Raw genomic sequence first — 144,179 nt, forward strand, 5'->3', positions numbered from 1 at the left:
TATTTTAATGCTGCGTCAGTAGAATCTTCTTCAGAAAATTTCTCAAGAAAATTGAGAAGGTTTTCATAGTTCCATAAGATCTGTTGCACACTGGAGGCTCTCAACGTCCACCGACGAGGGCAAAGTGGCTGCAGTCCAGTATGGCCAGCCTTCTCATTCACATCAATAATATTCCTAAATATTTGCATTCTTTTAGGAGATTCCCAAACAGTCTTTAACAAGTCCTTGGCTAAATTCATTATGTCTATGATTAATATATGTATAATAGTAAATAATAATTATATACTTAGTATATAGTAATAAGTCATGTGTTTTTCTGTCTCCGGTCATAGCCTCCCCTCCCCAATGTTGATGGTTAGCAGTCTCAGCCCCAACCCCCCACCCCCAAAGTTAATGATCTAGAACATTTCAAAATGTGTATTTAAAGTTAAGTTCATGTGGCACAATTCAGAGAACTTTACAAGAGAAGAAAAATAATACATTAGATCCTCTTAAGCAAAATTATTTGGGGGGCTCTGCCCCCACATCATTAACATTGGGGGGACTCAAGCCCCATGGAGTCGGTGCCTATGGCAACAGTATTACATTCAAGATGGCGACACTAATGTGAATGCAGGTGAAATAAACTCTTCACAAATTGAAGAAGAAACGTTCTGATTTTTGTAATACTTTGGATGAAAGAAAAGATAAGGAGAAAGAAAATAATAATTAAAATTTATTACTGGCAAAATATATGACACATATGGAGTGTGTAAATGCCTTAATGAAAGAAATCTTGTTCTGCTAACTGCTAGTTTAAGGGTCCTGAATGTGCCTCTTATAAATGTTACGTCAGTCATGGAAAAAATATATATTTTAAAGGTTTTTTTTTTTTTTAGAAAAAGTAGAGTGAAAATGAGCAAAACCACGCATAAAAGTTTAAAGGACATTTTCCACCATTTTTCACTTTGTAATATCTGTGACAAGAAAAGCAGTGCCATTCTGGCAGACTTCGAGCATGCACCTCTCATGTGATGGGATTCGTATCAGCGGTATTTGTTGGGCAAGAAATAACAGAAAATAACTTCCTGAGCACTGCAAATCAGTAATGTAATTTTGATCTCCCTTGCTAGTATTACATACTATTACTATAAAGAGATAATTAAGAATAATGCTAAAATATTTTTCAAAACTGCTAAAGAGATAGGTTTGGAAGTTAACAAAGGGAAAACTAAATATATGCTTACAGGCTGAAACCAAGTGTTACGTAATAATCAAAATCTAATTATTGATAACAACTTGTTTGAACCAGTTTCCAAATTCAAATATTTAGGAGTAATATTAACAAATGAAAATTATATTAAAGAGGAAATAAAAAGTAGGCTTAATTCAGGAAATGCATGTTACTTCTCTCTTCATAAACTTTTGTCTTCTCGTTTAATATCTAAGAAACTAAAAGTTAAAATATACAAAACAGTAATTTTGCCTGTAGTATTATATGGGTGTGAAACTTGGTCCCTTACATTGAAAGAGGAACATAAATTGAGAGTATTTGAAAATAAGATCCTTAGGAAAATCTTTGGACCTAAAAGGGATGAGGAGACAGGTGAGTGGAGAAGGTTACATAATTTAGAACTACATAATTTGTATTCATGTCCAGATGATATTAGCATAATTAAATCAAGAAGACTTAGGTGGGCAGGCCATGTGGCACGAATGGGAGAGGAAAGAGGAGTTTACAGGATTCTTGTTGGGAAACCTGATGGTAAGAGACCTGTAGGAAGGCCAAGACGAAGATGGAGGGACAACGTTGAGATGGACCTAAGGGAAATTGGTAGGGATGGAAAAGAGTATATAGAACTTGCTCAAGATAGGGAAAGATGGAAGGCCTGTGTTGCTGCAGCCATGAACCTTCGGGTTTAAGAAGGCTAGGGAGTTAGTTAGTTAGTTAGTTACTATAAAGAGTGAAATTTTTGGGATACTAAACACAGTGGAGGGAGAGGGGGGAGGTGGCTTGGGTTGGTGACTTACTGTTTACACAAGAGGATATTCTCCTCTTGGTTCACATAGCAACAGGACTCATTGAATAGGTATGATGTCACTAGCTCTTGATTGGCATAGCAACAGCTTTACGGCCTACAATTAAGAAAGTCATTTCTTGATATACTGCACATTATAAACAAGGTAAAAAATTTTGTCACTTTTCCCCATCAAAAACCATTATACATGCATAAATATGGTATTACTGAACAGAATTTCATACATGAGGGCATATATGTTACAACTAGTACAAAATAAAGTGTATATAATATATATATATATATATATATATATATATATACACACACAATATTTATATATATATATATAAAATGAGTAAATATGGTGTAATTAAATGATAAAAACTAGAGGTATAGCTCGACCACAAGGAAAAAAACCTTCCCTCAAAAGCGTTCGCGCATCTTCCCTGCCGTTATCGGTGCTCGGTGCAGTGTTACCAGGTTAGACTTAAAAAAATCGGGAGATTGTTCCTTGGGAAACCAGAAGATCTGCTACAAAATCCGATGATCTAAGAGTAGGGGATGAACGACCTTCTTGGGGCAGCATAGGCGTGCGCACTGGGGTGGGGGGCAAGGGGATGTCTGCAGATTTTTTCCAGCGAGGGGGAAACAATATATTTTTATCAGGCGGGTAAACGAGGCATATTACCCCGTAATAATGTTGTCCTCTCAGAAAACACTACTTGAGTTTGAAATTATCACGTTCCTACATCCCTATTATAATAATGGATGTAAATTACTGCGACTGAAATCAACTCATACGTCTGAAATAATAGGTACTTTTATGTCAACATTCATTTTCCAGAAGGGGAGGGGGTGGTGACCAACCTTGCACTTCCTTCTGGACGTCCATGCCGCTATATAATTTTGTAGAAAATTAATTATTTAAGTATAGAATTGTATATTAAGGATAGAAAATTAAGTATTTTCAAGCAACTACGGGCGAGGGGGTGCATTATTTCCTTTGTAATTTAACTATTCCGCTTCGTTCTCTAGCAAATTTCTTGTTATTAACACTCACATGTTTTATTCATCAGTTATGCTGCCTCTATGTTGCTGCATTTAATATATAATAGACACACACACACACATACATGTATAAAATAATTTGTCCACGCTACGAAGACAGTGTTTCTACCTAGTAAGGCAAGGACGTTTCACTGTGTTTGTGTCACTCCATCCATTTCATCAGTTTTTCATTCATCCATGTTGTCGTACTTACCCGTAGAGGCACAAAAGCGCCGTAAAATAACTAAAATAGAAATAGATTTTCGGGTGGGATAAAATACAACCATCTAAAAATAGTAATGTTAATGTAGTAATAGTAATAAAATAATAATAATGTCCTAGCTCAATTGAGTATCGTTTGGCATAATTTCACAGTTCAAACAGCACTTTTCACGACTGAGTGGAGTTCCACTCTTCCTCTCCCCTCCATGTTCAAGTAAGATGAGCAGGAAATGTGTTTTTGAGCAAGCCGTTGGAGGTTCCATACCAATAGTTTATTAAGGAATTCTCCCGAGAAATCAATAGGTCTGGCAACACTAACGTGAGCTGGGTTGAAGTCTCCTTCTCCCTGTCTTTTTTCCCCCACCCGCCAGCGCGATGGGGTCTGCGCAGGTTTCTTTCCTTGTGGTTCCACTATATCATTGGTTAATTTCTAGACCTGGATTTTCCAAAAATTCATTTAGACTATACAAAGCTTTGTTTAGCAAATAGGCTTTTAGAGCTAATGTCTGTTTATTTTGGGGTGTGAGTATTTTAATATTGTTTGGGAGATATTGTTATATAGTATTATATATATATATATATATCCACACACACACACCTTTTATATTGTTAATATATTTGTGTGTGGGTGGCAAAAGGTGATAATACGTAAGGTTGAAATGCAGAAAACGTCTACTTGTAACCTTAAATTTTTAGAAAGTTTGCCTTGAAAACCGGGAATTATACTTGAATTTTATCATGGTCCTAGAGTAGCCACCCTGGACCAATTATTACATTACAATGTAATAATATTAATATTATTATGCACATGTATTACATGCATATATACATATTTAATATATAATGCAGTATAATATATTAAAATGGCTACATTGATGCATAGTTGGTTCAAAACTGTCTTAGATATCAATGTAACGTGACAGAATCACTTATAAAATCAATGTTGCATTTTTTATAGGTTTGCTTGTAAGAGTCCAATGATATTTGTCGAAAGTTCCCATACATTCTCTTCACTTGCGGTAAAGAACAAAACAAGGTTCAATGCAAAGTCCTGCGTCTCCTGGACATTCTAAACAACTCAATGCAGTGTTTTTCTCTATTCGTGCAGGAATAACAATTGTAATGTTTCAGACAATATTTCCAAGAATAAAAAAAGAAAACAATTTCTCTGCTGTCAAACGATGTCATGATACAAAAGGAACTATATTGCCATTTGATTCAACGATGCAAAGAGAAATCAAGCTAATGTTTATTTCAAACAATCCTTCAGCAATGTGGCAATGAATGACATAAAAGCCTGCTGTGCAGTGTTACTGATGGATAAGCATTCAAATAAGGTAATGTGTATGACCCACGTGTGCATCAAAGGCACACAGCTACAGCCTCATGACTCATAAATGCTTCACTGGCAGGGATCGTGTTAAAAATAGCTTCCTTGTAGTGTGTGACGAAGATTAAAATATTTCCTTTCCTAGTTAGATTAGGTACGTTATTTGTACTTTATATTAGAAATACCATAAATTAATTATAAATTCAGTGATAAAGGGTTTTTCTCAAAAATGTGTGCAAACAAGGTGATGCATCTTGTATGCTGCAAATCAGGGTGGTCGGGGTGGGCTCTGGCCCACCTGTGTGCCCACCTAAATGGAAAAAATGCATGATATATGCAAGTAAGAAGCTGAATTCATAATTCACGATATGTGGAACTTACTCACTTTATATATATTAATTCGTATTTTCAATAAATTAAAAATACAAAACTTTGTTACGTGAAATGAGTATCTATTTTGTGCAACGATGTTTCAGAAACCACTGTTTCCTTCTTCAGGTTATTTTCTTGGCTATCCGAAATATACCGTAGCCTCATCAAATCGTGTCATTCGTCAGGGAAAAGGAAACTACAAATTTGGTAAGGTACAATTTGGAAAACACTTCTAAAACCGTTGCTTCCCCCATGTTCTCTATCATTTGTTAAAACTATCACTATAAAACCTTCGCACTAAAAGTCCTATGTACAACTAAAACACTAAAAAAGAAGGGACGCCCTCTTGTTACACTGTTCCCATGCAGCCTGCCAGTTTCTTCCTTGTCCTATGTATGAGCTTGTGGGCGTGTTATCTGTCCCCTCCCTGGCCTTGCCCTTTCATTTCCCCTCCTCATTATGCCATGATAAGATCAAAATCGCCTGTTATTTGGGCCTCGCATATTACATCAGGGGTGACCTGCAATCCTTTTTTTTTTTTTTCTCCCACTTCTTGGAACATTCCTATCCATAGTTCATCTACACAAGATCAGATGTTAAAGTGGACGTTTTGATTTTTTAAGAAATCGTTCAAGAACATGTAGTATAAAGAAAGCATGAGCATGTACGGTGGATGTTGGAGAGCGTTTCATTCCAGAGAAACACTAGTTCATCTGACATGTTTTGAGATGAAGAATTGACTCAAGAAGCAGATCATGATGATCATGTGAGTCATAACATGAACTAATTCTGAGACAAGTGAAGATGAAGAGAATAATATCCCAGAAAAAGATGGCAATTATTTCCTGGGGGAAAAGAGATAATTTGATATGAAAAGAAGTTGCCTGGCCAGGTCGAAATGCTTGCACAAGAAGTATGAATATTTTTTATGCCTTCCTAGACAATGTGAAGCTATAAAAAAAAATTATATATCTGCTATAGAGACGTTTGTAGATGACATGATTGTGAGGATAATTGTGGAAATTATCAATAAGTACATAGAAATAATAGAGAGAGAATTTGTAATTGAAACATGTTAAATTGACTGTTCAAGCAGAAGTACAAAAATATAAAACGACAAAAAACACAGAACAAATTTATGTGACATAATATATGAAGTAGGAAAATAATACAATTGTCACATTTATCTAAGTTATGTAAAACAAAATACAGGGTCATCCGTTTGGGATGTCAGAAAAGTATAACGCTGTAGCTTTTATGTTAATGTATATGTATCGATGCAATTTGCGGTAATGTACATGGCAAAGATGGGAGTTTGCAACAATGACTTTCGCGAGACAACGCAGCAGTAGTTCATTTTTAGTATATTTTTTTCAAGAATTGAACATTGCTAAATTTACACAATTATTTGAAATGTATACTCAACAAAAATAATCATTCTTGTATTTCTTATTCCATACTTTCCTTATAATTATATTATTTCACTACTGCAAGGAAAGATTATGTAATGGTGAAAATACAATGTGTGTGTATATCATTTTTTTATAATTAATTGCTAGACTTTTTATATTTACAAATTACTTCAAGTTGTTCCAAATAGTAAATTCAATCACAAAAATTATCTTTTGTGCATGTGAATCTTACTTTATTGTAAATAATATTTTATATTTAGGGGTCAAATTCACCCCCACATACCTACTTAAGGTAGCAAGAGAGGCACACCTGGTTAAGGGTTAACTTCCAACTAGGCTAATTAATATTAGTTTCCAAGGAGTATTTTGTTGGAAATGGACATAAAAGGAGTAAAGAAAATTTTCAACTTTATTTTCGTAACAATGAGAGAAAACAGATATAATAATATCTATGCTGGCTTTTCATATTTGAAATTATATTGTTACCATGTTGAGAGTTATATTCATAGAAAAGATTAGCTACAACATTGAAATGCACATTCCTAATTTCACCACTGAAAACTAAGTTACCTTTCTATACACTTTATGTGAGAATTTGATATAAAAGAACTCCATAGTACTGTAGCAAACATGTATGCAAAATACTCAAAACAATGGAGAGAATCATTAAGACTTAATTATTCCAACATAGACCATAATATGTTTCGAATGAAGTCTGCGAAAAAACACCAGTATTTGCCAGATGTGTTTCGGTCAATTTGCTGGACAGCATTTTAACAATAGAATCGAGAATATTATAAAATATTGCTGCACTAAATGCTTCTCGAGAGACCTGTTTATTATTTGAATCATTAACACATGCTGGATCGCTAAGTGCAAGTGTTGCAAATAACCTGTTTAATTTATCAGCAATTTCACCAATCGTTGCATCAACAAGAATACAGTCACTTGGAAAACGACTAGTTTTGGATACAACACAATAGGTGGAACTTGTAAGAGTTTTTATTGCATTCATAAACGCTTTTCTTTCACTTGCAATTCCAAGATGTATTTTGCAGCCATCACTTAGTAGTTTCAATAATTTTGCTCCATCTATAAAATAATGCCCAGACAATAGATGATGTTTTCCCATCCAGTTGGCATAACAAAGCGGCATTGTTTGTACTAGACTGCACCTAAGGTAATAAAAGAGAAGCAGGTTAATAATATTGTCTGTTTATATTTACATTTGCATTCAATCATGACAGATTATTAACAAATGTCATCAGTAAGTTCAGGTTAATACAACTTGTATCATATACAATTTCAAGGCATATGGCACCCGGTCAGGTCTAGAATTAAAGACTTGCAGCTCCTAGGCCAGTGTAAATATGCTATCCGACTCCATTTTCTATAAAGGTATTTTAAATGGATCATATTAGTGGTGACGTCACAGCAGATGACAAACCAGGAACTGAGTCTAAGCAACGGGCAAATGTGTTTTCTTCCTATTCAATTCATTGGGATTTTCCATCGGAAGGGGTAGCTTTAATTATTGTGACTGCAGTTATGAAACAAAATGATGATGCGTATCATACATCAATGTAACGATGAGATTTCGGAGAATACGTCTATATATCTCGCATACCTTACAGAGAATAAGGTGAAGAATATTCACTGTAATGTGGCCGAGGGTATGATCACCAAATCAAATGGCATAGGCACTCACAAACAAACTGGCATCATTGCAACATTCAAACCTAATTCTGAATTTATGGAGCCAATCATCTACAATCCATCACCAACATTATATTTTCCTGTGTGTCATAACAGAATAGATTATATTGAGTTGATGGTCACTAATGAAAAAGAAGAATTAGTTGATTTTGCTGGAGCCACAACAACTGCAATCATAGAAATTAATATTTAAATAAAAATACATACAAAAAAAAAATGGAAAATATTGAGAGTTATGAGCTACAATCATTCCCCCCAAACAGGAGGACATTTGCAAATTTAAATCAACCCAACACAGAGATTGAGGTTGATCTTGATGTAGGGGATGGCTTTATACACCCCCACAGAGCAGATCTATACATCAAATTTGATGTTGTAAAGCTCGATGGTACAGATTATCCGGCAAATTCAAATATAAGATTGGTGGACAATTTTGTGCCACATCTGTTCTCTGAAATTGAGATCAGAAAGCATGGTGTTGTTATAAACAGAATAGATTATCCCGGCATTACCTCCACAGCTTTGGCTACACTAAAATTATCCAAAACCGAGGCTTCTTACTACAAAATAGGTGGATTTGAGGCTGGTGATAAAATATTATCCAAGAGCCACACAGTGCTGTTCCCCATGCGCCTATTGCCAGGATTCTTCTCAGATTACAAAGATATTATGTGGAAGGGTGGTTTAAGAATCACATTTAGAAGAGCTGCCAATGATAATAATGCTTTGATGAGGTACAGCACATTAAACTCTACAGGGGAAGCTCTGCCTAATACCCTACCTGATGAGGGCAAATGCATTATTCAGACTATGGAGCTAAGAATCCCGGTTGTTGAATATGAGGCCAGTTATGCTCTTAAATACAAAGCAGATATTCTAAAAAATCCACAGATTCCTTTACAATTTTATACATATCAATGTGTACAGAAGCCTGCATCTGGTACCTATTATGAGTTTGATGCCACAAATTCATTCTCCAGTATACAATATGACATGCCAGATTTTGTGGTGGTACTGTTTCAGACTGGAAGACACAATAATCAGAAAAAAATTCAAGTAAATTTGATAACTGCAACATCAAGAACATATATCTTAAAAATGGCAGAAATGAGGTATTTCCTAGAGAAAATTATAATTTAGACATGTCCAAGGATGGTTTCCTTAAATTATATGAGGCATTTACATCATACAAAAGGGTCACTACTGGCAATACTGACATGTATTACACACCAGATGAATTCAAAGCACAGAGGCCCATGTTTGTCATCAACACCTCAAAAAGAAAACAAGTTGTGGTTAATGACAGGACAAACATTAAAATTATCTGTGAATTCCATAATACACTCCCCGATGACACCATATGTAGTTATGACAAACTTTGTCATAAACGACATTCTGCTGTGAATGAATTTGCCATATACTCAAGTGAGTATTTGTAAGATATTTAATTCAGGACTGCCAACCTCAAATTGCTTATTTAGCGTAACAAGTTACCTAATTTATTGTTTGCACGTGAGATGGCAGCATCAGGCGGTAATACATTTGAAGTTCTTTAGTAATACCATTTGTACTCAATAGATGTCCTCGGTTGACACTTTGTAAAGAAATAGTCTTCTTTCTTAATTTTTTTTTAGTCGCTTGTTATAAAAATACTTCTGTGAATTATAATTTAATTAAGTAATGACATTATGCAAATTGTACTATTAATACGAAATCATCTGGGACTTATGCATTCATCTTGGGAAGAATGAATGTGCATATGATCTGAGGTGGAGAGTACGGCAGGATCGGAGTGTTTGGAAAACCCGGAAAAAAAAGGACGGAACGAAAGGATTCTGAAGGGAAGATGGAGAACGAAATGGACGAGTAAATTGGACATGATGATGGAAATCGAGGGATATCCGCTCAATCATAAACGTACGAGTTGATCTAAATAGAAAGATTGGAGCACGAAAGATGATGTTTGCCGATTTGATGATAATATGAAGCCGATGGACGCTTTTACGAAGGATAAGTGAATTTTCTTTTTGGCTTACAGGAATTGATGGTTGATATGCACAGTGACTATGTAAGTACGTAAAATTCTTTTATCTAAGTGACTACCAGATGCTGATGTAAGGATAATTGAGAAAACCACCAATCATCGCATTCTGTATTATGCTAGCATTCGTGTGCAACGGGTTATGGCCATAACATATTCGCGTTAACGCAATACCGCATAACGTGGTCGGTAACAAAGGATTCTAAGAATAGCTACGTGAAAGAATATCGTTGACTAGTCATAATAAACATTTATGAACAACATAGGTAATCTATTCATATTGACTGTAAAAGAGTATTGATTTTTCATTCATTGGCTTGTATGTAGCGCAAAGGCGTAATTAGGTCAAGGTCACGTGACGCATGATATCATATGATTTAGCTCTTATCAAAGTAGATGTTGATGTCTCAGTAAAATTCGTTGTTTATGTAACCAACGTCTCATTTAAAAACAAAAGTCTTATGATATGTTCATTTTGAACTCCGGCTGATTTTTTTTTTTATTTTTATTTTATTACGCATCCATATCTGTAAGAGATGCATAAAGTCGGGAAAGATTGAATAAAAGGTACACCGCCATCCTTTGAGTGATATTAAAGTGTTGTCTGTCACAGATCGGTGTACTTCCAGAAAGTTTTGAGCAGGGTCAATTTAATTGTTTCATACCGACACGAGTAAAAACGTAGTATTTGTTATTAACATATGGCCTTTGTTCAGCGTCAATTAATAATTGTGAACCTTAATATACGAATTCTTTATCATGTTAATTGGTGAATAAAGTTCCTATTGTTAACTCGCGGTGTTGCAATTTAACCCAAAGGGTACCTCAGTGTGTAGAACATATTAGCATTTTGTGTACTAATACCAGTTTCTTTCCAGAAGGGGGGAAGCCCACCTCCCACTTTTCATCCTGAGATTTGTCAGTAATAATTGAATCATGAGGATATCTAGGGGCATACATTACTGTTAAGTTGTTAACCAGTACTACATTGAAATGGTGTTCTCAATCATCGGAATGATAGTTCCATGGTAGTTTCAAGGGAATCTAGTATGGTGGCATAGGCCTTAAGTAAAGTTCTAGTTTCATCTCTCGCGGGAATTGTCAGTGGTTTAAATCCCAGGTGGCATACCAGTTTAGTATAACCTGTCACTTTGAGAAATGAAATTTCGAAGCACGAGATTCGTATGAATAATCAGAAGGTTAATTTGAGTTAGGTCTAATTCTGCATACAGGGTGTGCCTAAAAAGGGGGTACATTTTAGTTAAATGAGAAAGTTGGATAGTGTTATGTAATTTGATAACTACCAACTTGAAGACTTAATCAGGTTTGGCTTAACTTAACGTACAGGGTGTACCTAAAGGAAAGGTATAGTTTATTAATTAATAAATAAAAGACTTTGTGATTTATTGTGGAAGTTAGGCTCCACATTACCTGTAACGAGCGTTTATTCGACAACGAAAGGTTGTTTCCGTGGGAAGTTTATTAAATTTATTTGGAATCACATTATACGAACATAAGTTTAACTTGTGGCCCTCCAGTCATAGCTTCTAGCGCTACTGGCGAGACGTACGAGAACACATTGAATGGTTTAGGAATTTAGTTGGGAGTTTCGGGCAAGGTTGAAATATTAGTTGGTGGTTCTTGTCACGCGGTGGAATGTAGGGAAGACCCCTCCACTGGCGGATACGTCTCATATAAGATTATGAGACTTAGTGGCTGAGTGGCTACAGTTGTAACTTTACAAAAAAAAAAAAAAAAGATTTTTTTTTATATATAATTTTCTTTGACTAGTAAAATGGGTACTGAGAAGGAACCAGTAACTCTTGAAGCCCTCTTTGCTCTAGTTATGCAGAGCAAGAAAGAGACTCAAGAGAACTTTGAAAAATCAAACGAATCGCTCAGGTCTGAGTTACAAGCGAGTCATGAAAAGACTACAGAGCTACTCAGATCAGACCTGGCTCAAATGCAAAGAGATACCGCGGATCATATTTCAAAGCTGAAATCTGAAACTGAAGAACTTCGGCGTTGCGTATCCCAGTATCGCGTGGAGTGTATGACCAGGGCAGAGGCGGTAGAGAAAAAATATGATGCATTATCTAGCAGACTAGATGATGAGGTACAGGGTGTTCATGAAGTTTTGGATCGAATGAATATAGGGCAGATGGAACAGTTTGAGATCTTTAAGGGTCAGATAGATGAGAAGTTCAGAGATAGAGTACAGGATAGTAAAGGGGAAATAGTACCGGTGGCGCTGCAAACGCGGGAAGAGGTTGAAAAGCTAGTAGATCGCGTGAAGTCTGAGAGGGTCGAACCTTCTTCATCTCAATTGTTTGTTCAGGAAGCTGCAACCCAGTGTGGGGTGAAAAGTAATCTGGGTGGTGACATGGTGTCAACAGAAATACTTTCTACCCTCAAATCATTAGATATGTCGATGGGAAAATTCAATCACATGATCACTTGTTTAGAAGATAGACGTTCTTTGGGGACGAATCATGATACAGTGGAAAATGAAAGGTATCTTTTGAAAGGGGGTTTGATCTCCCGAAAACGTGGGGTTGATAAGGCAACTTCAACGGAGGATTCGGATGCTGAGGTTAACCATGTTATGTTCAAACTTGGCTCTCACCAAGTGAGGGGGGCAACAAGTAGAGATTCTTCGAGTAGTAACGTGGAAATAGGGGAAGGGGCTTCTTCTAGTAGTAAAAGGAGATCCATGAAATCCCGCTACAGAAAATCTTTGAAGCATAAGGATAAGGTAGACCTAGGAGAGGGTGGTGATCAGGATAATTCAGGTGTTCGAGAGGTTCGTCGTTCGTCACCCAGGAATGTAGTTCAGGTTAAGCCGCAAGACTTACTGAAGTTTCCTAAATTCAATGGTATTATCACCGATGTCACTCCAACCGAGTTCTTAGAAAAGGTCGAGGAACTTTTGAGTTTGTACAATTTAGACGAAAATGAGTATCTCAATTATGTCCCAAAATTATTACTAGATAGTGCTAAAGTATGGTACAATGGAAGAAAGGCTGACCTTCTTTCATACAAGCACTTTAAGGAGGAGTTTATTGGCCATTATGAAAGTTCGAGATGGCGTAGCTCTTGCCTAGCTAAGATCTTGAATTCCCCTTATGTTCGTTCTTCAGAGGAGAATGTCTTGCAATTCTTCTCTAAGAACTATAAATTACTTAGATCAATCCAACCTAATGCAGAGGAGACACAAATAATTGCTCAGCTCAGTACGTTGTTACCGTACAAATTGAGAGAACACTTTGTAATGGCTGACCTTTCTTCATTCTCTGATGCGATCCATGCAATCGAGAATTTCGAATCCTTAAAAGAGGTAAATTTGAAAAGGGAGCCGAATCCTTTCTCCAAGCCAAAGAGCAACAAGGTAGGGGTAAATAAGGTGTCTATAAATTCTCAGGATGCTGATGCTTCTCTTAAGTGTGAATCTCAAATTCAGAAAAGGTCACCGTTGGCGGTCAGGAAAGATGGGCGGACTAGTCCAAAGTCAAAAATGTTTCGATCTAGTACCACCTTCATTCCTGAGAACTCGTGGCAGGGAAACGAAGTAGATCTCACATCGTAGGGGGTGATGTGGGTGATCATAAAAGTAATCCTCCTGTAAATACCAGCTCGTCCGTAAATAGGGGTGCGAGGGGTTCTGGGATTGACTTGTCTGGACCCATGTTGGAAGACAAACAGTTCATTGGTGACAGCATGTTTGTCAGATTAGCACAAAAGTTTGGTGACCATCAAGTCAGTATTGATGAGGACGGTAACCGTCGAATCGGTTTGTCAGTGAGTGGTCAAACTTCTGAACAATTAAAAGCACGTATAAGGTCCGCTCCTAGATTGGCAGATTCTGTTGTGGTCATGATAGGCACAAATGATATTTTAAAATTTAGGCCTGGTGATGAAATTAAAAGAAATTTGAAGGAGATTGTTGATCTTTTAAAGGAAAGAGTTAAGGATATTACGCTTCTTTGTCTTCCACCCATTCCGAAAGTTATGAAATCCAAAGATAGTATTGTCTGGCGGAAATGGCACGAAATTAACGAGTTCATTCGCTCTCTTAAGGAGGGTGATATTGTCAAGGTACATGACCTGAGTTCGTTGTTTCTGATAGATAATGCTAATATTCGTGAGGAGCTGTTTGAAAGTTTCTTAGGCAATCCTTCTCATAGGAGAATAGATAAAGTACACTGGAACCGATATGGCATGTTACTAGCGCTGGAGTATCTGAGACAAGTAGGGGTCTTACAGAATTTAGGTAGGAATCAACCTAATCGTGAAGCTCAACGCGTAGTGGAGTCAGATGTCCAGTATGAGGGTGTGCAATCCCAGGAGTCAGTTGTTAGTAGAGGTTCGGAAAACGTCAGGGGAACTTTCGTCCATGCGCAGGGGGCGGGAGTACAGTAACCATTCCTGCCATTCGATTTGTAAATATGTACAATAGTGATTCTGATTCTGATTTTTGTGAGCAGATTAGTTCTAAAATACCGATTAATTTAGATTTTCATAATAAAGGTTCTGCCCTGATAAAAGTAAAAATTCTTGATAGGGAATTTAACGCGCTCTGTGATAGTGGGGCTGAACTGAGCTTGCTGTCTTATGATGCGTGGAAAGAATTGTCTTCCATTATTTCTAGGCCAAGATTGGAGCCTGCTTCACACATCAGGCTGTTTGATTATTCAGGAACCAAATCAAAAGCAGTTGATGGAATCACTAAGTTAATGATTAGTTTAGGTGGGCATGACGTATTTGTTCAATTAGTGGTAGTAAGGAGTTTAAGTGTACCATTGTTGTTGGGTTTAGATGTTATCTACAAAATTCACGGTGAGCTAAATTTTGATTTAAATGCCTTTTTTTATAATACACCCAATGGTAAGGTTTTCCTGAGGTTTACTCCACTAGAACAGGTCGATCCAAGTCCTCAAGATTTAAGTATAAGAGAAGTTTGTTGTTCACAAGACTCCTCGAGCAAATGTTTTTCTGAATTCGGCGACCAAATTAAACGATCCTTAGTTCTAGACGAATCTCATTCTTCGCAATTAATTGCAATGTTACAAGAGTTTCAAGACATGTTTACCGAAGTACCGGGTTTATGCAAGGAATATGTGCATAGGATGGAGCTAGACACGAACGAACCCATTGTACGAAAAAACTGTCCCATTCCATATGCGTATCGTGCAAAGGTAAAGGAACAGCTGAATCAGATGCTTGAATGGAACGTAATAGAACTTTCTGATTCAGAATACCATTCACCTTTGCTGGTTGTTCCAAAACCCGATGGTGCTATCAGGTTATGTGTTGATCTAAAAAAGATCAATCAGCATGTCAAACTCAAGCAACTTGCACCGCTGAAGATTAATGAGTTACTAACGTCATTCCAGGGGTGCAAATACTTCACATCCCTTGATCTGGGAAATGCCTATTGGCAAGTTCCTCTCGATCCAGACAGTAGAAAATTTACGGCCTTTTCATTTGATGGGATATTATACCAGTTCAAGAGAGTGGTATTTGGGTCAGTTAATGGTACTTCAGTGTTTGTCGATGTGATGAACCGTGTTCTTGGATCCTTTAGCGACTTCACTGTTGTATATGTCGATGACATAATCATTAAATCCCAAGATTTCGAGTCCCATCTTGAACATGTAAGGTTAGTGCTGTCCAGATTGAAACGTGCAGGATTTACATTGAAAGTGGAAAAGTGCAAATTTGTGGTACAAGAGTTAAAGTTTCTTGGCCATGTCATATCCACTCAAGGCTATCATAAAGATCCAGCCTATGTGATAAGCATAGAACAATTACCAAAGCCGGAGAACCTAAAACAATTACAGAGGGTTCTGGGTTGCTTCAATTGGTTGAGCAAGTATATTCGTAACTATTCAATGTTGCCACACCCCCTTTATGAACTTCTCAAACAGAAAAGTAAGTGGAAATGGAGTGTTGAAGCAGATATTGCTTTTAAAGACTTAAAAGAGGTAGTAAAAAGGGAGGTTACTTTGTTTTATCCGGACTTTGAGAAAAAATTTTACATTCAGACCGATGCGTCTTTGGTGGTCATAGGCGGTTTCTGTTATCAGATGGTAGACGATCACATCAGACCCTTGGGGTTTGTAAGCAGGTTGCTGAAATCGTACGAAAAATCTTATACTTCGACTGAGATAGAAGTTTTAGCAATACTCTTTACGATATCAAAATTCTCCTCCTTTCTCAAAGGAAGGCAGTTTATAGTAATCACTGACCACAAGGCACTTACCTGGCTCGAGACCGCTCATACCTGGAACGCCAGACTCACCCGATGGTTTATACAGATACAAGAATATTCTTTTGTGGTGCAGTACTGTAAGGGATCAGAAAACGTTGTGGCTGATACTCTTAGTCGTAGTTTTCCTGGTGTGACCCTCTCAGAGTTTAACGTTAATTGTTCAGGTGCTCAGTCCTTAGGTAGCTTAAACTTAACCAAGGAGGAATTGGTTTCGGCGCAAAGGGAAGATCCCTACCTGAAAGAAATTATCTGTCACGTATTGGGAGAGGTACAGTCCAGTGTGTCTCGCTCAAGGTCTTGGGGCCAAACTTATGTTGTAGAGGACGAAATTTTATATATCAAGGATTTTCATGATCCGAGTAAATTGAGGATTTGTGTACCAATAAATTTGATCGGTAGGATCTTAATACATTGTCATGATAACTCGGGACATTTCGGCGTAGCTAAAACTCTCGCTCTGATTTTCAAAAGTTTTCATTGGAAGAACATGAAGAATGACATCAAAGATTTTGTCAGGGACTGTGATGTTTGCGAAAGAACGAAACCCAATAAGCATCCGTCAAAATTTGTTTCAAGGTCTCATATAATTGATAGACCAGGTGGAACTTTGTTTTTGGACTTACAAGGACCGTTCGCGTCGGGGCCTAAAAAGGAAAGATTCTTGTTCACGGTTTTGGATGCCGCATCCAGATACTTAGTTGCTTATCCAGTTGTAAATAGTAATGCTCAAACTGTCATCGCGAAATTGATAAAAATTTATTTTGTACATCTTAGCATACCTATGCAGGTATTTACAGATAACGGACCACAATTTAGGTCAAAGTTGTTTCAGGAGGCGATGGAAAAGCGGGGAGTAAAGGTTGCATATACTCCAACATATCATCCTTCCTCAAATATGGTAGAACGTTACCATAGTGAACTAAATAGGCTTATGAGGGTCTTATGTTTCGATAATCATGCGAAATGGCCTGAGAGAATTGAGCAAGCTCTCTTCCTTTTGAATAATTCAGTATCGTCGCAAACAGGTTTCACTCCTGCTGAACTGAGACTGAATGTGAGTAGAAAACTTGTAGACTTCCATTCTATACTTAACGATGTTGGGAATGGCACTTGGGATTCAAAATTGCTGATGGCAAGTTGGTCGAGTTCTTCTAAAAGACGAAATAAGCTGAATCAAATCAATGAGAAAAGATTCAACAGACCAGCTATTAAAATAGGGAATTTAGTCTTTGTTAAAAACCATCAACTTGGCAACTTGAGTGACAAGGTTATAAAAAAGTATTGTGAACTTTACTTAGGACCGTACTTATGTATAAAAAATACCAATGATTCTACGTTAAATTTGGTAGATTGCTTAACTGGAGAAATATTGGAAAATCATTCCATTGAAAATTGTAAAGTGTGGAGTTGCACTGAGGAGAAATTAAAATATTGGTTGCAGAAGGTTATGGCTATGGGATTGGATATTATTACAGATATTAAGCCTAATCTTTTAGACTTGTGCAAAACTGATCATTCTAATAAAGATGTAGTTCAGTTGTAAGGGTTAGTGGCGAAGGAAGGTTCGTGATTGCGACGGCCACGTGAGTTTATGCCAGCGGCGGGCAGTCTTGTCAAGTGGGCATAATCTTACGACAGGTCAACATATGACTGAAGGGGTATTCAGGAGTCAGTATCTATATTGAGGTACTTCAGGAAAGGGTGACAAGTGCGAGCTTGGGCTTCTTACTCTTTGGTAGAAGGCATGCAACTTTATCTTGTAGCAAGATCAGATTCGTGTAAATAATGTATATTATAATTCATAATTAGCTATTATGTAAATCTTGTGCAGTATGTCTAATGTCTATGTGTGTACTTTGAAGTGAGATGTTTGTAAGGTGTTGAATTTCAAGAAGGGATGTTAGTGTAATGGGTTCAGCCCTTGTTGGGCGCCATTTATGACAAACTTTGTCATAAACGACATTCTGCTGTGAATGAATTTGCCATATACTCAAGTGAGTATTTGTAAGATATTTAATTCAGGACTGCCAACCTCAAATTGCTTATTTAGCGTAACAAGTTACCTAATTTATTGTTTGCACGTGAGATGGCAGCATCAGGCGGTAATACATTTGAAGTTCTTTAGTAATACCATTTGTACTCAATAGATGTCCTCGGTTGACACTTTGTAAAGAAATAGTCTTCTTTCTTAATTTTTTTTTAGTCGCTTGTTATAAAAATACTTCTGTGAATTATAATTTAATTAAGTAATGACATTATGCAAATTGTACTATTAATACGAAATCATCTGGGACTTATGCATTCATCTTGGGAAGAATGAATGTGCATATGATCTGAGGTGGAGAGTACGGCAGGATCGGAGTGTTTGGAAAACCCGGAAAAAAAAGGACGGAACGAAAGGATTCTGAAGGGAAGATGGAGAACGAAATGGACGAGTAAATTGGACATGATGATGGAAATCGAGGGATATCCGCTCAATCATAAACGTACGAGTTGATCTAAATAGAAAGATTGGAGCACGAAAGATGATGTTTGCCGATTTGATGATAATATGAAGCCGATGGACGCTTTTACGAAGGATAAGTGAATTTTCTTTTCGGCTTACAGGAATTGATGGTTGATATGCACAGTGACTATGTAAGTACGTAAAATTCTTTTATCTAAGTGACTACCAGATGCTGATGTAAGGATAATTGAGAAAACCACCAATCATCGCATTCTGTATTATGCTAGCATTCGTGTGCAACGGGTTATGGCCATAACATATTCGCGTTAACGCAATACCGCATAACGTGGTCGGTAACAAAGGATTCTAAGAATAGCTACGTGAAAGAATATCGTTGACTAGTCATAATAAACATTTATGAACAACATAGGTAATCTATTCATATTGACTGTAAAAGAGTATTGATTTTTCATTCATTGGCTTGTATGTAGCGCAAAGGCGTAATTAGGTCAAGGTCACGTGACGCATGATATCATATGATTTAGCTCTTATCAAAGTAGATGTTGATGTCTCAGTAAAATTCGTTGTTTATGTAACCAACGTCTCATTTAAAAACAAAAGTCTTATGATATGTTCATTTTGAACTCCGGCTGATTTTTTTTTTATTTTTATTTTATTACGCATCCATATCTGTAAGAGATGCATAAAGTCGGGAAAGATTGAATAAAAGGTACACCGCCATCCTTTGAGTGATATTAAAGTGTTGTCTGTCACAGATCGGTGTACTTCCAGAAAGTTTTGAGCAGGGTCAATTTAATTGTTTCATACCGACACGAGTAAAAACGTAGTATTTGTTATTAACATATGGCCTTTGTTCAGCGTTAATTAATAATTGTGAACCTTAATATACGAATTCTTTATCATGTTAATTGGTGAATAAAGTTCCTATTGTTAACTCGCGGTGTTGCAATTTAACCCAAAGGGTACCTCAGTGTGTAGAACATATTAGCATTTTGTGTACTAATACCAGTTTCTTTCCAGAAGGGGGGAAGCCCACCTCCCACTTTTCATCCTGAGATTTGTCAGTAATAATTGAATCATGAGGATATCTAGGGGCATACATTACTGTTAAGTTGTTAACCAGTACTACATTGAAATGGTGTTCTCAATCATCGGAATGATAGTTCCATGGTAGTTTCAAGGGAATCTAGTATGGTGGCATAGGCCTTAAGTAAAGTTCTAGTTTCATCTCTCGCGGGAATTGTCAGTGGTTTAAATCCCAGGTGGCATACCAGTTTAGTATAACCTGTCACTTTGAGAAATGAAATTTCGAAGCACGAGATTCGTATGAATAATCAGAAGGTTAATTTGAGTTAGGTCTAATTCTGCATACAGGGTGTGCCTAAAAAGGGGGTACATTTTAGTTAAATGAGAAAGTTGGATAGTGTTATGTAATTTGATAACTACCAACTTGAAGACTTAATCAGGTTTGGCTTAACTTAACGTACAGGGTGTACCTAAAGGAAAGGTATAGTTTATTAATTAATAAATAAAAGACTTTGTGATTTATTGTGGAAGTTAGGCTCCACATTACCTGTAACGAGCGTTTATTCGACAACGAAAGGTTGTTTCCGTGGGAAGTTTATTAAATTTATTTGGAATCACATTATACGAACATAAGTTTAACTTGTGGCCCTCCAGTCATAGCTTCTAGCGCTACTGGCGAGACGTACGAGAACACATTGAATGGTTTAGGAATTTAGTTGGGAGTTTCGGGCAAGGTTGAAATATTAGTTGGTGGTTCTTGTCACGCGGTGGAATGTAGGGAAGACCCCTCCACTGGCGGATACGTCTCATATAGTGTTACTCTTATAGGGGAAAAATCATATGTTTATGATGTAAGAAATGAGAGAGTTACAGAGCAATTCTAGAAAATCTCTGCATATTACATTGTTTTAATATTAGATAAACAAATTGAACCTGGTATCCAATTGAACTTAAACCGGAAGTAAATATGTGTAGGTGGTGTAGGTTTTATGAGGATCTTGGCTTAATTTCAAGTGTATCCAAAACAAAATCAAAAAAGGCATATTTTTAACAAGCTTATGGACAAAAATCTGGCTGATGCAACTTTTGTAAGTATGGGCAAATCAATCTGAGGGGGCTCATCATTTGTACACTGTAGCTTCGGGAAATTCCCGAGGGCATTTTTACAAAAATCTTGAATTAGACAGAGTACCACACTTGAGCAAAAAAACTCATATGGGCATGTTGAGCTTGTTTTAAGTGTGGCCAATTCTGCCTGAGGGGGGCTCATCATTTGTTGTCCTTATAATAGCATCAATACAACTACTGAAGTAATTCACTACCCTTTCCTTACGTAGTTACTTGGAACTTTCGTAACACTGCTGCACGTGTTCGCTCACCGTGGGCTACCCATCCGCTCGAAGCAGACGACAAACGAGCTCTCCCTAAGGAGTGACGTAGTAACATGGCGGCGGCGTGTTTTCAGCGCAACGCTAGTCTCGCAACTTTGGAAGTCTCGTTTCTGCCTTAAACTGGACGTAGAGAAACGCGAGAACTTGCAGGGGTCATTTTTTCAAGGTGTAGTTTTTAAAATTGTTGTAAAAAAAATTGAGTGGAAATGTCCATTGTATGTAATAACTTAAATCAACATTTTAAAGCACAAGAAAGCTTCAACTGTTCTTCTACAGCAAAGAAATGAAACTGATCTTAAATAATTTTCTTTAGAATGTCTGTAGTTTTTCGACGTACAGAGCAATGTATGTAAATTTTAACTTCGACTTTTCTAAGCTGGTCGCGCTAGCCGTTTCCCCCTCTGTACCGCTCGCGCTCAACCCCGCCCCCCCCCCCCCCCCCCTCCACACTCCTCCGTCGTCCCTTTTTTCTTTCACAATCGGCCAGTCTTCCAAGAAAACCGCATGCTGAGAGCTAGGAAAACAAAAAAGAAGGCAGGGAAAAGTTTTGGGGGAGAATAAATGGTTTGGGCGATGCTTGTAAACAGTTCTTCACTATGCGATATCCTAATACTAAATCACGATGGGGTTGTAGTGCAATGACAACAGTGAAGGACGGGGGATTTCCCCAGTATATTGTTCACAAATGGGAAGGGCTGGTTGCACAGACTGAAGTACACCTTTACAAAAGGTTTGCCTGCAAAAGAAAAATTGTGCCAAATTATAACTTTTTTTTGTGAGAACACGAAAGGGATTTTTTTTTAGGGGGAAGGTGACTTTACCCAAAGTTTTTAGGTAAATATTGTGTAAATTCTATCTGGTGGTGGATTATCAACCAGCCACGCAAATGAATGACTTTTTAGCTGTCGATCATAAATAAGTTCAATGGACGTTCATTGTCAGTTTGAGATATTTCTGAGGGTCAATGGTAAAAAATACTTGATGATCTGTTATGGAAATAGTGCTTTTTTAAACATTTTGAACGTCCGTTCAATTTAATTTCGAATTTGACTCCTTTCATGATTTGTAAGTAGGGGTATAAAATATATTTACTTAATATTTTACTGCGTTATTTTATCACCAATTACATATATATATATATATATATATATATATATATATATATATATATATATATATATTACAGTCAGACCCAAAGAAATCACAACATAAGTTCTGTGTCATCATATACAAAAATACTTTTAGGCATAGGTCTTATGTAAAATAAAATATATTAATTATATGTTGTTTTTTCTTTTCCAAAGACATTATTTAGTGGAATAATATGACAGACTTACTATTGATAATGACCATACAAAACACACCATAAAAATTTCATTCACTTTCAACTTTCTGGGACCGGCCACCTTGGGGGAGTGGTTAGCACATCGCGCTACGACGCCAGGGGTCCCAGGTTCGAATTCCGGCTTGGCCGCGGATGTTTGTGAGTGTCCATTCATCAATTTCATCATATCATCACTCATCCCCATCTTCGCAAATTGGCCAAAAGTGGCACAAAAAGCGAAGTAAAATAAAGCAAATCAATCAACTTTCTGGATATACGACAAATAACACTATTTCTGTATAATGAATTTTAGGCGTGCTCAGATCCTCCGATTATGGGGAGGAAGGGCCTTGATAAGAGTTCAGCTGACGAAATAAAGCCTTCATTCCATCTCACTGTTTTTATTACATTGATGGGAACAAAACAGGGTCGTGTGTGTCCCGACGCACCTAAAATCACTTTATTAGATGAATTTCAACTTCAGTGGCCCCATTGTTCTCTGCTGGCGCTTTATTTTCCATCTCTGTCGTTCAAAGACTAATGTACGTATAAACGTGGTTTAGTACCGCAAATTCAAAAGAACTACATATAATTTATTCATGTGCAATATATGGGCAATTTATTCTGCAGACACATACAGATAATACAACTAAAGAATAAAATATGTGGAGGTGTTAATAAGAAATTTGCTAGTGGGAGAGTCCAATTACATAGGAAGTAATTCACTACCCTTTCCTTACGTAGTTACTTGGAACTTTCGTAGGTTTGAAAATAGTATTTACTTTTATTTCTATAAAAGCATAATGTTGTTTAAGAACGGTTATTAGATTCCTCTGCACTAAATTTCTAAGTGAGACTATTAAGGGGCAACTTCTCCCTTCCCCCCATTTACTCACCGTATGCAAAGAGTGTGAATACTTTTTTGCTGAAATGGGAAAATGAACCACAGCAAGAAACTAATAAAATACGTCTGTTTTTATGAACAGCTACAGAAGCTATCTTACGTAATATTTTACATTATAAAACTTCCCTTAGGGCAAGGCCATTGCAATGTTCAAGTACATTTCCTGGATTTAAATACGCATATACGAATCCTATACTATGTCAATCACTGAGGGCCTTCTAGAGACTTACTTGTCTCTGCCCCTCCCCGCAATGCGGGGTCTTGCGGCTTGTAGATCCGGCAGTGCTCGTTTCTGTGTTCTTCCCCTGTTCTTCTATTCGTGTATTTAAATTATTTTTGTATGAGATCCATATCTCAGTGCCAGTGAGATCCATATCTCAGTGCCAGTGATGATGATGTATTATTGTCCTCTAAACACATTTCCAAATTATCTCATGAAAACTGAAAATTGTGATTTTTTTACCATGCATTTCCGTCCGAAGTTAAAAAAAATAGAGCAAATGCTGTCGAAAAGACAACTTTGAGGTGAAAAACTAAATATGCTGACCAAGGCAGTAATTTATTTCATTAAAAACATAAACTAAACGTAACGTTTCAACCTTCTAGCAAGGTCTTCTTCACACTGTATCAAGTACAGATACAGAGTCTGAAGAAGACCTTGCTAGAAGGTTGAAACGTTACGTTTAGTTTATGTTCTTAATAAAATAAATTACTGCCTTGGTCAGCATATTCAGTTTTTCATAATCATGGAAACAAGGCTTAATAGTGTTATAACTTTGAGGTTACTAACTCGAGAATTTGTTCTGCACATTTTTCTACCAGAATGTTATGAAGTCTGAATTACTAGGAATTATCACACTGATAATTCCACTTACACATCAGCAGGTCAGTGTTCGCGCAAGACGTGTGAAGTAGGGATGGTCAAATCCAGATATTTTTTTTTTTACTATTTGGGAATCCGATGGAAAATGAGAGAATCCGGATTTCGGAGGTAATCTCCCCATTTCGGAGACAATCCGGATTTCGCTACAACCATAACTTACGTAGAATTTTCAGTGAAAAATGTAGGCTCAACGAGGACTCGAACCCAAGGATGAAAGGATGGAGATAACATCGCTGACAATTATACGATTGCCAGCAGGCAGGGTTTCGGAGCTAGGTCGCGGTGGTACTAAAGGAGCCCTCCGGAGCGTAGTGATTCAGTTCTTTTTCACATGCATGCTCGGATCCGGAGAGCTAGTTCGCAACTATGAATAATACGAGTGTACAGTTAACAGAATCAAGCATATCTGGAAACTTGTAAGCTGCGTGAAAACTGACATACGTGTATTTCAGGATAACTATGATAGATATGAACAAGAAACTGTATTAGCTTTATCTGCGGATGTTTGAAAAGTCCTGTAGTAAATTCACAAATTCGTCGTTGCGGTTCAATATGAGTAATATGCATTGGCTGTAAATAGTTTTAATTGTATCAAAAATGCTAAAAGTACACATTTTACTAACTACACGACTTTCCCAATGATTCCAAATGGCTAACTTGGAGTGATATTCATGTGCATTAGCACTGGCCTCCGTGATGGAGTGGTTAGCACATCCGGGAGTTCGAATCCCGGCATGGATGCTCTTTGTGAGTGTCCGTTCATCAGTTTCATCATATAATTAATTCATCCTCAGGCGGAGCACAAAGCACGACGCCTTAGGTTGTAAGACACGTTTTTATTACGTTAAGAAAAGAAAGAACATCAAAATCATCTCACCTAGGATAATCCACCAACTGCAGAAAACACAAAAGAATGTCTTCCGCCTGTTCTGCACATGTGTCGTAACAGGCTGAATAGCTATGCACTACTACAAAACATCGTCATTATTTCCCTAGTTTACAGCACCATACAGGAGAGATATCCTGCTACTCGATGTTATAAACTATTCCATATATGTTGGTCATAGGCGTGCGCACGGGCGGGGGGGGGGGGGGATTGCCCCTAATCACGGACGTTCGCAGATTTTTCCACAAAGGGACAAGAAAGGTATTTTTTCCATGGGGCATATTACCCCGATACTAGTGCTGTCCCCTCTAAAAACACCACTTGAATTTGAAATTATCGCATTCCTGCGTCCCCATTACATAACAATTAATGTAAATTACTATGACTGAAATATAATTATACTTGTGAAATATATACTTTTAGGTTGACCTTCGTTTTCGAGGTGTGGGAATCCTTGCCCCCCTCCCAGACGTTCCATGCCTCTATATTATTATACTTTCACCTAGAAATTTAGTGGAGAGCAATATTGTCGCTGTTATTAAACAATATTATACTCTAAAAGGAAATGGCGGAACCACAAGGGGACAGGGGAGCATTGCCTTATGCCTTTTTCCAACCTTGGACGGAAATCAATTATAGGGGGGGGGGGGCATACATTGAAGTAAAAAAAAGCAAGACTAGCAGAATCTATACTAGTAGCAGGACAAAAGGATACTCAAGACGGAATTAGTTTCCACGTCCATCTTGCATTATTTCTTCCAGACGGTCAGGATCACTTGCAGGGGGTTACAGAGGGACAATTGTCCCCTCGACTTTAAATTTTATACAAATAAAAATACATTTCGTAAAATTTTCTTTCTCGTTTCGCTCGCGGTACCTGCTTTTCTTGCAGTCTTGTCAACTTCCGAGCCGTAGCTAGGAAGTAGCGGGAGTTGGCCCTGGGCGCCGAACAATCTGATTGAGAAAAATTGTAAAAGAGAATGCCATGCGGTCCCATGAAATTTTTTGCGCCCTATTAAATCAATACTGTTTTCAACTTTCAAAAATTTGGATCGAAAAATTTTCTTGCTCGCTTCGCTCACAGTTTCTTTTCTCCAATACATTGTAAATTACCAGAGAGAAAGTAAGAACAAATAAGTAATGCAGACAGTTGCTGCTATAACAGTTTGGTTTGGAGGAAAACGAGCGCTCACATTTCAGAGACAATCTATATAATTTTTGCTGTTGGTTTGTTAAGGGGTGGATGAATAGATTACGTAATGTATTTAAATAATATGTTAATACCTAGGTATATATATATATACACACGCGCACGCGCGCGAACACACACACACACACACACACACACACACACACACATATATATATATATATATATATATATATATATATATATATATATATATATATATATATATATATATATCACATCAATGCAAAAAACTAAAACAGTGAGATAAAATGAGGTTTTTCTTTCCCGATCTGACTGAATTTTCAAGGCTTTTGCCCCCCTCCTTATCAGAGAGTCTGCGCACGCCTATGATGTTGGTACCTTCTTCTTCTAATAAAAATAAATTAAAATAACTGTAATATTAAATTAATAATTAAAATATTAATTAATATTGTTATTACATGAATGGGAAAAAGACGGCATAAGAATATTCATTATCTAGCTCATGAATAGTTCAGATCGCTTCAATTTGTATAAAAACAACTGCCCTGGCAAGGTGATTGTGAAACAGATAAGGAATTGAATATTTATTGAATAACGAAAGAGGATGTTAGATCCATTTGACGAAATGAAAAGCTCTTAATTTAATATTTAAGCATATTACTTAAGTAGTGGTGTGCATAAATCGTATTTGATACAGTCATCCAAAGTTGTTTGACCCCAATGTAATCCTTCCCTTAGAATATGTTTGACGGAAATACACGTCTCTCGATTATACGACAGATGCTAAACAAAACAAGAATATTTACATTATTTAATTTTAGTAAGTCTCTCGTGGAAGATTCGGACTCCCTGGACACCCCGCCTCCCCTAAATAGTCCTTGGCTCTCAGTTGTATTGCGTCAATGTGTGTTTTTCTTCTTTCAGACACTCGGAAAAAGTTTTGTCTTGTAACAGGAAACCTGTTATGGTCAGACTCTTGAGCGGGGGGAGAGTAGCGGACAGGGAACCTTGTGGTCTGCTTCTTTCGACAGAGCAACCCTCCTTCCAGCAAAGTCTCAATAGGTCTCCCATGCAATGGATTTGCCTTCGAAGGGGGAAATGGAATCAATATTGGTAAGACTAGGAAGAATAAATGACATCTGGCCGCTGCTTTTTTCGAGTGACGCTGATACGGGCTCTTAAGGAAAAACCTATGATATGGCATCCCACTTTCACTTGCACGAATTTACTTCAAGCAACAAGGGAGTTTTCAGACTGAAGCGACAAGCGATATCGGGATTTCGCACAGAAGCATTCGATCTAAAGCAAACCATTCACCAGCCACGCTTGCGCAAATAACAGGCCGGGGCAACACAATGCACGGTATTAATAAAACGGCCCAGTCCGAGCGACAGTCCTGCAATTTGCCTTTTTACAGAATGAATTTAAATTCGGACCAGGAACCTTTTTTACGGTAAAATTTCAATTCGATCCAAGAACCTTTTTTCCCGCATCAATTTAAATACGGTCCAGGAACTTTTTTCAGGAACAATTAAGATACGGTCCAGGAACCTTTTTTCAATGTAACAATACGCAACTTGGACCGAATTTAAATTGTGCTAGAAAAAAAGTTAGGTCCTGTAGCGGAACCCATTAGACTTTATGGGTTCCTGGACCTTTAACAACCCTGGCTGTAGGACATAACTTCCGATTTTCCTCTTACGTTTTCCTCATTACTCTTTTATACCTTCTTATTTATCTTTTCTTTCTTTGCTTGTGTTACCTCTCCCTCTACCTCGTTCCACTTTTCAAATCCTATTCTTAATTCGCCCATATGCGTGATGTATGTATGTATGTATATGTATATTGTAGCGTGACGTCGGGTAAGGTACGGGATCGAGTCACGCCGGGACGTAGCTCAGATAAATACAGTAGGTCTTAAGTTTGACTTGGCTAACCACCTCTACCCTTAAGGAGGCTGATGAAGGATTGTTGCGAGCCTGTGTTGTTGAACGCTACTCACCCCTTGCTGTTGGTCTGGCCCTCGGCTTCTGGCGTCGGCGACGGTGACAGGTGTCCGCTGGAGAGATCGAAGATGACGATAAGAGACGGCAGGCAATTCGGCGACTTGTTTTATTCTTGCAGATTCTTCGGTTGGCTTAATCCGGACTGCTATGGACTTCTCGCTTGTTGCCGCCTCGTACTGTCGCGATCTCTCAGCAGGCCGTCGTCCTCTTCTCGTCGATCAGTTTGGTGGTGATATTGGAGCGAAGTGAGAGATCGATTTACTGTCTCCAGCGGTTTTATACATTGGATTTGAGTCATAGGGTGGTGGACTTTGCACCTCCACTGTGCACCTGGGGTATCCCTGGATGCAGATGGAAATTTACAGTGGAGGTGCACTCACCGCCGGCGAGGGCCGTTACCTTGCTGACTGTGCAGAGCCGAGTGGAAAATTCTAGTTGCTCGGCTCTGCATCCGGTGGAATGTGGGGTGAATGAGCGTTCAACTTGCGAGCTTCTGAGCGATGTTTGAGGCAAATTAATGTTTCGACTTTTATGCTCCCAATTCCTTCATCATTCCCCTGGCCAAGATGTATCCACTGTGAGTGGTTACGAAGCAGAGTAGAGATGGTTATGGAGAGTATATTTGAAATAATAATTGAAGGTACATTGAGTAAAGAAAAATAAAAACCCTGTATATAATAATGTGTAAAAATAAAATAAAAAAAAAAGTTGGAGCTGTCGGTATAGCTGGTACTGCACGGGTCTGGCTGCATGTTCAGCTGGAATGCTGACTACTGGTGGTATGCTGAGCTGCAGGCTGCCTGTGGTCTGCTGGCTACATGTGTATGTGCTTGGTGCAGGATGGCGGCATGGTGTCTGGCTGGCTGCATGATGTCTGCATGGTGTGCTGCAATAAGCCATCTGCTGGCTGGCCGGCTGCATGATGTCTGCTGCAATAGGAAGGCTCCTGGCTGGCTGGCTGCATGATGTCTGCATCATGATGTCTGCTGCAATAGGAAGGCTCCCGGCTGGCTGGCTGCATGATGTCTGCATCATGATGTCTGCTGCAATAGGAGGTCTCCTGGCTGGCTGGCTACATGATGTCTGCATCAGGATGTCTGCAATAGAATATGTGCTGGCTGGCTGGCTGTATGATGTCTGCTGCAATGGGAAGGCTCCTGGCTGGCTGGCTGCATGATGTCTGGCTGGCTGCAATAGGATGCCTGCTGGCTGGCTGGCTGCATGATGAGCCGCATGAAGACTGCATGATGTCTGCAATAAGATGTAGGCTGGTTGGCTGGCTGCATGGTGTGTGCTGCAATAGGAGGTCTCCTGGCTGGCTGGCTGCATGATGTCTGCAATAGATGGCCGCTGGTTGGTTGGCTGCTTGTACAGCTGCTCCAGGATGACTGCTGCGCCATGATGATTCCTCGCTGACCGACTGCTGGGTGACTGGCTGCATGCGGAACTGCCGAAGAGATGCTTGAGAACGCCGTGAGTGTAGTATGGCCAGATGGTGATGTTGTGCAAGGGGGAGCCGACAAGCGTAGGGAAGGGGAAGTTATAATAAAAGGTGTTCGCCTAAGTGCGGAAGAGTAAAGGTTGGAGGCGAAGGTGACATAAGTGAAATGACAGGGGTGGGTAGACAGTAGCCATCATCGAAGGTGATACGTGTGGGAAGAGGAGGAGCTAAGCGAGTGGGAGTTGTAAGTTGACGAAGAGTGGGAGGGGGTGGTGGGGAATGTGCGGGATGTTGAGATATAGTAGCTAAGGAAATAGGAGGACTAATAATAGGGACGGAACATGTCTTAGGAGGAGATGGGGTTCGCCGGTGACAACATGAACAGCAAGAAGTGTGACGTTTTAGACGTAAGTACATGTAAGTAATGCAAGTACAAAGAAGCAGGAGAGCTATGAAAATTAAGAAGAGATAGGAGGTTGTATGTGCAGGAGATTTTACAAGGTCATGAGGGGTAAGTGCACGAGCCTTAGAAGTAAAACATAAGAAAAGGGGAATGTGGAGAAGTTTAAATTGGTATATGACACCTAGAGTGAGACATGTGAGCCAGACAAAAATTATAATGATGGGAAAATCCGTATGTCTGTAAAGTGGAGTTATGGGAGGGATGTCAAGAACTTTATATTGGGAGAGGTTAAGGTGAGGGATATGAAATGTCCATTGTTTATGATAAAGAGCCGTTGCATTCACAAGGGGGGAAATTTTGTAATGGGTGTCGAGTAGAAAATTGGGATTGTTGGTCCAGGCAGCAGGAAGGATATGAATTGTTCGGTGGATTGTTGAATGATCGAAACCACAAGGAAAGATAGCATGAATTTTGATATCGGGGGTGATAAGTACATCTGTACGACAAGCCACGTGTAACAATACTGCACCGGGTTCGTGAAAAGTGGTAAGATTATAATGTAAAGTGGAGCCATTAGCGTAAAAAAGGTGATGGTAGGAGGAGGATTAATTATTGCATAAACATTTAAATCTAATTTGACCACATCAGTGAGGTGGGATTCGTGACATGTGTAGGTACACCCATTCATCGTATCAGCCACGGTTGTTGCTTGAATCAATTTGGAAAAACAGAAATTGAGCCCATCGTGTCTTCCTGTGTGAGAAGGCAGAAGGCACAATTTCTGTGTATGGACCTGACAATTTTCAAGGTCTGTACCACTAATAGTGACAACATTATGAGAATCATCAATGGCGATATACGATGGATTATGTGACACTACGCATGTTAAATTTTGATATGAAAAGGGGACAGGGATTGCTAAATAAAGTGTATATTTCTTCTGAGTGGAAGTGATAGGCACTTTCAACTCAATATTGACAGCATCAGCAGAAATTCTGCATTGGGACAGTGGTATCTGATAATACATGTCAATAAGTGTGAGAGGAATCGCTATATCAAATCCAGTAGGAAGAATATTTTTTTGAATCTTTTTCAAGTCTCGGTGCAGTGTTGTTTTAGATACAACATGTTCAGAGAGAAAATGATGTTTACAATTGCTAATGGTATTCTCATATTCAAAAAGGGTGAAAAATTGGCTAAGCTGCAAGGTTAGGGTCATAAATTCGATGAGATATGCCTGTGCTTGATGTGCATCTTTGATTGTTAAATTTTTGAGTTTATTAATCAATGCTTCCTGATTTCGAGCCAAACTATCAGAGTGGTTAGCATATTCAGTAAAAACATCCTCAATCTGATGTTGGAAAGAGTGAATTTCACCAGTTAAATTTTGATAGAAAATATGATTAGCTTGCAGTTGTAATTTAATGTGAGATATCGTTTGTTTTACTTCATGAGCATTTTGGAATAGGGGTTCTAGTTGCTTAGTAGTGGCAAAATCACAACAATAGTTAGCAATGCTACTGATAAAGCCAAGGAGTGCACGCTTTTGTCTAACTACGGAAGTGTTGGGGGTGGGTCGTGTGAAGAGGGAAAGGTGTGAAAAAAGGTGTGAATGAAAATTTTGGAGTTGGACCGCAAGTTTACATTGGTTGGAATCTTCTTCACCTTTATTGCACATGGCATTATGTAGTGTTGATGGGAAGTGTTGGGGTTTAGGCATTTGTAATTTCACATTGTAGTAGATGGGGATGGTATAATGATAAGGGATGGTTCCTGGTAGTTCTTTCAGATAAATTCCCGAGATGATTTTCACATGTTCAGTCGCCGTGGTGACCGAAAAAATGAGGGAAAAAAAAGAAAGTAGTAACATTACTGCCATTGTCGGTAGTGAACCCTGAAAGGGACAAAGATACAATTTTAAAACGGAGTTTGCATAAAAAAAATATCATGTATTAAGCATGAGATTTGTGATGGAAAAAAAATTGTTTTCCGAGTAAGCTACTCAAATAAAAAGGTAAAAGATCACTAATGAAAAATTATAAAAGAGAAGGATTAACAAATTGTAATGCAAGAGATTCTCGAGACTGAATAGTTTATAATATAAACTTCTGCATTTTTATTTGTTTGTATTTTATTACCATTTGTTTATGTTTTGCGCTCCGCGATGTATTTGCTCGAGCCGAGGCGATTACTAAATCGTCAGCTGTGCGAGATTCGTCTACGGGTAGGTCGCGCATGCGCATATACTTGTGCGAGTTTTTTTTTTTTTTACAATCTGCTTGCTGCAGACAGAAAAAATCGCGTTGTTGCTAGCGAGTGGAAAATTCACGTACTCAACCAGTAGTCAGTTGAGAGACTACGTTCCTGATTGGCCGTTTTTACTTTCTACTTCTTTATTATTATTACTTTGTGGAATATTAAAAGTTTATTTTAGTCTTCGAACTTGCTTTTAAAGTTAATTCCCGACTCTTTTATGTGTACAGTGTTGAGGAGGAGGGAACAGGAAGAAGAGGGTACTACGTGAATCAAAATGGCGGAACTTCCGTTTTTACATGTGCTCGTTCTTGTGTGCGGCTTGGTGAAAAAATCACGTTGCGAAAACAAAAATTGCGAAAATACAAGTATTATATTGACATGTGGGTGCGAAAAGATTATTTATAAGGTGTGAATGGACTGTGCAACGGTGAAAAATGGAAAAATTGAATATTTAAGTGACAGACTCGTCCGAGTCAAGGTGCCTTGGTTTCAAACGGTGAATCGTGATAGCATCGGTTTTCAGTTTGCCACGACCATCGGTGTATTCCACCAAATAGGAATTGGCGTCGTTTTGTGAAATTATTTTCCCTTGAAATTTGTAGGAGGAGGAAAATGCCTTGGGTACGTGGGGATGAGGGGTAGTGTCCAAAATATACACTAATTGTCCAGAGGAGTAGGTTGTTTGTTGTGTCTTTTTGTCGGCACATTGTTTTTGCTGCTCAAATCGCTTTGCTAAATGTTTGTGTGCTAGTTCTCGAGCGGCTTGGAGTTGTTCTATTCTCTGTTCATTAGAGTGGATAGTGGTGTTGGGATTAGTAGGGAGAACAGCATCTGCAATTAACCTAGGGTGTTGTCCCAATAGCAAAAAATAGGGGGAGTTGTTCATGCCAAGATGTGTACTTACATTGTGGGCATGGGTCGCGCTAGCCAAAAGTTCATGCCATTTACCTTGTTTTTGTACCACATAAGTTTTCATGATGAATTTCAAGTAGTGAAAAGATGATTCGACTACACCATTTCTGAAGTGGGCAGCAGTATCAACAAATTTTAATGTGACACCAGTAATTTTGGATAATTCCTGTATTAATTTGCTACAGTTCGGGGAGCTCCTGTCAAGCATAATAGTCTCTGGAAGACCAAAAATGAGAAAAACATGCGAGACAAGGGCGTTAGCTATTGAGTTGGCATCATGGTTGGGGAGGGTTGTAGTTATGGCAAATCTGGTACAATTGTCAACAACGGATAGAAAATATTTGTGTCCTGTGTCAGAGGTTGAAGTCAGCGGTCCACCCACGTCAATATGTATTTGGCTAAAGGGATGACTAGCGGGTGGGCTCGTTTGCAGTGTATGTTGTACGGCTCCGTGAGCTCTTTTTGCTACTTGACATTCATTGCATTTGCGTACTGCAGCGTACACATATTTCTTTAGATTAGGCCAATAGTAGCGTAAAGAGAGATGGGAGTATGTTTTAGCGGCACCTTGATGTGCGGCCATCATTTTGTTACAGTGAATTAATTGAAACACTTCTTTTCTTAGTTTTTGGGGAATACATAACTGTCTTCTATAGCCTGGTGAAAATTTAGTGTTCCTATAAAGGATTCCATTGTCAAGAACAAATGAGTAGGCTGTATTCTCTAATTTGTGATCAGCATCTGGGTGGTTTTCATGAATTTTGATTAATGCTTGTAAGTATGGGTCCTCTCTTTGTGCCGTACCTATGTCAAAGTCATCGGATTGTAACATGAAGACTTGATTTAGTATGTCCTCCTCGTCTGTGTCAAGGGAAGTGTCTTGTGCTGTGTTGTTGGGCAAGGAAGGGGCTGGGTCTACAGGATTCCTCGATAATGCATCAGCAATACCATTCTGTGATGATGGGATATGGTGGATTTGGAAGTCGAACTCTTGGAAGAAGAGTGATCTTCGAGCAAGTACCCCAGACAACTGTTTTGTTGTTCTAAGGTAAGACAATGCATGGTTATCTGTGAAAACTATAAAAGGTGTGTTGATTAAGAAGAATTTGAATGATTTTAGGACATAAAAGGCAGCTGCAATTTCAAGAGAAAAGACGTCTGCTTTTTTCTCGGTGTCTGTAAGGTGTCTGCTGCAGAAGGCTATCGGATGCAGTATTCCATCAGCATCCTTCTGCATAAGACAACCACCCATTCCCTGGTATGACGCGTCGATGTATACGCATGAAGTCTGCTTTGGGTCATAAGGTCTAAGAATGGGTGCGGAAATAATTTTGTCTTTTAATGCCTCAAAGCTTTTCTGATGCTCTTCATGCCAATGAAAGTTTACTTTCTTTTTGAGTAATTTGAACAAACATTCTGCGGGTTCCGCAAACCCTTGTACATAGCGTCTGATGAAATTGCATATGCCTAGGAAAGATTTCAAATTCTTCTTAGATTTAGGTGGAGGGAATTCTTTGATTGCACGCAGGATGTGATCAGAAATTTTAAATCCCTTTTGCGACACAAGATGGCCTAAGACTGGAATTTCCTCAAAGCAAAATTTACATTTATTTGGCCCTAGTTTCAAATTGGCTGCACGTAATTTAGCAAAGACTTTATGTAAAACTTGTAGCATTGCGTCAACTGAGTTTGTGTAGCAAATTATGTCATCCGTATATGCAGATATCTCGGAACTATCTATGCCAGATAGAGCCATAGACATTACATTGTTCATGACCTGACTACTTGTCTTCAATCCCATTGGCAGTACTTCATACTCGTAATTTCCACAATTACTAATTGCAAATGAGGTCATTTTCTTTGACCTTTCTGTTAATTTTACCTGAAAAAATGCCGATTTAAGGTCAAGGGTTGTGTAATATTTCTTGCCTGCCATGTCTGCTAAAATGTTGTCAATGTTAGGTGTTGGGAGAGAAGAGGGCTGAATAATTTTATTCAGTGCCCGAAGGTCAGACACCACGCGGAACGAATTGTCTCGCTTGCGCACTAAGAGAACTGGGTGTCGGAATGGACTACCTTCTGACCTGCGAATGATGCCATCTTGTAAGAGCTTGTTAAGCTCAATTTTCATTTGTTCTCTAAGATTCAAAGGAATGGGGTATTGTCTCATATAGGGAGGTTGATTGTCGCCAATGTCAATGTCGTACTCATAAATTGGGGTTGTGGTGAGTTTATCGCCTTTCCAAGCTAAAACATCAGCATAATCAAATACTAACTGTATGATTTTCTGTTTGTCTGCCTCTGATAAGTCAGGGTTAATACTGATGCAAGATGGGTCAAATTTTTGCTGACTTTCCTTCAGTCTTGTGTTGTCTGTATTGTCTTCTGTGCATGCGTATGTAGTGGTAGTCATGTCAGTGTTGGATGCATCTGTCATGTCTACTATTATGTCACAGGGGGTTGCTGGGCCAAGTGGGGTGTTGGATTTGAGAGTGACTGGTTTCTCTGAGGGGTTATGAATTAGTAACAGAGGGGAAGAAGTATTAAGTAGGGCATGGGGTATGAGGATATTGTATGTAAGGAGTGTTTCCTGAGAGGGTGTGAGTAGGATATTGTGGGGGAGGGGGGGAGTGATGGAAACTGGAACATATGTTCGGGTTCTAGGTTTTAGGGTTACATTTTCTGGGATTGTTACTAAACTGTGTTGGTTGCTAGTAGGGTGTAGTTTAGAAAAAATTACATCAGGGATGGTGTAGGTGTGTGATTTTGTGGGAAGGTTATAGTTTGGAATATGGCCTAAGCGTCTAAGAGTTAACAGGTTAGTACTAAGTGAAATGTCACAATTTTGTGTCTTCAAAAAGTCATTGCCAAGGAGAGGAGGTAATTCTTTGGATTGAACAACTCTAAAAGGGTGGGAGTACCTATATCTTCCTATGTGAAGGGGGAGTATTACAATTTCTGAGATAGGAAGTCTGTTACCAGTGACGCCTTTAATAATGCTGTGCATTTGAATTTTCTTTGCATTGGGTGGAATTAAATGCTGAGGACAAATACTAATCTGGCTTGCGTTGTCAATCATAATTTCTAGGGGGTTATTATTTACATGAGCTTGAATGAAGAATAGGTTGTTTTTTTCAAGGATAGGAACTGTGTCAAATTTTGTCTTGCGTGTGGATCCGTCCCATCGATTCACACGGTTTTTCAGTTTAAATCGCCCTTGTTTTCATTGTTTGGATTATAAAAACAGTCCCTGGTAGAGTGATTTGAACGGAAACAAATCTGGCATTGCGAAAACTGTGAATTTTGTCGCCCCCCGTCTGAATTATTATTTCCACCTCGAGATCTGAAATTACGTCGCATGCCGCGAGTAGAACCTCTGCGATTGCCATTCCCCTGGCCGTAAAAAGTAGGCCGGGTCTGAAATTGATTACTGTTATTTGATTGTATTTGATCTGCCAGGTTCTGGACAGTGTGACACAACGCTTCAACTTTATTTTCTAATGTTAAGGTTTGCAATTGGTTCGTGACTGAATCTAGTTGGTTCGCTGTTGAACCGCCAGATGGCAGAATTGCGTTGCAAGACTGGGAAACGGCCGCGCTGGGAGAACTAGCAGACTGCGTGTTTGGAGTTTGACTTGAGGGGAGGGAAGGAGGGACTGTGGGCGTGGTTTGGACCTGCCAGGAGTTGGTCGGAAGAGCTGCTGGTGCTTGATAAGGTTGCTGCGGAAGAAAGTTGTATGGAGCTTGAGAGATCTGCGGGAGGGGGGTAGGGGGGGAATACGTCACAAATGACGAAGCAGGCTGAGGTGTGGGGAAAGGATGGGTGTTGCTGACCTGAGGTTGCGTACAGCTGGGAAACTGAGTGGAGGCTGTTGCGTAAATGGAATGCATGTACTTGGCGGCATCTATCAGTTTCATCGCTTCACTTTGTTCCTCATTGCGTCTAGCTTGAATCAGCATGTCTTGCCTTTCTTGATTCTGCAGATGTGCAATAAGAGAACTTGTGTCGGTGAACTCTTTGTCTCCTATCGCAGCGATGTGTTTAGATCGAAGTCCCGACACAACATAAGAAAGGATTTGAGGGTTCGTCGCTTGCGGGAAGAATTCAAGGACGAGATTTTTCTTACGAATAACATAATCATGAATGGGCTGGTTAATTTCCTGCTTTGTCTCTAATAAAATTTGGATGGGCATGCTGACTAAGTGACTGCCTTTAAATAATGAAATTAATTCTTTTTTGATTTGCGGAAAGGTGAGGGTGTTGAAGTTTGGCTGCTTCTTGAGATCGTTCAAAAATGTGAGCGCTATGTCTGCGAGGAACAATGGCAACATTTCGCGTTTTTTATTTTCCTCCCACGCCAAAGCGCCCGCAATGCTATCGAACTTTTCAAAAAACTGCTCAACTTCTTGAGGGTTTTTTCCTGTGAAGGGGCGGGGTATAAGCCATGGGGTATATTTACGGACATTCTTGACGGGGATGGATTGATAGTGGTAGGGGTAGGATTGATGGTGGTAGGGGTGTTAGTTCTAGGTGTACTGGTTTGGGGTTCTGGGTGTTTCTTTTTTCGTTTGGGAGTTTCTAGACCACCTAAAAACTGGGGATAATCGGGATGTTGAGTCTTGGATCTGGTTATTCTGGGGGAAGGAGCGGGGGAATTAATAGCGGAGGCTAAGGAGAGAATCTGGTCAAGAGAACGGTCTAGCTCTTCGTGAAGAATAATTTGGGATTAGTTCATGCGAATTTAGGGAGGGGGAATTTTTATGCACTTATTCACAAGAAATGAAGGATAGTGAGCGGAAGAGAAATTTTACGAGTGGGGAGTTTATAATACGAAGTGTATTATCGAAAAAGAAGAATTTCTAGGGTTGCTGTTGTGTGCGGCGGGGATTGTAAATTATGGGGTTTGGAGTGAAAAAAAATTAAAATTTTATGCAATTCCACGGAGTGGAGCCGGCTATCTCCACCATGTAGCGTGACGTCGGGTAAGGTACGGGATCGAGTCACGCCGGGACGTAGCTCAGATAAATACAATAGGTCTTAAGTTTGACTTGGCTAACCACCTCTACCCTTAAGGAGGCTGATGAAGGATTGTTGGGAGCCTGTGTTGTTGAACGCTACTCACCCCTTGCTGTTGGTCTGGCCCTCGGCTTCTGGCGTCGGCGACGGTGACAGGTGTCCGCTGGAGAGATCGAAGATGACGATAAGAGACGGCAGGCAATTCGGCGACTTGTTTTATTCTTGCAGATTCTTCGGTTGGCTTAATCCGGACTGCTATGGACTTCTCGCTTGTTGCCGCCTCGTACTGTCGCGATCTCTCAGCAGGCCGTCGTCCTCTTCTCGTCGATCAGTTTGGTGGTGATATTGGAGCGAAGTGAGAGATCGATTTACTGTCTCCAGCGGTTTTATACATTGGATTTGAGTCATAGGTTGTTGGACTTTGCACCTCCACTGTGCACCTGGGGTATCCCTGGATGCAGATGGAAATTTACAGTGGAGGTGCACTCACCGCCGGCGAGGGCCGTTGCCTTGCTGACTGTGCAGAGCCGAGTGGAAAATTCTAGTTGCTCGGCTCTGCATCCGGTGGAATGTGGGGTGAATGATCGCGACACTACGAGGCGGCAACAAGCGAGAAGTCCATAGCAGTCCGGATTAAGCCAACCGAAGAATCTGCAAGAATAAAACAAGTCGCCGAATTGCCTGCCGTCTCTTATCGTCATCTTCGATCTCTCCAGCGGACACCTGTCACCGTCGCCGACGCCAGAAGCCGAGGGCCAGACCAACAGCAAGGGGTGAGTAGCGTTCAACAACACAGGCTCCCAACAATCCTTCATCAGCCTCCTTAAGGGTAGAGGTGGTTAGCCAAGTCAAACTTAAGACCTATTGTATTTATCTGAGCTACGTCCCGGCGTGACTCGATCCCGTACCTTACCCGACGTCACGCTACATGGTGGAGATAGCCGGCTCCACTCCGTGGAATTGCATAAAATTTTAATTTTTTTTCACTCCAAACCCCATAATTTACAATCCCCGCCGCACACAACAGCAACCCTAGAAATTCTTCTTTTTCGATAATACACTTCGTATTATAAACTCCCCACTCGTAAAATTTCTCTTCCGCTCACTATCCTTCATTTCTTGTGAATAAGTGCATAAAAATTCCCCCTCCCTAAATTCGCATGAACTAATCCCAAATTATTCTTCACGAAGAGCTAGACCGTTCTCTTGACCAGATTCTCTCCTTAGCCTCCGCTATTAATTCCCCCGCTCCTTCCCCCAGAATAACCAGATCCAAGACTCAACATCCCGATTATCCCCAGTTTTTAGGTGGTCTAGAAACTCCCAAACGAAAAAAGAAACACCCAGAACCCCAAACCAGTACACCTAGAACTAACACCCCTACCACCATCAATCCTACCCCTACCACTATCAATCCATCCCCGTCAAGAATGTCCGTAAATATACCCCATGGCTTATACCCCGCCCCTTCACAGGAAAAAACCCTCAAGAAGTTGAGCAGTTTTTTGAAAAGTTCGATAGCATTGCGGGCGCTTTGGCGTGGGAGGAAAATAAAAAACGCGAAATGTTGCCATTGTTCCTCGCAGACATAGCGCTCACATTTTTGAACGATCTCAAGAAGCAGCCAAACTTCAACACCCTCACCTTTCCGCAAATCAAAAAAGAATTAATTTCATTATTTAAAGGCAGTCACTTAGTCAGCATGCCCATCCAAATTTTATTAGAGACAAAGCAGGAAATTAACCAGCCCATTCATGATTATGTTATTCGTAAGAAAAATCTCGTCCTTGAATTCTTCCCGCAAGCGACGAACCCTCAAATCCTTTCTTATGTTGTGTCGGGACTTCGATCTAAACACATCGCTGCGATAGGAGACAAAGAGTTCACCGACACAAGTTCTCTTATTGCACATCTGCAGAATCAAGAAAGGCAAGACATGCTGATTCAAGCTAGACGCAATGAGGAACAAAGTGAAGCGATGAAACTGATAGATGCCGCCAAGTACATGCATTCCATTTACGCAACAGCCTCCACTCAGTTTCCCAGCTGTACGCAACCTCAGGTCAGCAACACCCATCCTTTCCCCACACCTCAGCCTGCTTCGTCATTTGTGACGTATTCCCCCCCTACCCCCCTCCCGCAGATCTCTCAAGCTCCATACAACTTTCTTCCGCAGCAACCTTATCAAGCACCAGCAGCTCTTCCGACCAACTCCTGGCAGGTCCAAACCACGCCCACAGTCCCTCCTTCCCTCCCCTCAAGTCAAACTCCAAACACGCAGTCTGCTAGTTCTCCCAGCGCGGCCGTTTCCCAGTCTTGCAACGCAATTCTGCCATCTGGCGGTTCAACAGCGAACCAACTAGATTCAGTCACGAACCAATTGCAAACCTTAACATTAGAAAATAAAGTTGAAGCGTTGTGTCACACTGTCCAGAACCTGGCAGATCAAATACAATCAAATAACAGTAATCAATTTCAGACCCGGCCTACTTTTTACGGCCAGGGGAATGGCAATCGCAGAGGTTCTACTCGCGGCATGCGACGTAATTTCAGATCTCGAGGTGGAAATAATAATTCAGCCGGGGGGCGACAAAATTCACAGTTTTCGCAATGCCAGATCTGTTTCCGTTCAAATCACTCTACCAGGGACTGTTTTTATAACCCAAACAATGAAAACAAGGACGATTTAAACTGAAAAACCGTGTGAATCGATGGGACGGATCCACACGCAAGACAAAATTTGACACAGTTCCTATCCTTGAAAAAAACAACCTATTCTTCATTCAAGCTCATGTAAATAATACCCCCCTAGAAATTATGATTGACAACGGTAGCCAGATTAGTATTTTTCCTCAGCATTTAATTCCACCCAATGCAAAGAAAATTCAAATGCACAGCATTATTAAAGGCGTCACTGGTAACAGACTTCCTATCTCAGAAATTGTAATACTCCCCCTTCACATAGGAAGATATAGGTACTCCCACCCTTTTAGAGTTGTGCAATCCAAAGAATTACCTCCTCTCCTTGGCAATGACTTCTTGAAGACACAAAATTGTGACATTTCACTTAGTACTAACCTGTTAACTCTTAGACGCTTAGGCCATATTCCGAACTATAACATTCCCACAAAATCACACACCTACACCATCCCTGATGTATTTTTTTCTAAACTACACCCTACTAGCAACCAACACAGTTTAGTAACAATTCCAGAAAATGTAACCCTAAAACCTAGAACCCGATCTTATGTTCCAGTTAACATCACCCCCCCCTCCCCCACAATATCCTACTCACACCCTCTCAGGAAACACTCCTTACATACAATATCCTCATACCCCATGCTCTCCTTAACACTTCTTCCCCTCTGTTACTAATTCATAACCCCTCAGAGAAACCAGTCACACTCAAATCCAACACCCCACTTGGCCAAGCAACCCCATGTGACATTCTAGTAGACATGACAGACGCATCCAACACTGACATGACTACCACCACATACGCATGCACAGAAGACAATACAGACAACACAAGACTGAAGGAAAGTCAGCAAAAATTTGACCCATCTTGCATCAGTATTAACCCTGACTTATCAGAAGCAGACAAACAAAAAATCATAAAGTTAGTATTTGATTATGCTGATGTTTTACCCTGGAAAGGCGATAAACTCACCACAACCCCAATTTATGAGTACGACATTGACATTGGCGACAATCAACCTCCCTATATGAGACAATACCCCATCCCTTTGAATCTTCGAGAGCAAATGAAAATTGAGCTTAACAAGCTCTTACAAGATGGCATCATTCGCAGGTCAGAAGGTAGTCCATTCCGACACCCAGTTCTTTTAGTGCGCAAGCGAGACAATTCGTTCCGCGTGGTGTCTGACCTTCGGGCGCTGAATAAAATTATTCAGCCCTCTTCTCTCCCAACACCTAACATTGATAACATTTTAGCAGATATGGCAGGCAAGAAATATTACACAACCCTTGACCTTAAATCGGCATTTTTTCAGGTAAAATTAACAGAAAGGTCAAAGAAAATGACCTCATTTGCAATTAGTAATTGTGGAAATTACGAGTATGAAGTATTACCAATGGGAGTGAAGACAAGTAGTCAGGTCATGAACAATGTAATGTCTATGGCTCTATCTGGCATAGATAGTTCCGAGATATCTGCATATACGGATGACATAATTTGCTACACAAACTCAGTTGACGCAATGCTACAAGTTTTACATAAAGTCTTTGCTAAATTACGTGCAGCCAATTTGAAACTAGGGCCAAATAAATGTAAATTTTGCTTTGAGGAAATTCCAGTCTTAGGCCATCTTGTGTCGCAAAAGGGATTTAAAATTTCTGATCACATCCTGCGTGCAATCAAAGAATTCCCTCCACCTAAATCTAAGAAGAATTTGAAATCTTTCCTAGGCATATGCAATTTCATCAGACGCTATGTACAAGGGTTTGCGGAACCCGCAGAATGTTTGTTCAAATTACTCAAAAAGAAAGTAAACTTTCATTGGCATGAAGAGCATCAGAAAAGCTTTGAGGCATTAAAAGACAAAATTATTTCCGCACCCATTCTTAGACCTTATGACCCAAAGCAGACTTCATGCGTATACATCGACGCGTCATACCAGGGAATGGGCGGTTGTCTTATGCAGAAAGATACTGATGGAATACTACATCCGATAGCCTTCTGCAGCAGACACCTTACAGACACTGAGAAAAAAGCAGACGTCTTTTCTCTTGAAATTGCAGCTGCCTTTTATGTCCTAAAATCATTCAAATTCTTCTTAATCAACACACCTTTTATAGTTTTCACAGATAACCATGCATTGTCTTACCTTAGAACAACAAAACAGTTGTCCGGGGTCCTTGCTCGAAGATCACTCTTCTTCCAAGAGTTCGACTTCCAAATCCACCATATCCCAACATCACAGAATGGTATTGCTGATGCATTATCGAGGAATCCTGTAGACCCAGCCCCTTCCTTGCCCAACAACACAGCACAAGACACTTCCCTTGACACAGACGAGGAGGACATACTAAATCAAGTCTTCATGTTACAATCTGATGACTTTGACATAGGTACGGCACAAAGAGAGGACCCATACTTACAAGCATTAATTAAAATTCATGAAAACCACCCAGATGCTGATCACAAATTAGAGAAAACAGCCTACTCATTTGTTCTTGACAATGGAATCCTTTATAGGAACACTAAATTTTCACCAGGCTATAGAAGACAGTTATGTATTCCCCAAAAACTAAGAAAAGAAGTGTTTCAATTAATTCACTGTAACAAAATGATGGCCGCACATCAAGGTGCTGCTAAAACATACTCCCATCTCTCTTTACGCTACTATTGGCCTAATCTAAAGAAATATGTGTACGCTGCAGTACGCAAATGCACTGAATGTCAAGTAGCAAAAAGAGCTCACGGAGCCGTACAACATACACTGCAAACGAGCCCACCCGCTAGTCATCCCTTTAGCCAAATACACATTGACGTGTGTGGACCACTGACTTCAACCTCTGACACAGGACACAAATATTTTCTATCCGTTGTTGACAATTGTACCAGATTTGCCATAACTACAACCCTCCCCAACCATGATGCCAAGTCCATAGCTAATGCTCTTGTCTCCCATTTTTTTCTCATTTTTGGTCTTCCAGAGACGATTATGCTTGACAGGAGCTCCCCGAACTGTAGCAAATTAATACAGGAATTATCCAAAATTACTGGTGTCACATTAAAATTTATTGATACTGCTGCCCACTTCAGAAATGGTGTAGTCGAATCATCTTTTCACTACTTGAAATCCATCATGAAAACTTATGTGGTACAAAAGCAAGGTAAATGGCATGAACTTTTGGCTAGCGCGACCCATGCCCACAATGTAAGTACACATCTTGGCATGAACAACTCCCCCTATTTTTTGCTATTTGGACAACACCCTAGGTTAATTGCAGATGCTGTTCTCCCTACTAATCCCAACACTACTATCCACTCTAATGAACAGAGAATAGAACAACTCCAAGCCGCTCGAGAACTAGCACACAAACATTTAGCAAAGCGATTTGAGCAGTAAAAACAATGTGCCGACAAAAAGACACAACAAACAACCTACTCCCCTGGACAATTAGTGTATATTTTGGACACTACCCCTCATCCTCACGTACCCAAGGCATTTTCCTCCTCCTACAAATTTCAAGGGAAAATAATTTCACAAAACGACGCCAATTCCTATTTGGTGGAATACACCGATGGTCGTGGCAAACTGAAAACTGATGCTATCACGATTCACCGTTTGAAACCAAGGCACCTTGACTCGGACGAGTCTGTCACTTAAATATTCAATTTTTCCATTTTTCACCGTTGCACAGTCCATTCACACTTTATAAATATTTTTTTTCGCACCCACATGTCAATATAATACTTGTATTTTCGCATTTTTTTTTCTTCGCAACGCGATTTTTTCACCAAGCCGTACACAAGAACGAGCACATGTAAAAACGGAAGTTCCGCCATTTTGATTCACGTCTACCCTCTTCTTCCTGTTCCCTCCTCCTCAACACTGTACCCATAAAAGAGTCGGGAATTAACTTTAAAAGCAAGTTCGAAGACTAAAATAAACTTTTAATATTCCACAAAGTAATAATAATAAAGAAGTAGAAAGTAAAAAACGGCCAATCAGGAACGTAGTCTCTCAACTGACTACTGGTTGAGTACGTGAATTTTCCACTCGCTAGAGACAACGCGATTTTTTCTGTCTGCAGCAAGCAGATTGTAAAAAAAAAAAAAAAAAAACTTGCACAAGTATCTGCGCATGCGCGACCTACCCGTAGACGAATCTCGAACAGCTGACGATGTAGCAATCGCCTCGGCTCGAGCAAATACATCGCGGAGCGCAAAACGTAAACACATGGTAATAAAATACAAACAAATAAAAATGCAGAAGTTTATATTATAAACTATTCAGTCTCGAGAATCTCTTGCATTACAGCTTGTTATTCCTTCTCTTTTCAAATTTATCAATAATGCTCTTTAACCTTTTTTATTTGAGTAGCTAACTCGCAAAACATTTTTTTCACCACAAATCTCATGCTTAATACATGCTATTTTTTTTTTATGCAAACTCACTTTTAAAAATTGTATCTTTGTCCCTTTCAGGGTTCACTAACGACAATGGCAGTACTGTTACTACTTCCCCTTTTTTCCCTAATTTTTTCGGTCACCATGGCGACTGAACATGTGAAAATCATATCGGGAATTTATCTGAAAGAACTACCAGGAACCATCCCTTATCATTATACCATCCCCATCTACTATAATGTGAAATTAGAAATGCCTAAACCCCAGCACTTCCCATCAACACTACGTAATGCCATGTGCAACAAAGGTGAAGAAGATTCCAACCAATGTAAACTTGCGGTCCAACTCCAAAATTTTCATTCACACCTTTTTTCACACCTTTCCCTCTTCACAAGACCCACTCCCAACACTTCCGTAGTTAGACAAAAACGTGCACTCCTTGGCTTTATAAGTAGCATTGCTAACTATTGCTGTGATTTTGCCACTACTAAGCAACTAGAACCCCTATTCCAAAATGCTCATGAAGTAAAACAAACGATATCTAACATTAACCCTTTTTGAATATGAGAACACCATTAACAATTGTAAACATCATTTTCTCTCTGAACATGTTGTATCTAAAACAACACTGCACCGAGACTTGAAAAAGATTCAAAAAAATATTCTTCCTACTGGATTTGATATAGCGATTCCTCTCACACTTATTGACATGTATTATCAGATACCACTGTCCCAATGCAGAATTTCTGCTGATGCTGTCAATATTGAGTTGAAAGTGCCTATCACTTCCACTCAGAAGAAATACAAACTTTATTTAGCAATCCCTGTACCCTTTTCGTATCAAAATTTAACGTGCGTAGTGTCGCATAATCCATCGTATATCGCCATCGATGATTCTCATAATGTTGTCACCATTAGTGGTACAGACCTTGAAAATTGTCAGGTCCATACACAGAAATTGTGCCTTCTGCCTTCTCACACAGGAAGACACGATGGGCTCAATTTCTGTTTTTCCAAATTGATTCAAGCAACAACCGTGGCTGATACGATGAATGGGTGTACCTACACATGTCACGAATCCCACCTCACTGATGTGGTCAAATTAGATTTAAATGTTTATGCAATAATTAATCCTCCTCCTACCATCACCTTTTTTTACGCTAATGGCTCCACTTTACATTATAATCTTACCACTTTTCACGAACCCGGTGCAGTATTGTTACACGTGGCTTGCCGTACAGATGTACTTATCACCCCCGATATCAAAATTCATGCTATCTTTCCTTGTGGTTTCGATCATTCAACAATCCACCGAACAATTCATATCCTTCCTGCTGCCTGGACCAACAATCCCAATTTTCTACTCGACACCCATTACAAAATTTCCCCCCTTGTGAATGCAACGGCTCTTTATCATAAACAATGGACATTTCATATCCCTCACCTTAACCTCTCCCAATATAAAGTTCTTGACATCCCTCCTATAACTCCACTTTACAGACATGCGGATTTTCCTATCATTATAATTTTTGTCTGGCTCACATGTCTCACTCTAGGTGTCATATACCAATTTAAACTTCTCCACATTCCCCTTTTCTTATGTTTTACTTCTAAGGCTCGTGCACTTACCCCTCATGACCTTGTAAAATCTCCTGCACATACAACCTCCTATCTCTTCTTAATTTTCATAGCTCTCCTGCTTCTTTGTATTTGCATTACATACATGTACTTACGTCTAAAACGTCACACTTCTTGCTATTCATGTTGTCACCGGCGAACCCCATCTCCTCCTAAGACATGTTCCGTCCCTATTATTAGTCCTCCTATTTCCGTAGCTGCTATATCTCAACGTCCCGCACATTCTCCACCAACCCCTCCCACTCTTCGTCAACTTACAACTCCCTCTCGCTTAGCTGCTCCTCTTCCCACACGTATCACCTTCGATGATGGCTACTGTCTACCCACCCCTGTCATTTCACTTATGTCACCTTCGACTCCAACCTTTACTCTTCCGCACTTAGGCGAACACCTTTTATTATAACTTCCCCTTCCCTACGCTTGTCGGCTCCCCCTTGCACAACGTCACCATCTGGCCATACTACACTCACAGCGTTCTCAAGCATCTCTTCGGCAGTTCCGCATAGAGCCAGTCACCCAGTAGTCGGTCAGCGAGGAATCATCATGGCGCAGCAGTCATCCTGGAGCAGCTGTACAAGCAGCCATCTATTGCAGACATCATGCAGCCAGCCAGCCAGGGGCCCTCCTATTGCAGCAGACACCATGCAGCCAGCCAACCAGCGGCCATCTATTGCAGACATCATGCAGCCAGCCAGCCAGCCAGCAGATATCTTATTTCAGCTCATCATGCAGCCCGCCAGTCGGCCAGTGGACATCATGCAGACACCATGCAGCCAGCCAACCAGCTGACATCTTATTGCAGACATCATGCAGTCCTCATGCGGCTCATCATGCAGACATCATGCAGCCAGCCAGCCAGCAGACATCCTATTGCAGCCAGCCAGACACCATGCAGACATCATGCAGCCAGCCAGCCAGGAGCCTTCCCATTGCAGCAGACATCATACAGCCAGGCAGCCTGCTCATATTCTATTGCAGACATCCTGATGCAGACATCATGTAGCCAACCAGCCAGGATACCTCCTATTGCAGCAGACATCATGATGCAGACATCATGAAGCCAGCCAGCCAGGAGCCTTCCTATTGCAGCAGACATCATGCAGCCGGCCAGCCAGCAGATATCTTATTGCAGCACACGATGCAGACACCATGCAGCCAGCCAGACACCATGCTGCCATCCTGCAGCAAGCACATAAACATGTAGCTAGCAGACCACAGGCAGCCTGCAGCTCAGCATACCACCAGTAGTCAGCATTCCAGCTGAACATGCAGCCAGACCGGTGCAGTACAGCTATGTCGACAGCTCCAACTTTTTATTTTATTTTATTTTTCCACATTATTATATACAGGGTTTTTATTTTTCTTTACTCAATGTACTTTCAAGTATTATTTCAAAATATACTCTCCATAACCATCTCTACTCTGCTTCGTAACCACTCACAGTGGATACATCTTGGCCAGGGGAATGATGAAGGAATTGGGAGCATAAAAGTCGAAACATTAATTTGCCTCAAACATCGCTCTGAAGCTCGCAAGTTGAACGCTCATTCACCCCACATTCCACCGGATGCAGAGCCGAGCAACAAGAATTTTTCCACTCGGCTCTGCACAGTCAGCAAGGCAACGGCCCTCGCCAGCGGTGAGTGCACCTCCACTAAATTTCCATCTGCATCCAGGGATACCCCAGGTGCACAGTGGAGGTGCAAAGTCCACCACCCTATGACTCAAATCCAATGTATAAAACCGCTGGAGACAGTAAATCGATCTCTCACTTTGCTCCAATATCACCACCAAACTGATCGACGAGAAGAGGACGACGGCCTGCTGAGAGATCGCGACACTACGAGGCGGCAACAAGCGAGAAGTCCATAGCAGTCCGGATTAAGCCAACCGAAGAATCTGCAAGAATAAAACAAGTCGCCGAATTGCCTGCCGTCTCTTATCGTCATCTTCGATCTCTCCAGCGGACACCTGTCACCGTCGCCGACGCCAGAAGCCGAAGGCCAGACCAACAGCAAGGATTGAGTAGCGTTCAACAACACAGGCTCCCAACCAGTGACGTGCACTGAGGAGTAGCTAGTCTAGCAGAGATAGATCAATCAGTCTCAAATCTCTAATTATTTTCAAATCACAATATTTATTGATTTGTTGAAGCCACAGTTCATATGCAACACTTTTTTTCACGCGCTTCTCGTCCCTCGGTGCGTTCAGCAGCCTAGCTCGCTCTTTCTCCGCCTCACAGTTCCAGGTAGAAACGGGTTTTAGAAGGGAAAGGGAAGATTTCTGCCTCTACCTCCCTTGCCCCCTCGCTCCCGCTCCAATGGTTGAAAGCCCGTGCTTTCAGGTCCTCCAGTCTATCTCCTATAGGACAGATAGGGGATTGGTTTCCCGTCGATTCCTTCGTAAATCCTCTAAAGAACTAAAGGAAAATTTTTCTGCAGTACTTCTGTCCTCTGTATTTACACTACTTTTTACACGTTGTACAATATGTATGTATAATATGGGATGTACTTTTATTTATTTATGCAATTGGAACGTCTTATGTGCAGACAAAAATTTTATGCTTTTTTTAAAAAATATGGAATATATAATGATTAGATAACAAATAATTGCTCACACTCTTTTTTGCTCTCGTTTTAGTAGTGTTTTATTTAAATATACTAATCTCTTGGCCTCCAATTAAAAAATGGATAAGCTAAACAATCATAAATACGGATGTATTTATTTGGTCAAGTGAACGCGCGTTCTAATTCTTGTTGTTGGTTTGATTTATTTTACTTCGCTTTTCTGCCACATTTGGTTATCGCGAAAATGAGGATGAGTGATGATATGATGAAACTGATGAACGGACCTCACAAAGAACAATTCAAGCCGGAATTCGTGACGAGCGTGCATTCTTGTTCTTGTGTGTTGTACTCTGCCAGCAGTGAATAATGAAAAAAATAGAAATGAAAAATGTATCCCAGAACTCAAAAAGCCAAATGAATATCATTGAAGAAAGTAGAAAAAAGGTTTGTTAAAAGGTGTGTTTTGTTACCCATCGCTTTTTCTAGCTGTATAGATTTAATCGGAATAAGTAGCTAACAGCTTGGAAAGTCGTGAGGGACAATCATAAACAGAGAATTCTAGGCTCCTGATTTCACAGTGCCCCTGCAGATGCACTGGGAGGAAATTATTTGTATTTTCTTCTCTCTTCCATCGCTTTACCTAATTTTTGCCATGACGATGAACGTTGATTAAATTAAACGGGTGAAGAGTGGTTGCAAAGAAACACTCATGCAAAGGACAGGGCTCGAGCCCGGGTCCTTCAGTAACGAGATCGTGAGATGGGGAAATTATGGAAATCAAGCAATGCAAAATTTTTGAAGAAACGTTAATCATAAATAAAGATGGTATTTCAAAAATTCAATTGAAAATTACTACTCAGGAAAAATGCAGTTTGCTTTACCGATACCCACGTATCCGAATGGTTAGCGCCTTCCTCTCATGTTTGTTGTCGCCCGACCTCCGTGGGGGAGTGCAAGTGGTCCCGGATCTGTATTCGAAGGAGGTATATAGTGATTCGGATCCCACATTAAACTATAGGTCTTGTCCCGATTAGCCTTTCTGTGTATAAAATGGACATAAAACATCAAATCAACCATCAAATCAACCAACCGTAGGGGAGTAGTTACCACAGCGTGCTACGACACCTGGAGTTCCGGGTTCGAACCCCTACCTGGACATGGGTGTTCTTTGTGTTTGTCCCTTCATTAATTTTGTCGTATCATCTTCTCGATTAACCAAATGTATCAAAAAAGCGATTCAAATCAAATCATTCATTGATTGATTGTTTGATTTCGTTTATTTTACTTCGCTTTCCGGCATTTTTGGCTAATCGCGAAGACGATACGATAAAAATTGATAAAGGGACACACAAAGATCACCCACTGCCAAGCCGAGATTCAAACCCGGCATCTCTGGCTCAGTAGTCAAATCAAATGGTTTTTGATTTTCGAAAGTGGGTGGAAGTTATATGTACAATTTTTGTAATCATTCCTAACTTTGCATTTTTTCCTGTATTTGACGATCTTCTTTTAGGAATACTGGGCCCTAAAAGGGGGGGGGGATTATGACCCGTTGGGCACGCCACTCATTGCTACCCCAAGTGTCGACGTCACCGCACGTCACTGCTCCCAACAATCCTTCATCAGCCTCCTTAAGGGTAGAGGTGGTTAGCCAAGTCAAACTTAAGACCTATTGTATTTATCTGAGCTACGTTCCGGCGTGACTCGATCCCGTACCTTACCCGACGTCACGCTACAATATATATATATAAAGTGAAAGAGGCGAGAGGAAACACTCACCGGACACAGAAAAAAATCAAATTTTCGTGATGGTATGTCATATCTTTAGGAGTAGAGAGACGTTGTAGAACTTGGTGACAAGAAGGAAGAGTAAGCATGGCCTGCAGTGTAGTTCATGCTTACTCTTCCTTCTTGTCACCAAGTTCTACAACGTCTCTCTACTCCTGAAGATGTGACATACCATCACGAAAATTTGAATTTTTTCTGTGTCCGGTGAGTGTTTCCTCTCTCCTCTTTCACTATTTATTTTGACCCCCCTCCCAGTTTTGGAACCCAATCGCCGCCACTGTATGTATATATATTTTCTTCTTCTCTATTTTCATTCTTCCATCTCGACTAAATAAATTTGAATTGGGTTTTTAAGCTTTTTTTGCATCACCATTCAGGAGCAAAGATACTGATAGAAAGTGTCGTTGATATGCATGATGGAGAATTCAATTGTTTTGTTCATAATTCAAATGCTTCCTGAATATATAGTGTTTATTAGGAATTTTAACGGAATGAAGTTGTCGGGGGTTAATGATCACTTTTCCTGGATTACAAGGTATTCACAACTGAAAAATGTTTAGATCAAAATAAATGTAACGTTATCACCATGTCAAAACAACCCTTTGTTCATTCTGCATAAAATTTCCCCAAATAAAAAGGGTACTTTGACCAAATATTACCGGGAAGTAACATTGAAAAATCTGTTAGGAATTTTCTACGCTGCTAAGTCAGACGGACATTAAACGTGCATGATGCTTCGATGGCAATATGCACAGTGGTTAAGGTAACAAACAATCACTGTACATATTGTCACATTTTCACATTTTCTAGAGAGCTTGAATACAAGAAATTCATCAAAAATTGACCATCGTGGATACGTGGTAATTCTCTTTTTTTCATAGCTTACTCGGGGTGTAAGGAACACTTTCTGAAGGCATTCAAATGCTCTCTTTCACGCTTGATACTGCGTTCTTGCATTTCAACGATACTCTTGTGCATGGAACCACAGTCAAGATAATCCTCTGTGGTGTTTGTCCTTTCAGCCACATCATGGACGTAACTTGGGCTCAAATTTGGGAAGGGACAGAGTCGAAAATTTTTCTATCCCATAAAAATAGCATGCAGGGCTATTTTGCTATTACATTTCTGAAATCATAAAAATTACTCATTGCTTTTCTCCTAGGATCCCAGGAGGTCAGCAAAAGCACCATTAACGTCTAAATTTCAATAAACATGAAAATTTTGGAGGGCCAAGTGCCCCCTTGTCCCCGCCAAGTTACGCCTATAGCCACCATTTAACCTTACGGTTTCCATTAGCAAAGAAAAATGAAAAGCCACGTGAAAATGAAACAAATCAGTCACAACTGGCGTTTCTCCAGTTCATGGCATCACTTCGAATCTTGAGGTAGTAGTTTCAATTTCACAGAGTTTCATTCTTGGATCAAGAGAGCTGACTCGGTGAACAACAACGTTACTTTTACGTAAAGCTCTCAAATATTTCTTGTATTTTGTTGTTTGTTTTTTAGCGTCGCTATTCTTCCAGTTTTGCCTAATTGCGATGATTAGAATACATTTATTGTCTTTCTCCCCCCCCCCCCCCAACTTTTAGGGTGGGGCTTATATCCGAGTTCGGCTTATTTTCAGGCCAATACGGCACGTGGTAACTCTGTCGCCTTCTAACGAAAGGACCTTGCGTTCGATCTCAGGTGGAGGCACAATACACTCTGGTTCAGATCATACTTTAAAAAACACCCAAACATTTTCTCCACGAGACAACATTGATTAAGTGTAGTTGCCAAAGTTGATCGTTTAGTCGTCGAAATAATCACTTAGTCGTCAACTTCAGTTAAAATGAAAGACGAACATAACTTTTCGCTTTTGTAGTGATTAAATTTATGTTCATTCAAGTGTTTGTCAACAATCTATTGTACACTGCTCCACAAAACTTAAGGAACACCAAGGGAAGAGAAGGAAACAAACACAAAAACAGGGTTCACCCTGTACCATTTTGCAATATTGCTGGTCATTTTCGTAGCATGTTGCATCTGTACCTTATTGGTGTTCACAAGCCCTGATCAAGAGCATCCCAAACATGCTCGATAGGATTGAGGTCCGGTGAGCATTCAGGCCACTCAATACGGTTGACGTCTTTTGCTTTCCAGGAATTCCGACAGAATATGTGCGCGGTGCGGGCGAGCATTGTCATCCACAAACAACAACTCCGAACCAAGTGTTCCACGGAAATTGCGAACATATGAACGCAAAATGTTGTTTTTCTCAATTTCGGATGGGGCTGAAGCCTCATGAACCCCTCTCTACGTACGCCAGTGTAGCGTGACAAAGCTTAAATAAACTTGGGACGATTATGTGCAAAATAGATACTTATTGTAATGTTATTCTAAAGATTTAAAATATTCTCCAATACTCTGCTGCTCTCATAATCCCTTGGTGTTCCTTAAGTTTTGTGGAGCAGTGTATAAAAATAAATAGAACGTGAATGGGAATTTACAACAAATATTGTCCTTCCTTGGAAGTTATTTATTTGAGCCACTTTACATATTTTAGCATACTTCGTTAACTTTCGGAAGTTAAAATTACAGGAAAAGTCATACTCTAGTTATGAATACAGGTAAAATAATAAAAAAGTAGTAAGAAATCAGTGAACAGCTCTCTTCTTCGAACACAGCCTCTTTTTCGTCAACAAAAGCTCAGTCATCAAAAGTGACGACTTTAAAATTTTACGTCGGCGCAAAAGTAAAAATTCCAGTCCCATTTTGCGACTTACGACCGCTAAGAGCTTTGGCGGTCTAGTCGCTACTTTGGCGACTACATTTAATCAATGGAGTCTCGCGTCGGTCTCCGTGGAGGAGTGCTCAGCGCAGCACTTTAGACAACGAGGACTACCTGGTTCGACATGGATGTTTGTATTTGTCCCAATGAGAAAACAGAGAAATCAGTAAAAAAATATTTGTGTGAAAACTGAGGAAAAAGCTAATAACGGGGAGTACTACCGTAGCGTTCCATCATGAACGCGGGGATCTTAAATAGGGATGAAACTTGCCCCTCCCGATTAGTACTATTGATGGTAGAGACAGCCCTGAACGGGCCAGGTACAAATATCTAACTTAACATTAATATAGACTCATGATTAGGTTTTATACTAAACTGAGCAATGCGAATGGCAGATAAGGGTGAAGGATAGCTTACCCTGATCGGTTTAGGAAATCGACCAATAGCTCCTGCTTCTCCGATGATTCCGGGTAAAAAGACCTCGTGTCGCTCTCATGCGCACCTATTTAAGCCTTTGCTTGGCCTCCCGTCACCTCTAGCCAAAGGCCAGTGTTCTTACCATTTCCTGTAAAAAGCTTATCCTACACATTTCTGAGCAGGAGCTGGCAAGGTCTGCCAGGGTCGATATTTCTGAAACCGAGCGGATATGCTACAATCCCCCTCTTGCAAAACAATTTCCCAAATTGAAATTGCAATCATTAAAATGTGAAAATATGTCGGAAACCTTTCACCGAAAAATTAAATTGAACAAAATTGAAGCTCAAAGCTTGACTGCAGAAATAAAGTATTTTGGTTACATTGGCCACACGCTGGAAGAGTCTTGTGTAATACAATGCTGACGTTTGGTCAACATATGCGATAGCAAGTGTTGTTCGCAGGTCCGCGGAGTCAGCGGAAAGTTCAACACATTGTATCGTAACTCGAGACATGCGAATGGCTTCTGCGTTTCGCATAACAACTCGGAGAGATAAGCAATGGCATCTGAACAAGTGCTAACTAAGCGCCGAACGTAAGCCGTGAGAAACCTTGAGGCCGTATGCTCGCGGTCTTCCGCCTTGTCAGGATGACAGTTCAAGAGGCGAGAGAAAAAGACCGTGGTAAACACCAATCTCCGCTTGGACTGCTCGGCATTGAAATGGATGCACTGAAGCCAATAAAATAAACAACACACTCAGTATTGGCTACCCACAACCACACGAAGATAAGAAGATAGATGAAGAATAAATTTTCACTTGTCATTGACGTTCGTAGCACTATATTTAGGATATCGGGAAACATAAGATTCCTCGTTGCACAACATGTGAAGTCAGAAGGCAGGGCAATCCAGACACACGCGAACCCTGGAGTCCTGGGGTACGATGCACTGTTCCGGGGGGATGCACGGTCCTTGACCGATCACAATTGCACTGGGGGACCGGGTTCGAATCGCGGTGTTTAAAGTTCAGGAATACAGTTCAGCAGATGAAAACACGTTGGCAGTGGGGCGGGCGAACACAGGGTAGTCCATGGAGAGCCACTCCAAGTAGCGTTTGCAAGCCCCAAAATATGCGTTGTCCGATGGCGATCGCTGACGAGGGGGGGGGGGGGGGGGGTTATGACAGGCCCCCGAAAGTTCAAAGCACACGCCATTCCATATTTCCAGCACACACATCTTATGCCAACACTGGAGAGAGAGAAAATGTTGCTGGTTGCATACGAGAGCGGAACTGTACGTTGCCGTTGCATACGGTATGCAAGGTGTCAAGGGGTTGCGACGCCTCAGCCATTCCAAGAAGGGGAACACTAAACATAGCCACTGCTGGGGTAAAACTGTGAAGAGGTAGCCTGGCAGGTTGAATATCCACAGGGGTGGGGTCTCAACACATTTGGGCCGTTGACTGTACCCGGAAAGTTCCAATATGTTGTTAAGATACCCTGCCTGGCAGGACAGAGCAAAGAGGGAGGATGGACATGAAAGATGCTCATGGGGGTCAGAGCTGTGGGGGGGGGGGGATTTTGCTCTGTAAATCTACGTGTCGTCTGATGTTTAGTACGTTTCGTTTCTGGGTTGGCACGTGAGGTAGGATGTTTGTAGCTGCTATCCCAATTGATGAGAGGGAACACTGGCGGAGACGACCACAGGGCTAGGTCGTTCGTTGTCCTTTTGAGGTGGATTCTGGACTAGCCTGAAAGCGATGTAGGGACAGATCCTGGGTTTCTGGATTCCATGGACTAGAGAACCACCGGCTAGCGTAACTGATATCCATGGAGAGGCTGGGTGCTTCCCGATCCAGTATGAAAGGAGACTGTTCCTTGTGTAGCCAACTTTCTGGAGCACTTGGTGCGATGCTGCCATAACTGACGTAGACTTCCAAACAGGGTGAAGGAAACATAGGTAGGGAAGCGTTAAAATGCATTACTCGTCAGTCAGAAATATATATACAGTATATATATATTGACTAAATTATATAGTCCCTGGCTTCTCCCAAAAATATAGAATAATGTGCAAATAAAACTAAAGTAACTATATGGCACTAAATGCCCTTTGTTGGAATATAATCAATATACAGTGAGGAGGGACAAAAAACAAACTAAAATAACTGGGATTAAATATTGATGAATAAATATGTGTATGTCATAAAATATAAAGCCTCTTTGTGTCACATCATGTAACCAACCCAATCCATTAAATATGACATGCCAGAAAGGTGTAAAATGATATAAAATATCAACGGAAAATGTAAATAAACCCCAAACTAATGTCCTCTCGACTTAATGACGTATAATGACGAAACTTTTAAACTAACGGTTAAAGTTTCTTAAACGGCAAAACAATGTGATAAAATCATGAACTCTATTGCTCTTCATTTTCTGACGACGTGTTACGGCAGCAAAATCCTGACGGGAGACATAATAAGCAGTTAAGACAATTTCTTAGCATTATAATAAAATAAAATAAAGGAAGGGAAAGTGAAATAAGGATAAAATATGAAAATTATTAATAAAAATTGGATTTTTTAGTAACATTGTGAATTAAATCCAAGAGATTGCTGTTCGAGTCTGTGAGGCTGACTGAAATGTAGCTTGCTTTTTAATGTGTCCTTGCTTACGGGAGCATCCCTAAGTTTCTTTAATCACCAAACATTGCACTTGCATACAATCAGTTGCTAAGAAATTAGATAACGAAACGGGAATAAAATAACGAAAAATAAAATAACGTCGTCGCACTTAGCTCTGTGAACTTTTGCGACGGAAAATTTATGTACGACTAAATGTCACTTTGTACATCTGATGTCATGGTTCGTTGCTGTTAACCCAGGTGCCTAAACAGGGCCTGAGCCACAATGAAAATAAAGAAAGTTGATTTATGACGTAGGGAAAGCTAAAAAATACAAATGCAAGTATTCTTTATTATACAATTTAGTTAAAGTGGACATTAAAATAATCTGTAATCCCATAAGAAATTATTTTGGATTCTAAAAGCACGAAGTTGCCTGGCTATGAATGGAAAGTTCAATATGCTGCAAGAATCTCGCCGGTACAAAATGTTCATTCCGAGTATCTCGAAGCGGGGTTATGGGTCCGAATCAGCACATTCCGCGAGGAGCCAAAGGCTGGTTACACGACAATTCACATCACCAGCTTCGATACAGGACGCCCTTGATTGCGTAATATGATACGTTGAAACAGCTCAGCGATATTTAGACGGATAAATTCTAGCGCTTCGTGCACGGAAATCTGGTGACTTAAATGAAAGGAAAATCTTTGACTTGAGTCAAAACTGAGGAAAAAGCTAATAGCGGGGAGTACTACAGCTTAGGTGTATTCCTTTTTTTATATATATAAAAAAAGGAGAATATCAGTAGGCGGTCTGACTGCCACGCTGGAGATCCGGGTTCGATTCCCGGGTTGGGTGATCTAAGGTCAGGATTTTTCCGGCCTTTTCCCCGCATAAAGCGGCTCCGGGGCTCACCCAGCCTCAAATCAATTGGGAATAACCCTGGAGGTAAAGGTGGCCGGAGCGTGGTGCTGATCATATCACCTCCAAAATGGCCGAGATCGATAACATATGGCGCCCTAACCCCACATTCCCTAAATGTGCCTTCATTGCACCAGGGCCGTATTTAGGATCTCTAGATCCCGGCTGAACCTGTGGTTTGGGCCCTACCGGGGGAAATTTTTTGAAAATAATATTTCAATTGAAAAAAATATTTTAATTTTAAAAATAACATATTGTAATTTTAAGTAAACATGTTAGGCAAATGCAAGATAAAAAAGGAATGTAACCAGAAAGTTAATTTTACTTATATTTAATTCAAATACAGTCCTTTCCCAAACAATCAGACTTAAAATGAAAGTGTCAAATAATCTTAGTGGCTAATTGGTTTGCGCCTACACTTCATACTAATGAAGCTACTTTTAACATCTTCATAACTTAGTTGTCTTAAAATATCACTTTCAATGCAATTTTGAAAATGACCTTTCTCCACTGCTGTTTGTAACCATAATTGACAGGTACATTCTTAGAGCGACCTCGATATTAGAAAAAACAATCTTTGACTTTTTTCTAGGATACATCCACCTCACCTGACTAACGACTTTTTCATTTTCCTCATGATCTTTTTGAAACTCGTGGTAAAAAGCCTTGAACTGAATCAGTTCATTTTCCAATTGATCGTCTATGTCATTGTTATATGTTTCTACTAAGTTTTGAGCTGCTACAATTATCTCTTCATTATTAAAGCCTTGATCACACGGAACTGGATTTCCAGTAGGAATGATCTAGCTGACGCTGGACTGACTATGCATTTGCTAGTTTTCGCCTCACACGGTACTTGTTACACCGTACTTGTCGATAGTCTTTTGTTCCCATAATGGCGGCCGCGTGAGATGTAAACAACGTATCACTTCACACTTTTAAAATACGATAACTATTCAACCGAGAGGAATATCGCTTCGTATTAAATGGTTTTAGGTAGAGAAGAATGGCGCTAATTAAATATATACTTTACAACGTTTACTGTACACGTATGGAAGAATATTTTAGCTTTTTCAATTGTAAACACCGTGCAGTCACCATATACGATGTAACTCGACGTGCCTTTGGTGCTGTATTATACATTGTAATTGGAACAGCTAACCGAAATGATCCATGAAATGCTTTGGTGTAAAACTGTAAAGTACAGTGGGATCCATGAGTATTACCTTGCAAATTGCCCATCATCATGTTCGTACACTTTTTTTTTGACCAAATAAGAACTTCAAAAATTACAAGAAAAATCAAAACAAGTTGTTGACAACTTCTGCACCAGCATACATAAATATCCATCGCTTAAAAACACATAGAATGTAATAGAAAAATTAATGAAAATAGTCATGGACAATTTGCACGGTAATACTCATGGATCCCACTGTACTATCTGTTATAAGATTTTTGGAAGCATTTGTTTATGCTTTCGTCTAAAGCCAGCTTAAAGGTGGACGTAGACGAGCAATTTGGAGAATGTTGTAGAAGAATTACTGCTTTGTGCTTTTATTAAAAAAGGAAAAGTATGAACTAGAGATTGGCTCGAAAAGAAAAATGGTAATGAATGCGTACCGAACAAGCTTTTTAACTCGGGTTTGCATTATTCATACATGAGATTCGCCGGATTCATTCAAAAAAAATAATTAATAATACACTTGTAATAATAAGGATTTTCATTTTCAGCTAATCATATTTGTCATGTACACATCCCATCGCTTTGCATAAATACCTAAATATTAATGAACTGAACACGAATGAACTGCACGTCCTCTCTTTACTTTTTTTAATCGAGAAACTGAGAAACTATAACATAAACAGCCAGCACTCCGAAATCACAGAAAAAGAAAGCTTCTTTGCAAACTCACAGATTATCTTCACATGGCCAAACTTTGTTCTGATTGGCTGTTCCACAGAATCCAGTCGAGGAAAACTAGTAACAATTAGAACATGTTCTATTCCTCCAAACCAGTCAAGCAGTCAGCCAGGCGGCCATGATTACTAACTAGAAAGTCAGTTCAGCGCCAACTAGGGCATTCCTACTAGAAATCCAATTCTGTGTGATAGGGGCTTAATTATAACACCATTAAGCCTTGTTTCCATTATTATGAAAAAATATAAATATGCTGACCAAGGCAGTAATTTGTTTTATTAAAAACATAAACTAAACGTAACGTTTCAACCTTCTAGCAAGGTCTTCATCAGACTCTGTATCAAGTACAAAAGTAACAAGATACACAAAAAGGGCTTTATATATACACAAACATTACTCCCTCCAGACTTTTAGAAAGTTGTTAGGAACTTTCTAGCAGGTGGCTTTTACTTTCCAACTGAACTTTCACCTAAAAGACTAAACATAATCTTTCATATAGAATGTGAAGAGATATTCAAGTAGAATATATCACGCTCTTTTTCCTTCATTTTTCTCCCTTCTCCTCTCCTCTTTCTCTCTTGTCCTTTCCACTCTTTCTAACACCTTCTTCCATTCTTTGTTTAACTTCAGTCCCCCATTCCAGTTCATTATGTCTTCTTCACCTATCTTCTCTATTTCCTTGGCTTCCTTCCATTTTCTCACTAGCATTCTCTTCTCCCTTCCTATCTGCTTAGCCTCATCCCACTCTATGTCATGTCCTGTTTCTCTCGTGTGTTTAAATATTGCATTTCTCTCTCTCTTAAGTCGTACATCATCCCTATGTTGTTTCAACCTGTCTTTCAACCTTTTTTTCGTTTCTCCTAGGGGCTTAAGTGTATCCAACTTGTTGAGAAACCTAAAACGGGTATCAACTAGTTTGTATGCCTCAAGCCTCTGCCGGAATGAAGATTCAAATTGATCTGACAGGAAGGAAACTCTGGGTTCGAAATTTTTCTGATTGGGTCAGCTGAACTTCTAGTGCTTGGACAGTCAAGAGGTGCCAAGCGCAAGTTTATTTTGCGCTTTCACTCTCATACTCAGTCCAATCAGCTAACTCAGCAATTTTCATCTCATATTCTTCAAAGCTATCCCGTTTTGTTCCTATGGAGCTTGTTATACCTTCCGCAAAATTAGAGTGGACGAGTTGTATCTTTGCGGGTGAACCTTGACCATGACTGGCTGCGCAGTAGCAAAGGAAGGAGCTCCCGGCTGCCTTAGCCAATGGGTGTCATTCTCCTCTAACTTTGTAAGAGCTGTCGACCACTCAACGGCGAGTAGGTAGCATCTACGGATATGTATCTGCGCGAATTAGTCAAGGTCACCCGCAGAGATACAGCTCGTCAACTCTAGTTTGGTATTGAGAGCTGAAGGAACACGCGTCACGGTGTTGCCATATCATGCGGTACGGTACACAATGCAGCCGTCTAACGCTGTGTCGAGGAAAACGTGTTATGAAAAGAAACAACAATGATGAAATGTGTTATTGTTTTTCGAGAAAAACGGAATAACAATGATGACAACAAAGATGAATGCGTTATTGTTTTCTCTTCATTTCCATCTCCGTTACAACATGAACGAATTAACGAAACGAGTATTGTTTACAGGTTACCTTTTTAATCCATTCTGAAAATATTGAATATATATACACTTTCAATAATCATTTCTTTCCAAAGTCGCCGTTAAAGTCTGCCCATCTTTCAATTATACCGCAACTGAATTGCACAAAGTCCAGTTGGTGGGGCGTCTGACTTTCACGCGGGGGACCCGCGGTGATTTGTGGAACTTATTCAAATATCCCGAGCGGCTCCGGGGTCGACTCAGTCCAAGTGAGTACCTGGGGCAAACCTGGGGTAAAGGCGGTTGGTGAACCACATCACCGCATCACCTCCATAATATGGCGTAGGTCGAGGTCGAGAATGTGTGGAGCCCTACCTCCACATCCCCATATGCCTCCATACTTTACTTTATTTTGCATCCATTAATTTTTTTGTATGAGAATCCCAGAGATTTTATGATTGTCCTTAAATATGTTTTCTCACCTTGAAAAAGTCCCGAATCTTTCACGAAACGCGCAGTTTCCCAACAGTGGGATGATCTTTCCTCCTATAATAAGAGTAAATATGGCGACGAATAGCGTCTTGCTGAAAGGTATCTAAATTTGTCACGCGTTTACTGATATTCCTCTTCTTTCCTGGGGTTTCCAGTTTTGAAGCCTCGCATTTATTTATTTATTTATTTCTACCACATTATATTTTTCTTTCCCTATGTTAACAATAGTGTTCTTAGACACGCCGACAGCAGCTGCAGTCCTATCCAGAACTTTATTTACAGAAATGATTGGAGCCCCATTGTTTTTCTCTTGCTCAAAATATTTGCGCTCAGAACAAATCATCTCCCGCGTTTGGCCTTTGAGAGGAATTCCTTTTTCTTTTAGTGCATGGCCTCTTTGGTACATTGTCATCTCGAGTATTGCATCCTGTGCTTGACATTCTTCACACAAGCACACGACACACTCAAGCAGAACACAGAAAATTATGTACAAAAAATAACACACTAAATCAACACGCTATATACAACAAAGAATACTCTAAATTCAATAAACACTAAACAAACGGATCGGTTAAAACATCATAGCAACGCAACAAACAAACAAACAACACGTCCTCTCCCAACAACATGAAAACTGATCGCAGGAACAATCGCCCGATAAGCGGCAACACCGAGATAAACGTTTTCTGTTGCTAGGTAACCAACCAGGGCTTGGGTGAAGCACTGGGAAGATTTTGATTGGCTCGCATGCCAGCAACCCACCCTCCCGCAGTGACGTAGACCCGATTTCTCCACGTGCTTCTCAAGCGTCAATACCAAACTAATTTTGCGGCAGGTATAGCGATGTCAGTGCTGAGGCGGTTGTGTTGACGTCCAATCTAGGGTTCTGCAGAGTTTCACTAGTTTTGTTTACTTGTCCCAAGATATCATCCCAAAATGCTGTGTAGAGCCCCGTTTCCATCTTTGACATTTTGTTATGTAAACTTGGAGCAGTAACACGTGATTGTCCTGAATCTTCTTTGCCCTCTGAAATTTCAAAAAGTGCATTTTTTATTTCTTTATAGCCTCGCAAGAGGGCTTTTGTACAGGCCCGTAGCCAAATTGATCTCCAGGGGGGGGGGGGGCTCACGGGGATATCAGGGGGAGCTTTGTAAATCAAGTCCGTTTTTCAAAAGTTTAACAGTGTTAAATTAAGGTAAATTATGTGTGGGAGGAGAGGGGGTCATTAAGTTACATAAAGTTTAGAAATATCACACAAATACTACATTTTCTATATCTTTTAAAATATCACTTGAAGTGTTAATTGGCTGCTACTGAAATCATCCTTTACTACACACTCCATACTACGTTTGATGATACAGATATTTATATCACACATGAAATGATGGACAATATTCAATCATAGTGCCTAGCGTGCATTCCACTCCCCGGCCGAAACAATAGAACTCCCCTTCGTTCCCAAAACTTGGGACCTGTTAACCTTTGACGCAGATGCGGAGGGAATTTGCATAATGACATAAAAAGTCACAGATTTCTGTATAAATTGGAGGTTGCAACAGGAGCAACGAAAGCACATATAAAGAAGCTCCCCTATGGAAGAACTCTCCAAAGTCTAAAGAATCTCCTAAATACTTGCCGCTACTTAGACTTCTGATAAATAAGATGAACGAATGTAATAGTAATAGCTGCTCTTCATGTGCTGTGAATTTATCCTCCACCAAAGTTGTGAGCAAAATAATATCTGCTGTCTACATTTTCACTCTTCACTGAAAACAAATTATACAAAATAGTTTTATCTAATGTCAAGGGGGCTGACCTCAGTGCCAGGGTGGCTGAAGGTAGTTCCAGGGGGGCTCGTCCCCTCTGGCCCCTGCCTGGCTACGGGCCTGCTTTTGTAGCATCTGCTCTGCATGACCAACGTGTTGTCCTTTTTGGCACGAGAATGGGTTTGTCAGTTTCTGCTTTTTTCAAGCAATTCTATATCTGTTAGTTGAAGCTGTAAAATATACATAAAGAGCTTCCAAAAAGTCAAAAAAGCTTACAGCACTCGGCAGCAGCCTGCACTGCAAGATCGAGTGAACGCCCAGCGCAAGGTACCCATACTGCTAAATTATTTTCTGCCAGTACCAACGCTTGAAGCCCATTGTACTGTCCGCTCATTGAAGAAGCGTTATCATAAGACTGACCACGGCAGTTCTTAATGTCTATCTCATTCTCTTTAAGTTGCTCAAGCCTTGAAACATATAGTATCTTTAGCTTTGTGGCCTTGGTTAAGCATGAATGTTACAAATCTTTCAACAGGGATGTGTTCCTCTAAATATCTGAAAATCAAAGAAGGCTGATCAACGTGACCTTTGTCTGGAGTTGAGTCTAATGATATGGAATAGTACTTTGACTGCTTGATTCGAGAGATAACTTCATTGAAAACTCGCTTGCACAACTTCCTCGCAAATCGTCGATGGTAGATAGTAGGGTGTGCGGGATCCCGAAAAGTCGCGACCGGGATCGGGAAAAAAATTTCCCGTCCCGATACCGACTTTTCGGGATCCCGAGCAGTCGGGAAATACCGAATGGTCATTTTAAAAAGTTGTTAATTTTCGACATTTTCTGCATTGCAAGTATCTCGAACGTATCGGAAATTGTTTGTTTTTATTCCAGAAACATGGCACAGTGGTATATACTAGGGATGGCCAAACGGATCCGGATCCGAAAAATCCGGATAAAGTTTCGGATCTGGATCCGGATCCGAAAGTTCCGGATCTGGATCCGGATCCGAGAGTTCCGGATCTGAAAGTTTCGGATCTGGATCCGGGTCCGAAAATTCCGGATTTTTTGGATCCGGATCAGAGAGTTTCGTATCTCAATCCCATTATAATATTACCACACCTTAAAAGGTATTATGATCATCGATTATAAAGAAATTTTTCATTAGTTAGTCATACAAGACTTTTTTTCAAGTGTTGTTCCTAAAATAATTTGCTACGCATCGGCCCGGCCGGTTCAAATCCGGGAACTTTTCTAACGATGGAAGCGGCCCCGGCGCCCACCCAGCGTCGAATAACATGGGTACCTGGGGGAAACCCTGGGGGGGTAAAGGCGGTCAGGGGCGTGATGCTGATCACATCACCCCCACTTACGACCGGATCAAGAAAGTGTGGGGCGTTACCCCCACACCTCCTATACGCCTTCATGGCGTGGTGCTATGCACAGGGGAGCACTTTACTTTTTTACTTTTTTTTACCTATCGGCTGACACACACGTGCACAAAAATAATCTTACTTGTTTAACATAAAATGTCAGAAGTGATTTTGTAAATGCCATTGAAACGAATATGTATTCATTCGAATGTATTGGAAATGAAAACACACATAAATGTGAGACATTCCATTCCAGGATGAAACCTTTAACACATATAACAAGATAGAAATGTTATACAAAAATTATACAATTGTTCTACAGTTACAGTTTTACAAATTAAAATAAAACATTATAATATATGCAGTGTTATATAATTAAAAAGTGTAAGACTAACAAGGGAGGTTATCTAAGTGTCCCCCTCCGATTTCCATGAAACTTGGCAGGAGTGTGTATAAACGGGCCCAAATGAAGAAATACGTGTTTTTTTTTTGTTTCGGCTAAAAAACTGTTTTAGGGGGCAAAACTCAAGACTACTAGACGGAAAGGCTGGGGTCAGACACGCCTCTTTTCGCGACTGCCGCGGGTGTGACGTCATTGGGCGGACAAAACCCAGCTGAGTCTTTACCCCATACGGAAAGAAACGTGGAAAGGCTGATCTGTTTTGTTCTTTTCGCTCCTTTTTTCTTGTATTTCTCGATTGTTGGGTTCAGGGTGCGAAATCCTGGAGGGGACGAGGGGGATTTCCCCCACCAACAATCTTGGCCACAAAAAAAAACCACCAAAAATTTCCCGGGGGAAAGAGTTTTTGTTATAACAATGAAAAGATAAGCAATTACTTTAAATTTCAAATATACTTTACAAAGAATAATATTGAAAACACACACAAATTAGTGTAGTTGTGAGTGTTGAATGTTTTCTGTCTCAAGAGATCATTAACAAATCTACATCAATACGCACAGTAAAAGTAAAACAAGAATGCAAAACAATAATAACTATGAAATCTAATTGATTTATATTAACATAGTGCACAAACTAAACAAAAACCTACACATAATAAAACCACTTCAACTGCCATAATTTATTAACATCTTTAACCGGTTAGTAAAGGAATTAGTTAGCTGCTTTACACTATCTGATATGTATGAAAGTAACAAATTAATTTCTAATTAATAATCACAATAATTATTTTAATTGAGTATTTATTTTTACTTTTAATAACATTACAAATATGTACATCGTATAATTCACACATATGTTTGTGGGGAGGGGGGTTGTAGGTTACGAACTTTCTCCCTCTCACCAGTTTTCAATGATTTCGCACCCTGGTGGGTTGTGAGGTGTTGCAGTTCACAATGCCTTCAGTGAGGTGTTGCGACGTGTCGTGATCTCCGATGAAAAAATAAAAACAGCGGGCGACAATATATAACTGAACACATCGCATCTAACGAGACTTGTTAGTGGATTGCAATACCAGTAGTCTCATTACACAACATCAGGCTACCATACACTTCAAAATACACAACTTGCTATTTATATACGAGTGATGCTTAAATGACAACTTCCGTCCTCCATTGTTCTATTATTTATTCAGTCAAATTTTCATCACAATCCCCCCCCCCCCAAAGTTAAGTGGACTCAACAAGCTTTCACATACCCGCCTGTAGGCACCCCTGTTCGACATTCCACTGATTATATATACGTATAAGTATATAAAGTGACCCTCGACTTTCTTCAGTTCTAGGTCTCAAGTTTTCGTTCAGTGAAAAGTTTTTTAAAGTGTGTGTTACATAATACACACGGAACTTCCTCACATTCCTCCCTGTGTAGTTCAAAGATACATAAGACTCAGAATTGTAATCTGAATAAGGAAAATTAATTAAGAAATAAATACCAATAGTCGAAGCAAAGTTACCAAATTTGAAGAAGTTAAGTGAAAACAGCTCCTCTCTCACTCCTAAAAGAGAGCAATAGACGAGATTGTTTTCTTTTACATATTCAACTTATCCATAATTTTGGCTTTCTGCCTTTCTTTATTTAACAAAATTATTTTACGCATTCAACATATATTTTTCTTTCTGCCCTAACAAAATGCATTACTAGGTGTATTAACCGCAATTTTACATGAAACTAATGTTTCACAGAGGAATATGACGACTTATAAACTACCGATAAAATGTGTGCGTAATTGGCTGTGTAATCCAACTGTAAGGACATACGTTATGTCGGATCCTAAGTAAGTCTGTGTATTCACTCCCAATTAGCTTCTGGGCATAATTACGGCTCTTTTTTGTTCATAATTACTGCTTTGATTCGGCTGCGAAACCGGAGCGTAGAGCGATCTGTCCGCGCGTGACGTCACGCCTGACGTCAAAGACCACGTGATCAGGTATGGCCCCAGCCTTCTACTCTACTAGTCTTGGGCAAAACTCCCTCAAATGTCAAGATGAGGACAAATTGAAGTGAGGATCTGACCCCTGTGTCCCCCTCCGATTTCCATGAAACTTGGCAGGTGTGTGTATAAACGGGCCCAAATGAAGAAATACGTGTTTTTTTTTGTTTCGGCTAAAAAACTGTTTTAGGGGGCAAAACTCCCTCAAATGTCAAGATGAGGACAAATTGAAGTGAGGATCTGACCCCTGTGTCACCCTCCGATTTCCATGAAACTTGGCAGGTGTGTGTATAAACGGGCCCAAATGAAGAAATACGTGTTTTTTTTTGTTTCGGCTAAAAAACTGTTTTGGGGGCACCCCCCTCAAATGTCAATATGAGGACAAATTTAAGTGTGCATTTGACCTGTGTGTCCCCCTCCGATTCTCATGAAACTTGGCAGGTGTATAGTGGGGCCCAATGGAAGAAATACGTGTTTTTTTTGTTTCAGCTAAAAAACTGTTTTACAGGGCAAAACCCACTCAATTGTCAAGATGAGGACAAATTGAAGTAAGGATCTGACCCCTGTGTCCCCTTCCGATTTTCATGAAACTTTGCAGGTGTATAGAGGGGCCCAAAGGAAAAAATACGTGTTCTTTTTTTTTTTGTTTCGGCTAAAGAAACTGCTTTAGGGGGCAAAACCCGCCTCAAATATCAAGATGAGTACAAATTGACGTGAGGATCATCTGACCCCTGTGTCCCCCTCCGATTTCCATGGAATTTGACAGGTGTATAGAGAGGCCCTATGCCCCCTGTTTCTTCCTATGCCATATTTACGTGGTTTCGGGGTCAGATCCCCACTTCAATTTCTCCTCATCTTGACATTTGAGGTGGGGGGGGGGCTCTATACAGCTGCCAAGTTTCATGGAAATCGGAGGGGGAGACTTAGACCTCCCTTGTAAGTGTATTAATTAATTACAAATCGCGCACGCGCGTACACACACTATATATATATATATGTTAGCAGGTAACAATATGTTATAAGCACATTCTTACTTTCCAAAGAAGCGCATGTGGGATGGCAAAACGGATCCGGATCCGGATCCGAAAGTTATGGATCCGGATCCGAAAATTCTGGATCCGGATCCGAAAGTTCTGGATCCGGATCCGAAAATTCTGGATCCGGATCCGAAAGTTCTGGATCCGGATCCGAAAATTCTGGATCCGGATCAGAAATTTCTGGATCCGGATCCGAAAAATTTTAGGATCCGGAACCAACCGGATCCGGATTTCGGATCCGCTAGGATCCGGATCTGGCCATCCCTAGTATATAGACGGGGAACTTCATCTATACCTTTTTTTACGACCGCTAATAACAAACACTGATAGAAGTATGACCACCATTCCTAAAGCAGTTGTGGTAACAATAAAATGTCAACAGTTTTGAACTACAGATAGGTGAAATCCTCCAAAAATAATTGTATTTTTAAAGGACTTGATGTGAATTCACCCATGTATGCATGAACACCAAGCTCCTCTCCTCTCACAAAAAAAGAAAAATTAATGCGCACTACCGCAAAGCAAACGGCTACTTACCACTTTCGTCTTGTTTCTTTTTCTTCTTCGGTCAGTGAAACAAAATCTTTCCTTTCACCATCAACTAGATAGAGAACACAAAAAGTGACAATGAACTGACAGCTACTCTGACACCGAACAACAATCTGTAACCTCACCACATACGATATATAATCTGTCCTTATCACTCTTCAGCTTGCATAGATATGAACTAAAAATAGTGTTGCTTACGGCGTACGCGTTTAGAATGAACATGAGTTCAGCCAATACGCAGCCAGTGCTGTCGCGCTGTTGCCAAACCAATAGCGGAAGGGAAACACAGATAATTCGCTGTGTCCAATATTCAGCTTTTTATATATAATGCATGAACGTGATATTTGAGTACAATGAAATATATAGTGAAGAATTCTACACAGGATTATATCACATCACTGCAGCATATAAGAAAAACTCATGCCTGAAAGAAGTTTGAAGGTAAGTATTTATTGTAGAGGAACTGCAAGACCATCATCGTCGCTCTCGTTTCTGTTTTCTGGCATGTTTCCCAGGAGATTTGAATAGGAGTTTACAGATTTCTGTGGTAGATACTTTACCCTGTTTTATAATGCGCAACACAGTATGCACACATACACCACACGCTTTAGCCGTAAGTTCTCGACTCTGAGAAAACGCTATTTCAGCACGCACGTCTTGCGAACGCCAATTCCTTGAAGTAAGAATAAGCTTTAAAACTAAGATTTCTCTCTTGTGAACGTAATACGAGTATTTACCCTTGGTGCCTGTATTTACTAGGTTTCGAGAGCGACATTATTAATTTGATTTGATTTGCTTTATTTTACTTTGCTTTTCTGTCACTTTTGGCTAATTACGAAGATTGGAATGAGTGATGATATAATGAAATTGATGAAGGGACTCCTGGCGTCGTAGCGCGATATGCTAACCACTCCACAATGGCGCCGGCGCGACATTATTAAATAACACTCACGCAGCACACACACTATTGCACAACTATCGAGCATAAGGTCTGTATTGCACAACGCGCTACTACACCAGGAGTTCCGGGTTCGAATCCCGGCCCGGGCATAGGTGTTTGTAAGTGTCCCGTCATCAATTTCATCGTCGGCTCCTGTGGCGGAGTGGTTATCACATCGCGCTACGACGCCAGGGGTCCCGGGTTCGAATCCCGACCTGGGCATGGATATTTGTGAGTGTCCATTCATCAATTTCATCATATCATCACTCATCCCCATCTTCCTAAAGTAAGAAAAAGTGACAGAAAAAGCGAAGTAAAATAAATAAATCAATAAGGGCTGTATTGAATCCTCTCACAACCGTTCTTGGTGCCGACGAGTAAAATTATCTTACACCGCCCTTGTTATGAAAACGCTGAACTCAAAACTGACCCAGACTCGCAATGTTTGTGAACACACAAGACAAAGAAATTTCATTGTGCATATTCAGCCGAATTTGACACCCATAGCTTTACCAAGACACAACAACTCATCGGAGTCAACACGGTGGCAACGAAAAAAACAAAGGACGGAACACGGAAGGAAAACGAAAGGGTCATTGTGTGTGTGTAGAGACGTGTTGTTTCCCGTGTTTCTTCCACAAACGATAACTCCGGCTGTAGGCGACGGAAATTCATGGGACTTCGACAGTCAGGTTCAAAATGTCGTGCTCCATCTTATGATGAACCTTAAAGTGGCGAGTTTTATGAAAACTTCTTGCGCGCAAGAAAAATACAGAACACGGCGTTTAACTCGCGCGCCGCAGTTCCTTAACTGTACAACGTTGCACTCCTGCCATTGGCTGGTCGCCACGCACACCCTCTGCGTGGCTCCGCCCGATATCGCTTCTAAAACCGTGCGTCGTGAGAGTGGTGGAAACAGAAGTGTCAAATTAAGGAGCCAAATAACCTTTCTTTTGACTTTAATTTTTTCGTAAATTTCTAAGCATTGTTCTCTAAACAATACAAATTTTCATTTTTAGATTAAGAACAATTGTGTACTATACTTGAAAGGGGGTAAAGGGAATATCAATGGAATGTAAACTTTACAAGTTGGAAACACTGACCTGCCAACACAACTTGCGATAAGATAGGAGAGAGTGGACAGGATAGAATTTGCCTGTGGAGACCAAAGGTCAGAGACCTATTAAGGGAGGATGGGAGGAAGCACTATTAAGCCGGCTTTAGACGGGAGCGTTTCCTTTAACATTTTTGCTTAAATGCTGTGTAAATCCTTCCAAAAATCTTATAGCAGATACCACTTTTCATGGAACATTTCGATTAGCTGTTGAGATTACATTGTATGATACATACAGCACGATAAGTAGGCACATCGAGATACACCATATATGGCAAGTTCGCGGTGTCTCAATTGAAAAAACTAAAATATTCTAACATACATGTACAGTAAACGTTGTAAAGTATATATTTAATCAGCAACATTCTTCTCTACCTGAAACCATTTAATACGAAGCGTAATTCATCCCGGTTGAATAATTATCGTGTTTTAAAAATGTGAAGTGATACGTTGTTTACATCTCACGCGGCCGCCATTACAACTGCGCTCGTGATCTAGAGGTCGCTTCTGATTGGTTATGCTACGGAAGAAGGACGGATCCTATCCTCGAGAAATGCCGTACGATTTATCACTTTACGCGGCCCAACAATAGGTTTTTAAGACACAGTCAATAAATTTTCGAGCCTAACTTCCTGACCCACCAGACGCCTCCTCGAAACCAACGCCCCATAGGTTGAGAAACTGATGATCTAAATGGAAAAAAATTGTGGAAGAGAGAATGTCATGGCCCCCCGTGAAATTATTTGCATCCTATTAAATCAATATTGTTTTCAGTTTGCAAAAATATTGTAATGTATTTAAATAATATATGTTGTAACAGTATTAAATACACAATTCATGGAACTTGGACAGTCAGGATCAAAATGTCGTACCCCATCTTATGATGAACCTTAAAGTGCAGAGTTTTATGGAAACTTCTTGCGCGCAAGAAAAATACAGAACACGGCTACAGCGCTGTAACACGGCGTTTAACTCGCGCGCCGCAGTTTCCTAACCGTGCAACGTTGCACTCCTGCCATTGGCTGGTCGCCACGCACACCCTCTTCGTGGCTCCGCCCGATATCGCTTCTAAAACCGTGCGTCGTATAGACGTTTAACAACCCTGGGATTGTTCAAGATCCAGGAACACATACAGTACATTCTAATGGGTTCCGTAACAAGACCGAAACCTTTTTTTCTCCACAATTTAAATTCGATCCAAGTTGCGTATTGCGTCATTTCAATACGGAACGTGGACCCTCTTTAAACTGATCCGGAAAGAGGTTCCTGGACCGTATTTAAATTCATCTGGGAAAAAGGTTCCTGGACCGAATTGAAATACGTTACAGATAAAAAGGTTCTTTACGGTCCAGAACCCATTTCGCTTGCTGATTATCTCTCCTGGACCGGAATTGAATTTATTTAAAATTCCTGGACCTTTAACAACCCGGTATGACAGCGGTATGGTAGTAAACTTCACTCTCGAAACCATATGGGACTCGACGTGCTGACCTCGTGTCATCAATGAGAAACCACCCGGCAGGCCTTTGCTGTCAATGGGCTGTTGCGCCATGCAGTTTATTTTTTATTTTACTGACAATTTTAGTCTTTTAGAGAACCCAAACATATATTTTGATACACAGGGAGGGGGAGGGTTGCCCCGGCCGGAAGCCGAGCGAACAAAAAACATATAAAGTGAAAATAAGTAAAAGAAGATTAGTGAAAGTATTGGAGTCCTCTTAAATTAATACTATTGTCATTTTGTAAAACCATGGACTTAACGATTCTTGCTCCGTTCGCTCTCAATACAGCCATTTCCTCAAGTTTATCCTTATTGATTAAAAACAGTTACTGTACGTATAGTGTCTCTCAAAAGTTTTAGGACAACGACATTTTAAACTAGGCAACCCAATTTACACAAGGAGTTGGTGGGTTGCGTGTAGAGTTAGGCTCAATTTCAGGGTTGCCACATGCACAATAGATATTTATAAAATACGCGAAAGAAATAAAAACAAGTATTATTGTATAAAATTATTAAAAATATCACTATTATATCGCAAGTGGCAAAATTCTTTCTCAAAGAAAAAAAATAGGTTCTCTAGTATTTCATCGCTGATGAGTTTACAGAAAGGAAAAGAGGTGAGAGAAAAAGAGAGGTGACAAAGGACAGGAGAAAGAGAAAGCAAAAGGAGAAGAGGAAAAGTAGAGGAGAGAAGAAAGAGAGGATGGACGAGGAGAGGAGATGTAGTGAGGAGAATGGAAGAAGATTATAGGAGAGATGAGGAAAATGGAGCAAAGAAGAGAAAAGAGTAGGAAAACGAGATGAGAGAAGAGGAGACGAGAAGAGGGGAGTGGAGAGTAGAGTAAAGGAGAGAAGAACGAAAAGAAGAGAAGAAGAGTGCAGTGGAGTAGGAAATCTAAGACAGGAAAAGAGATACGAGGAGTGGAGATGAGTGGGATGGAGATAAGATGCGAGAAAAGTAGGGAAGGCGATATGAGATAAAAACATAGGAGAAGGAGGGGGAGAAGAAGGAGAAGGAGAAGAGAAGAACAGAAGGGACTGAAGAGAAGAGGTAGTTGCAGAAAATATCGTCTCAGCGTCAAGAATTGATGCAGTGGTCAAATTATCGACATGAAACATTCAATAACATTTTGAAATGTATTGGAGAACGTATTTGATCGGTTCAAAATGCCTTTTGGCTTAGTTCAGAGCAAGGTAAAATCTTCCATGTAAGATCTTTGATTTTGCCTGCGATTATATCACTAAAAATATGAATGTAATTTTAATATTTATAAGAATTATCCCATTCTTGTCCACTTCTCGGTTCGTTGAAATGGAGATTTTGTAATTTTATATTTCCCTTCCCCCATCGTTAATTCTAAAGTGAATCATTCCGCTTCACACGGCGTGGACATTGAACACAATGGGAAAGGTCTAAAACTTACGAAAAGTTTTTGCCACCGAAAGGGTTTGAACCTACGACCATCAGATTGACAGTCCTGAACAGTAAACACTACCCTACAAGCTTTCGCTCCTGAAAGTAAGTAGAAGGAGCTGACAAATGTGAAATGTAAATGCAACTCTCCTCCTACATGTAATGTGCAAACAATACTTGTTTGTAACAAAGAAAACGAAGGTAGTATGACTTCGCGAAAACCTTTAATGGAGAGTTCCACATGATGAGAAATTTTCATTCGATATTTGCGGAGGTATCCTTGCATTAAACTCGAGTTGGAAAAGGGGTAAAATTAGTATGTCCTGAATTGCCACAAATATAAATAGTTATTTCATTTACATTTGTCAATTTTTTAAAGCAGTACTCAATTATCGTTAGAGTATCATAATTCACGATCTTATACATGAAAATATCCATTTGAACGTGTGTTATTTGTTATTTTTTTATATATTCCATATGCAGAACAATGTAGCCACTATACACTGCTATTACAAATAATGTTACCATGCGCTTGTTTAATAGAAAGGGATTTAAAAGAAAAGAAAAAAATAACACCTGCTTTGGAGGATCGAACCTGGGATTGCTAGCAGCCCAATCGAGAACTCTAACCACTACACCAAGACCTTACCTTCTATTAAAACAACAATTTTAAGTATTCTGTCCCTCCAATATTGTAAATGTAGTTGGGTATACATGTAGTTGAACTTTTACTTTAATTTTGAATTGCTTTCTTGTAGTACTATAGCAGATATCTTCGAGAAATTATTTTCGAAATGATGAAGAAAAACGAGAATTTTGGTACGTACTTGTGAAAATGCCAGATATTTCATCTAACTTATTACTGTGATTAGACATTACTAATGGAAAATATCTAGAGGCTTGAACATTGCAGGACGATATTATTTTCCTGTGATACTAAAACAGACGAAATGCTTGTTTACTGACGCAAGTCTCTTGTTCAGAACAGTCTTATGAAATGTATTTGCTGTTGTGTAAGGTAACACGAAATAATTACACCGTTTGCGAACTACCAAATCTGCGCAACGTTAGACGTAAACAGGCGAAAATTTTATTCATAAAATCACTTCACACTTCAAGAGAGACTTGTGGGACAGTCTGTTAAGGTGATGGACTATATCCTTCTTATTTTTCTTCCTCGAAGAACAACAATTTTTAAAGTAGAGCGACAGTCGTTCCGCTGTTTCTTATTTCTTTTAAATTCTTCCACATTCCTTTAATTGGGTTAAAAATAAATAAAAATATTGCTTGCATTTCTGTCATTGACGTAGACCAGGCCCGTACGAAGGGTTTCTTTGAGGGAGGGGCCAGACCCAAATTTATATATATATATAAGAGAGAGCGGCGTAGGTTCGAATCCGGCTCTGGTCGGAATTAATTCGGCCTACGTATAGGGCCGGTGGCAACCCACCATCGTGAGGAAATTGGGGAGCTCCGAATGAGTGAGCGGTAACCCGGTCGAGAAGACCTACAACGGCTGGGGGCTCGACGGGCTGACCACCCGTCACCCCAATACTGGTCTAAGATCTCCACGCTATAACAGGTGACGGAGGAACAGTGTGGGAGGGAGACCAGCAGTCGGTAGGTAAGCCAAGGCTCTCACGGGCTGTCGCGCTATGGGTTATTTTTTTTTTATATATAAGAGAGAGAGAGAGAGACAGATATTACAAAATAGTTCAAATAGTGCAAGCGCCATTGAAAAGTCATGATAATTCTATGTTTAGAAAATAATATATTTATAAATTAAATGTTGCGTACTAGGAATTATTATTACAATAAAGAATATGTCTAATTTTGAGTGAAGAAAAAATTAATAATAAAGAAACATTCTCGCATCACGATTGCAGCTCGAAAAAGTCGGGACAGGGATTGAAAGTAACGCACTGTCGTGACTAAATCGGTGAAACGGACGTCTGCTAGCCTTGCATTATAAAACAAAAACCATCCAATATTGCAGACTGAAGTCTTTTGCGCAATAAACAGATTCATTTATGTAAGAACAAAATTGAAATTTTTACACATTTCTAAAATCGATGATGTTATTTTCGTAGTTATTGATAGGTTCACATTTAAATATTTCAGGGTTCGAGGGCGCATGGCCCCATGCCCCCGCCCCTGGGTACTGGACTGACGTAGACAGTGGGAGAGAAATTTTGGAGAATCTTTCTATTAAATTTATTATTGAAATCCAGCTTATGCTCAGATTGGTTTATTGACAATCCTGAACTTTTCGTTTAATAAATAATATTTGGTTTTAAACGACGGGAGAACATTGGTCTAATTTCCTTTCTTGCCCTTTTGGGAGAATATATACTTCTACAATAGCAATCGCATTCGGAAACGGTGAAAAAAATTACTTGGTTTTCAAAGGCAGACAAGCTTGGTAGCGTAGCTTGTTCGCGTTCAAAGTTACTCACTCACGCTATTCAAGGCCGCTTCTTATCGCAAAATACTGTGCGTCTATGCACAGTGTCTGCACCCAGCGCGTTACAAGTGACCACAGTCGAATTTTAAAGAAAATCTGAAGAATGATAGAATTCATCAGAGGCGGCTAGGTGGGCACTAGCTCAACATGCAATAGTTTAAGTGATAATTTCTGACAAACAAGAAACCTTATTGAATGAGTATTGGGATAAGTATTGGGATAGTAATACGTGTATCCGCTCCTTTCTAACCATGTAAGCTCGAAGACAATCTGTATTCCATTTGTTTATATTGGCAACTTGGTCAACCGGAAGTTATTGTAAGGAACTATTTCGTAGATGTTCATGTAACCGTTATAAAATTACAAATAAAATATATTCACAAGCTTAGATATACTAACAACGAAGGAATAAATTCAGAGTTAAATTTCAAATGCATGTGTATAGAGTAATTCTAGAAGTACAGAGCTATATCAGAGTATTGAACTTCTTTTTACAGGATAACGTTTACAATATTGATGCGTCAGAATAATCAAGAACTGTTGCTCCAAGGGAAACAAACAAACAAACAAAGGGCGTAGTGTATTGGTTAGAGTTCTTGAAAGCATTGGTTGCGGTCCCAGGTTCGATCCTCCATACCAGGTGTTCTTTTTTTCTTTTCTTTTAAATCCCTTTCTATTAAACAAGCGCATGGTAACATTATTTGTAATAGCAGTGTATAGTGGCTACATTGTTCTGCATATGGAATATATAAAAAAATAACAAATAACACACGTTCAAATGGATATTTTCATGTATAAGATCGTGAATTATGATACTCTAACGATAATTGAGTACTGCTTTAAAAAATTGACAAATGTAAATGAAATAACTATTTATATTTGTGGCAATTCAGGACATACTAATTTTACCCCTTTTCCAACTCGAGTTTAATGCAAGGATACCTCCGCAAATATCGAATGAAAATTTCTCATCATGTGGAACTCTCCATTAAAGGTTTTCGCGAAGTCATACTACCTTCGTTTTCTTTGTTACAAACAAGTATTGTTTGCACATTACATGTAGGAGGAGAGTTGCATTTACATTTCACATTTGTCAGCTCCTTCTACTTACTTTCAGGAGCGAAAGCTTGTAGGGTAGTGTTTACTGTTCAGGACTGTCAATCTGATGGTCGTAGGTTCAAACCCTTTCGGTGGCAAAAACTTTTCGTAAGTTTTAGACCTTTCCCATTGTGTTCAATGTCCACGCCGTGTGAAGCGGAATGATTCACTTTAGAATTAACGATGGGGGAAGGGAAATATAAAATTACAAAATCTCCATTTCAACGAACCGAGAAGTGGACAAGAATGGGATAATTCTTATAAATATTAAAATTACATTCATATTTTTAGTGATATAATCGCAGGCAAAATCAAAGATCTTACATGGAAGATTTTACCTTGCTCTGAACTAAGCCAAAAGGCATTTTGAACCGATCAAATACGTTCTCCAATACATTTCAAAATGTTATTGAATGTTTCATGTCGATAATTTGACCACTGCATCAATTCTTGACGCTGAGACGATATTTTCTGCAACTACCTCTTCTCTTCAGTCCCTTCTGTTCTTCTCTTCTCCTTCTCCTTCTTCTCCCCCCTCCTTCTCCTATGTTTTTATCTCATATCGCCTTCCCTACTTTTCTCGCATCTTATCTCCATCCCACTCATCTCCACTCCTCGTATCTCTTTTCCTGTCTTAGATTTCCTACTCCACTGCACTCTTCTTCTCTTCTTTTCGTTCTTCTCTCCTTTACTCTACTCTCCACTCCCCTCTTCTCGTCTCCTCTTCTCTCATCTCGTTTTCCTACTCTTTTCTCTTCTTTGCTCCATTTTCCTCATCTCTCCTATAATCTTCTTCCATTCTCCTCACTACATCTCCTCTCCTCGTCCATCCTCTCTTTCTTCTCTCCTCTACTTTTCCTCTTCTCCTTTTGCTTTCTCTTTCTCCTGTCCTTTGTCACCTCTCTTTTTCTCTCACCTCTTTTCCTTTCTGTAAACTCATCAGCGATGAAATACTAGAGAACCTATTTTTTTTCTTTGAGAAAGAATTTTGCCACTTGCGATATAATAGTGATATTTTTAATAATTTTATACAATAATACTTGTTTTTATTTCTTTCGCGTATTTTATAAATATCTATTGTGCATGTGGCAACCCTGAAATTGAGCCTAACTCTACACGCAACCCACCAACTCCTTGTGTAAATTGGGTTGCCTAGTTTAAAATGTCGTTGTCCTAAACCTTTTGAGAGACACTGTACAATACATGATAGAAAGTAGTAGCTGACATAATAGTGAATGCAGATGCACTTTGAAAATCAGTTAAGGCCAAAGGACTTGTGTGGTATTTCCATACAGGTATTATGTCAGTAATAAAATAATATTTCGTTTTGATGTTATCTTATAAAAACTAAAGTGGAGAACTTCATTTTCCAATGTTGTTCTATTTGAAATGCTCTCCCCCTCTCTATCTTTATTACTTCCTTTATCTATTTTACTATCTTGTTTTTATACTTAATGTAACGTTCTTCTCAAACATTATTGAATGTATTGAAAATGTTTTTTCTTTGTAATCACCTGTAATATCCTTCCTGCAATATCGTTTTATTTTTATTATCATAAATTGCATATTTAAATTTGAGAGAAATGTCATATGATCACAATAACAATACAATGCACAGATACATGCATGTGTTACTTCTTCTTTTATTATTTATAATGAGTGTTTTACAAAACAAAACATTCAAATCACCTCGAATCTATTCAAAAATATTGAACTACAAAGATTTTGTCGACGTGGCGTATTTAAAGGGGATTACCGGGGAGGTTTTTTCCCCAAGAAAAGAAATTATTAGCTTTTGACTAAGAGATTATTTATACACTGCACTCAAGAGTTTAATATTTGTAAGCATATTCAACGCGAACAACTGAAATAGAATCCTGGGGTACATTTCAGTTTTCCTTAAGTCCACTTTATGCACAGAAAAGTGAATCAATGTGGGATCCAAACCGCTATGGGCCTCCAGCGCGTATCGAATCAGAGACCCCTTGATTACCAGGCAGGCATTAAAACTCTGCCATGGGGGAGGTTTTGTTTGGGTAAGTGGACTCCAGCATCCCAGAAGTACAATCTCAAATACGCCACTGCTTTATCTTTCAATTATATTGCACTCAAGGTTTTCTTGCTGTCATAAAGATTACAGAAGTTCTACATTCTTTCCGAGGAGCCGAAACAGCTGAGAGCCTTGCCACTACACGGCAGGCCGTGTTTTCATTTCCGTCATCTTCAGAGAATAGTGATAGCCTAACCATTGTTTCCAGTTGACTCCATCTGCATACGTGGTGTGGTTTCCCATCAGGTACCTCCCATTCAGGTTTGACTGAAAGTGCAAAGAGATTAGAACACATTTCACGAACGTTACTTACAGATACTGCTCTGGAAGGTACACAGAATATGCTATTAACATATAGCCCTAACATCCAATACTAGAAATATAATGTGCATATTTTCCAATATATTAAAACAACCTAAATATATACATGTGCAGTGGCGGTGATTAGGGGGACAGTTGCCCCCACCCCCTCACCTTTTTGCCAGTTTTTGCCCCTGCACTCTAACATCTTAATGCTATACCTTGTCTATCAAGAGAAAGTAAATTGTCCTTGCCCCTCCCACAGTTTTGGCACCCAATCGCTGCTACTGTACATGTGTGTGTGTGTTTACATCAAGACAAACTGTAAAATGTACAGTTGGATCCATGAGTATTACCAAGCAAATCGTCCATCACCACGTTTGCCCCCTTTGTTTTATGCAATGCGAGCTTCAAGAACCGACACAAAACACCAAATAATCTGCTTACAACCTCTGAACCAGTGTACGTAAAAATGCAGCCCTTAGAAATATCGTATCACGCCGCAGACGTGAATCGAACCTAGGACCCGGGAATCATAAATAAATAAGCTAATCACGATATAAAAAGGGTCCCGCTGAAGCATTGAAAAAGAGCTTCTTAAAAGCTCATCGCGACAGCGTCCTTCAGCGGAGTTGGAAAAACTCCGCTGACGTTGCATTAGAAAATGAAATCAGCGTTCTTGCTCAGAATTGCCGTTGCCAAAGGACGCGATCGAAGCAACCGTCGTAACGGCCGATAGTTCGAATTTCACTTAAATAGGTCGCGAGAGAAAATCTCAGTCTTAGTTGTCTTCCGTTTTCCGTCAGATGAAGTAGTTACAAAAGAACTCCGTTTCTAGTTGTTTTCAGTTTACGTTGAATCCGGTTATCGCGAGAGAGCTCCACAGGCATCATAAGTTTAGAAAAAGGAGCAAACGAACGATCGGGAATTTCAAGTTATCGTTTAGAATATCGGTCTACCAAAGTACAGAGTTTGGAGCCCGGAGTTGCTCCCTCGTCCGTTTTCTTACAGAGTAGGACCACGTCGATCCAAGGACCAGCGGAGAAGAGATCGCCGTAGAACTTCAGGTAACGAACATTCCTTATGTCTTTTCTCCCCCTGCCTGTTCAGTCAAAGGTAGTGTTTTTAAATATATGCCCGTGTATTCTTATTTACGGGGCTAGTCCCCTTGCAGTTTGAGTGTCGACGTTGCTCTTCAGAGCTACCCCCTTTCTCTTACAACGTTCCTCTCGCTTAGCAAGCGAGTGGCTAAAGGCTGTCATAGCCCATCAACGATCTCCAAATATTTAGACTTTATACGATATGTAGGATGAAGATAAAAACCAACGAAAATAGTCATGGACAATTTGCCGAGCAATACTTATGGATCCCACTGTACCTCCACCAGAGGCGCAAGCGCAGAACCCTTTGATAAGGTGATTGATAGCATTAGTATGAAGTATTTCTATGTTATTTGTATTAATAAGAATAATTGATTGATTGTTTTATTTTACTTCGTTTTCTTCCACTTTTCTTTACTCACAAAATGGTGATAAGACGAAATGAATGAAATGACAATCTGAAACGCACACCGACAGGCCACTGGCTGAGAGTCCAGACTCCAGAGCTTCAATCTAAAATACGGTAAGGGATACACTTAAGAATCCATTTCGGCACATAGCAGTTCGGATTCCATTTTAAACTGTAGTCCAGTCCCGATTAGCCTTCTGTGCATAAAATGGACTTAAAAACTCAAATCATTAAGAATTCATTTCCTCAAGCGAAACTGTCAGAAACAAGGGAAACATTTGACTTAAAAGATTCTCGCTTTGTGTCCAACAGTTAACGTTATTGCCTTGTAACCAATCGAGAAACAAGCACTTGATTGGAATCATCAAGCCCCTAGAAAAAATGAGAAGACCCAAAAACTCATGGAGAGACAGAAGAGGAAGGAAGACAACAGGGGAAAAGTTGGAGAGAAATTAAGAACAACGCATGCAACAGATTGAGGTGGAGATGCTTCGTGGATGCCTATGTTCATGTAGGAACTAAATGAATTAAGTCAAGTCCTTGTAACCAACAAGCACGGGAATCAAATTCCAGACAAAGACCACTGGAATTATATCATATCAGTAAGACCACTCCATGTTTTATTAAGTGGTGTTAAAATACTTGTGTTCACTAGCGAACTCTACGGTTAAAAATAAGAAGTAGATATGACGTCAGTCGTGATTTGATTGGTGCTGCGCAATGCCAGCTCGAGTATTCAAGAGCGACCGGGAAGGCTCGGATACTCAAGTTCTGGGTAGCACGCCGATCAGATACACTGCACGTACACTAAGGCCATTCATGTAAAGGTAGAGTTCGTTAGATCTAATTTGTAAAAAACTACAGTTAGTCTGTGTTTTTAAAGCCCGCATCACACGGAACTGGATTTCCAGTAGGTATGCCCTAGTTGGCGCTGGACTGGTTACCAATTTGCTAGTTTTCGCCTCACACGATACTTGTCGTTGTCGATAGACTTTTGTTCCCATACGAGGGAAGTTGTAATGGCGGCCGCGTGAGATGTAAACAATGTATCACTTCACACTTTTAAAAGCCGATAACTATTCAACCGAGAGGAATGTTTCGTTTAAAATGTTATTAGGTACAAAACAATGGCGCTGCTTAAATACATACTTTACAACGTTTACTGAACCCGTATGGAAGAATATTTTAGTTGTTTCAAATGTAAACACCGTGCACTCAGCATAGATGGTGTAACTCAACGCACATTTCATGCTGTATACGTTATACATTGCTGGAGTAACACTCGGAAACCACAGACAAAAACGCTCCTTTGCACACTCACAGATTATCTTCACATGTATAACCCTCTGCCCACAAAGTGAGTTGGTATCATTGTATGACGTCTTGCCTCATTTTGATTGGCTAGCATGCTCAGAGCCATAAGCACAGATTAGACCATGAGGAAGAATCAAGCCTGCTCAGTCGGAGAGTCGGAGGCATCCGTTAATGGGGAAAGAGTGGAGTGACTCTTACTGTACACGTGAATGGTGAGTGTGGCTATCCGATGGGGGATGTAAGTAGATTGGGGTTCCTTCTAATTCTTTAGTTAGATATTTATTTATTTGTTCAATATTAGGTTTGTTATTTTCAATTGATAATTAGATTATTATTATTAGTTTCAGTATCCAGGAACCTAATCTATAATTCTCGGTCGCATGGCCGAAGGCACTACTCACGTATTGTCCCCCAATTATTAATCAATTAAGTTGTAGGATATAAATATGTTTGAATTTGATATAAAAGGAAAGGGAAATATTAACTACTTGTCTATTAGAATTCTATATTCTGACTTTGTTAAAAATAAAATTGAAAAGATATAAGTTCTGGTTTGAATTCGTAAATAATTTCCTAGAAGAATGGACTGGAACAACAGCTTACTTTCACTGGCACTCTGTATACAGTAGATCCTGCTTTATGCAGTTGAGATTGAGCGTGACTACAATGAGATGGGCCCTTTTTTACAGCTTAGTTGCACATGGCGAAACTTTGCTCTGATTGGCTGTTCAACAGAATCCAGTCGAGTAAAGCCAGTAGCAATTAGAATATGTCCTATTCCTCCAAACTATTCAAGCAGTCAGCCATGATTGCTACCTAGAAAGCGCCAACTAGGGCATTCCTACTAGAAATCTGTCACGCGCCAGTTCCGATGACACAATGAGAAATGCAAGGAAGAAATGTTTCCTGAGAGCGACGATAGATGGCAGCAGGCCATGTAAAGAAGAGCAGAGTTCATTGTAGAGACAAGGAGCGGAGAGCCCGACCCCGTGGCCGAGTGGTTAGCACATCGCGCTGCGACGCCAAGGGTCCCGGGTTCGAATCCCGGTCGGGCTTGGTTGTTTGTAAATGTCCATTCATCACTCTCATCATTTCATCACTCATCCCCATCTTCGCAAATTAGCCAAGAGGCACAAAACGCGAAGTAAAATAAACTAAATCAATCAATCAATCAATCAATCAACAAGGAGCGGAGAAGAGCGATTATATATATTATAGTAAATGAAAAATACATAAAGGAAGAGTATAAAAATTATAGAAGGAGTTAATAAAATGTTGTATATAGCAAATTAAGATAATTAAGAACATGCTCATATATGAAACAATTAGGAAAGTTATTAAGTGAGCAAATGAATTCAGAAATGTATCTCTTTTTGATTCTCTGACGAGTAGAACATCGTCAGTTTTTGTATTTGTCCGACCCTCGTTGGCGCTGTGTCAAATTACTGTAGTCTCCCCGAAGCACTTACGGTTGCGCTTCTTATTAGACGCACTGGGCCATAGGCAGCGCTTGCTGTTAGCGATCCTGGGCTATTTCCCTTTTGGTCGTTAGATAGGAGGTGGCGCTATTGTCAGTTTAGACGCCACTAATCTTTCTATAAGTATAGCTTGTATCGTATGCCAAAGAAACCGGGAAAGCGAGCGCATATATGTAATAAATAAGATTACGATTTAAAAGGGAAGAAATAAATTAGAAGAAGGAAAAGAAGAAGAAGCCTTTTCCGAAAATAAAAGAAAGAAAAGAAGAAGCCTTTTCCCAAATCAAAGAGAAGAAAAATAAGTATTTTCCAAAACAGAAGGAAGAAAAGAAAAAGAAGTATTTTCCAAAACAGAAGGAAGAAAAGAAGAAGAAGCCTTTTCCCAAATCAAAGATAGGATGGAAGAAGAAGACTTTTCCAGAAATTACGAGAAGAAAGAAGAAGAAGATTTCCTTTTAAGAAGAATATAACCGACGTAAATTTGGAATCAGCATATATATATATTTCATTGTATATACAAGCTTCGTTATATGTTTTCTCTGTATTGCATATAGTTTTCAGAATATAGATTCGCATTTAACTATAACCTCTTGGCTATAAAAACGCTTTCTTATTTGGAATTCTCGAATAAAGAACCTATCCCCCTGAGATTAAGATATTTCTATAGCCGTGGTAAATAACATTTAAGTACGTACCCCCAGGGGCGTAGCAAATCCAGTTCCGTGTGATAGGGGCTTAAGTTGACCTGTGTGTTTATAGTATATTTTGCAATTTGTTTTCACAAGACGTTTAATAAAAGCCATGTTAATATATCTATTTATCTGTTTTCCTTGAAGAATGCTGCTAGTAATATTAACTTCTTAATTTCCAATGAACATCCTCGAGACACATAGGACTCTCTATGTATGCTCCACTGCGTGATCACATCAGCCTCGATTCCTCCCGGAAGTTTTCCTCAAAGGAATCGAGGGTGGTGATAACAGGAAACGAAGACAACACCATTTTATTATAAAACAATACTTTTTTAAGATTGTCTGAGGTCATTGTTCTAGTTTAAAATAATTGTATTGTATGGACATGATGCAAAGAGAAGAGAGATTGACAGAATTCTAACACAATGCAAAAGTAATTTTCAGATATAAATTTGGTATGGATTTTCGATTTTGAACAGTTCTAAATTTTAATAGAACAATTTTATGGAGGGGTGTAAGGGCCGACCTTCTGGTAAGGTGCCCAAAAGTCAACCGCACTTCCACGTAGTACAGCCTGGACTGCATTTTGCAGACGAACGAGGCTCTGGTGTCTGGACCTACGGCCAGTACAATCTTCTGTAGGACTGTGTGTTGTCCTATGTTTTTGTCCTTATGTGTGCTGAGTGCCAATTTAGTCTCAGCTTTTCCTAAGTCAGAATATTTTAAGATTTTAGTTATGCGACTTTACAGTGATGTTATTTTAGTTATGGTAAGGGGCTGGACCCCGTATAACGTGACGGGTGCAAAATAGCCTAAGTGCTGACACACCCAAAATTTTAAATTCAAATTCAATATTACGGAAAATATAAATACGTCTCACTTACAACAACTTCATAACAGTGTGTAGAATGAATTAGTCTTATTCTTAGGAAATTACTCTGTAGAAGAGCTTTATGAGGCTACATAAAAAGATAAATCCACCAGATTCATTAATAAAGGGTGAAAAAGAAAAAGAAAAAAAAGACACTTGTCCATGAACTGGGAGCTTTTTCATATCCTATGCAGGTGTGTCATCTGTTATGAGATGTGGACAAGAATGCACGGCGTCTGTTCCCGTACATTGGCCAATGTGTGCGAAGATGAAAATTTCCTTGCCTATATCTGGTTTTATGTTCATTACTAGTTAATTAATACCTAACAAATAAATAAAACAGTATGTATTTCAGTATACTTCTTTGCTTCCCTGCGTCTCCTCTGTTACCGACTGTGTACAATGTTGCCAACTTTCGGTATACTTTTTTTCCGGCCATACTGTATAATCCAAATTTCACTATATAGTCCATAGATGGGATTTATGATTCATATGTACCTGCCACGGATATAGCAATCAGTTATGAATATATAATTTGAAAACCTGTTTCTACTTCTCACTAAAGTATAATGTGGCAAATTTTAGAATCTACTGGACTTGTGTATGAATACAAATATGCAAAACTGGACTGTTTGATCCCAGTGAAACTTACACTGTGACAGGAAGTGTACCACCAAGCTCCTGTATATACCACAGCACAGTTTTTACCATTAGCGTCATTATCTTCATCCTTGGTTGTAAATAGCGCGTTGTTCGCTCCACTCATTGCATCACCTGACAGAGTATGGAAAATTAATGAGAACACAGAAAAGGTCATCTGACACAAAATATTTCCACAGTAGATTTCATAATTAATAAACTGTGGTAAGAATCTTGTGCAAAGAAATTTTAATACAGTAACAGGAAATTTCTCATCTGAATATTTGAAAATAAAGTATGATGTACAAATATGATAATGCTGTTTAACAGGAGTTACAATATTCATTTTAGCTGATTCTCATTTTCTTCTTGGCGTTGATCCCAAATTAGATTCCAGAATGTCTTTAGAAATGGATACCTCACGACAAATAGCAGATTACATCAACATTGAAAGGATTTTAAAAAATCACTATTGTTAATTGTATGAACTGCTTGAAAACTCTGCCCAAAAGGATAATCCAGAAAACCAGATTTGAAATCGGCTCATAAAATGGAATAACGATAATAAATTGTTACCGTTCATCAAGGAAATTGTACTTTTTTGTTTACTGCTAGTTTTGATACAAACTAGAAACCCGAAAACAAACGTATCAAAGAGAAGATATTTTAAAATTATTTTTAAGATATTGCCTTATGATGCTAAAGTGCGCGTCAAATCTCAGACGTGCGGCGTTGCCTATTTCCGTGACAAGGCGTTTCGCTCAACCACGCTGTCTCTTTTCCGTGTGAGATTTCGACATGGCACCGCTGCAGTGCGCTGCTATTTGTTATCGCCATATGCAGGAGATTTGACGCGCACTTTAATATGATATACTATTGTATTACCTGCGTCTCCTGTGTAACCACTCAACTTCAGTCTGTACTTATCGTCTTCTCCTCGTATGTAGAATTGCCTGTAGAAAGCATATCGCTTATTTCCATCAAAGTCTTGGAGGTCGATGCGAAGAGAAGAGCTCTTAGAATTCGTTATCATGGACAAATAATCTAAGCCTGGAAAATTATGTCAATAATTTTATGTATATTTATTGTATGGTAAATTAAAAAAATATTAATGTAATCAATACAGTAGAAAGATTAAAATACGTGCATGCTGTTTTCCACCTTATTTCTGTTGGGATTCAATGCATTGTGCTTTCTTTTTCATTCATTGAAGTAGGTTGTTTTACTTTGCTTTGCTTCCACTTTTGGCTAATCACGACCATGAGGATGATCTAACTTTCGACATTCTTACATTTTGGGCAAACATAGCTAAAAACAGTCATTTATGGACCTTACCAACTTATCTATCCTCTCGCGACTATAGTGTATGATAAACAACAAATGCATTGTGTACTTTACAAATTGTTATTAACGATAATAGCAAAGATCTCTAGAACGATTGTTCAAGGCAAGTCATATCTAATATACCACAAACCAACTTTTCAACGAGGCAGTAGTAAACTTCATTTATTCTTGTCCCGTATCTTTGATCTCAAAGTTTCACTTCTTTACATAAGTTTTTCCTGAAGAAGGAAAAAGATAACTCATGCAAGAAAATTAATGTCGTGAGCTCCTTCAAGTATTGAAAGTTCATTTTATAACTGAATCGGGAATTCTAAAATGTTATATGATTGATGTCGCTGCTATTTTAACTGTTGGTAGTGGCGTAGGCATGAAGTGTTATGAGCTTATGAGTCGTGTTGTCTCTCATATTCTGGAATGGAAAAGTATAATACTGACTCCTACACCATACATTATGTACTTACACATCTATAAAAATTCATGAAATAGCTACTGCTCATAAATGTTCATGAACATGTGAATTTTAAATATAACATTAGATTCACTATTTCAAATGTTCCGTATTGTAGGGAAAATAGTGTAGGTGGAATATGGCAAAAATAAGAATAATCTAGCCTGTGGTATGTATGTGGTTTTTTGATTGATTTGGTTAGCTTAGAACATGCATAGAAAACAATTCCGCTTGATGCTTTCCTGGTATGGCTGAGCATTTTCACATAATAATAATAATAATAATAAAATCGCCTTTATTGGAGCGGGCGTGTTTCGGCCTCTAGGGCCGTTCTTACAACAGACTCTTGTCTGGGAGATTAATACAATGGAATAAAGAGTATACATTGAGAAAAAATAAAAACATGAAAAGGATTACATATCAATACAAATAAGAACAATTAAATATATAGGTATATATTGAAGATAGTGTCAAATATCTCTGCTAAATAGAACTAGGCGAAAAATTGATTTAACAGATTAGGGGAGGATTACTTTATCTGGTATTTTTGGGGATGAGGAGTTCAGAATGAAACTGCAGTGGAACCGGGTAAAATCGCAGGTTCTATCCCCACCATGTGCAAAAATAAATGTTATTTCCCTGAAGATGAGAGAAGAAGCGTTTTCTTGAAAGGTAGTGCTATAATATATACAAAAGGATAGACAATTAATAATGTCCACCAATTAAGACCCCATGCTGACAAAAATTGTCATTAATATTCACATGTCTGCACAAGCTTGTTTGAGGTTAATTTTAATGGTTGAATGTGTTGTTCGGACCATAGTTGGTGCATATTAGGCCAATAGATGCAGGAATCGAGGCCTCCCTATAGGCTCGCCTGGTGTTTCGTTAATTTACACCTTTTTACATCTTCATTTTCTTCTGCAAAGAAGTGCCAGATGTTCTGTTCAGGTGACGTTTATGACAAGCGACGGGTTGATCTACATGGATTTTTTTTAAATTATGCAAATGATTTTCAGAATTTTTGAACAAATTAATAGAAAATCGAATAGACCATCTGGCTACCATATGGAAGACCCGGGTTCGGATCCCGCGACAGGTTATCTGGACCAGGAATTTTTCCAGTCATTTCCCTGTCTCTGCCCGGTTCTGAGGTCCACCCAGCCTCATTTGTAAATGAGTACCTGGGGGGGTAAAGGATTATCACATCATCCCAAATATGGCCGAGAAAAAAAATGTGGTGCTCTATACCTCCATATCACCCCATATGCTCTCATGACATGTGTGCACATGCGCAGAGGAACTTTTACCTTTACCTTTTACATAAATTGATTTTATTTTTAATTGCTTTGCTAACTTATTAATGGCTGTATATGCATTCAGTAAAACTGAACTTTAAGGGAGATTAGTTGATGGATAAAATAAAGGAAATGAATAATATTTAGTTAAAATTACTAATCAAGTTAGACACAGATAAATAAATGTGTGTGCTTGCTTTGGTGCATAAAACATAATTTTTATATTTCAATCTGAAAAAACTGAAAACTGTGTTCTTTAAAAGTTATGTTGCTGCTAGTAAATTTTAGCTACGTTACTGGATAAGTGTGACGTTTTCTGTGGCAACAAAGGAAGTGGAAAGGTATCAGATGAGAGAGCAAGAAGAGAAGTCAATCACAATTGTGTTCTTCCATCTTATAACCTAAATGTATGCAGGACATATTTATGGTATTTTATGTACCTAGCCAAAATTCCTTTTGTAGATCTCCGAAACCCCACTTGTAATCGATCCAGTTTCTGTAGAAGTCTTCCCTGGAATCAGGAAAATCTGCTCTTCGCTGAAAAACTGTCCAACCACCTCCATCAGTCTCCATATCACAATATACCTGAAACACACGAAATGAAATTGGCAATCAGGTTGGTGTTCTTGTAAATCAACTTATGTACTATTGATATTTGCAGTCCCATCAGCGCATCAAAAGCAAATTTTTACAACAAAAAAACCAAAAGGAAGAAAACATATGGATGTATGGTTCTTCTTCAGAACTGGATAAAATATGCTCAGTATACCTTCGTTTTTGGTGACTGAACAGAAAAAAATATAATTATTTAATTTATGCTATTTCCTTATATTGGTATTTAATATATTCAAGCAATCGTCTGGATGGATCATACATCATTTAGACCTATACTTTATGTTGAGGCTCCTATTGCATACAACCGATTACATCTAATATTATATTTACATATCCATACTTGAATTCTTTTCTGCCTGCAGTAATAGAGTGGATAAATTTCGTAGATGCCGCTCGTCGAGTTCCCACGCTGCAACCAATCCCAGCAGTCCTCTGGAGGATTCCTTTGAGGGAAGCCTGGAATTCAAATTCCTTATAACAAACCTATATTATGATTGTATTTATCATAAAGTAATCTAAACCAGACGTAGAACAATTAGAGGTTCATAGGGTATAAATGATTTTGAGCACGGAAATGTTCATATCATGATAACCATACCTGATTATCCATTCTTAAGTCAATATTTGATTTCCTCCGAGACTGTCTATATGTTCTCGTAACAAACTTTATTCATCACAATACTTCTCATGCAATCACATTTCACCGTACTTTTAAAAAATAGGTTAACTGTCTATTACAAAGAATACCAGATAGTGATTCTCTGTCCCCTTGTTACTTTGCTCTCAAAGGCAGCCAGAAAGCTTAATTATTATTTTAGTACATGGCAAAATAGTTTGTTACTTCAATATACATCAGAAATACGCCCTAATTTATGGGTAACTAAATGTGAAGAGATTATATTCCTTACATTGTCTTTTCAAGTGAGTATGTAAGAATGATTACAATGTTTTTAGTTTACAATTCCATGTGATATTCAATATTATTTTAAATTCTCAATACATGATGTACCTGTATACATTAAGTTGCTGTAGTTCTAAAATATTATATTTCATAATTTACCGCAGAAAACATAAAAGGAACTGTTTTTCACTAATTAAAATTTCATAGTAAATTTTATTTTGATACACTTGTGGTGGTAGGGAGAAATGTTTAGGGAAAAATCTCTGTGACATTTGCAATACAGTGTGAGCACTGGTGTACAAAATATATTTTTTCGGAGGGGGCTGGAATTGTAGAGGTGCATACTAAATAGCCTCTTTTTAGAGGGGACAGGATACACAATACAGTATTTCGTAATTACAATTTTTAATCCTCGTTCTAAAAGACGTTCAAAAACAAAAATGGTAATCCGGGGGGGGGGGAGTATTTTTAAGGCGATTATATATTTACCGCTTTCATTTCACCTGAGTTCTTAACTGCTTTCATTAAAAAAAAAATGTATGTTCTCAAAATTCCGGAGGGCGCTGCAGCCCCATCAGCTCCCTCCTTGCATAAGCCAGCGAATGTGAGAACTTTATATTGTGTTAATTTAGTTGCAATCGCAATATTTAGATTGTGAAAAATAGTACCATCCGACTCAATATTCATTCTTTTAAAACTGTTAAGTCAGTTTGTAATATCTAATCATCAGTGGCGGCAATTAAGGGGGCATGGGGGGGCAGTTGCTCCACATCCAACATATATTTCATGCTAAATGGATCAAAATGTGTGATTCATCGACGTGGACAGGATGAGGAGATGGAAAAGGAGGCAACTATCTCCCCTAGATAAATAAATAAATTCTCTTCTAGACCTGGTGTTGGACTTCCAGCAAGTTATACTTAAACTGAAACATTATCGAAAAGTCCCAAATATGTACTATTTGTAATTATCTTTTCTAACAATCTATTAGAGTAACAAAAAAGCAACAATAAATTGCTGAATAAAGCAACCTGGGTTCTTGGAGTCTGAATTCTCTTCGGAATTGGAGAATCATTGCAATTGACAATTTTACCCGAAAATGACTCAAAGTCATCAGATAAACACACACCTACAAAAATGAAATGATTTTGATCATACCGTTCTCGTCTGTTACGCAGGCACGTTTCCAACAGTCTCTCCCTTGTTCAGCGTTAACATTACATGCAACTACATCCTGCAAGGAAAGCAATAGTTAGAAACGATATTACAATTTTTCTTTGGTTAGTGAAAAAACACAAGGTATTATTAATAACAGTAGATGAAGACGTTGCACATCTTTATAAATTTAAAACTATTTTTTAGTTCAAGAGATATCGTTAATAGTCTAAACATTCTGAGAGTCCATTTTTATACTTTGTTTCTATTGGTATCTTCTATAGGTGTGTTTCACCTACGTCACAAACTGTTGCATTGTGGTAACCTTTGCCTCAAACATGGCGGCTGTGCTCATTCTGACGTCACATGAAAACCACCTATGATTTTGATGATGTACAGATGCACTTTACCTTTTTATGCAGCAGTTCCACATTCGATTTGAAATAGAAATCATACATGTATTTTGTCTTTTTGTTATTTAGTGTACGGCTTTTCTGTTGCGTTTGGCTATCGCGACGATGAGGATGTGTGATGTCAATTCCTTCTAGAGGATTCACGTATATTTTCGTGTGATTTGTTTGCGCTGTAGTCTAGATATTATCAATAGTTTGGTAGACTTACGTAACCACGAAACTATTGCGAAAATCTAGGAAACAGCGGAAGCAAAGCACATGAAGATTTCCATAAATGCTCTTGAAGGAATTCTAAGCACATGTAATTTTTCAAATTTTTGAACATCATAGCGGTTTTTCGAAAAGAGATAAAAATTTTAAAACAGCTGGTGTCAGCCAAAAGTCCAGCTGAGCCTTAAGTTCTGAGAATTCCTAAAAATTTATAATGAAACAATTTGCTTTCTTATGCGCAAGGACTTTACTTTGAAATAAAAACAGGGAAATTATTGAGTGGGCTCTAGCCTCACAAGCTCATATAAGTTGGCGACACTGGTTTCCAGTATAAAATTTAAGCAAAACTTATTAAGTACGTAATTTAATATTGGTAAGGTTTTTCAGTCCTACCTTATTTTCTCGTAGTTTTCCTTTAACTTCGGAGAGTTCATTCCGCAACTGATCACACGTCTTGACTAGGATGGAAACGTCTGACTGTAAATTTGTTAGCTGCTGTTGATGATTTTGTGACCTTGTTGAATAAGTGCAGAGTGTCTGGGTGTTAGTAATGCAAACAATTAAGCATCATTTTAATAATTTAATCTCTTATGTACAACAAAAGATATACTTTCTTGATTCTTGCAAATAAAAATTATAACATTAAATTTAAAATGACAATTATAATTATAGGAGTTAAAACAGTCATTGTACTGAATTCTTTGTAGTTATCGTCATACGGTATATAATTTTAAATTAGTTGCTTGTATTACTTCTAGATTAATTAGTAATTCTGATATCCATGTTATCATTAATAATCCTCTATTATACTCACCTTGATAGAGCTATAGTCTCATTAATATCTTCTCGTAAAATGTCCATTTTGGTATCTGAAAGAGAATTTTTTCTTCTACATTCAGTTTCGGACAACTATATTTAATTAACATTCCTTTCGATAACTTGACTAGCATCAATTAGCAATTATATTACGTGCTGCTGATATACAGGGTGTCCCAGAAATAGGTGGAATAACTACTGGAGCGTGTTCCTTACATGTTAACAATGAAAAAAAGTTTATATGAATATAGGTCCGGAAATGTTCGGTTTCCGAGTTATAGGCTTCGTAATATATGCTCACTGGAATTTGTCTATCCTCCACAGGTGGTTTCCTGTAACACAACCAACTATTTGATGAGTGGTACATGCTGAGTGGGCCTTGTTGAGACCATGTACACCAATCAGGAATGAGCAGATATGTACTTCATGTATGGTTTGACAGATGGCAATGCTGTAGAGGCCCGTTGTTTGTACCACGAAAGGTACCCACACCGAAGATGCCCAGGAAAGTTAGGAGTTGTAGCACATTGCTGCAAAAACCATTGGCAGAACACGACACGCGTAGGGTAATCTGCTGGTGATAATGCCTGTACACGTTGTAGATGGTAGGGATACAACTTTTCTCGCAATACTCTCCAGATAGTGGAACGAGGAATATCCACTTGCATTGCTAACCTTCGTGTGCTGCTTTCAGGAGTTGCAGTCACAATATCCAGAATCTCCTCTTCTTGCACAGGAGTCGTAGATCCAAGTTGTCCTCTTTCAACAACACGAGGTGCAAAATTGCCAAATTCACACAGGCGGAGATGGATAATGACAAATGTTTTTTTTCTATCTGGGCATCTTCAGTGTGGGTACCTTTCGTGGTACACACGACGCGCCTCTACATCATTGCCATCTGCCAAACCATACATGAAGTGCATATCTGCTCATTCCTTATTGGTGTACATGGTCTCAACAAAGTCCACTCAGCATGTACCACTCATCAAATAGCTGGTTGTGTTACAGGAATCCACCTGTGGAAGATAGACAAATTCCAGTGAGCACATGTTATGACAGCCTATAACTCGGAAACCAAACATTTCCGGACCTATGTTCATATAAACTTTTTTCATTGTTAACATGTAAGGAACACGCTCCTGAAGTTATTCGATTCTCTAGATAGTATGCTAAGTACTATGCTTCCCAATACCTTTGTGCTCTTGGCCCGTACTTATCAAACTAATTTACATATCAGGCCATAACTTTACGTAGGTGTTGGTCAAATTTACTACAATGCATTAATAAATATAAGATAATTTCTAAAGCTACTCTTTAAATTGACGTAACCTTTCTGTTTCTGGGTTTTATTAAACGTGATTTACAGCATCTGAAATCGGGAAGATCATTTGTAATAACCCTGTACATATGTACAGAACACGACATTTTTTTAGAAAAATACATTTAAAGAAGAAAATTCAACGCAACAGTTATGAACCGAGACGTCAAACAATTTCTGGTATCAAAATAAATATAAACATAAAATAAATGTATTAATTTTTTAATCGTCAATTTTCTTAAAAAAAATCAATGTACTTACCCAATTTGTTGACACTTGTCTCGGTGTTTTCAGTTTTAACATCTAATCTTATGGAGTTTTGTTGCAATATTTCCACCTAAAATAAGAACAATAGATGCTGAATGTATTAATACGTATTCTGTGCATATTTTCAAATTTACTAAAAATCCTTTCAGGAGTTCATTTTTAAAATTATATCAATTCTTAAATATCACAGGTCTGTATTTGGTACGTTCTATCCTCACCACTGACAAAAATTAGTTGTTTGCCTGAAGAAGAGAGATGATGTTCCGGCCCAAAACGTGATGTTAGAATAGGTATAAGTGGTAGGACCACTATACCGTGTATAATTTCCAATAAGCGTTGTATGTTATTAAAGAATCATTGTTATTAGAATTCATATAATTATTTTAAAATGTTAAATTAAATACATTATTCGAAAAGTTTATGATATAATTATTTGTATCGACTTTAACTGACACGATTACCAGTAAGTAGAATTAACTGGCTAAAATTTGCTCCCAAGTAAGGCATTTCTTTTTTTATTCTTAGGAGTATTTTGCCTATTTCAGAATATTTCTCACACTTATGAATGAATGGCCGTTGTCTGCAGTGATCATTGAAGACATGCTAAAATAAGGTTTATAACAATTTTTCCCCCTTGCTTTGGGTAAAATAAAGTTTAATCATAAATCTTGAGTAAAGTATGGACGTCACACAGACTTGGTTCTTATGCGAACTCCCAACCTACGGATTATTAGTCTCATAATTAAATATTCAAAAGTGAGATTCTTCATTCGATTACTGTGTATATGTATTTTTTAACTTACGTGCTTATTCAGTTGCTCCAGAAGAACTTCAACTTTGACAAATGGACAAAATTCTTGCTTCAGAACACTCTGGATAACCTCACTCTCTGGATTCTGTTCAATTTGCGATAACTCTGGCTCCACTGCATTCTCGGCCATGGAACCTTTGACCATGACAAGCAACAAACAGAACGTAAGAACCATTCTGCCCCTCTCAATGATGACCGAAGAGTAAGTCTTCATTACGAATGTTGCTGGAAAGCAGAACAGGGCCTGGTTATTAATCCAACTTAAAGATAGATCAAGAATATTCCATTCAAGTGGATCTAGATGAAAAAGTGGCGGGAGTGATTAGCATACTGGAAAGCGAAACCAGGGCTCTTAGGTTCGAATGATAGATGGCTCATTGGTGTTTCCTTCTATTTCTTCCTCATCTATTTGATCAATTCATGATAGGAATCCTCATCGTTGCGATTAACTTAAGGATTGATTTAGTTGGTATTTTAAGTCCACTAGTGCACAGTGAGGCTAATCGGGACTGGGCCTACAGTTTAAAGTGGGATCCGAACCACTATGTGCCTCCACCGGGTATCGAACCCGGGACCCCTTGATTACAAGGCGCGGACGTTAGCGACGTAAAATAAAATAGAAATGCAAACCATGCTTGCCAAATATTGTGTTTATTGTGGAATTAAGAACTATAGTAATAATAATAATAATAATCCGTGGCTCGACAGGCCTAGAAGGCCATTGGCCTTTCTCCCGACTGCCAGTCTCCCTCCCTCTCACAATCCTACCTAGAGGTGTGGAGGTCCTCAACCGGTAATGGTGTGAGCACGTTTCAGATGCCGTTAACAAAACTAGAGAGTTCTTTAATCGTAACCAGTGGCGTGATTAATTGGGGTTGGTGGGGGTTATAACACCCCCTTTAGCCCAGTATTCCTAAAAAAAAATCATCAAAGGTAGGAAAAGATGGCGAAGTGATGGCTGACTACCAGAAAATGTGTACATAACCCCTCCCTATGAAAAATCTTGGGCACGCCACTGATCGTAACACTTTTAACGAAATCGCTCAAACTTTCCACCTGCAAGAAATAAACGAAACCGAAACAATGAAAGCGATAAACGAAATACCATCCAATGCCTCTGGTAATGATGGGATATCCATAAAAATGATTAATCTATTATTACCACACATTCTACGTCCCCTGACGCACATCGTAAATTTCTCGTTCCGAACTGAACAATACCCGGCCAACTGGAAAACAGCACGTGTTGTTCCGATACCAAACAAAAAGGTAATAAAGTCCCTGAACGACCTTCAACCAATAAGTCTCTTACGTATATTTTACAAAATCACTGAAAAAATTGTTTACAAGCAAACTCGTAAGCACGTTAATTACCTAGATCTGCTTCCGAAATTCGGTCTCCGTCCTTCAATGTATTTAGTATGTATATGTATCCATTGGGGTTAAGTGGTTGAACAGGCGCAGGCTGAACCTTGGCCTTTAATAAAGGAAAATTGAAATTAAACCCTCAGCCGTTATAGGAGATTTCCCAGACCGGGTTACGCTACTCACTCGTAGCTCCCCAATTTCCTCACGATGGTGGGTTGCCACCGGTCCTATACACAGGCCGAGAACCCATGCCGGAGTCCAAAGCACAGCGCCTTAGACCACGCGGCCACGGAGGAGGACAATTTATGGAATATACATAAGGATTATCCTTTCCAAAACAGACTTTTTTTCCCCAGTGAAGGATACCTTGGACATTGAGGCCAGGCCTATAGCTCATCTAAGCCTACCCTAAACCTGGACCTGCTTGTGCGGAATTTTAAATGCATTCATATCTGTTATGTCGTACAACAGAGAAGGCCGTCCGCACGAATTTTTCTCAGGGGCGGGGCATCGTTGCTTAAAGAGAGTGGGGGCAACGTGGAGTGATGCTTTCCCAAGTTAAGAGATTTGCCATAGGTTAATTTGCATGGATACTTAATTTGCTATCTTTGACGACACCTCTCGTCCATGTTTTCACGCTACAATTTCAAAATTTGAATTGTATGAAGTCTTTTCAGATATATCGGGGTGGGTGGGTGGGTGGGGTGGGCACGTAACCCCTGTCCCCCGCCATTGACAGCAGACAAACTGTATTTTCAAGTACACCATTTTCCTTTACATTTGTTGTTTTGTTTGTTGAATAACAATCACCACTAATAATTTGGCGAATCCATTGAGTTTATATACAAGTGTGGAGAAATCACAATACAGTTCCAATAAGGGTGTTTGCCTCCCCGATGGCGCGGTGGTACCGCCGTCGCCTTGTAATCAAGGGGTCCCGGGTTCGATTCCCGGTGGAGGCGCATAGTGGTTCGGATCCCACTTTAAGCTGTAGGTCCAGTCCCGATTAGCCTTACTGTGCACAAAGTGGACTTAGAACACCAACTCAATCAATCAATAAGGGTGTTTGGATGATTTGATTTGAAATAAGAGAAGCTTGTGTGCCAATGTTTCCCATTGCTAATATAAAGAAAAATAATGTACTTACTGTAAGTAGTGTAGATGTAGAATTCAATATCCGATGCAGTTCGTCAGCAATACTCTTGATGGATGACCTAAAGGATGCACCAGGCCAGAGGTTTATTCCAAGAGGCTGCCTCGGGACAAGATGTTCCTTCCTTCTGTACAGAATCAAGGCCAAGAATGAGATGACACGCAGCCTAATGCTTTCCTTATATGTAACGGACGGAAAAAGGACGGCTGCAGATGTTGACTTTTGTATGATCGGCAATAAAAAGAACAATGGAAGAAACGAGAGTCAAATGATGAAATAGCTGCTTGCAGGAAGATGGTGCCGTTCCGGTATACTCCTGGAGCGCTAGGATGATTTGAAACGAGATAGAATCATGTGGATGGATGGGGAGAGGAACTTCTCCAACTTATCTCACTTCTAAGTGAAGTACTTAGTACTCCGACAGTTTGTTTCTTTATACAGCATATTTGCATAAGATACAATTCACCACTAAAACTCACCTCATTACTAAAAAAGTAAAGTAAAGTGCTCCCCTCTACTTAGCACTACGCCATGAAGGCGTATAGGGGGTGTGAGGGTAACGCCCCACACTTTCTTGATCCGGTCGTGAGTGAGGGTGATGTGATCAGCAATAAACACGATGCTTTTATATGGAATACAATATTTATATCTTGAATGAAAATTTAAGGATAAAGACGAAGATGGATGACCCGTAAAAATACCACATTAGTAGGATTAACGGAATTGAAATGTGGGAGATGTAGTTTCAAGAAGAAGTCCCAGTACAATGCCTCATGAGAGGGAGGAAAAACTACACATTGTGGAATGGTCTATACTCAGAAGCAGGAATGAACAGAATTTCTATTTCCAAGAGCTGACAACCATTTTAGAAGATGTAAAAATTGTGAAAAAACGCCCACAATTCTTGTTTTAGAAATATGCTAAATTGGTTGATGTATGTTAACCACTGCTGAAGATATACTGGTAATTTTCATTGTGTCTTACTTCTTGATAAGTTGTGAACCTAAATTCCAAATCACTTGTTTGTTTCACAGCGACGTTGTTAGGGGGGCACGCGGGGGCACTGGCCCCGGCAAACATTCACGTGGCCCCGGGAAACTGTTCTGTATTTGCTGGAAATTTTACTTTGATGACAAATATTTCAAAATAATTATTCAGTAAATTTTGCTTGCAGTTTGAAACACTTCTTCAATTTTCAATAGCACGAACCCAACCAAGGCATTTCTTTGTTATTTCCCTGTTTCTTGCTTGTTGAACACAAACAGATGTATTGGGAGGGGATGCAGTTAATGGTTTTGTGGTCCGCCCCGGTCAGGGAAGTCTGAGACCTATTGAAAATGCACTTTTCCTCCCTGCTGCACACCAGATCCAGGATCCCCCCAAAACCCGCACTTTCTCTTCATCTGGCCCTGCACTGGCTCCATGGTCGCCGAAAGGACGACACAAACAGGAAGATTTAGCTACGGGTGACTAGAACTTTCTGGGTTAATTATTTAATGGTTCAGAAAAGATATCCCCATGCATTTCAAATTCCAAGAACAGAATTCTATGGCTTGTCACTTTTTCGGCGCGGGAATGAATGACATAGCGGTTCTTCTCACATGCACTCAACCATCCTGCTAATGACCTGCCCTGCAATTAGGGAAAGGCTACTTTCTGAAAATGCGGAGAAACATCGAAGCGGTCGGTTCATCTGTTGATTTGGAGGACAGTTGATATCTGTCAGTTTGAAGTAGGATTTGTTGTCCGAGCGGTGGTAAACTTCTGTAAACGCGAGAAGATAGCATCACAAAGTGTTTGTGACCTCGTGGGGGGGGGGGGGTGTTTTCCTACATCTCGAGTAAAATGTCGAATGAGAAGCTGCCAGATTGTCTTCCTCTGAAAACAAAAACTCAGGATCGACTGATCGACCAAATATCCAACATATTGGCATTCTAAAAGAGAGACTGACTACCACACAAGATTCTGGGTTCGACTCCCAGGATGTTGATCTCATGTATAATGAAGAATAAACCACGTTTCAATTAAGGAAGGAAACTAGGTATGTAGCAATTGTTTTTACAGCCGTCTGCATGCTCTATAAGTATTATGTTACAAAATTTGTATATCTTTCTGACTTTCTGTGATTTTTCTTCATTTAGTCTCCACCTGCAAATGCGGAAATTGGTTCTGCTTAGGTGGCTAGGTTGGCTAGACATACAAATATAATTAATCCCTAGTCCTACATCGAATAATACTTATAATATAATCATGAGTTATGGAGAAGCAAATAACTTATCAAGCATTTTCTGTTTCTATTTGATGTGCATTAGTTAACAAGGTGCAATACGATGCCAGGGGTCCGGGGTTCGAATCCCGGACTGGGCGTGTGTGTTCTTTATGATGGTCCTTTCATCAATTTCACATCACTCATTTTCATCTTCATCTTCAAGATTAGCCAAAAAGTGTCAGAAAAGCGAAGTAAAATAAACCAAATCAATCATTTATATATTTCTATATTACGCCGCTTTTCTACCTCTTGGGTTAAATGCGACGATGAGGATGAATGATGAGCCGAAGGAATGGCGATGGGACAGACATGATACAACTATACCTGTCCAATGTCCGAACCTTGGACCTCTGGTTTCGTAGCGTGTTATACTCAGTGGAATTCTTAGGAAGAAAAACTGTAAAAGTAGGGTGAAAAGAAGCAAAGTTGTAGGATGCATAAAAAGCCATGTTTAGTTCTTCTAAAACCTTCCAATTATCGAGTTCGTGTTTTAAGTCCAAGTAAGGCTAATCGGGGATCCGAACCACTATGTGCCTCCACCGGGTATCGAACCCCGACCCCTTGATTGCAAGGCGGCGACGCTACCACTGCGTCATCGAGGAGGCCGAGAAAAACTTACAATTAGTCAGTAAAATTAATATTGAGGGACAATGCCTGCGAAGAGTTTCTTCATTCGGTTGCGCGCGGTCATCACATCGAGTCCCATAGTTTCGAGAGCAGAATTTGCTTCCACATCGCTTTCAAGTATTTCCCAAATTGTCCTCACGATGTTGGAACAGCACAGAAATTTTGGAACTAATACAATTAGGCAAATACCCAGGGAAGGGGCTCGGGGGCTGCAGTCCTTTCCCGAAATCCTACAAATATCTGATTTTAATAATGTGTAGTATTAATTAAATTTACTTCATTAACAGCATTAAACATCTTGTATATGGTAAGTTGCAATAAACCAAGAAATTCATCTTCAGCGCATTTACCCCTCCCCCCAACCTTTTCGTCTTTAGATGGCACCTGCCGATAAGGGATAAGCCCTTTCCGAAATCAAATTCTGGCTACCGGCCTGACCACCAGCTATCGAACCTTGAATCTTTCGATTGATTGATTAATTGAACTGGTGTTTTAAGTCCACTTTATGCACAGTAAGGCTAATCGGGACTGGACCTACAGTTTAAAGTGAGATCCGAACAACTATGTGCCTCCATCGGGAATCGAACCCGGGCAGCTTGTTGAACCTTCCGAACCAAAGACGAGAGCGTAATCATTTGAGCGTGTGGGAACTTTGTTTTATCCAGTGCCATCATATATTCAGTTTTCCACACACAAATAAGATTAATTTTAAGAAATTAGACGTGTGCATATAATTTCTTATCGTCATCATTTCCCAAGTGAACAATCAGATGCCATAAAAGACTCGGGCCCGCCCTTGAACTAAGAGATACCGGATTCGATTCCGGTATGAACTGTATACATGAGATGCCTAGCTTGAACTCATTACTTGGTGATTTGTTTCCATTTTTTTAAACTCCTATTGGACAAAATGAAGTGCATGAATGGACACTTAGCTTGGAAATACTTATGCATCCCAAAGCTGTTCACATAAAGTAGCAAGCTCGTTTGAGTTAAAATCCATTTTCGGAGGCGATATAACCGAAGGAAATGTTGGAGAAACAGCACCCTGCAATGTTACTACCAAACTTTATAACCACAGCAGGTTTGATTGATTGATTTAGGTTATTTTACTTCGCATTTTGTGCCTCTTGTTGGTGATGGGGATGAGTGATGAAATGATGATATTGATGAATGGACATTCACAAACAACCAAGCCCGAGCGGGATTCGAACCCGGGAGCCTTGGCATCGCAGTGCGATGTGCTAACCAATCGGCCACAGGGTCCGGGCCACATGCAGGTGATTTTGTGTCTCGTAGACTCAAAGAAAAGGGCAAGGCTTGCACCGTAAACATTAATGCACTGGACTGTCCACTAGGCCCGTAGCTAGAATTGATCTCCAGTAGGGGCTCAGGGGTTATCAGGAGGGCTTTGTAGATCAAGTTCATTTTCTAAAGTTTAACAGTATTAAATGAAGGTAAATTTCGTGTGTGTTGGGGTGAGGGTCATCAAGTTAATGTAAGACATAAATTTAGAAATATCATGCAAATACTACAGTTTTTCTATATCTTCTAAAACATCTCTTGAAGTGTTAATTGACTTCTACTGACATAGTCCTTTACTACACACTCCATACTACTTTTGATGATACAGATATTTAAGTAATACAAGAGGAAATGCACAACATTCAATCATAGTGCCTACAGTACATTCCACCCCTGCCAGAAGCAATGAAACTCCCCTTCGTTCCCAAAAATTGGGAGCTGTTCACGTTTGACGCAGATGTGGAAGGGGCAGCGAAGGTGTAGATAAGGAAGTTTCCACAAGAACTTTCTAAAGTCTAGAGAATCTTCTACCTAGACTTCGGCTCATAAACAAGATGAATGAATGTACACTATGTAAAGAAAAAATAGCGACACTTGCTCGGATATGGTTTTCACATGATTATGAAGTGAATTAAAACAATATGAAAAGCAGGATTTGTCCAGCAGCCGTATTTGTGAAGGAACGTTACAAGGGAGCGGATAAGAGAGAGTGAGAGAGGCAGGAGGCATCGTCGGTCGTGTTCGTGAGATGGAAAACCTCTCGTCATGTGATGCCTCTCTCACTCCCTCCTATCATCGCAGAAGAAACGGGAGGTGGTTTTGCGAAAACGATGACATTTATCCAACACCCCCAGTTCTTTTCTATTCTCATTTATTGTCTTATGTTTCAATACAATAGGCTCCCTCTGGTGCTACTCTGTTGCTTTTGAGGTGCATTATGCAGGCGGGAAGTTCGCATCGCACGAAGCACGCATCTTGCATTGAAACAAAAAAATAAATGCAAATAGAAAAAAACAGAGGGTGTTGGTTAATGAATCTTGTGAAAACCATATCCGAGCAAGTGTGGCTATTTTTTCTTTACAGAGTGTAGTATGTGTTACACAGTGTAGTATGTGCTGTCTACATTTTCACTTTTCACTGCAAACAAATTATACAAAAAATAGTTTCACCTAATGTCAAGGGGCTGATTGTAGTGCCGGGGGGGGGGGGCTGCTTGGCTACGCAGTGACGTGCACTGAGGAGTAGCTAGTCTAGCAGAGGGAGATCAATCAATCTCACATCTCGAATTATATTCAAATCACAATATTTAGTATCTTGTTAAAACCATCCGTGCGATCCGCGGGCAAAGCTGGCTGGATACCCTAGCTCGCTCTTCCTCCGCCTGACCACTTTCCAGGTAGAAAAGGGCAGCCCGAAGGGAAAAAAGGAAGATTTTTACCTCTACCTCCCTTCTCCCCTCCCCCCCTCCCCGCTGCAATGGTTGAAAGCCCAGATGTTTTAGAAGATATAGAAACACTGTAGTATTTGCATGATATTTCTAAATTTATGTCTTACATTAACTTGATGACCCTCACCCCAACACACACGAAATTTACCTTCATTTAATACTGTTAAACTTTAGAAAATGAACTTGATCTACAAAGCCCTCCTGATAACCCCTGAGCCCCTACTGGAGATCAATTCTAGCTACGGGCCTAGTGGACAGTCCAGTGCATTAATGTTTACGGTGCAAGCCTTGCCCTTTTCTTTGAGTCTACGAGACACAAAATCACCTGCATGTGGCCCGGACCCTGTGGCCGATTGGTTAGCACATCGCACTGCGATGCCAAGGCTCCCGGGTTCGAATCCCGCTCGGGCTTGGTTGTTTGTGAATGTCCATTCATCAATATCATCATTTCATCACTCATCCCCATCACCACCAAGAGGCACAAAATGCGAAGTAAAATAACCTAAATCAATCAATCAAACCTGCTGTGGTTATAAAGTTTGGTAGTAACATTGCAGGGTGCTGTTTCTCCAACATTTCCTTCGGTTGTATCGCCTCCCAAAATGGATTTTAACTCAAACGAGCTTGCCACTTTATGTGAACAGGTTTGGGATGCATAAGTATTTCCAAGCTAAGTGTCCATTCATGCACTTGATTTTGTCCAATGGGAGTTTAAAAAAATGGAAACAAATCACCAAATAAGCTGTTTACAGTCAGAAGAGTCTATTCCTTAAAAACAAGTAGGATGGAAGAGAAAAAATAATGAACATTGGCACGGCCAATTTGCCAAGCAATACTTGTGCATCGCACTTTATATTATTATGAAGCAATAAGAGTACAAAAACCTTAAAAATTAATAATATTTAAAAGTCACAGTCATAGAAAAAATCAAAATTTAGACACATTTATCATCTGAAAATATTAGGAATAAAAGACAATAAGTTTAAGACTCAAAATGAATAAATGAAAATTAGAAATTAGCATTAATATTTATTTAATTTTGCATATTTTTTCTTACAAAAAGAACGTATGAAACAAACAAGTGATTTGGAATTTAGGTTCACAACTTATCAAGAAGTAAGACACAATGAAAATTACCAGTATATCTTCAGCAGTGGTTAACATACATCAACCAATTTAGCATATTTCCAAAACAAGAATTGTGGGCGTTTTTTCACAATTTTTACATGTTCTAAAATAGTTGTCAGCTCTTGGAAATAGAAATTCTGTTCATTCCTGCTTCTGAGTATAGACCATTTCACAATGTGTAGTTTTTCCTCCCTCTCATGAGGAATTTTACTGGGACTTCTTCTTGAAACTACATCTCCCACATTTCAATTCCGTTAATCCTACTAATGTGGTATTTTTACGGGTCATCCATCTTCGTCTTTATCCTTAAATTTTCATTCAAGATATAAATATTGTATTCCATATAAAATCATCGTCTTTATTGCTGATCACATCACCCCCACTCACGACCGGATCAAGAAAGTGTGGGGCGTTACCCCCATACCCCATATACGCCTTCATGGCGTGGTGCTAAGTAGAGGGGAGCACTTTACTTTACTTTTTTAGTAATGAGGTGAGTTTTAGTGGTGAATTGTATCTTATGCAAATATGCTGTATAAAGAAACAAACTGTCGGAGTACTAAGTGCTTCACTTAGAAGTGAGAGAAGATGGAGAAATTCCCCTCCCCATCCATCCACATGAATCCATCTCGTTTCAAATCATCCTAGCGCTCCGGGAGTATACCGGAACGGCACCAGCTTCCTGCGAGCAGCTATTTCATCATTTGACTCTCGTTTCTTCCTTGTTCTTTTTTTTTTTTTTGCCGATAATACCAAAGTCGACATCTGCAGCCGTCGTTTCTCCGTCCGTTACATATAAGGAAAGCATTAGGCTGCGTGTCATCTCATTCTTGGCCTTGATTCTGCACAGAAGGAAGGAACATCTTGTCCCGAGGCAGCCTCTTGGAATAAACCTCTGGCCTGGTGCATCCTTTAGGTCATCCATCAAGAGTATTGCTGACGAACTGCATCGGATATTGAATTCTACATCTACACTGCTTACAGTAAGTACATTATTTCTCTTTATATTAGCAATGGGAAACATTGGCACACAAGCTTCTCTTATTTCAAATCAAATCATCCAAACACCCTTATTGATTGATTTGATTTTGATTTGATTTGATTTAGTTTATTTTACTTCGCGTTTTGTGCCTCTTGGCTAATTTGCGAAGATGGGGATGAGTGATGAAATGATGAAATTGATGAATGGACATTCACAAACAACCAAGCCCGACCGGGATTCGAACCCGGAACCCTTGGCGTCGCAGTGCGATGTGCTAACCACTCGGCCACAGGGTCGGGCCCTTATTGATTGATTGAGTTGGTGTTCTAAGTCCACTTTATGCACAGTAAGGCTAATCGGGAGTGGATCTACAGCTTAAAGTGAGATCCGAACCACTGTGCGCCTCCACCGGGAATCGAACCCAGGACCCCTTTATTACAAGGCGACGGCGGTACCACTGCGCCATCGGGGAGGCAAACACCGTTATTGGAACTGTATTGTGATTTCTCCACACTTGTATATAAACTCAATCGATATCTCCAAATTGTTAATGGTGATTGTTATTCAACAAACAAAACAACAAATGTAAAAGAAAATGGTGTACTTCAAAATACAGTTTGTTTGTTGTCAATGGCGCCCACAGAGGGGGACAGGGGAGTACTTCTCCCCCCCCCCCCCGAGATATCTGGAAAGACTTCATACAATTCAAATTTTGAAATTGTAGCGTGAAAACATGGACGAGAGGTGTCGTCAAAGATAGCAAATTAAGTATCCATGCAAATTAACCTATGGCAAATCTCTTAACTTGGGAAAGCATCACTCCACGTTGCCCCCACTCTTTAAGCAACGATGCCCCGCCCCTGAGAAAAATTCGTGCGGGCGGCCTTCTCTGTTGTACGACATAACAGATATAAATGCATTTAAAATTCCGCACAAGCAGGTCCAGGTTTAGGGTAGGCTTAGAAAAACTATAGGCCTGGCCTCAATGTCCAAAGTATCCTTCACTGGGGGAAAAAAGTCTGTTTTGGAAAGGATAATCCTTATGTATATTCCATAAATTGTCCTCCTCCGTGGCCGCGTGGTCTAAGGCGCTGTGCTTTGGACTCCGGCATGGGTTCTCGGCCTGTGTATAGGACCGGTGGCAACCCACCATCGTGAGGAAATTGGGGAGCTACGAGTGAGTAGCGTAACCCGGTCTGGGAAATCTCCTATAACGGCTGAGGGTTTAATTTCAATTTTCCTTTATTAAAGGCCAAGGTTCAGCCTGCGCCTGTTCAACCACTTAACCCCAATGGATACATATACATACTAAATACATTGAAGGACGGAGACCGAATTTCGGAAGCAGATCTAGGTAATTAACGTGCTTACGAGTTTGCTTGTAAACAATTTTTTCAGTGATTTTGTAAAATATACGTAAGAGACTTATTGGTTGAAGGTCGTTCAGGGACTTTATTACCTTTTTGTTTGGTATCGGAACAACACGTGCTGTTTTCCAGTTGGCCGGGTATTGTTCAGTTCGGAACGAGAAATTTACGATGTGCGTCAGGGGACGTAGAATGTGTGGTAATAATAGATTAATCATTTTTATGGATATCCCATCATTACCAGAGGCATTGGATGGTATTTCGTTTATCGCTTTCATTGTTTCGGTTTCGTTTATTTCTTGCAGGTGGAAAGTTTGAGCGATTTCGTTAAAAGTGTTACGATCAGTGGCGTGCCCAAGATTTTTCATAGGGAGGGGTTATGTACACATTTTCTGGTAGTCAGCCATCACTTCGCCATCTTTTCCTACCTTTGATGCTTTTTTTTTTAGGAATACTGGGCTAAAGGGGGGGGGGTTATAACCCCCACCAACCCCAATTAATCACGACACTGGTTACGATTAAAGAACTCTCTAGTTTTGTTAACGGCATCTGAAACGTGCTCACCCCATTACCGGTTGAAGAACTCCACACCTCTAGGTAGGATTGTGGGAGGGAGGGAGACTGGCAGTCAGGAGATAGGCCAAGGCCCTTCTAGGCCTGTCGAGCCTCGGATTATTATTATTATTACTATAGTTCTTAATTCCACCATAAACACAATATTTGGCAAACATGGTTATCAAGGGGTCCCGGGTTCGATACCCGGTGGAGGCACATAGTGGTTCGGATCCCACTTTAAACTGTAGGCCCAGTCCCGATTAGCCTCACTGTGCACTAGTGGACTTAAAATACCAACTAAATCAACAATCCTTAAGTTAATCGCAACGATGAGGATTCCCATCATGAATTGATCAAATAGATGAGGAAGAAATAGAAGGAAACACCAATGAGCCATCTATCATTCGAACCTAAGAGCCCTGGTTTCGCTTTCCAGTATGCTAATCACTCCCGCCACTTTTTCATCTAGATCCACTTGAATGGAATATTCTTGATCTATCTTTAAGTTGCATTAATAACTAGGCCCTGTTCTGCTTTCCAGCAACATTCGTAATGAAGACTTACTCTTCGGTCATCATTGAGAGGAGCAGAATGCTTCTTACGTTCTGTTTGTTGCTTGTCATGGTCGAAGGTTCCATGGCCGAGAATGCAGTGGAGCCAGAGTTATCGCAAATTGAACAGAATCCAGAGAGTGAGGTTATCCAGAGTGTTCTGAAGCAAGAATTTTGTCCATTTGTCAAAGTTGAAGTTCTTCTGGAGCAACTGAATAAGCACGTAAGTTAAAAAATACATATACACAGTAATCGAATGAAGAATCTCACTTTTGAATATTTAATTATGAGACTAATAATCCGTAGGTTGGGAGTTCGCATAAGAACCAAGTCTGTGTGACGTCCATACTTTACTCAAGATTTATGATTAAACTTTATTTTACCCAAAGCAAGGGGGAAAAATTGTTATAAACCTTATTTTAGCATGTCTTCAATGATCACTGCAGACAACGGCCATTCATTCATAAGTGTGAGAAATATTCTGAAATAGGCAAAATACTCCTAAGAATAAAAAAAGAAATGCCTTACTTGGGAGCAAATTTTAGCCAGTTAATTCTACTTACTGGTAATCGTGTCAGTTAAAGTCGATACAAATAATTATATCATAAACTTTTCGAATAGTGTATTTAATTTAACATTTTAAAATAATTATATGAATTCTAATAACAATGATTCTTTAATAACATACAACGCTTATTGGAAATTATACACGGTATAGTGGTCCTACCACTTATACCTATTCTAACATCACGTTTTGGGCCGGAACATCATCTCTCTTCTTCAGGCAAACAACTAATTTTTGTCAGTGGTGAGGATAGAACGTACCAAATACAGACCTGTGATATTTAAGAATTGATATAATTTTAAAAATGAACTCCTGAAAGGATTTTTAGTAAATTTGAAAATATGCACAGAATACGTATTAATACATTCAGCATCTATTGTTCTTATTTTAGGTGGAAATATTGCAACAAAACTCCATAAGATTAGATGTTAAAACTGAAAACACCGAGACAAGTGTCAACAAATTGGGTAAGTACATTGATTTTTTTTAAAAAAATTGACGATTAAAAAATTAATACGTTTATTTTGTTTATATTTATTTTGATACCAGAAATTGTTTGACGTCTCGGTTCATAACTGTTGCGTTGAATTTTCTTCTTTAAATGTATTTCTTTTTAAAAAAATGTCGTGTTCTGTACATATGTACAGGGTTATTACAAATGATCTTCCCGATTTCAGATGCTGTAAATCACGTTTAATAAAACTCAGAAACAGAAAGGTTATGTCAATTTAAAGAGTAGCTTTAGAAATTATCTTAGATTTATTAATGCATTGTAGTAAATTTGACCAACATCTACGTAAAGTTATGGCCTGATATGTAAATTAGTTTGATAAGTACGGGCCAAGAGCACAAAAGTATTGGGAAGCATAGTTCTATCTAGAGAATCGAATATATATCAGCAGCACGTAATATAATTGCTTATTGATGCTAGTCAAGTTATCAAAAGGAATGTTAATTAAATATAGTTGGCTGAAACTGAATGTAGAAGAAAAAATTATCTTTCAGATACCAAAATGGACATTTTACGAGAACATATTATTGAGACTATAGCTCTATCAAGGTGAGTATAATAGAGGATTATTAATTATAACATGGATATCAGAATTACTAATTAATCTAGAAGTAATACAAGCAACTAATTTAAAATTATATATAACGATAACCACAAAGAATTCAGTACAATGACTGTTTTAACTCCTATAATTATAATTGTCATTTTAAATTTAATGTTATAATTTTTATTTGCAAGAATCAAGAAAGTATATCTTTTGTTGTACATAAGAGATTAAATTATTAAAATGATGCTTAATTGTTTGCATTACTAACACCCAGACACTCTGCACTTATTCAACAAGGTCACAAAATCATCAACAGCAGCTAACAAATTTACAGTCAGACGTTTCCATCCTAGTCAAGACGTGTGATCAGTTGCGGAATGAACTCTCTGAAGTTAAAGGAAAGCTACGAGAAAATAAGGTAGGACTAAAAAACCTTACCAATATTAAATTACCTACTTAATAAGTTTTGCTTAAATTTTATTCTCGACACCAGTGTCGCCAACTTATATGAGCTTGTGAGGCTAGAGCCCACTCAATAATTTCCCTGTTTTTATTTCAAAGTAAAGTCCTTGCGCATAAGAAAGCAAATTGTTTCATTATAAATTTTTAGGAATTCTCAGAACTTAAGGCTCAGCTGGACTTTTGGCTGACACCAGCTGTTTTAAAATTTTTATCTCTTTTCGAAAAACAGCTATGATGTTCAAAAATTTGAAAAATTACATGTGCTTAGAATTCCTTGAAGAGCATTTATGCAAATCTTCATGTGGTTTGCTTCCGCTGTTTCCTAGATTTTCGCAATAGTTTCGTGGTTACGTAAGTCTACCAAACTATTGATAATATCTAGACTACAGCGCAAACAAATCACACGAAAATATACCTGAATGCTCTAGAAGGAATTCACATCACTCACAATCACATTACTCATCCTCATCTTCGCAATAGCCAAACGAGACAGAAAAGCCGTACACTAAATAACAAAAAGACAAAATATATGTATGATTTCTATTTCAAATCGAATGTGGAACTGCTGCAGAAAAAAGGTAAAGTGCATCTGTACATCATCAAAATTATAGGTGGGTTTCATGTGACGTCAGAATGCGCACAGCCGCCATGTTTGAGGCAAAGTTTACCACAATGCAACAGTTTGTGACGTAGGTGAAACACACCTATAGAAGATACCAATAGAAACAAAGTATAAAAATGGACTCTCAGAATGCTTAGACTATTAACGATATCTCTTGAACTAAAAAAATAGTTTTAAATTTATAAAGATGTGCAACGTCGTCATCTACTGCTATTAATAATACCTTGTATTTTTTCACTAACCAAAGAAAAATTGTAATATCGTTTCTAACTATTGCTTTCCTTGCAGGATGTAGTTGCATGTAATGTTAACGCTGAACAAGGGAGAGACTGTTGGAAACGTGCCTGCGTAACAGACGAGAACGGTATGATCAAAATCATTTCATTTTTGTAGGTGTGTGTTTATCTGATGACTTTGAGTCATTTTCGGGTAAAATTGTCAATTGCAATGATTCTCAAATTCCGAAGAGAATTCAGACTCTAAGAACCCAGGTTGCTTTATTCAGCAATTTATTGTTGCTTTTTTGTTACTCAAATAGATTGTTAGAAAAGATAATTACAAATAGTACATATTTGGGACTTTTCGATAATGTTTCAGTTTAAGTATAACTTGCTGGAAGTCCAACACCAGGTCTAGAAGAGAATTTATTTATTTATCTAGGGGAGATAGTTGCCTCCTTTTCCATCTCCTCATCCCGTCCACGTCGATGAATCACACATTTTGATTCATTTAGCATGAAATATATGTTGGATGTGGAGCAACTGCCCCCCATGCCCCCTTAATTGCCACCACTGATGATTAGATATTACAAACTGACTTAACAGTTTTAAAAGAATGAATATTGAGTCGGATGGTACTATTTTTCACAATCTAAATATTGCGATTGCAACTAAATTAACACAATATAAAGTTCTCACATTCGCTGGCTTATGCAAGGAGGGAGCTGATGGGGCTGCAGCGCCCTTCAAAATTTTGAGATGCATTTTTTTTTAATGAAAGCAGTTAAGAACTCAGGTGAAATGAAAGCGGTAAATATATAATCGCCTTAAAAATGACCCCCCCCCCCCCCCGATTACCATTTTTGTTTTTGAACGACTTTTAGAACGAGGATTAACAATTGTAATTACGAAATACTGTATTGTGTATCCTGTCCCCTCTAAAAAGAGGCTATTTAGTATGCACTTCTACAATTCCAGCCCCCTCCGAAAAAAATATATTGTGTTCACCAGTGTTCACACTGTATTGCAAATGTCACAGAGATTTTTCCCTAAACATTTCTCCCTACCACCACAAGTGTATCAAAATGAAATTTACTATGAAATTTTAATTTGTAAAAAACAGTTCCTTTTATGTTTTCTGCGGTAAATTATGAAATAGAATATTTTAGAACTACAGCAACTTAATGTATACAGGTACATCATGTATTGAGAATTTAAAATAATATTGTATATCACATGGAATTGTAAACTAAAAACATTGTAATCATTCTTACATACTAATTTGAAAAGACAATGTAAGGAATATAATCTCTTCACATTTAGTTACCCATAAATTAGGGCGTATTCCCGATGTTGATGATGAATAAAGTTTGTTACGAGAACATATAGACAGTCTCGGAGGAAATCAAATATTGAGTTAAGAATGGATAATCAGGTGTGGTTATCATGATATGAATATTTCCGTGCTCAAAATCATTTATACCCTATGAACCTCTCTAGTTGTTCTACGTCTGGTTTAGATTACTTTATGATAAATACAATCATAATATAGGTTTGTTATAAGGAATTTGAATTCCAGGCTTCCCTCAAAGGAATCCTCCAGAGGACTGCTGGGATTGGTTGCAGCGTGGGAACTCGACGAGCGGCATCTACGAAATTTATCCACTCTATTACTGCAGGCAGAAAAGAATTCAAGTATGGATATGTAAATATAATATTAGATGTAATCGGTTGTATGCAATAGGAGCCTCAACATAAAGTATAGGTTTAAATGATGTATGATCCATCCAGACGATTGCTTGAATATATTAAATACCAATATAAGGAAATAGCATAAATTAAATAATTATATTTTTTTCTGTTCAGTCACCAAAAACGAAGGTATACTGAGCATATTTTATCCAGTTCTGAAGAAGAACCATACATCCATATGTTTTCTTCCTTTTGGTTTTTTTGTTGTAAAAATTTGCTTTTGATGCGCTGATGGGACTGCAAATATCAATAGTACATAAGTTGATTTACAAGAACACCAACCTGATTGCCAATTTCATTTCGTGTGTTTCAGGTATATTGTGATATGGAGACTGATGGAGGTGGTTGGACAGTTTTTCAGCGAAGAGCAGATTTTCCTGATTCCAGGGAAGACTTCTACAGAAACTGGATCGATTACAAGTGGGGTTTCGGAGATCTACAAAAGGAATTTTGGCTAGGTACATAAAATACCATAAATATGTCCTGCATACATTTAGGTTATAAGATGGAAGAACACAATTGTGATTGACTTCTCTTCTTGCTCTCTCATCTGATACTTTATCACTTCCTTTGTTGCCACAGAAAACGTCACACTTATCCAGTAACGTAGCTAAAATTTACTAGCAGCAAGATAACCTTTTAAAAAACACAGTTTTCAGTTATTTCAGATTGAAATATAAAAATTATGTTTTATGCACCAAAGCACGCACACACATTTATTTATCTGTGTCTAACTTGATTAGTAATTTTAACTAAATATTATTCATTTCCTTTATTTTATCCATCAACTAATCTCCCTTAAAGTTCAGTTTTACTGAATGCATATACAGCCATTAATAAGTTAGCAAAGCAATTAAAAATAAAATTAATTTATGTAAAAGGTAAAGGTAAAAGTTCCTCTGCGCATGTGCACACATGTCATGAGGGCATATGGGGTGATGTGGAGGTATAGAGCACCACATTTTTTTTCTCGGCCATATTTGGGATGATGTGATCGGCCTTTACCCCCCAGGTACTCATTTACAAATGAGGCTGGGTGGACCTCAGAACCGGGCAGAGACAGGGAAATGACTGGAAAAATTCCTGGTCCAGATAACCTGTCGCGGGATCCGAACCCGGGTCTTCCATATGGTAGCCAGATGCTCTATTCAATTTTCTATTAATTTGTTCAAAAATTCTGAAAATCATTTGCATAATTTTAAAAAAATTCCATGGGGATCAACCCCTCCTCCCAGTTATTCGCTTGTGATAAACGTCACCTGAACAGAACATCTGGCACTTCTTTGCAGAAGAAAATGAAGATGTAAAAAGGTGTAAATTAACGAAACACCAGGCGAGCCTATAAGGGGGCCTCAGTTTCTGCAACTATTGGCCTAATATGCACCAACTATGATCCGAACAACACATTCAACCATTAAAATTGACCTCAAACGTCATTGTTGCACAAGCTTGTGCAGACATGTGAATATTAATGACAATTTTTGTCAGCATGGGGTCTTAATTGGTGGACATTATTAATTGTCTATCCTTTTCTATATATTATAGTAGTACTACCTTTCAAGAAAATGCCTCTTCTCTCATCTTCAGGGAAATAAAATTTATTTGGGCGCATGGTGGGGATAGAACCAGCGATTTTACCCGGTTCCACTGCAGTTTCATTCTGAACTCCTCATCCCCAAAATTACCAGAAAAAGTAATCTTCCTCTAATCTGTTAAATCAATTTTTCGCCTGGTTCTATTTAGCAGAGATACTTGACACTATCTTGAATATGTGAAAATGCTCAGCCATGCCAGGAAAGCATCAAGCGGAATTGTTTTCTATGCATGTTCTAAGCTAACCAAATCAATAAAAAAACCACATACATACCACAGGCTAGATTATTCTTATTTTTGCCATATTCCACCTACACTATTTTCCCTACAATACGGAACATTTGAAATAGTGAATCTAATGTTATATTTAAAATTCACATGTTCATGAACATTTATAAGCAGTAGCTATTTCATGAATTTTTATGGATGTGTAAGTACATAATGTATGGTGTAGGAGTCAGTATTATACTTTTCCATTCCAGGATATGAGAGACAACATGAGTCATAAGCTCATAACACTTCATGCCTACGCCACTACCAACAGTTAAAACAGCAGCGACATCAATCATATAACATTTTAGAATTCCCGATTCAGTTATAAAATGAACTTTCAATACTTGAAGGAGCTCACGACATTAATTTTCTTGCATGAGTTATCTTTTCCCTTCTTCAGGAAAAACTTATGTAAAGAAGTGAAACTTTGAGATCAAAGATACGGGACAGGAATAAATGAAATTTATTACTGCCTCGTTGAAAAGTTGGTTTGTGGTATATTAGATATGACTTGCCTTGAACAATCGTTCTAGAGATCTTTGCTATTATCGTTAATAACAATTTGTAAAGTACACAATGCATTTGTTGTTTATCATACACTATAGTCGCGAGAGGATAGATAAGTTGGTAAGGTCCATAAATGACTGTTTTTAGCTATGTTTGCCCAAAATGTAAGAATGTCGAAAGTTAGATCATCCTCATGGTCGTGATTAGCCAAAAGTGGAAGCAAAGCAAAGTAAAACAACCTACTTCAATGAATGAAAAAGAAAGCACAATGCATTGAATCCCAACAGAAATAAGGTGGAAAACAGCATGCACGTATTTTAATCTTTCTACTGTATTGATTACATTAATATTTTTTTAATTTACCATACAATAAATATACATAAAATTATTGACATAATTTTCCAGGCTTAGATTATTTGTCCATGATAACGAATTCTAAGAGCTCTTCTCTTCGCATCGACCTCCAAGACTTTGATGGAAATAAGCGATATGCTTTCTACAGGCAATTCTACATACGAGGAGAAGACGATAAGTACAGACTGAAGTTGAGTGGTTACACAGGAGACGCAGGTAATACAATAGTATATCATATTAAAGTGCTCGTCAAATCTCCTGCATATGGCGATAGCAAATAGCAGCGCACTGCAGCGGTGCCATGTCGAAATCTCACACGGAAAAGAGACAGCGTGGTTGAGCGAAACGCCTTGTCACGGAAATAGGCAACGCCGCACGTCTGTGATTCGCTGGTACTGTTCAGTCTTCCAAGGCCATATGCAGGAGATTTGACGCGCACTTTAGCATCATAAGGCAATATCTTAAAAATAATTTTAAAATATCTTCTCTTTGATACGTTTGTTTTCGGGTTTCTAGTTTGTATCAAAACTAGCAGTAAACAAAAAAGTACAATTTCCTTGATGAACGGTAACAATTTATTATCGTTATTCCATTTTATGAGCCGATTTCAAATCTGGTTTTCTGGATTATCCTTTTGGGCAGAGTTTTCAAGCAGTTCATACAATTAACAATAGTGATTTTTTGTAACCCTTTCAATGTTGATGTAATCTGCTATTTGTCGTGAGGTATCCATTTCTAGAGACATTCTGGAATCTAATTTGGGATCAACGCCAAAAAGAAACATGAGAATCACCTAAAATGAATATTGAAACTCCTGTTAAACAGCATTATCATACTTTATTTTTTCAAATATTCAGATGAGAAATTTCCTGTTACTGTATTAAAATTTCTTTGCACAAGATTCTTACCACAGTTTATTAATTATGAAATCTACTGTGGAAATATTTTGTGTCAGATGACCTTTTCTGTGTTCTCATTAATTTTTCATACTCTCTCAGGTGATGCAATGAGTGGAGCGAACAACGCGCTATTTACTACTAAGGATGAAGATAATGACGCTAATGATAAAAACTGTGCTGTGGTATATACAGGAGCTTGGTGGTACACTTCCTGTCACAGTGTAAGTTTCACTGGGATCAAACATTCCAGTTTTGCATATTTGTATTCATACACAAGTCCAGTAGATTCTAAAATTTGCCACATTATACTTTAGTGAGAAGTAGAAACAGGTGTTCAAATTATATATTCATAACTGATTGCTATATCGGTGGCAGGTACATATGAATCATAAATCCCATCTATGGACTATATAGTGAAATTTGGATTATACAGTATGGCCGGAAAAGAAGTATACCGAAAGTTGGCAACATTGTACACAGTCGGTAACAGCGGAGACGCAGGGAAGCAAAGAAGTATACTGAAATACATACTGTTTTATTTATTTGTTAGGTATTAATTAACTAGTAATGAACATAAAACCAGATATAGGCAAGGATATTTTCATCTTCGTACTCAGTGGTCAATGTACGGGAACAGACGCCGTACATTCTTGTCCACATCTCATAACAGATGACACACCTGCATAGGATATGACACATGGACAAGTGTATTTTTTTTTACCCTTTATTAATGAATCTGGTGGATTTATCTTTTTACGTAGCCTTATAAAGCTCTTCTACAGAGTAATTTCCTCAGAATAAGACTAATTCATTCTACACACTGTAATGAAGTTGTAAGTGAGACGTATTTATATTTTCCGTAATATTGAATTTGAATTTAAAATTTTGGGTGCGACAGCACTTAGGCTATTTTGCACCCGTCTCGTTATACGGGGTCCAGACCCTTACCATAACTAAAATAACATCACTGTAAAGTCGCATAACTAAAATCTTAAAATATTCTGACTTAGGAAAACCTGAGACTGTAAAGGGGCACATCAGGACAAAAACACAGGCCAACACACAGTCCTACAGAAGATTATACTGGCCGTAGGTCCAGTCGCCAGAGCCTCGTGAGTCTGCAAAATGCAGTCCAGGCTGTACTACGTGGAAGTGCGTTGACTTTTGGGCACCTTACCAGAAGGTCGGCCCTTACACCCCTCCATAATATTTTTCCATTAAAATTTAGAACTGTTCAAAATCGAAAATCCATACCAAATTTATATCTGAAAATTACTTTTGCATTGTGTTAGAATTCTGTCAATCTCTCTCCTCTTTGCGTCATGTCCATACAATTATTTTAAACTAGAACAATGACCTCAGACAATCTTAAAATAGTATTGTTTTATAATAAAATAGTGTTGTCTTCGTTTCCTGATATCACCACCCTCGTTTTCTTTGAGGAAAACTTCCGGGAGGAATCGAGGCTGATGTGACCGCGCAGTGGAGAGTACATAGAGTCATCTGTGTCTCGAGGATGTTCATTGAAAATTAAGAAGTTAATATTACTACCAGCATTCTTCAAGGAAAACAGATAAATAGATATATTAACATGGCTTTTATTAAACGTCTTGTGAAAACAAATTGCAAAATATACTAATGGTAACAGAAATCCTTTGGAACTCTTCTCTAGTTCCATTAAACACACAGGTTAACTTAAATTCACAGACTAACTCTACTGTTTTACAAATTGATCTAACGAACTCTACCTTTACATTAATGGCCTTAGTACGCGCAGTGTATCTGATCGGCGTGCTATATAACCAGAACTTGAGTGTCTGAGCCACAGATTAGAAGGTCTGAGCCATAGACATAGCTACTACTACAAGATGTTACAGCTGCGGGTTAAAAATGGTTGACAGTATGGCGGCACTGGAAGGTCGTTTCGTTGCGACCACCGACTTACGCTGTAACCGACTGCAGCACCGTCGGGAAAAAAACAGAAGACGAACGCTATGCGCAAGAACTCGCAGATTGCTCGAAATGACAAAACACTATCGTGTGCCGTACCATTCGCTTCTCGAATGGTTCCTTCCTGGTCGCTCTGGAACTACAGCGCCTTGAATAACGTAGTGTGGAAAACGGCACAGTTCTGCGCGCTCTGGCTGGTTTCTCTCGAAAATGATCCGCTAGAGGCGCTGGTGTTGAACCCGGTGCTTGGTATTCGACTGCTTATAATGGACGTAAATGGAGTTTTCGCTGCAACGTCTGATTCTTTTACATGAAGCATTTCTATGAATGTGATAATTGCTATGATATTTGGTACAGTGGTCGCGAAGATATTAACGAACATTCTAGACAGTCGACCACGTCCTGTTATCGTCACACTTTCGTTAATAATACGGGAGAAAAATACGCGTGGAATGCTCTTGGCAACTAAATTTTTGTGTATGAATTAAGTTCATTATTATTATCATCATCATAATTTCTTTTAAAGACATACACACTGAAGCATTTGTATTTTGGATATTTACTGTCTCTTTTCTTCCGCTTTAAACTAATCACGGCGATGATGATAATGATGATTCCATGAAACGACAAGGGGAATCCCACAAAACTTTCATAGTGCCATCGACATGAGTGTAAGGAAACTTTCAAACCAATGGGACAAGCGACACGGGATGTTCACACTGTCACACTAGTGACACACACTTCCAGACTGTAAAATAACATTCATTGCACATGAGGGTCCAAACAGCAAACGACACGTTCATATGGCGTATTCGCGTGCTACTTGTTACTTCGGTCGGAAAGCTCCTTAAAGGAAGGGTGCTCAGACCGAAGCGACGCGCTACAGGGGGAGTTCCCAACTAAGTAACAAGCGACATGGTGCCTTCAGTCTATTGACAAGCGTTCGCTGCTAATTGTGCGAACAACAGATAGGCGACACGAAAAACCGCACATTACAACAACAGATCTAGGCGACACGATAAGTCACACGTGTCGCTTTGTCGCTTGTGCGTCGCTCAAACTGGGCCATTTCCTCAATAGCTTGCAACATGTTGCCGTGGTTTGTTGTTCGCGCATGGGCGATGCAATGAGTGTCTTGCTTTAGGGAGATTGCGCACCAAAGCGGCACGCGACACTTATCGCTTGAGGATTTCATCAACCGAACGCTGGCCTGTGCTTCCCGTCATGCCGCTACGATGTGAAATGTTGCTCTTCATTGGCTCGTTTCCAAGCAACATGTGTCGCTTAGGTGTGAAAGTTGCCTTGGACCGAAGGACCCGTGTCGCTTTAGTGTGAAATCCTCGTATCGTTTGTCGCGTGTCGCTTTGCTGTAAAATCTCCTTGAGGAAACGGTGCAGTCAGAGCTTGTGTCCCTACGGTTCGAAAGGCTGCATTGATTACGGACTGCTCGCTTCCAAGCGACACTTGTGGTTTGTCGCCTCGGTATGAAATATCTCTCAGGATACTATTTATATTCTAATAACATAGAAAAATAAAAGTCTAGTACACAATCCAACACCTGACGTCCGGAATCACTTTGCGATGTTTCTTCTTGTGTTACGCATGCTATTTATTTATTTATTTTATTTTACTTTTCTTTCCAAATTAATGTCATTTCGTGACTGCAAATCACTCCACAAATATAACTGTTTCCATCGATTCACGTACCGCCTTTCAAGACAAACAAATCTACAAAAATATATTCCAAAAACTAACAAAGCCGCATTACTTTCATAAGAAAAATAGCACCGAGATTGATCGCATTGCCATCTATGTTTCTCATCCGTCTGGGGAACCAGTTTCTTGGGTCGTTTTCCTCACTACGTTATTCAAGGCGCTGTACTTGAACACTCTAGGTCGCATTGCGCAGCACCAATCAGATCAAGACTGACGTCATATCTACTTCTTATTTTTAACCGTAGAGTTCGCTAGTGAACACAAGTATTTTAACACCACTTAATAAAACATGGAGTGGTCTTACTGATATGATATAATTCCAGTGGTCTTGGTCTGGAATTTGATTCCCGTGCTTGTTGGTTACAAGGACTTGACTTAATTCATTTAGTTCCTACATGAACATAGGCATCCACGAAGCATCTCCACCTCAATCTGTTGCATGCGTTGTTCTTAATTTCTCTCCAACTTTTCCCCTGTTGTCTTCCTTCCTCTTCTGTCTCTCCATGAGTTTTTGGGTCTTCTCATTTTTTCTAGGGGCTTGATGATTCCAATCAAGTGCTTGTTTCTCGATTGGTTACAAGGCAATAACGTTAACTGTTGGGCACAAAGCGAGAATATTTTAAGTCAAATGTTTCCCTTGTTTGTGACAGTTTCGCTTGAGGAAATGAATTCTTAATGATTGATTGATTTGAGTTTTTAAGTCCACTTTATGCACAGAAGGCTAATCGGGACTGGGCTACAGTTTAAAATGGAATCCGAACTGCTATGTGCCGAAATTAATTCTTAAGCGTATCCCTTACTGTATTTTAGATTGAGTCTCCTGAGTCTGGACTCTCAGCCAGTGTCCTTGTCGGTGTGTGTTTCAGATTGTAATTTCATTCATTTCGTCTTATCACCATTTTGTGAGTAGAGAAAAGTGGAAGAAAAACGAAGTAAAATAAAACAATCAATCAATTATTCTTATTAATACAAATAACATATAAGTACTTCATACTAATGCTATCAATCACCTTATCAAAGGGTTCTGCGCTTGCGCCTCTGGTGGAGGTACAGTGGGATCCATAAGTATTGCTCGGCAAATTGTCCATGACTATTTTCGTTGGTTTTTATCTTCATCCTACATATTTCTAAGGACTGTATTTTTACGTACAATGCTTCAGAGGTTGTAAGCAGATTGCTTGGTGTTTTGTGTCGGTTCTTGAAGCTCGCATTGCATAAAACAAAGGGGGCAAACGTAGTGATGGAAGATTTGCATTTTACAGTTTGTCTTGATGTAAACACACACACACATGTACAGTAGCAGCGATTGGGTGCCAAAACTGGGGGAGGGGCAAGGACAATTTACTTTCTCTTGATAGACAAGGTATAGCATTAAGATGTTAGAGTGCAGGGGCAAAAACTGGCAAAAAGGTGGAGGGGGTGGGCCAACGGTCCCCCTAATCGCCGACACTGCACATGTATATATTTAGGTTTTTTTAATATATTGGAAAATATGCACATTATATTTCCAGTATTGGATGTTATATGTTAATAGCATATTCTGTGTACCTTCCAGAGCAGTATCTGTAAGTAACGTTCGTGAAATGTGTTGTAATCTCTTTGCTCTTTCAGTCAAACCTGAATGGGAGGTACCTGATGGGAAACCACACCACGTATGCAGATGGAGTCAACTGGAAACAATGGTTAGGCTATCACTATTCTCTGAAGATGACGGAAATGAAAACACGGCCTGTCGTGTAGTGGCAAGGCTCTCAGCTGTTTCGGCTCCTCGGAAAGAATGTAGAACTTCTGTAATCTTTATGACAGCAAGAAAACCTTGAGTGCAATATAATTGAAAGATAAAGCAGTGGCGTATTAGAGATTGTACTTCCGGGAATGCTGGAGTCCACGTACCCAAACAAAACCTCCCCGATGGCAGAGTTATAATGCCTGCCTGGTAATCAAGGGGTCTCTGATTCGATACGCGCTGGAGGCCCATAGCGGTTTGGATCCCACATTGAATCACTTTTCTTTGCATAAAGTGGACTTAAGAAAAACTGAAATGTACCCCAGGATTCTATTTCAGTTGTTCGCGTTGAATATGCTTACTAATGTTAAACTCTGAGTCCAGTGTATAAATAATGTCTCAGTCAAAAGCTAATAATTTATATTCTTGGGGGGAAAAAAACCTCCCCGGTAATCCCCTTTAAATACGCCACGTCGATAAAATCTTTGTAGTTCAATATTTTTGAATAGATTCGAGGTGATTTGAATGTTTTGTTTTGTAAAACACTCATTATAAATAATAAAAGAAGAAGTAATACATGCATGTATCTGTGTATTGTATTGTTATTGTCATCATATGACATTTCTCTCAAATCCAAATATGCAATTTATGATAATAAAAATAAAACGATATTGCAGGAAGGATATTACAGGTGATTACAAAGAAAAAAACATTTTCAATACATGCAATAATGTTTGAGAAGAACGTTACATTAAGTATAAAAAAACAAGATAAAATAGATAAATGAAGTAATAAAGAGAGAGAGTGGAGAGCATTTCAAATAGAACAACATTGTAAAATGAAGTTTTCCACTTTAGTTTTTATAACATATTGTTTAGTAATTTATTATCAGAATGTTCGTTCTTATTCTGCGGGCAAGATAACATCAAAACGAAATATTATGTCATTACTGACATAATACCTGTATGGAAATACCACACAAGTCTTTTGACCTTAACTGATTTTCAAAGTGCCTCTGCATTCACTATTATGTCAGCAACTACTCGCTATCATGTATTGTACAGTAACTGTTTTTAATCAATAAGGATAAACTTGAGGAAATGGCTGCATTGAGAGCGAATGGAGCAAGAATCGTTAAGTCCATGGTTTTACAAAATGACAATAGTATTAATTTAAGAGGACTCCAATACTTTCACTAATCTTCTTTAACGTATTTTCACTTTATATGTTTTTGTTCGCTCGGCTTCAGGCCAGGCAACCCTCCCCCTCCCTGTGTATCAAAATATATGTTTGGGTTCTCTAAAAGACTAAAATTGTCAGTAAAATAAAAAATAAACTGCATGGCGCAACAGCCCATTGACAGCAAAGGCCTGCCGGGTGGTTTCTCATTGATGACACGTGGTCAGCACGTCGAGTCCCATATGGTTTCGAGAGTGAAGTTCACTACCATACTGCTTTCAAGCAGGGTTGTTGAAGGTCCAGGAATTTTAAATAAATTCAATTCCGGTCCAGGAGAGATAATCAGCAAGCGAAATGGGTTCTGGACCGTAAGGAACCTTTTTATCTGTAACGTATTTCAATTCGGTCCAGGAAGCTTTTTCCCAGATGAATTTAAATACGGTCCAGGAACCTTTTCCGGATCAGTTTAAACAGGGTCCACGTTCCGTATTGAAATGACGCAATACGCAACTTGGATTGAATTTAAATTGTGGAGAAAAAAATGTTTCGGTCTTGTTACGGAACCCATTAGAATGTACTGTATGTGTTCCTGGATCTTGAACAATCCCAGGGTTGTTAAACGTCTATACGACGCACGGTTTTAGAAGCGATATCGGGCGGAGCCACGAAGAGGGTGTGCGTGGCGACCAGCCAATGGCAGGAGTGCAACGTTGCACAGTTAGGAAACTGCGGCGCGCGAGTTAAACGCCGTGTTACAGCGCTGTAGCCGTGTTCTGTATTTTTCTTGCGCGCAAGAAGTTTTCATAAAACTCGCCACTTTAAGGTTCATCATAAGATGGGGTACGACATTTTGATCCTGACTGTCCAAGTTCCATGAATTGTGTACGTATTGAAATATTATTTAATACTGTGTATACAACATATATTATTTAAATGCATTACAATATTTTTGCAAACTGAAAACAATATTGATTTAATAGGGTGCAAATAATAATGTCACTGGGGACCATGGCATTCTCTCTTTCACAATTTTTATCATTTAGATCATCAGTTTCTCAACCTATGGGGCGTGGGTCCCGAGGGGGCGTCTGGTGGGTCAGGAAGTTAGGCTCGAAAATTTATTGACTGTGTCTTAAAAACCTATTGTCGGGCCGCGTAAAGTGATAAATCTTACGGCATTTCAGATGCCATGGCATTTCTCGAGGATAGGATCCGTCCTATTTCCGTAGCATAACCAATCAGAAGCGACCTCTAGATCACGAGCGCAGCTTTAATGGCGGCCGCGTGAGATGTAAACAACGTAAAACACGATAATTATTCAACCGAGAGGAATTACGCTTCGCATTAAATGGTTTTAGGTAGAGAAGCATGGCGCTGATTAAAAATATACTTTACAACGTTTACTGTACACGTATGGAAGAATATTTTAGTTTCTTCAATTGTAAACACCGTGCACTCGCCATATATGGTGTAACTCGATGTGCCTACTTATCGTGCTGTATGTATCATACAATGTAAACAGCTAATCGAAATGTTCCATGAAATGCGTTCGTGTAAAGTACTACCTGCTATAAGATTTTTGGAAGCATTTACACAGCATTTATGCTAGCAAAAATGTTAAATGAAACGCTCCCGTCTAAAGCTGGCTTAAGAGTGCTTCCTCCCATCCTCCCTTAATAGGTCTATATTAAAGCGCAAAACCAGGGTAGCTCGATAGGGTTTATGTGCAAACAGGGCCGGATGAACCTATGGGCAGCTGGGGCAATTGCCCCGAGGCTCCCACCAAAAGGAAGCTGTGAAGAGCCTGCACCAAAAAAATATTTTAACCAGCTGGCTATGCTTTCTGAAAAATTACATTTTTTAAAAATAAAAAAAATCTTCAATATTGTCGTATGTCTACTTTCTTCTGGATCCAATTGTAGCACAACTCTCAGATGATATGTTTGTAGATATCTGAAGCTCAGTATACTTTATACCATGGATTGATTTGGCTGTGGTGTGGAAATAAAGTAAACTTATTCAAACAATCAATTCTCAGATACGATTAAGATAATAAATAATCCTACGAAGTACATATCTATGTATAATATTGTATGTGAGGAACCGTTTGCAGTACATTTCCCAATTTCGAAATTCTCTTTAAAATGTATTTGGTCTTAATGGTAACAAACTGCAGCGGAGAAAGATATTTCACAAAAATGAAATTAGTGAAAAACAGGCTTCGTGCTGCCATGGGACAGGATCGCTTATCCAATCTTTGTTTATTAAGCATTGAACATGAACTTCCTCGTGAAATGACTTCGATGATATAGTAGATGAATTTTCGGCGAAAAGGCAAGAAAAGTGTGTCTACTATAAGTGTTAAGCCTTTGGGAATTTTCTTGAAGAAAGTGTAGATACTACAATTTCCACAATGAACCTGTCGGTAATTGTCTAGTAGATGGACAGTGCATATGTAGTGACATATTTACTCTTAATTGTAAATAATATCATTTATAATAAATTATATACGTAAGTACAGTCTACTGCTCAGTTCTCTGTTTCCGTCTGAACCCCCTTAGTGTTTACTATATATTGTAGTTACGGTGTTCACTCTTCATAATATACTGTAGACATTTAGACGCAGAATTTTACTGCTGCTATAGCGCTCCAATTTTCGTCCTGTAACTTTATTTTACTGCGCTATTCTCCCTGCAAACCTATCTGCGATATGTTCGAAAAATAATTTTAAAAATGGGGGTCCCCACAAAACATTTTGCCCAGGGGCCTCCACAAACCTTGATACGGCCCTGCTGAAATGTCACAACGAACTGTGTTTGTTGATTAATATATGTCGACATTAATTTATGCTATCGGTGAGGCCATGGGCGTATATAGCTCACGTAAGGGAGGGGTTCAACTTTTGGTATGATTAGGGTTGCTTTATTTCATAGGTGAAAATCCAGGGCACTGCTGACCGGAAGCTTGTTGGAGAGCGGGGGAGGGGGTTACTGGACCCGACAAAGTTGTGTGTATGTAGTCACGAAATCACGCTACTTAGTATTGGTACTTTTCTTTTCATTTTGTGTCAAACAACTTGAGAATGTTATGATATTTACCTGGTTTTCTTGCACTCCGTTTTTAAAAAAACAAATTTCTTTAAGAAGACTCAAGGGAAAAACTGATAACTGATTCGACAGTCCCAATGTAGTTTCTTATCGCAGAAATTCCGAAACTTTCAGTAAATTGCAGACATTTGGTCTGCATTCCCATCTGGTGTGTGGAATTACGTAATTTCCTTCCCATCCATGTCTCGTCCTATACGTCTAGAATTTAGAAAGATAAAATAAGTCCGATGAAATTTTTATGAACAAGCGGAAAGAACACGTAATATGGTAATTTTACTGAACCAAAAGGTGAATCCTTTGAACAACCCGTGAAATACGCCCATGGGTGAGGTACATTCTTACGTAGGACCACCAATTTTTTAAAAAATCCGGACTTTTTCAACAACAGTGCTCGCATTAACTTCAGGCTCTAAATCCCCCTTCTTGTAGCATAAACGCATATACGCATTCACGTAAGGTTCTTAATTGTCCTGATCCTGAAAGATCTAATCGTTTGCTTGATTTTACATGAGACCAAGGCAAAATTTGTTTCGCCGCTGGTGGGATTCGAATCTACGACAGACATAAGATTTTTACTAATTGCTCCTTTTATGCTACTATTTCTATACCATATGTGATTGAATTCTACACTGTGAAGTTTGAAAAAAAATAAAATGGCCAGTGTGGCTGTCATCACTGTTTTAAACAAAAATATGGACATTCGAGATGGGATCCCAAATCATACCATTACATGAAGATGAATAGAATCTTGCTGGTGTAGTCTTGTACAGATATGGAGAAAAATACTTCCCCCATAAGACTATTGGTATTATGTATGGGGAATATGCGAATATTTCTTTTGTGGATATTTATTCCATTATATAATTTTACCTCATGAAAATAGCCTCTTTTCTTCTTTCTTCAAGTTGTAGTAGTAGTAGTAGTCAGTGGCGGCGTTTAGAGGGGGCGACGGTGGGCAGTTGCCTCCACTTTTCGCCACTTTTGCCCCTGCACTATGCTAAATCTTATCTACAAAGTGAAATATACTGTCTTTGCCCCCCGGTTTTGCAACCCAATCGCCGCCACTGGTAGTATCAGTAGTAGTAATGGTAGTAGTGTAGCAGCAGCATCATCATCATCATCATCATCAGCAGCAGCAGTAGTAGTAGTAGTAGTAATCTCAGTAGAGAATATAAAAGTAGTGTATATTGATTCCTTCTACGCCATCCCAAGTAGGTATCCTTTATTTTTATGGATTTAGCCTCAGTTGTATCATATTATGACGATTTTTTGGTTGATTTTATGGCGTTCGACGACGTTCTGTAGATTTAATTACCAAATTATCAAACTAGCCCCTAGGGGGCTTACTACTAGTAAGTACCTGGAGTGGCACCCACGGGACCCCGACCTGGTTAACGGATCCAGAGGCGGAAGAAGATGATGGTGATCTCAACGGCGGCGGGGTCAGAAAACCCGGATGGCAGCACCTCGTAAGAGCCTCCTTGCCAGGATAACGGCGAACACTACATTCCCAAGCACTGGCGTACGCAGAATTTTTCAGAAAATAAAGTAAAATAAAGACGCAGGGAAAACCCAATGTGGTATGTGTAAACCCAAAGCCTTAAGTGCATTACTTGTCTCCTCAGGTTTCAGAAATTAAGGTTAACAATAGTACCATATTGGACATTTTAATAATTTTGGAGGTCCAATGCATTCTAAAACTGTTACAACTTCTAAATGATTTCTCTCACCAGTAAAGGTTAGATTCATTGCACTGAACCTGCGTTCACATTCAGCTGTATATATGTATTTGTAAACTATGGAGCTGTAATCTTAATTGAACTGAAGTGGAACATTATAAGTATGATGGATTTAATAACATAATTCATATATACAGTGGGATGGAAATAATGAACCCTAGTTGGGATGTGCCATTCATAACAGAGGTTTGGTGGTTCAAGACAGAGGGGGGAAGGGGGGAATCCCTCCTATCCCCCAGTACATTCGAAATTAGCCCATAACGACGTCTAGAACTTTATATGTTTCGGAATTCTTATCTGTTTTAAAACCTGTTTTCAAAATGACCATAAGTCTAAAAATTAAGAAATACAATTTTTTTATGCAAAGGTTTCCATTAAAAAATGGGAAGAACATGTGCGCTAGTCTAAAATGGAATTTTCCATGCCCCCACAATAAATAAAATAAATATATAAATATGTATAAAAGTAAATCCTGCAATATTGGGTGGTTTTAGTTTTATAATCATTGATGCAAGGCTACCGGACGTCCGATTCACCGATTTAGTCAGGACAGTGCGTTACTTTCAATCCCTGTCCCGACTTTTTCGAACTGCAATCGTCATGCGAAAATGTCTCTTTATTATTGTTTTTTTTTTGTTTTTTTTTGTTAACTCACAATTGGACATGTTCTTTATCGTATGAATAATTCTAAGTACGCAACATAGAATTATCATGACTTTTTAATGGCGCTCGCACTATTTGAACTATTTTGTAATATCTGTCTGTCTGTCTGTCTCTCTCTCTGGTCTACGTCAATGACAGAAATGCAAGCAATATTCTTATTTATTTTTAACCCAATTAAAGGAAAGTGTAAGCATTTAAAAGAAATAAGAAAGATCATCACTGTTCTCTTCCTTAGAAATTGTTGTTTTTCGAGAACGAAAAATTAGAAGGATTTAGTCCAGCACCTTAACACAGTGTCCCACGAGTCTCTCTTGACTAACACTGTCAAATGGGAAGTGATTTTATGAATAAAATTTTCCGCCTGTTTACGTATAACGTTGCGCAGATTTGGTAGTTCGCACACGGTGTAATTATTTCGTGTTATCTTACGCAACAGCAAATACATTTCATAAGACTGTTCTGGACACAAGACTTGCATCAGTAAACAAGCATTTTGTCTGTTACAGTATCACAGGAAAAGAACATCGTCCTGTAATGTTCAAGCCTCTAGATATTTTCCATTAATAATGTCTAATCACAATAATAAGTTAGAAGAAATAACTCGCATTTTCACAACTACCAATATTCTCGTTTTTAATCACTTCGAAAATTATTTCTCGAAGATATCGGTTATGCTACAAGAAAGCAAATAAAAATTAAAGTAAAAGTTCAACTACACGTATACCAAACGACATTTACAATATTGGAGGGACAGAATACTTAAAAAAAATTGTTGTTTCATTCGAAGGTAAAGGCGTGGTGTAGTGGTTCTTCTACCTGGTTTAAGGAGCTAAAGCTTGTAGGGTAGTGGCTACCGTTCAGGATTGTCAATCTGATGGTCGTAGGTTCAAACCCTTCCGGTGGCAGAAAATTTTCGTAAGTTTTAGACATATCCCATTGTGTTCATTGTCCACGCCGTGTGAAACGGAATGATTCAGTTTGGAATTAACGATGGGGGGGAGGGGAAATATTGAATTACAAAATCTCCATTTCAACGAACCGAGAAGTGGAGAAAAATTGAATAATTCTTATAAATATTAAAAATTACGTTCATTTTTTTAGTGGTGTAATCGCAGATAAAATCAAAGATCTTACATGGAAGATTTTAATTTGCTCTGAACTCAGCCAAAAGGCATTTCGCACCGATCTAATATATTCTCCAATACATTTCAAAATGTTATTGAATGTTTCATGTCGATAATTTGACCAATGCATCCATTCTTGACGCTCAGACGATATTTTCTGCAACTGCCTCTTCTCTCCAGTTCCTTCTCCTTCTTCTCTCCCCTCTTTCCGTTCTGCTTTTATCTCATATCGCCTTCCCTACTTTTCTTATCTCCATCCCACTCTTCTCCACTCCTCTTATCTCCTTTCCTGTCTTAGATTTCCGACTCCACTGCACTATTTTCTCTTTTTTCGTTCTTCTCTTTTTCTCTCCTTTACTCTACTCTCCACTTCCGCCTTCTCGTCTCCTCCTCTCCTCTCCTCTCGTTTTCCTCCTCTTTTCTCTTCTTTGTTCTTTTTTCCTCATCTCTCCTCGAATATTTTTCCATTCTCCTCACTACATCTCCTCTCCTCGTCTATCCTATCTCTCTTCTCTCCTATACTTTTCCTCTTCTCCTTTCGCTTTCTCTTTCTCCTCTCTTTTGTAACCTTTCGTTTCCTCTCACCTCTTTTCCTTACTGTAGACTCATCAGCGATGAAATACTAGAAAACCTATTTTTTTCTTTCAGAAAGAATTTTGTCGTTTGCGATATAATAGTGATATTTTTAATAATTTTATACAATAATACTTGTTTATATTTCTTTCGCGTATTTTATAAATATCTATTGTGCATGTGGCTACCCTGAAATTGAGCCTAACTCTGCACGCAACCCACCAACGGCTTGTGTAAATTGGGTTGCCTAGTTTTGTAACGTCATAGTGGGGTCTTACGTGATCGCACGAAGTAATTAACTGGAAACAGCCGTACGGCAATCACATATGCAAAAAGGAAATTTAAGACCCACACTTTATGTTACAAGTTGTATTTTTGTGTCGTACTTCCTGCACAGTGCTGCAGGAGTTTACGGGCGGCACGCACAAGAAGCACGAGACAAAAGCCCTGAAATAAAGAAACTTGTAAATTACGCAAACGTACGCAAAAGGTTTCGAAGGGTCCGACAATGAATAGCAATATATGCCTTCTCCACTGTAACAAGTTTAATGGTGGTATTCTCCCAACGTGATCTCCTTTCTCCTCCCCTAACTATTACCAACATATGTTCTCTATATCCGCTTTTTATGTTAACTTCAATTTAGTTTGCGACCAACTTTAGGTCATGCGGGTCTTAATGTCTAGAATATAACAAATAAAAACTAAGATACCCCACAATTCAATTAACATATAGATATATTCATGGTTCCAATTAGATACATTTTTTTATGAGTACAAACAATCCCAAAATGCAAGAGTTGGGAGCAATTTCAACGAACAATATGTTAACAACGGCCCGCGCGACCTGCGCGCTATTTTTACCTTCTTGTATAAATTCTCATTCGACTTCAACAAATCACGCGCAAGCACAAACATACAGACCAGCTTAACAACAATCTTATTTCTTTACTGGCTGACACAATGGAATAATTTGCATGCGGAGATTTGTCCCTATAAAATAGTATGCATATGCATATCTAGTAAGAATGCCCCCATCTATCTTTACTTAATCAAGAAAATGCCTCTCTTTACTTAATCAAGAAAATGCCTCTCTTTACTTCAGTTTCACCTGCAGTATTTGTTTTACCCTGTTTCTTAGAGCATCGTTAGTGCTACCAAAATATGGACGGGTTGGCTATTAAACTACAAGAAAAGCAAACTAGGGGAAAAAGGTGGGGACCGCGGTCTTCTACAACCTTTATTGCCAAGTACGAACGTGCGTACATTTAACATCGCTAAAGCAAGTCTTGAGCAATCGAGAATGATAAGTTTCACTGCCAAGTTTAATGCACTGCCTGCACATATGATATTTTACGGAAAGTTCATTAATAAGTTCCCCGCGCTTTATGTAGCATTTACGAATACCAGTTTATGAAAACCACGTTCGCATAATTTGTATTAAGTTCACGCGTGCATTACGCACCTTTTCTTTCTTTTGCCCCTACCAACGCGCACTTACCAATATGTACATTGGTTTCAGACACTAAATGTCCACCGTGAAAACAAGGGCAAAGGGGCCAAAAAGGAATGGAGGAGAAATTATAGTTTTTCTCGTAGATTTCCCTTATTTCAAAGTTCCGTGAAAATGAAAGTGAGTAATCAAATTTCAGCAGCGAACGGCGAGAAAACAAATACAATCATATTCCCATATCACGGTCAAGAGTTTGTTTTGTACGTACCTCACCACTAATGTTCAATGCATGAAAAAATGCAACGCCATCCTTCCACTTAGACCACAATACTCATTTAACTGGCTTCTCCCCGTTAGCGGTTGGCGTGGCAGGCTTCACTTCAACAGACAGTGGTTGGGTACTCTCTCTTGCCGGCGAGGACTAGATGTCGTGCACAAGAACAGGCGTGAGCCGTTCGCAGCGGGTCTACGAGGTGGAAAGCGAGGGACGAACTGCTTGCCCGGTGCTGCAGTATTTTTTTTTTTTTGAGCAAGCCTGTGCGGCAAAAATCACCACCAGAGGCAGCACCTGGGAGACATCGCGAAGAGGAACGCCCTCCGATGGCTAAAAACTGAACGTCACTTTTCTTCAATTTTTAAATATGTAAGGTTTGTAAGTACAAAAGTAAGGCAAACGTTACAAATACCCCCAACTAGCAAAGGCAAAAACCCCACTGATATATAGGCACGGAAATATAAACCCGTTATTGATCAACAATATTAGAATGTCAAAGCACTTAATGCTAGTAAAAAAAACCCAAAGATGAACAAGACGCATGATAACGCACACTTAATCTTAAGCACCAATCAGAGTTTAACTCTGATGAATTTCATAATAACACCTAAAGTTCGTATACGAAAACCAATTCTGTTGTCGATGATCACTCAGTTCACAGAACATCGTGTACGCCTCCCGGTCGAAACACCTAGATGCCTGACAAAATTCGACACTCTGTTGACAGAAAACAATCACACTGACTGAAATATGTCTGCTGCATGGTCATTCCTAGGTATGCATCAAATGGCTACGCCGAGTTGTAAGGGGAGTTGTAAAACGCAGTCATTTCCCAAAAGAGCACTAGTAGTACATCACATCCTCGTAGAAGTAAAAACATAGAAAGGAAAAAGAAAACAAGAATCAAAAACTAGAAAAGAAGGAAGGAAGATGCGAGAAATAGGAAAGTAGAGGAGGGAAATTACTACAGAAGGGAAAAGGAAGGTAGCACTATTACAAAAAGATGCAAAAATCAGGTATAACCATAGGATACACAACATATACAGCGTCAATATTCAATAGAGCATAATCAGCAGTATTAACAAACACCTCTATAAGGGAATGAACAATTTCACTCATAAAGACAAAAAAACACCTTATTTTAAGAGATAATACATGTATGCATATAAATACACATTGAGCATATAAAAATACACAATATATATATATAAAAGAACTATTTAAGGAGAAGAGCCAGGATATACGTTGGTTGAACTGAGCATTGGAAAGTGATAATATCAAAAAAAAAATCATGAACAGTTTACGGGAGAAGACCGAAGAGTAACAGCAACATCTGAATCTGATAAATCGACTGGTTGGGGAACAACATCCATGTCGCGAATAACATATGGCTTGACATGGGAGACATGTGCCTTTCGGACCATTTGCTGAGTATCAGGGTCAACCAACATAACGGTAACCGGACCCAGCATTTTATATACTTGTGCAGGACCCGACCAATGCTCCTGAAGTTTGGAGCATATGTGATGCAGAGCATTACTATGGGGGAAGGTACGATAAAGCACCATATCTCCCGGCTTCAAGGAAACCTGGGATCTGGAGGGATCGTATTTAAGTTGGCGAGAACGCCAGGACTTTAGTAAGTGTTGGTAGGCCTCACCCCAACGATGCGCCCGTTCCGGCGAAGGAGGAGCATCCAACTCAGAGTCACTTTGTAATTCCCAACAAAAATTCATCGGACCATCAATATCTCGCCCAAAAATAATTTTGGAGGGGGAGGTATGCGTACTGTCATGATGGGCGGTATTAAAGGCAAAGGCTATGCTATCCAAATGAACGTCCCATTTGGTATTATCCCTAGAATGATAACAAATCAACGAAGCCTTGAGGTTCCGTATGAATCTCTCCGCCAAAGAAGGATTCGGGTAGTATGCACTAGTATAGATATGGCGAATATTTGACTCAAACAAAAAATTGTTAAAAAGGTGAGAACGAAAATAGGAGGCATTGTCCGAAACCAGCTCACATGGGGCGCCAAACAACATAAATAAAGTGCGTAGCTTGTCAATAACATGATGGGATGTCGCCGACCGAAGCGGAAACAAGGACACCCACTTGGAAAAGGCATCCACCACCACCAAGATATAAACATTGCCCTTAGTGGAACGAACGAGAGGACCCACAAGATCAATATATAAACGTCGCCAAGGGTGTCGTACAACTTCAGAAGACAAAAAGCCCGGAGGCTTACGGACAGCAAGTTTGGCCCTCTGACAAATGTCACAAGAACGAACATAATGGCGAATATCTGAGAGGTAACTTGACCACCAGAAAAGCGATGCTATTTTCTTTATGGTTTTATTTACGCCCAAATGCGCGCCACCCACAGGAATGTCGTGATAATAACGACATATTAAATGTTGTAGCACCCGCGGAACTACAACTAGAGAAGAAGTGGAACGAGGTGGCTGCCAAATCAAAAGATCCTGATGTAAATGATAGTGCTTAACCTGTTGATTATTCTTCAATTGCGTAATTATAGGAGACAATTCCGAGTCCTGAACCTGAAGGACCGCAATATCTGACTTATTGAAGGGAATGATATTGAATTTTGGAGCAGCACAGGCCAAACTGGTAAAAGAGGGTGATGCCACCGCAAAATCATCCGAAGAATGCATGCGGGAAAGACAGTCAGCAACTGGGTTTTTGGCGGAAGAAATATGTTCCACATGATAGGATAAACGTGACAGATACAATAACCATCGTCCAAATTTACGAAATTGTTCAGGGTGTTTTAGAAGCCAAGACAATGCCTGATTATCCGTTTGGAGAATAAAATGTTTGGAAGTTAAATAAGTTTCAAATTTCTTGAATCCAAACACAACAGCACAACACTCGGCTTCATAGATGGATTGCTTACGCTCCAAATTGGTACGCTTTCTCGAGGCAAATGCAATAGGACGCAATGAGCCATCCGGCTCCCGTTGGTTTAAAGTAGCGCCCAGAGCCAGACTTGAAGCATCCGTTTGGAGAACAAACTCTTTAGTGAAATCCGGTAATGCAAGGACAGTATGTTCAATAAATGCCGCTTTAAGATTATCAAACCGAGTTTGATCTTCGGAAGTCCATACAAAGGAGACGTCCTTCTTACGTTTATCGGTAAGAAAAGACGTTCGGTCAGCAAATTGGGGTAGAAACCGGGCATAGTACGAGAGTAAGCCCATGACTTGGGAAACACCCTTCTGGCTCTTAGGAGGGGGAATATCCTGTATAGCTGAGATCCGATCCGGATCCATAACCATCTGGCCTTTACGAATGATGTAGCCGAGGTACTTAATCTCCGGTACCATCCAAATGGATTTTAAAGGGTTGACGGTAAGACCAGGTAGCCGCAAGGCTTGAAGAACCTCTTTGAGATGTTCCATATGGGAAGACTTATCAGGTGAATATATTAGCAAATCATCTGCATAGTTCAGAAGAAACTTGTATTTAAACTTTCCCAAGACCTCGTCAAGGACCCTTGTCAATATCTGGGTCCCGAGATTAATACCAAACGGAACGCGAGTATATCTGTACTGGCCAAATGAAGTGACAAATGCTGTCAAATCTTTGCTCCTATCATCCAATCGTATCTGATGGAACGATTGGTATAAATCCAAGCATGAAAATACCGCCGCCGATTGAAGATGTAGAAACAATAGGTCAATGCGCGGTTGCGGAAATTGATCATACGCTATCAGGCGATTAAGGTTCTTGTAGGAGCATACTAAGCGGTGGGTACCGTTCTTTTTGGGAACCAGAAAGGCCGGGCTAGAATAAGGTGACCGGCAGGGCTCTATAATGTGCTGAGCCGGTAAGTCTTCAATCTGTTTCCTCATAATATCAGTCTGAACTGGATTGAGTTGGATCGGTTTTGATCGAAAGGGAATATCTGACACCACAGGTATCGAAACCGGTTCCAAGGTACAAGTACCGACCTTTTCCGTGACTACATCCTGAAATTGAAGCAGCAAGGATTGTAAAGATGAATTATCTAAGGTAAGGGGAACAAGATCGTCAACATCTGAAGTTTGAGGAGTTTCCAACGAAATTGGCAAGGAAGCAGGGGAAACCTCGGGGGTATCTACGGGAGGAGAGGAAGGGAAGGCAATAGGTATACCATCCTGATAGAAAGGAAAAGATAAAAGTTTCTTCTCAAAAGAAATAGTTGCTCTGGCATGGACTAAAAAATCCGTACCCAAAATTAAAGAAAAGGGGAGAGCATCCGACACTCAAAAGCGCCATTTCCAAGAAAGTCGATCAAGTCGTAGCGGTAAGTAACAGAAGGAGGATAAAAAAAATGAATGATTAGTAACATCTCGTAATTCAATGGATTGATCAGTAAAAATGGGAAAGGAACCTTTAAGAGTATTGAACAAGGAAGAAGAAATTATAGATACCGATGCAGCGGTATCCAGTAATGCAAAAACAGGCTGTTGGTTAAGGAGCACCCGCATTGTGGGTGTTGGGTGACCTTCAAACAAAAACGGATATTCGGCGTGTAACAAAAGGGGAGGTGTGTCCACCTGCGTTATACCAGAAGGCAAATGTAAATTGGAACCTTGATCCGGCTGCGTTGAAGACGCTACCGCTGGCATACATGATTGAACAGAAACCGGTTCATGGGCAACCGCCAAAGGCAAGTGCGCCGGAATGGCCGCAGTGTCAGGTTGTCGCTGGAGATTCCATTTCAATTCCGACTGCCAGATATTTTGTGAAAAAGGAGTAAATCCCCAATAGTTTGAGGACAAGAATGCCCCAAAAGTAACGCGCGAGCTGGAAAATTGATACCCTCAATTATCGTGCTTATTAACTGTGCTTCCGACCATTCCACCGGGAGAGTTTGACAAGCATCATAGATATCGCGAACGAAAGAATATAAACTTTCACCTGGTTGCTGCACCCGATGTAAAACCTCGTTCTGGAAGGGCAACAATAAGGAATATGGAACCAATCGATTCCAAACCATCAACTTAAATAAATGCCAGGGCAACTTCTGTAAAAGACCTTCCATCCAAATCTCCGTAAGGGGGGTAAGGTATACTGTAAGGCCCATAACAAAATAGACTCGATATCGAGCAATTCCAAATTAACAATCTTATGGAGTCTAAACATAAAGTTAAACAAAAGATGGATATCCCGTCCATGTAACAAAGGCAAATCCTTAAAAAGGAATTTGAAAGCATTAAAACGTACAAAGTCACGCACGGGAGTTTGTTGCTGGGGTAACAATAAGCCACTTACAAAATCCAAAGTTGAAGGTGAAGGTGGAGGTAAAGGGGACGGTGCATAGGGAGGGGGAATATCAAATGTCATATCGCTAGCACGGAAGGAAAAAAAACTATATAAATATGTAAACACACAAGAATAAAACCCAAAAATATCTGTAATATTGCAAAGAAAAATCTAAGTGAAAAAAAACTAACGATAAAAGGGCCAGAAAAAAAAGGGGGGAAATTGATGGGAGGGAAAAAAATTCCGTTTCAATTATAACGAAAAAGGTATAATGTTGATTGGTTAGATCGAAAGAAACCAATGATCTGCTGCCAATTTTTGTAACGTAATAGTGGGGTCTTACGTGATCGCACGAAGTAATTAACTGGAAACAGCCGTACGGCAATCACATATGCAAAAAGGAAATTTAAGACCCACACTTTATGTTACAAGTTGTATTTTTGTGTCGTACTTCCTGCACAGTGCTGCAGGAGTTTACGGGCGGCACGCACAAGAAGCACGAGACAAAAGCCCTGAAATAAAGAAACTTGTAAATTACGCAAACGTACGCAAAAGGTTTCGAAGGGTCCGACAATGAATAGCAATATATGCCTTCTCCATTGTAACAAGTTTAATGGTGGTATTCTCCCAACGTGATCTCCTTTCTCCTCCCCTAACTATTACCAACATATGTTCTCTATATCCGCTTTTTATGTTAACTTCAATTTAGTTTGCGACCAACTTTAGGTCATGCGGGTCTTAATGTCTAGAATATAACAAATAAAAACTAAGATACCCCACAATTCAATTAACATATAGATATATTCATGGTTCCAATTAGATACATTTTTTTATGAGTACAAACAATCCCAAAATGCAAGAGTTGGGAGCAATTTCAACGAACAATATGTTAACAACGGCCCGCGCGACCTGCGCGCTATTTTTACCTTCTTGTATAAATTCTCATTCGACTTCAACAAATCACGCGCAAGCACAAACATACAGACCAGCTTAACAACAATCTTATTTCTTTACTGGCTGACACAATGGAATAATTTGCATGCGGAGATTTGTCCCTATAAAATAGTATGCATATGCATATCTAGTAAGAATGCCCCCATCTATCTTTACTTAATCAAGAAAATGCCTCTCTTTACTTAATCAAGAAAATGCCTCTCTTTACTTCAGTTTCACCTGCAGTATTTGTTTTACCCTGTTTCTTAGAGCATCGTTAGTGCTACCAAAATATGGACGGGTTGGCTATTAAACTACAAGAAAAGCAAACTAGGGGAAAAAGGTGGGGACCGCGGTCTTCTACAACCTTTATTGCCAAGTACGAACGTGCGTACATTTAACATCGCTAAAGCAAGTCTTGAGCAATCGAGAATGATAAGTTTCACTGCCAAGTTTAATGCACTGCCTGCACATATGATATTTTACGGAAAGTTCATTAATAAGTTCCCCGCGCTTTATGTAGCATTTACGAATACCAGTTTATGAAAACCACGTTCGCATAATTTGTATTAAGTTCACGCGTGCATTACGCACCTTTTCTTTCTTTTGCCCCTACCAACGCGCACTTACCAATATGTACATTGGTTTCAGACACTAAATGTCCACCGTGAAAACAAGGGCAAAGGGGCCAAAAAGGAATGGAGGAGAAATTATAGTTTTTCTCGTAGATTTCCCTTATTTCAAAGTTCCGTGAAAATGAAAGTGAGTAATCAAATTTCAGCAGCGAACGGCGAGAAAACAAATACAATCATATTCCCATATCACGGTCAAGAGTTTGTTTTGTACGTACCTCACCACTAATGTTCAATGCATGAAAAAATGCAACGCCATCCTTCCACTTAGACCACAATACTCATTTAACTGGCTTCTCCCCGTTAGCGGTTGGCGTGGCAGGCTTCACTTCAACAGACAGTGGTTGGGTACTCTCTCTTGCCGGCGAGGACTAGATGTCGTGCACAAGAACAGGCGTGAGCCGTTCGCAGCGGGTCTACGAGGTGGAAAGCGAGGGACGAACTGCTTGCCCGGTGCTGCAGTATTTTTTTTTTTTTGAGCAAGCCTGTGCGGCAAAAATCACCACCAGAGGCAGCACCTGGGAGACATCGCGAGGAGGAACGCCCTCCGATGGCTAAAAACTGAACGTCACTTTTCTTCAATTTTTAAATATGTAAGGTTTGTAAGTACAAAAGTAAGGCAAACGTTACAGTTTAAAATGTCGTTGTCCTAAAACTTTTGAGAGACACTGTACAATATGTATGTATAATATGGGATGTAGTTTTATTATTTATGAAATGGGAACGTGTTATGTGCAGACAATAATGTTATGCTCTGTTTCTCTTTTTTTTTCAAGTATGGAATATATAATGATTAAATTACAAATATGTGCTCGGGCTCTCTCTCACTCTCGTTTTAGTAGTGTTTTATTTAAATATACTACTCTTGGCCTCTAACAGTCATAAATACGGATGCATTTATTTGGGCAAGAGAACGCGTGTTCATATTGTTCTTGGTTTTGTTTATTTTACTTCTCTTTTCTGCCACATTTGGTTATCGCGAAAATGAGGATGAGCGATATGATGAAATTGATGAAGGGACCTCATATGAACAATCCAGGCCAGGATTAGAACCCTTGATGAGTGCGCATTCTTGTTCTATGTGTTGTACTCTGCAGTGAATAATGAAATACTGTATTTTGAAATAATGTATCTCAGAACTCAAAAAGCCAAATGAATATTATTGAAGAAACTGCAAAAAAGTGCGTTTTGTTACCTATTTTGTTTCGGTGCATAAAGTGTACTTAAAACACCAAATCAACCAACCGTGGGGGAGTGGTTATCACATTGCGCTACGACACCAGGAGATCCGGGTTCAACCCCGACCTGGGCATAGGTATTCTTTGTGTTTGTCCCTTCACTAATTTTATCGTATCTTCTTCGCAATTAACCAAATGTGACAAAAAAGCGACCCTAAGTAACAAGAATGAAATCAAATCATTGATTGATTGCTTGATTTGGTTCATTTTACTCCGCTTTTTCGCCACTTTTGGCTAATCGCGAAGATGATACGATAAAATTGATGAAGGGACGCACACAGAGAATACCCATGTACAAGCCGAGTATCGAACCCAGGATCTCTGGCTTAGTAGTCAAATCAAATCGTTTTTTATTTTCGAATGTGGGTGGGGGTTACGTGTACTTTTTTGTAGTACTCATTCATCATTTTGCAATCTTTTCCTGTCATTGACATTCTTTTTTACTGGGCCATAACGGGGGATGGGTGTGATCCACACCCCCCCCCCAACCCCCGAGCACACCACTGACTGCTACTCCAGTGTCGACGTCACCGCACGTCACTGTGGCTACGGGCCTGAATCAAAGTAATGCAAGAAGTGAAAAAATCGTCGCGGTCTGTGGCGAAATGCGCTCCGACGCCATAGTTAGTATCCGGACCTGAGCATGGGTGTTCTTTGTAAGTGTTAATTCATCAATTTTATCATATCATCGCTCATCCTCATCGTCACGATTATCAAAAAATAGTAGAAAAGTGACGCCAAATAACTGGGGGGAAAATGAGAAAGGGAATTGATATAAGTGAGGTTTCCGAGACATTCATTTTCTTCTCTGAATCATCTTTACCCTATGCAGGTGATTAGTGCATCCTTTTGGTTGTTTAGTTCTGGCGTACGCAGGATTTTTTTCTGTGGGAGGGGCTGAACTTGTAAAATTGAGCAACGTTCAGTGGCGCAGGGCCGTTTTCATTAGGGTATAAAATTCAACCTCCATTCATATCCTATAGGCTACGCTTTCATGGCGTGGTGCAGAGCACAGGGGAGCACTTTACTTTACTTTTATACATATTTATATATTTATTTTATTTATTGTGGGGGCATGGAAAATTCCATTTTAGACTAGCGCACATGTTCTTCCCATTTTTTAATGGAAACCTTTGCATAAAAAAATTGTATTTCTTAATTTTTAGACTTATGGTCATTTTGAAAACAGGTTTTAAAACAGATAAGAATTCCGAAACATATAAAGTTCTAGACGTCGTTATGGGCTAATTTCGAATGTACTGGGGGATAGGAGGGATTCCCCCCTTCCCCCCTCTGTCTTGAACCACCAAACCTCTGTTATGAATGGCACATCCCAACTAGGGTTCATTATTTCCATCCCACTGTATATATGAATTATGTTATTAAATCCATCATACTTATAATGTTCCACTTCAGTTCAATTAAGATTACAGCTCCATAGTTTACAAATACATATATACAGCTGAATGTGAACGCAGGTTCAGTGCAATGAATCTAACCTTTACTGGTGAGAGAAATCATTTAGAAGTTGTAACAGTTTTAGAATGCATTGGACCTCCAAAATTATTAAAATGTCCAATATGGTACTATTGTTAACCTTAATTTCTGAAACCTGAGGAGACAAGTAATGCACTTAAGGCTTTGGGTTTACACATACCACATTGGGTTTTCCCTGCGTCTTTATTTTACTTTATTTTCTGAAAAATTCTGCGTACGCCAGTGCTTGGGAATGTAGTGTTCGCCGTTATCCTGGCAAGGAGGCTCTTACGAGGTGCTGCCATCCGGGTTTTCTGACCCCGCCGCCGTTGAGATCACCATCATCTTCTTCCGCCTCTGGATCCGTTAACCAGGTCGGGGTCCCGTGGGCTCCACTCCAGGTACTTACTAGTAGTAAGCCCCCTAGGGGCTAGTTTGATAATTTGGTAATTAAATCTACAGAACGTCGTCGAACGCCATAAAATCAACCAAAAAATCGTCATAATATGATACAACTGAGACTAAATCCATAAAAATAAAGGATTCCTACTTGGGATGGCGTAGAAGGAATCAATATACACTACTTTTATATGCTCTACTGAGATTACTACTACTACTACTACTGCTGCTGCTGCTGCTGCTGCTGCTGATGATGATGATGATGATGAAGATGATGATGCTACACTACTACCATTACTACTACTGATACTACCAGTGGCGGCGATTGGTTTTCAAAACCGGGGGGCAAAGACAGTATATTTTACTTTGTAGATAAGATTTAGCATAGTGCAGGGGCAAAAGTGGCGAAAAGTGGAGGCAACTGCCCACCGTCGCCCTCTCTAAACGCCGCCACTGACTACTACTACTACTACAACTTGAAGAAAGAAGAAAAGAGGCTATTTTCATGAGGTAAAATTATATAATGGAATAAATATCCACAAAAGAAATATTCGCATATTCCCCATACATAATACCAATAGTCTTATGGGGGAAGTATTTTTTTCCATAACTGTACAAGACTACACCAGCAAGATTCTATTCATCTTCATGTAATGGTATGATTTGGGATCCCATCTCGAATGTCCATATTTTTGTTTAAAACAGTGATGATAGCCACACTGGCCAAATTTATTTTTTCACTACACGGTGTAGAATTCAATCACATATGGTCCCCTCTCCTCAAAATTTAGAAATAGTAGCATAAATGGATCAATTAGTAAAATCTTATGTCTGTCGTAGGTTCGAATCCCACCAGCGGCGAAACAAATTTTGCCTTGGTCTCATGTAAAATCAAGCAAACGATTAGATCTTTCAGGATCAGGACAATTAAGAACCTTACGTGAATGCGTATAAACCCCGTTTATGCTACAACAAGGGGGATTTAGAGCCTGAAGTTAATGCGAGCACTGTTGTTGAAAAAGTCCGGATTTTTTAAAAAATTGAAGGTCCTACGTAAGAACGTAAGAATGTACCTCACCCATGGGCGTATTTCAAAGGTGGTTCAAAGGATTCACCTTTTGGTTCAGTAAAATTACCATATTACGTGTTCTTTCCGCTTGTTCATAAAAATTTCATCGGACTTATTTTATTTTCCTAAATTCTAGACGTATAGGACGAGACATGGATGGGAAGGAAATTACGTAATTCCACA

General features: G+C 39.3%; 2 protein-coding genes and 1 long non-coding RNA gene across 3 annotated transcripts; 1 reads left to right on the forward strand and 2 right to left on the reverse strand.

Annotated features, from left to right (window-relative positions):
- Window positions 1-6,774: 6,774 nt before the first annotated feature.
- Window positions 6,775-69,605, reverse strand: LOC145990364 (uncharacterized). Its single transcript, XR_014441975.1, has 2 exons — window positions 69,428-69,605; window positions 6,775-7,558 (listed from the first exon to the last, which is right to left on the reverse strand). It is a non-coding gene; the product is annotated as an uncharacterized LOC145990364 (long non-coding RNA).
- A 9,988-nt stretch (window positions 69,606-79,593) lies between these two features.
- LOC145990045 (techylectin-5B-like) lies at window positions 79,594-99,105 on the reverse strand. The gene is made up of 11 exons (XM_083125679.1): window positions 98,935-99,105; window positions 96,412-96,644; window positions 95,603-95,678; window positions 94,022-94,076; window positions 93,601-93,721; window positions 92,588-92,663; window positions 90,869-90,984; window positions 90,354-90,498; window positions 87,709-87,873; window positions 86,837-86,958; window positions 79,594-80,287 (listed from the first exon to the last, which is right to left on the reverse strand). The coding sequence occupies exons 2-11, from the start codon at window positions 96,631-96,633 to the stop codon at window positions 80,159-80,161; spliced, it is 1,227 nt and encodes a 408-aa protein (XP_082981805.1). The 5' UTR covers window positions 96,634-96,644; window positions 98,935-99,105; the 3' UTR covers window positions 79,594-80,158.
- Window positions 99,106-106,495: 7,390 nt separating this feature from the next.
- On the forward strand, window positions 106,496-123,448 carry LOC145990366 (techylectin-5B-like). The gene is made up of 11 exons (XM_083126059.1): window positions 106,496-106,699; window positions 109,162-109,394; window positions 110,128-110,203; window positions 110,742-110,796; window positions 111,092-111,212; window positions 112,167-112,242; window positions 113,676-113,791; window positions 114,162-114,306; window positions 116,627-116,791; window positions 117,574-117,695; window positions 122,752-123,448. Exons 2-11 carry the CDS (start codon window positions 109,173-109,175, stop codon window positions 122,878-122,880), a joined length of 1,227 nt encoding a protein of 408 aa, XP_082982185.1. The 5' UTR covers window positions 106,496-106,699; window positions 109,162-109,172; the 3' UTR covers window positions 122,881-123,448.
- Window positions 123,449-144,179: the final 20,731 nt, after the last annotated feature.

Source organism: Lepisma saccharinum, chromosome 7 (genome assembly GCF_977018435.1).
Source record: "Lepisma saccharinum chromosome 7, izLepSacc3.1, whole genome shotgun sequence".
Lineage (NCBI taxonomy): Eukaryota > Metazoa > Arthropoda > Insecta > Zygentoma > Lepismatidae > Lepisma > Lepisma saccharinum.

Coding starts and splice junctions, on each gene's coding strand:
- LOC145990045 (XM_083125679.1), bottom strand. CDS start 96,633: ATGAAGACTTACTCTTCGGTCATCATTGAGAGGGGCAGAATGGTTCTT. Junction 94,077..95,602: donor GACAAGTGTCAACAAATTGG/GTAAGTACATTG, acceptor ATTCTCTTTCAG/ATACCAAAATGGACATTTTA. Junction 92,664..93,600: donor GAAAACTACGAGAAAATAAG/GTAGGACTGAAA, acceptor CTTTCCTTGCAG/GATGTAGTTGCATGTAATGT.
- LOC145990366 (XM_083126059.1), top strand. CDS start 109,173: ATGAAGACTTACTCTTCGGTCATCATTGAGAGGAGCAGAATGCTTCTT. Junction 109,395..110,127: donor TGGAGCAACTGAATAAGCAC/GTAAGTTAAAAA, acceptor TTCTTATTTTAG/GTGGAAATATTGCAACAAAA. Junction 110,797..111,091: donor GAGACTATAGCTCTATCAAG/GTGAGTATAATA, acceptor TTATTCAACAAG/GTCACAAAATCATCAACAGC.